The 144179-nt window shown below is 35.7% G+C and overlaps 3 protein-coding genes across 10 annotated transcripts in view; 1 reads left to right on the top strand and 2 right to left on the bottom strand.

Annotated features, from left to right (window-relative positions):
* Window positions 1-57326, bottom strand: part of PROS1 (protein S) — a 57531-nt gene extending 205 nt beyond the window's left edge. Inside the window, exons 1-15 of one of the 3 annotated variants that reach the window (XM_032631675.1) lie at window positions 57047-57326; window positions 39033-39190; window positions 36299-36323; window positions 29586-29672; window positions 27569-27691; window positions 27338-27469; window positions 24282-24407; window positions 21298-21419; window positions 19623-19738; window positions 16523-16712; window positions 10805-10972; window positions 9324-9492; window positions 5627-5775; window positions 3353-3578; window positions 1-259 (exon numbers count right to left, since the gene is read on the bottom strand). The exon at window positions 1-259 is cut by the window's left edge and continues 205 nt beyond it. In XM_032631675.1, coding sequence (XP_032487566.1) covers window positions 117-259; window positions 3353-3578; window positions 5627-5775; window positions 9324-9492; window positions 10805-10972; window positions 16523-16712; window positions 19623-19738; window positions 21298-21419; window positions 24282-24407; window positions 27338-27469; window positions 27569-27691; window positions 29586-29672; window positions 36299-36323; window positions 39033-39190; window positions 57047-57122 — 2010 coding nt within the window. In that variant the 5' untranslated portion in view covers window positions 57123-57326 and the 3' untranslated portion in view covers window positions 1-116. Of the gene's footprint in view, window positions 260-3352; window positions 3579-5626; window positions 5776-9323; window positions 9493-10804; window positions 10973-16522; window positions 16713-19622; window positions 19739-21297; window positions 21420-24281; window positions 24423-27337; window positions 27470-27568; window positions 27692-29585; window positions 29673-36298; window positions 36324-39032; window positions 39191-57046 lie in introns of all 3 variants that reach the window. The other 2 variants (XM_032631674.1, XM_032631676.1) reach the window with 2 other exon arrangements.
* Window positions 57327-64507: 7181 nt separating this feature from the next.
* Window positions 64508-138626, top strand: ARL13B (ADP ribosylation factor like GTPase 13B). Of its 4 annotated transcripts, none has more exons than XM_032630056.1 (10): window positions 64508-64865; window positions 80097-80167; window positions 86703-86952; window positions 116420-116525; window positions 117743-117945; window positions 121052-121166; window positions 124314-124539; window positions 126914-127030; window positions 128000-128068; window positions 137766-138626. In XM_032630056.1, the coding sequence occupies exons 1-10, from the start codon at window positions 64807-64809 to the stop codon at window positions 137840-137842; spliced, it is 1293 nt and encodes a 430-aa protein (XP_032485947.1). In that variant the 5' UTR covers window positions 64508-64806; the 3' UTR covers window positions 137843-138626. The 4 variants fall into 4 exon arrangements, with proteins under 4 accessions (XP_032485947.1, XP_032485948.1, XP_032485949.1 ...); XM_032630058.1 differs by having other exon boundaries at window positions 64526-64865; window positions 80101-80167; XM_032630057.1 differs by lacking the exon at window positions 128000-128068 and having other exon boundaries at window positions 64514-64865.
* Window positions 97609-108657, bottom strand: STX19 (syntaxin 19). 3 transcript variants are annotated; one of them, XM_032630060.1, is made up of 3 exons: window positions 101701-108657; window positions 100266-100462; window positions 97609-98540 (listed from the first exon to the last, which is right to left on the bottom strand). In XM_032630060.1, the coding sequence occupies exon 3, from the start codon at window positions 98525-98527 to the stop codon at window positions 97643-97645; it is 885 nt and encodes a 294-aa protein (XP_032485951.1). In that variant the 5' UTR covers window positions 98528-98540; window positions 100266-100462; window positions 101701-108657; the 3' UTR covers window positions 97609-97642. The 3 variants fall into 3 exon arrangements, with proteins under 3 accessions (XP_032485951.1, XP_032485953.1, XP_032485952.1); XM_032630062.1 differs by having other exon boundaries at window positions 100266-100447; XM_032630061.1 differs by lacking the exon at window positions 101701-108657 and having other exon boundaries at window positions 100266-101477.
* Window positions 138627-144179: the final 5553 nt, after the last annotated feature.

The raw sequence follows: 144179 nt of genomic DNA, 5'->3' as shown, positions 1-144179 counted from the left end.
CAAGGTCTGAACATCACAGGTAAAACCCTTCAGCTATTATTGAAACATAAGTATAATTACACACTGGAAAAAGATATTATCAGCAGAGAAAAGACGCCTTAAGTATTCTTTGTCTTTTACCAAACTGATGGACACGAGTGAGCTCTAATATCATTATGTTTAGAAATGGCTTCATCCAGATCCAACTGTACACCATTAATGTTCACTTCCATACAGCCATTATAAAAGGCATTCACTGGTGTGGCACTGAATGGAACATCTGTAAAAATAGAATATTAAAATATTAGCCCAGGATTAGCATCTTACTTGCTTATAGTTAGAGGAATTATTCAGACTGCCCATTTCCAACCAAAATCTAATCCTAAAGGAAAAGTTAATATTGTAATTCTGTTCAATAAATTCATATTAAGTGACTCCGGTGTATATAAGGTATTGTGCTTGGCACTGAATTCAGCATAGCATGAGTTCCTATGATTGCGTAAACAGTTCCAGCCAAACCTTAGGTAAAGAAACATACTTTAAAAAGAGTAGAAAATAGCGTATTCTTCCTTGTGATGTTCTACTTTATTATTTCCTCTTTAAATCTGAGCAATAGTTTAAGCATTATTAAGTCATTTTTTCAACTCAAAATTAGAGTTACTTGAAAAATTTTTTTAAATGCCACAATAAATATATCTCTTATTTTTGCTGGAATTCTATATTTTCCAACGAAATAGTGTCTTGCTGAGCATATGATAGCAGGTCGTGATAGGGAATTCACTTTTATGTAATGTTTGGTGTTCTGAAAAATAACAGTTTTAATAATACTTCAGTAAATAGGGCCTCTAGGCCTTTCTACACTTTCACTCTCCTTATCAAACTTAATACTTAGGCGACACCCTTGGATTCCTAAGAACTGTGGTTCATCTTCAAAACATCCATCTCTCTACTTGCTTCCTCTTTTTTTGGCATCTCATCTCCATAAATTTTAATCCCAATGGATATTCGTCAGCCCTTATTCTTCCTCCTCAGTGTCTTATGCAAAAATATATATATATACTTCAAATGTCCCACTTCGAACTTGCCAATGTAGTGAATAAGTCCATACTTTTCTATGGGCTCATAGCATTTTTTAAGAAAACCTTTCAAGTCTGGCTGACTATCATAGGTTATACCACTCTTATAAATATCCTCAGAATCATCTATTTCCCCTGATTTTTAATTCATAACATGCAATTTAACATGCCTATTTTGCATATCAATTAATTTACCCATCCCACAGTTCACACTCTCAATGTCTCAATTTCCAGTTCTCCTCAATTTTCCCTCACTCTTTTTATAAACACGTCTTGCCTAAAGTCAGTTCTCAGCGCTGTTGCCAAAGTCCTGGAACCACTGAAATTCTGATATTTTCACTTCTTTTGAACTCTTTCATTGTTTGTTTGATTTCCTAAAATTGCATTCAACTAATTTGTGAATAAGGTAGTAGGTGGATTTCAATGCAGAATTCATTCATTTGAACTGTAATTTTACTTCCTAATAATTAATCACGTTAATGTAACTATGTATCTATATCTATCCATGGATCTATCAATCCATCGATTTATAACTTTTGCAGCCTATTTACTTCTTTTTTCTTTTTGTATATCTTGGCCGCGCCGCATGGCTGGCAGGATTTCAGTTCTCGACCAGGGACTGAACCCAGGCCATGGCAACGAAAGCACCGAATCCTAACCACTGGACCGCCAAGGAATTTTCCTACAGCCTATTTACTTCTATTCCCCCAAAACCCAGATAAAATTTCCATATATGGGAAATGAACACACTGAGCAGTTAAAGTAACTTAATGAAGGTTACTAGAAGTCTAGACATCAAACTCAGAATTCTCCCCATGAGAATAACATGCAAATGGTATTTGAAAATGCTTCTAAAAAATTTTCTGCCTCAATTTTTTTGTCATTTAAAGAAAAGTGTTGATGGCAATTTTATGTTTTCCAATATTAACTATTTTTCCTCCAGTTTTCCCCATCTTGGTAAATGGAATCTTCACCCATGCAACTGCTCATGCCAAATACCTAAGAGCTTCTTTCAATCATTAATTTCTATTAACTTTGTTTCTCACATACATCTCCAATCTATTCACTGTATATTATCTTCACTGCCATCACCCTAGTCCAGCAGCTTCCTCATCTGCAAAATGGAGATAACAATAGTACCTACCTCACAGGACTACTTTAAATATCAAATGGGTTGATACAATTGAAGCACTCTGAACAACGCCCAGACTGTTTATTATGCACTAAATATGAACGATGGCAGTATCGTTGTCACTACTGTTATTATTACTGCTTCTCCATCTGAACTACTTCAGTAGCCCCCAACTCATCTCATCCACTTTTGTCTCCCACCTGTCCATCTCCATCCATTATGCAGGGGAATTTTTTAAACTTCATTATTGATAGACCACTTCCTTGTAAAACTTGTTAATGATTCTCAAGGCTCTAATGATAAGATGCACCATCCTGAACCAGGTCTACAAACCTCCCACCCACCCACCCATTTCACAGCCTCCTCTTGCAGTACCATCCCCCTTGCCCAATGTGCTCTCACCATACTGGTCTTCTATATATTCCTCAAGCATGTCAACCCCTTTCCATTTTGCCATGGACACTTTTACCTGCATACTAGCTCCAGTCTCCACCCTGATCACCTGGTTAACTTCATTTAATCCTTCAAATATCAGATTTGTATCTTATTGCCTTCTTCAGAGAGCTTGTTCCTGGCCCCCATAACCAGATCAAGCCTCATTTTCAGGCTCTAATAGCAACCCCTACTTTTTTTTCATAGAAGTTATGAATTTGTTTTTATATTTTCCTAATCACTTGTTTAATATGTACCTCTGCTGCTAGATTGTAAAGGCCTTAAGAGGAGAGATCATATCCATTTGTTTATTGCTGTGTCCCTACTGCCTGAGACATAGGTTCTTAATAATATTGGGTGACTGATGGTTGAATTGAAGAATAAATATTAAACTCAGAAGGTAACTGTGAGGATAAAATGAAATAATAAACCATTTCTGGCTAGGATAGTCAAATGCCGCAAAGCTTGGTTAGCTTCAGTTTACCATTAAATAAATTAAATAAAAATGTACCAATAAAATGTTCATGCAAACCCCCAGAAAAAGAATAATGGATACTGGAATTTTCTCTTCCCTTCTGATGCCCCTTTACTCTACATATGCTGTATATATATAGAGAGAGAGAGATAGATAGATAGATAGATAGATGCTGCTTTACTACAACTACATATTTAAAATACTATCAATTTCATTAAAAATATACTTTTTAAAACTGAAGAAAAAGTAAGAAGATACCTGGAAGGCCACCCAAGTAAGTGGCCACTGTTTCTTTCATTGCTATGTCCAAGATGGCAAATTGTCTTTGAAAGTCTTCAGAGTGGAAGCTGTCTTTTCTATTTTGAGTCAACAGCTCCAAATTGTTTCTGTTGACTCTGATTTCCAGAAGGGATTGTTGATTAGAACACAGACTTAGGGCCTCTATCCGAGCTATTACCATATTTTCAACAGATACCAGGATATCCTGAAGAACAGAGCAAAGACTCAATATAAACAAGTACTAACGTTAATGCTGCTTAAGAGAGACTTTAGTTTGTGAAATTCAAAAACAGAATTTCAATGAGGTGGGGAAAAGTATGATAGAGCTTTCAAATTTATTTAAATGAAAAACTACTATTATCGTAATCATAATTTTAAAATACACATTAGTTTTAAAAGCTCCAGGTTTAGCTAAGATGTACATGTATAGCAGGTTCCGAAAATTCAATAAACAGCATTGTCTCACCAACAATGGGAACCAAAGTAGTGTCTTAAGCAATACATTTCTGTTTATGAGCCTTCCTAATTTCAAAACCTACATATGGAAAAGGAAGGAGTTGAATCATTCTTTGTTGGGGAAAAGACTTGGAAATTTTGAAGTGCTTTAGTAAGCACATGCCAGCAAGACTGAAAGGTTTATCTGTGCCACACAAGAAATCCTGTAGACTTGGGACAAATTTTATGAAGTCTCTGAGAAAGAAAAACCAGGATTGCCAGCAGTAAGTTACAGAGTATTTACCAGAAGGTTCTCTCTCTCTCTCTCTCTCTCTCTCTCTCTCTATATATATATATATATATATATATATTTTTTTTTTTTTTTTCTGAACTTTTCAAACTGCTGATACACTAAATTACTCAACTTGTTGAGAGTCATCTATACATCTAGCTTCCCGGCGTGTAGAGGAAATATAAAAAGAGAGAAAAAATAAAATCAAAACGAGGGAGACGGTTGTTATGATGCTTCCCAGATGGTAGAAACATAGTCTGAAGTGTTTACTTAGGAATCCAAGATACCAATGCGAAATGAAGCCTATACTTCCCAAATACAGCTCAGCTGAGGAAATCTGTTACTGTGTTATACACATGCATATCTTGAACTCAGGAAAAGTCAGCTGAGAAAATGTTCCAGAATGATCAATATTATGTGGAATAATGTTATGAAACGTTGTTCACAGATCATAAGAAGGCAATCTGACACACCAAAAAAAAAGGGGGCTGTGGCCATGAAGACAAACACAGAAAAGATAAAATAAATATCAAAGACATGGCACTTGTTAACCTCCTCTACCGTGTGAATGTAGTGTTGAAGGCAGGATTTCCATTTTGCTTAAGGAACAAAACAAACAAGCAAAAAAAAAGCTGAAACCCAAATGTAGCAAGCTCCTGTGGTCACTGGAGACAAAAGCTCAGCAGGATCTTTTTAGGTTGCTTACAGTTAACCATCAGAAACTGCCCCCATCCATCCTTTAAGTGGCAAATAGCAACCCTTTTGATCACTACAGGCATTATTCAATTATATGTCTCTTTCTAAAAGCCACAGAGAGCATCCAAGCCAACCGCGGCACAAACGAAAGCTGCTTGCTGTAACTTGGAATCCCCCCACTGTGGATGACACAAGGACAGAACTATTAGCCTCTAATAGAAGTTGAATAATACAGATCTGATAACTCTCATGTTTTCTTTTATCCAAGAGTTTTTTCCCGTGCTTTCTCCTAATTTCAAGGCAGAGTTGCCGGCAGGAAGCCAAATAGACTGGTTTTAGTTTTCTGTAGTCTTTCCTAATTTACTTATGGGAGAAAAGATTAAGAGCGCCAGAAAACACAAAACATTATAATTAGGCACTGAACATTTCAGAGTGGATTGCAGTCAGACTCACTTCTATTTTGTTAATACATACAAATTCCCATGATATTTCAAAGATTCTGAATAAGGGCAGATCTCTGGGTAACCAGAGAAGACTCCAAGCAACCTTTGTGTGAGTCTTTCTAATCGGAGCTATAGATGCAATAGGCTTTTCCATTCCCCCCTCCCATCCCTTTACTTCTTGGTTCAAACCTTGGAAATAATCCAGCAAAAAAGTAACAATAATGAATATTTATTGAATCTTTAATGATGTGCTAGAGGCTGTGCCAAATAGCTTATATAAGTTATTTAATTTTCAAAATAGCACTTTGAGGTAAATACTGCAATTTTATCCATTTTACGGATTAAAAAAAAAATTACAAACCAAGGATCATAAAGGTTTAAAGTTACCTGAAGCTCTTCAGTGGCGGAGTCCACCAAGGACAAGGCAAAGGGCACTGTGTTACTGGAAACCAAGGCCAACATAACACCGGTGCCCGACGATGGGCGAATATTCAAGGACGCATTTACTTGCCAAGCCTCAGGATTGGATACATTCTCTGTTTAAACAATGAAACAGAAGCAGGATCAATGTCCTCCTAAGGTGCACCAGAAGGAATTAAGTATAATCTTATCAATACTCAAAGCCATCTTTGTGTGATACTGAAGATTTTAGTCCTCTTTTTCAATGATCCATGTAACCAAGGCACAACAAAGCAAAAGAAAAACAGTTTTTAATGCAGGCAAGAAACATGGATGGAGCCTCATCCTTTTGTTCTTCTTCCTACAACAGAATTCTGGATTGTGGTGTTCAGGATTACTACAATTTTTTCCATTTGCTCTTTAATAGCTCTTCCTTCTGTCTTATATATTCTCCCATGGTCAAATCTCAGAGTAGTTGTATTTTAAAGTACACATTAGAAGAAAGTTCAACACATTTATTGTACTATTTCTGAGGGAAAATTTGGGTATAGCTGCCACCCCCCACCCCACTTCTCTTCCATATAGGGGTCAGATTAGAGCAATGGGAACGCAAAGTATGATTTCTATACATAGGGGTGTGGGATGGTGTAATGGTAGAGACATACTCTGAAGTCAATAGTTAACTTTGAAATTCTAATAGGAACTCGTGTGATTCTCTTACATAATACTTAACATTCTTTCTCTTAATTACTAGGTCAATTGTCTACCCAACTAGAGTGCAAGCTCTACATGTCTCTATCATCACTGTCTTCCTCAGCAGTCCCTTAACAAATATTTATTGAATTAATATGATTTCAAAATAGTTTGATTTCTGAAAATATTAGTTTACAATCTGAATGCAGTCTTCGTCATTCAACATAAAGTAATGTATAACAATAGCCCAAATACTATTTGGAGGCTTTAAAAAGGTGAATGTGAATGGAGAAAATAATTTTCCTTTGACAAGATGTTCTTCCATTTAGCCACATCTAATACTATAACATTTTTCACTATAATCCTTTAATTCCCACGCAAGAGGAAAAAAATGCATATAATCATTTTGAAGTAAGTAAATTTACTCTAAGATATTAACAAACTCAAACTAAAATGAACATGCAAATGTACAGAAATAATGTAACATTAAATATTAATTATAAAGTAGGTCACTTTCATATTATCTGTGAAATAACTAATTACTTATGAAAGTAATTTCTTTCAGGTGCAATAAAACTCTTATTTTCATTTTCTTTCCAGAGATTTTTTTTTTGTCCTTTGAACAAATTGTGGGCCTAGTTTTTGCCTATGTCCAGTCATCAACTCAATTTAAACTTTTTTTTAAAAAAATACCTTCATATACAGAACAGAGCTAAAGTTAAAGACGTATTAATTTATGTTAGGAAACAGAAAGCACTAGTGTAAGATGCTTTCTTAAAACTGTAGCAATACTTTTTAAGGCTGAAAATAAAAAATTTAAAATATGTTTTTTCCTTAAATCAGAGATATCAAATCAACACTAAATTTATAATACAAACTGTTAGTAGTTCAAATAATGAACTCCTAAAACACAAAAAGACAGAGACGCCAATAAAATAATTAAGATACACAAATACCTAATAAACATATGGTGAGATATTCAACTTCAGTAGAAACTGGGATAATAATTAGAACTACAAGATTTAATTTTTCAACTCTCAAATTAGAAACAAATCCCAAGCATAAACTTTCTTCTCTTGGTTAAAGTACAAATTGATAAATCATCTTTGGAAGAGAATCTGATTGAACAGTAGGAATTATACCTCTGCATAACCTTTGATGGAGAGAATCTGAGATTCACTCCTACAGAATTAATCACATGAGGGTACAAGGATAAATGTCCAAGGATATCCCAGAAGTATATTTGTAAAGTTAAAAACCTGGGGTCGGTTTGGCAAGAGTTCCTGTTCCTATTAGACTATAGAAAACTGCGGAGAGTACTCGTTCCCATTCTTAAAACAACAAAAGACCAATTATCTATATAAGTACAACTTTTCTTGAACTATCACCAAGAGCCGAGGTTGCAGAACAACTGACTAGAAACCTAAAGGAAGACAGATGCTTCGAGGGAGAAACAGGAGGAGAGTACTCTCTTACCCAAGGCAGACAACAAACACTATACAATTTGGTAAAAAGCATGTAGGTAAAAATCTTAACAAAACGCTAAAGTCCAAGTAGGGGCTGGTGTGAGAATATAGAAGCCAGGGAAACTGCAAACACATGGGAAATTCATACCCATTCAAAGGATCTTACTGGGTGCTCAAGAGAAAAACTGGGAGAAGAGAAAGAGATTAGAGAAAGTTTCCTTCCTAGTACAAGCCCAAGGGGAGAGGAACAGCAACCTGCAGGAAAGGCACAAAGTCTCACCCAGATCATTCTTTGCCTGCTCTAAGCAAGACTTAAAGCATTAGGGGAAAGGCAGCAAAACCTTGTTGCTGTTAGGTCACGTCAAAGTCCCATTACACCTACAGATTAGGGAATGAAAATAGCAAAAAACAAAACAACAACAAAAAATCATTTACCCTGGGGAAGGAGCAGGAATACACCTTGAGTCCTGACCATTAGATATCTCCCTTACTGGTGGGCAGGAGGGGGGACAGTGGAAAGTCCACACCCCTGAGACACAGGAATGTTAACACCTGTCTAAGACTGAATCTGCACCAGAACATTAGAGAATGCTCCTCTGACCCCCCAGACCCCTCTAAATTGCTAGCAAATGTCAAGTAACAACTAAGAGCACTTCTGGGAGTGAAACAAGACCAGAGAGAGACACTTTCTTGAGGCGAATGAAAGCAATATCTAAAGCTGAGGGTGGATCAGTTATTAAGAAAAATCCTCTGGCCACTACCCTAAGCACAAGGTATATTAAAGGAATTTGAAGGGTAGTCATGGAAACAAGAAAACCGAAGCAGCTCAATTCTTGACTAGATTGATTCAAGTCCCCTCATTAAGTGTCTAGCAAAAGGAGAGCTGTGCTCATCTCCAAATGTAAATATTACTTATCTCAGTCTCTACTGTTTTATCTGACACCCACCTTTAAACAAAAATTATTAAATGCAGAAGGAAGCATGGAAAAATGACCCATAGTCAAGAGAAAAAGCAATCAATATGACCAGATTTAGATATGACACAGATATTGGAAATGTCAGACAAGGAATTTAATTATGATTAATAAGTTGAAGGCTTGGGTGGAAAAGATGGAAAACACGCATGAACAGATGGGAAATTTTAACAAAGAGGTTGATATTTTAGGAAAGGATTAAATGGAAATGCTAGAAATAAAGATGAATACCTTTGATGCATTAATCAGTAGACTCAATACAACTGAGAAACTGGTGAACCTTAAAACAGGTAAATTTAATTTACCCAAAATGAATCAGATTATGTGCCAATAACCTTTAAGTAACAACATAAGCATATTCAACTACATTTTTTTCTCCCAATATACTTGGGAAAATTCTATTAAAAATATATAACAGTATGAATAAGCCTAACACTATATCTGGCACATAGTAAGTACTCAACAATGTTTACTGAAGGAATTATTGCTGTTTGTTAATGAATAAATTTAAACAGTAATGAGAAAAGAAAGATAAAATGGGAAATCACTTACTATAATCTATGCTAAATTGAGCAACTCCAGAACCAGGATAGTAGGAACCCTTCTCCACAGTGACAAGACAATGCTTATTTTGTTTTTCTTGAATGATTTCCTTTACTCCTGAAGCTCCTTGATTCATCAAATTCCAGCCTCGAATACATCCATCTAGACGAGGGTTAATCTAACAATTTAAAATATAGATCAATGAAAGCATTTTAAACTTGAAAAAGACAGACTCATAAGTGAAGTGGCTTAATTGATTATAGATACAGGTTTTCATTTAGAGGCAAAATTCTTTCTTTGATGACATTTTAAAGTATTTAACATATTTTGAATTTTATCTAAATTTTGTTCAAGGTGTCCTTCAGATGGACAGTCTTTTTCAGTAAAAGTGAGCTTATGCCATCAGAGACCTCCACTGCGATCCTAATGATTTTTAACACCTCAAGCCCCACCTGCCTCTTCTGCATCATCCAGCACTAACTCTCCTGCTCTCGAGTTCCATATATGCTTCTAGCTGTGCCCCTGGGTTCTAAGCTGCTTTCTGTTTTTCTTTAACTGCATTTACAACTAGGTTTGTCTTGCCATCAGATACTAAGCCTCTTCAGGAACAAAAGTGTTTGCATTCTTCAGTCTCACCAAAGCAACCAGCCACATTCAAGACATGCAGCCATTTCATAAATAGTTGATTCTTTTTGAATAATTTATTTTACTTTTTAAATGTCTTGATTTATCAATTTCAAAGGACAGGTATATTCACTCTGACATGAGTTAACTAATTCAGGTTTTATATCATATCACAGAAATCTCTTAAAAGCTAAGGTAACTGAAAGATGGATACAAAATGGTCAATATTTAAGTTAAATCAGCAAGTGTAAATTTGGCAGACCCATGACTTCAAATGAAAAATTTTAAACTCTTCAAGGTCATTGATTAGTCTCCTTCATGAAACCTTTTCCATAGTAGTTAGTCAAATACCACATACAGAAAATCATCTGTTATATCTAACTTCAATTTATGACAGGCTGCAGTTATATTCCCACCAAAGATTTTTCTATTTAAAACATTCCACCTTATGTGCTATTCTTATCTCCCAAATTTTAGTCCTAAAACAGACCTAAGAAAGTTCTTTGACAGGCTTCTACAAAATCATGTAATTTTGGACTCAAATATATGTATTTATATGTTTAATGGCTGAGTATGGACTATTATGATGTTAACGTTGAACTGATACTCGGAGAAGTTTTGAAAATCTACTCCTCCATGAGTAATGCTGGGAATTTAAATGGGCTCAAAAACACTACATTCATTTTCTTATTTCCTTAATATAATTTCAAGGGTTGATAATGTTATTTTTCCACGTTCAATTCAAGTTTTCACAGTTGGTATGTTCAACAAAATAACTTCATTTGACTCTCAGAAAAACGCATTTTCAAATCTATTACAGATGAAGGAATTCATCCATGATGAATGATATAAGCTTGGATCGTTACCGGTCTAATGAGTGCATTCTCCACTTTCCGAGGTATTCCTGCAAAGTATACTTTGGTTTCTAGAAACCCACTGGTAGGCTTAAAAAGGCTTTCAGGTTTATTTATATTCATTACAGCTTCTTTAGCTATTTTTACACTAATACTCTGTTCTAATTCTTCCACGGAGACCTATAATCAAAAAGACAAAAATTATCAAACAACCAAACATTACTGCATTTCATTTGAAACACCACAATTGAAAAATCCTGTTATTATTCCAGTATATAATTTTCCAAAGTAATCATTTTACTGTACTTGTTAATTTGTTCCAACATATTTGAAATGTCACATTAGTATAAAGGTGATAAAAATGTGTTTTAGTGTGGTAATTCTTGATCGAAAATTAAATCAATACCATATTTTAAAGTTTAAACATCAATATTTTTCTATTATATTTAAACACCCATTTATAATATATATCTTTCAACACCAGTGTGCCATAAAATTAACAGTTTTTTTTTTTTTTTTTTTCTGTATGTGGGCCTCTCACTGTTGTGGCCTCTCCCGTTGCGGAGTACAGGCTCTGGACACACAGGCTCAGCGGCCATGGCTTACTGGCTTAGCCACTCCGTGGCATGTGGGATCTTCCCGGACCGGGGCACAAACCCATGTTCCCTGCATCGGCAGGCGGACTCCCAACCACTGCGCCACCAGTGAAGCCCAAAATTAACAGTTTAAAAAAAGAAAAGTGGAGGCTTCCCGGGTGGCACAGTGGTTGAGAGTTAGCCTGCCGATGCAGGGGACGCGGGTTCGTGCCCTGGTCCGGGAGGATCCCGCATGCCGCGGAGCAGCTGGGCCCGTGAGCCATGGCCGCTGGGCCGGCGCGTCCGGAGCCTGTGCTCCACAGCGGGAGGGGCCACGGCAGTGAGAGGCCCGCGTACCGCAAAAAAAAAATCGTAGAAAACTTTTAAGTGCCCTTATTTTGCATTTGTCTGATAGTATAAATATGAAATCAATAAGGTAAATAAGTTTTTAATATAAATTAAGAGAAGTTAGTACATTCAGTATTCTGTTCATTATGCACAAATTATATTTTATTTCAAAATTCAAAAATAGTTGAGGTCATAAGAAAGCACATTAAATTAAATTGGGTTTTTCCAATTTTGAAAGTAGTTTGGATTTCTAAAAAAGGTTGGAAGTAGTGGTAACCAACAATTTAAAAAAATCTTCCCTGGACTTCCCTGGTAGCCCAGTGGTAAAGAATCCCCCTTCCAATGCAGGGACCGAGGGTTTGATCCCTGGTCGGGGAACTAAGATCACCACATACCGCAGGGCAACTAAGCCCAGACGCCACAACTATTGAGCTTGTGAGCCTCAACAAGAGCCGCGTGCCGCAAACTACAGAGCCCACGGGCTCTGGAGCCCGCGAGCCACAACTAGAGAGAGAAAACCCGTGCGCTGCAACTAGAGGGAAGCCCGAGCGCCGCAACGAAGAGACCACGCGCCTTAACAAAAAGATCCCACATGCCACAACACAGATCCCATGTGTCGCAAATAAGACCTGTTGCAGACAAAAAAATAAGGAAAATAAATAAATTAAATAAATAAATATATTTTTAAAAAATCTTCCCACAAAGGCAATTTGAAGAACCACTGCTGCAATCTCCTTATGTAAAACTGTAGGACTCAAAATGCAAACTCTTCGTTTACTTATCAATCAGGGAAGCCAAACAATAGGCATATTAAAAGCACTACTACAGGAAGGAAAAAACTATGCTCTCAAGTAAATAAAATAAATTTGGTAACATTTACAGATTTAAAGTTGGTCAAGGCTCTGTCCTTAATATAACCAGTCACCATCATTTTATTCTAATGATTATTCCCTCCTTGAAAGATGTTAACTTAGCCTCCAGGACCTCCGTCTGGCTTGCTTCTCCTCACACCCCTTCTCAGTCTTCTTTGCTGGATCCTCTTCTTCTCAACCTCTATAATAAGCCCCAGAGTTCATCCCTCTAGTCATGCAAATATTTTTAAAGGGGGCTTTATTGCCCCACTCTAGGGCAAATTTGGGGGTGGTGGGCACTTTTAGTTTTCACAGTAAGAGGTATGCTGACATTGCAAGATGCTAGGTACACCCTGCAATATGCAGGATAGTCATGCAAAATAAATAATAAAATATCCTACAAATTTTTTGAAACTTCCTAGTAGATATTCATGTAGGGTATACTCATGCTTATAATTACCTGTGCTTGTGTGTAATATAAACACTAAATATCTGTTGCACCACTTCAGCATTCACTGAATTTTTCAAGAATGTAATAATCTTGTAAACAAAGAACAGACTGATGTTTGTTTTGTTTGGATCTTTATCAAGATTTTCTCACCATTTTGGAAAATTACTATTACTAATGGCAATACCATTTATGCACTTATGGTTTTTGAGTTGCCAATACAACACCCCCAAGCATGTCTTCAGTTGTAGCTTTCATGTTATTCTATGTATAGGAGTAAGCTTTGACAAATATTATACTTGAACTTGAGCATTTACATATGGAAATACATATTACTTTCTAAAAATTATTTTCTTTTTTATATAATAATTAGAGCATTATATTGGATGTGATAGAGTTTAAAACAACAGATTGACAATAACCAGTCTCAGGGCCTTTAAAGCCCTCTTTATGCTGAATACCAAAAAGTTTTTATCTACCTTAAATTGAAGGCTGGACCTTAAAAATATATACAGAATCTGACCACTTCTCACCACTCTCACTATCTACACTCCAGTCAAAGCTGCCATCTTCTCTCCACCGTGTTATTGCAATAGTCTCCTAACCCCACATCCTATTCTGTCCTTACTCTCTACTGTCTGGTTTCCACAAAGCCATTATTAGGTCCTAACCAGGATTATCTTTTAACATGCAAATTAGATTATGTCACTTCTCAAAATCATCTAAGATAGCCTAAGACTCTGTATTTGCTGTTCACGTGACAGAATTATCTTTCCCCAAAAAGTTCTCCAGTCTTGTGTCCTCAAGTCTTTCTAACGTAATCTCATCAGAGATGGCTTTCCTGATTCCATATGCACACTCACCATCATCATTCTCTATTGCCTGGCCTTGCTTTTCTTTTATCTCATAGCATTAATAACTATCTGACATGTCTATTTGTTGATGCATTTGTGGTTTTCATCTCACCACCACAATGCAAGCTCCATTAGAGCAGGGACTTTGTTTTATTCACTGTTGTATCCCCACCACCTAGACGAAGGAATAGCACATAAAGTGCTCAATAAATATTTTGTTGAATAAATGAAATTATTATACAAATTATATATTTCCCACCAATATTAGGATTAAACCCAACTATGAAATATAATAATCACTTACAAAGTAGCAATATTTATTCCTACAGGTTGTAGCCATTCTAATGACTTAATCATTACACATTCAGTTTTTTAAATCTGAATTACAAAACAATTCTGTTATATGCTTTAATTCTAATTTCTTATTTTTAAAGTATTTTATTTAAAATTTTAAAATAATCCATAGTCCAGTTTACAGATTAATTTAACTTAACCACTTTGTCATTAATTAAAATTAAAATACTTATTTAAAGTATTTATTTATTTGAAATAATTTCTGTGTTGCATAAATTTGTTTGAAACAGTATATAATTCTTTAATAAATCATCAGGATTAAAAGCTAGTAAAACTACCATGCTCGGGGACGTAAAATGCATAAATTGTTACAATATTGAATTACAATTTAAAGAAAAACAGCCAGCACCAAGTTTATTACCAGAGTCAAGTTTTTCTCTGACTTGCTTATTGTTCTTAAACTTTACTTTTTATATAAACTTGTATTCAGTTTATAGAGAGAGATTTTAAGTGTTTTAGTTAAAACATGGGCATATCGTTAAATAATAGTTTCTTTTTAACAAGAATCATAAACATAGGAGACAAATAAATGAAACTGAACAGCTACCTTCCATCCAGCCCGAATCCTGTCTCTTTTTATTTATTTATTTTTTTGCGGTACGTGGGCCTCTTACTGTTGTGGCCTCTCCTGTTGCGGAGCACAGGCTCCAGACGCGCAGGTCCAGCGGCCATGGCTCACGGGCCCAGCCGCTCCGCGGCATGTGGGATCTTCCCAGACCGGGGCACGAACCCGTGTCCCCTGCATCGGCAGGCGGACTCTCAACCACTGCGCCACCAGGGAAGCCCTCGAATCCTGTCTTTAATAATATCACTCATGAACAGTTCTTTAATAAACACTACTTGCAACTCATGATAACTTCACAGATAAATATTTACCTTTTTCTTTATACATATTATATCCTACCTAGAAATTTATCTAAATTCACCTTCAAACAGCTGATATTTTCAATTTGTATAAACTCATTAGAAAAAATTCTGTTCACTCTCTTTTGCTGCAAAAGTGATTTTAGCAGTTTTAGATAGGTGATTTACGGACGTTAGGCATTAAAATGTATTCTGCAGCACACTGGAGGTATAGCTGTATGCATCAAATATTCTAGATACAGATATAGTAGGAAAGATGTAGTAACAAAGATACAGTAATAAGCATTAGAAGTCAGAGAATTTAGTACTTCTCTGACAGTTGCATTTGATCTTGTGAAGACACTATTCTTTTAGAGTTAGGAGCCCAAAATCCATGGCTGCCAAAAGACAGACAGCCCCCTTTTTGGTGAATCATATCTGCACCCAACTGTTCTTTATTACCACCTTCCTGTAACATATTTCACATTATATTGTATTAGTTCATAATGCAGCATCAGCTACTAAACTGTGAGGTACTAACCTCAAGCAAGGACAAACTCTTGCTATAGTTTTAGAGCCTTGAACTCAGGGATGTAGCACTTGAAACATGCTCACTAAAAGCTTATTGAGTATATGACTGCAAGAGTGGATAAATATAAGAATGAAATAATTTAGTGATGACTTTACATGGCTGCTCAACACGGACCTCTTGTCAGTTCCCACAGGCTTAGGTAGTGTCTGTTTGGGGCACAACATTCTTCTCTCTGCTCTTCTCTGCTGAAAGTAGCATTGATTTAATTGCAGAAAGGAATTCTCCCCTCTGTGGACTAACAGTAATCCCTTCTCCAAGTAATTCCTTCTCCAAGAAAAGTTCCATTTTAATACAATAAATTAAAGTGCTGTTCTTGATTATTAAAATAAAGACTCACTTTTAGGGATTATCTAAAAATGCTAGTTTCTAAGCACTATAATTGGTACCAGCTAGTGTATCCTGTTTGTACAAACTGATTATACCTACATGATAATATTTAAAATTAAATTAAATTTTTTATTTTTTTACTATGTGTATTTCTCTTTTACATTGAAAATATTGATGGCTATCCAGTGTAGTTGTCCTTGATCAGTGTTGTCTTAGAATAACCCCTGACCTATAGGAGCAATATCACTGTTCACCCAGTGAGAGCCACTAAAAAAGGTAAAAAGTTAAGGACAGAGTAGTTGTCTTTAACAAAGCAAATAACTGAAAACAACTTCAGTTATGGGAAATCTGCAATATATTGAGAGATAATAACTTCTCAGGCTGTTTCAGGGATTTACAGCATGTAGAATATACTTCACACAACATCAGATAAACCCAAAATTATTTTGCTTTGGTATCACTATTAAAAAAATGATCAATGATTTTATACAAATTGCATCAAAGTGGAAAGATTCTTTATGAATTCAGCAAAACGTACCATATTCCATAAACCATCATTAATAACTTTGCCTCCAGTTGTGACTTTGGCTGTATATTCATTCTTAAACTGAATTTCAATCTTGCCCTCACGAAGTGCAATCAGGAACCAAGCTGAGTGATCAGAAGATTCTGCATACAGGATAACACCTTCTGAATCATATGTCCGGAAATCAAATTCAGCTGAAAATCTAAACAATGGACAAAGAGAGAGCCTTAATAGCAAGAAATATTGAAGACTATGTTATTCTTTTGTTTTCTTGTACTGGCAAACAGCAATACGTTGAAAGAGTCAACTCTTTCCCTGGAAAAAATAAAAGAGAAGGGCAGGACTAAGCTGTTCTTGTATTATCTCTGGCTCCATGTGTGTTTAAAATCAAGTTATTATACCTTCTTGCTTATTCGTGGAATCTTTTTTCCCAATGAAAAGATGCTTTGATAATTTTTCATCTTTTGGCATTTGTTTTGAAGGCACTCTTTAAAATGCTGGAATACTCATGTACAAATATTAGGCATATTGTCTCTCTCCTGGAGCCTTTTATACACTATTTAATCTGACATTAAGATTCTTTTTTTTTTTGCTGTATCCATACGTGATTAGTAAAAGATGTTACAATTCCACGATTGAAGTTTATCCATCAAAAACATATTTTCCTATGATTTCATATATGTCAGGAAGGAATCACTCACAGAGATACACAAGGTAGTATCTGGATGACTGCAAGCATAATTAAGACTTCATGTGTGGTAAAGGAAGGTAAAGTCAAAGACTTTTAAATATATCTGTTCATTTAATTTCAAAAGCTCTTTTAATTTCAAAAGCTCTCCCAAACTCTAATTGCATAAATTACTATACTAGAGTACATGGAAGGAGACTAAAAAATAATATATATCAATTCAGTGCCCTTAGGATACTTTAATGAGAATTAGCATTAAAGTTTCCAAGGAACCAGCAAAGCAAAATGACTGAAAAAAGATAAACAGGGAATAGGAAAAATAGTTGTATAACCATTAGTCATCTGAGTTAAGTTAAAATAAAGGTAATTTAAGTTAAAAAATCAAGAATTCAGATAATTACTAAATAAGGCAAGAAAGAATCCCACACTCTTTCTTATTCCACATATAATAGTATAGTGATAGAGGCACCACTTGCAATGGGGCACAAATCTACCTCAAATGGAACAAAGAAAATGTGATAGGGCTTCCCTGGTGGCGCAGTGGTTGAGAGTCCGCCTGCTGATGCAGGGGACACGGGTTCGTGCCCCAGTCCGGGAAGATCCCACATGCCGCGGAGCGGCTGGGCCTGTGAGCCATGGCTGCTGAGCCTGCGCGTCCGGAGCCTGTGCTCCGCAACGGGAGAGGCCACAACAGTCAGAGGCCCGCGTACCGCAAAAAAAAAAAAAAAAAGAAAAAGAAAAAGTGATAGAATAAACTTTTTAGTCTTTAGAATTCCAAGAAAATATTACAAAGAGGTAAATGTGGAGTAAAGTATGTTGGGTAGATAACAATGTAGTAGGAATTTACTGAACTCATATTAAAAAGAACCATTTTGCTTCGAGTAGGGACTTCTATTCTCTTTCATATTCATCACATTTTGCTGATGTGAAACATATATTATCTTGCCAAAACCCAAATCTATGTACTCTCAGGATCTTATAGAAGTTCATCCTATTATGGAGATAATTTCCTTCTCTTTGTAAAATCATGCTAAACCAGTCATTCAAAGAGTCGTGTTCTGCACATTTTCTGTCTGGAATACATCAGCATACTGACTCATTATATTGGGGAACAATTCATTTTTTTTCAGAAGTATTGTAGAGTGAAAAAAAGTGAATCTGCTAACTTTGGGGTAGGGTAAGTATTTGATCATGGGAAACAGAGCTGAAGGAATTTGCAAAAAAAGAAAAAATAAATATAAAAGTGTTAGCTGTTCTTTGTGTTCGTTACACAGGTGGCAGCTTATAAAAATTCATCAAGCTTACATGTAAGATACATGTATATTTCTATGTATATATATATATATTTATAATACTTCAATAAAAAGTTTAAACTAAACAAATAATAAACAAATAAATACTGAAAGAAATAATTGATCCAATTTGATCCAATGTTACAGCCCAAGCATTTGTGAATTGTGAAAAATGAATACCTCTGAAAGTGCCTGAAGGTATGTAATAATGAACTCTTCTCTCTCATTACTCTCATAGCAAGGAAAGGTTGTCTACAATCAAATCACTAGAAGATATTATTTGCTCTGAGATGTTGTAGAAAACCACAACTTGGGGGAAACGAGAGTGTCAAAAGAGCACAATTAAATCAGTGAATAAATTTCAATGTTCCTAAATGGAAAATTTCTATGGATTGAGTTGAATTATTTAATGAATAATCACTCATATATCTAATGAATTAAATATTCATGCTTATCTAATTAAAATATTTTAAAATTTGTACTCTATAATCAGTCTCAAATGTTTCCTTTCCATTATTCCAACAAAATTCTGAAATTCTTTTCCTAGTTCCAACAATGTATGGCTCTGAGAAAATTTGATAATTAGAGTCATGACTCAAAAATAGAAGAAATTACTCCCTCCTGAAAGTCAGCCTAACTACAGGAACGGCAGATAAAGTACCCAGATAGTCAACTAAAATCATGTGATGCATTCCTTTAAAATACTACTTAAGCAATCATATATAGTTTCCTTAATAATTATGAATATAACTATATTCTAAAAGCAGTATTTTGAATATTTCTCATTACTTAATTTTTAACAACATGTATAAAGAAAGAAAATTTCACAAATACATTAAATCTACTTTCCCAGCTTCTTAGTAAATATGTATTCACTAGAAAAGGAAGAACTATGGATTAAGATAAAATGATCATTGGAGAAAATCAGCCTAGAACGACCCCAAATGATTCAAGCATGAAAATTACGTGTAAAGATAAAAATGAACTTTGGGGTACCTCATATCATCTGACTGATAATACACCTAACTTATCTGATAATAAAATTTCATACATTTTAAACCTTTCAGTCACTTCTTTTCTTATGTCCTGACCTGCTTATCTCTAGAAATTATCATTGACATTGGTACCTCACCTGGTGATTTCCGGCAAACGAAATTTTAAATACAAAACAACCCCTACAAACTGCTCTGCCAAGTAAAGCAATTCATAATTTTTGTCAAGGTTCAAAGGAAGACACACTGGAACAGCCTGGAGAAAAGGCAACAAAACAAACAAAAAGCATAGGTTACTGCTTGGTGTTTGTGTCAGGGTATCATCCTTTCTCTATTCCTAGTGTTCTTGTCAAATGTATCCTCTGTGATACACTAAAATAAATTAAGAACACCCATGGTAATAATAAAGCAATATCTTTTACTTCCTTGTATAGTCTATCAGTATAATCTCCAAGAATACACGTTTTAAAGTCTCATTAAGCCAAAATTTTTCTGAGCAAAAATTTGCTATCTAGATAGTAAAGGGAATGCTGGAAAACCGGAATGGGTTAAATATAAAGTAAGATATCACTGTAATCTCCAAGGAATTCACCAAAAAAAAAAGTGATTTAGAGTCATCTGATGTAACATCAAGTTTTTTTCCTTCTAAGAGTAAAAACAAATATTAAAATGGAAAGTTTTTTAAGGGAGAAGTTCTTGGGCATACATACAGGGATATTCTGAGGGGAACTGTGTAAACAGCACTGTGTTAAATCTAGGTCCAGAAATAATATCTCATTTCCTCTTAGAACTTCCATAAATCTATTCCAGGGTAGATGGTAATGTGTAACTACAACAAATACTGAAATAATAGAAAACCAAATTACAAAATAGACATGAACACAATACAGTCCAATGAAGTACTACCAACGTTATTACATATGCCAACTAGCTTACCTTACCTTTCTTTACCAAGTAGGTGGCATAACATGAAATGTTACATTTTTTGGACATACACAGCTTTCTCTGGGTAGCAGATATAGAGGTATGTGTAAATTCATGATTAAATCATTATTTAGTTTAGGGCTTTTTTTTACTGTCTGCTTCATAAGCATTTGAAATTTCACTTTAACTTTTAAAAATTAGAAGAGATTCAAGAATTTGACTAAAGATCACTAACATGTGATCCTTATTTAGGAAAAAAAAAAAAAAGAGCTTCAAATGTTGACCTATTTATTACAATGGAAGAAGAACTAGAACCTACCCCCAACATTCAATTTCTGGATCAATTATGAATTGAATCTTAGTAACTAAAAGCAATTTTGAGAGATACAAATTAACAAAATTGACCTCTCTGAATTTCCATATACTTAAACCCCAACTAAACCCTACTCTGACAGAGTTGTTTCCACCTGAGATTTTATGAGCACTCTTGCAAGTACTAACATGCCTGCGGCATGATCAAACTTGTCAGAGTGAGATAAAGAAAAGCAGACACTGGAAAATGTTTTCTCTAAAGTTCTATGAAAGACTTTTTTCTCACAAAGAGGAGTATAAACCTCAGCTTTTCTTAGTTTCTTAAATAAACATACACTTTGCATTTTATAAATGTACAGGCTATACAGATGAGCACTCTCTGAACTGTGGCCCTGCAGCTTTTCTTTTTTTTAATCCAGTCACTAATTATCCACAATGTTTACCACTTACATGACCAAAATTAGTAAAATGGATTGTGACTCATAGCCTGCTTTGAACTATAGCAGTTATTGTGGAAATAAGTACCTGGTTCTTTCATTTTAAAAAAGAGATGGGAAGGTTAGCCTTGCAAAATGTTACCTCACAACTCTTCTGGTCTTGAGCAAGTTTGAATCCTTTCTTCCCATCACAGTAACAAGAGTAACCTCCAGGGTGATTGACACAAAGTTGAGCACACATGTTCTCAGAGCATTCATCCACATCTGGGGTAAAAGAGAACATAAATTTTAATATCTCCTAAATGTTCAATCCCACAGAAGAAGGACTATGTTGATTTTAGTATGAGATAATCAATGATAATAAATCCTTTGTGAAAGAAATTCCTTTGACATCAAATCACATTCCTTTGACATCAAATCACAAATCACTTGCCATGGAAATTTAAGTGAGTTACAAGTGTAATTTCTATTTATTTATATACCTGACCAACAAATTTAATAAATAACTTTCAGTAATTAATAATTAATAAAGATATAACAATTATACTAATTTTATGATTTTGAAGAAAAAAAGACTGAGAGTCTCCATGTAACTGTCACATCTGATCATATGAATTCCATTGACGCTACTTCTTAACTCTTTGCTTTGAAGAAAAGAAAAGGAAGGGAAGGGAAGGGGAGAGGAGGGGAGGAGGAGGGAGGGGAGGATAGGAAGATAGGGAAGGGAAAGGAAGAAAAATATCCCTTTTAATTGAAGGTTAATGTAATTGGAGATTAAATGATCATATCAAGAAAATTTCACTTTCCATAATGCAACGATTACTGGCGACAATAAATTTAAGGACATATATTTATTTCTTATGTAAAAAAAACAAAAAACCTCACTGTGCTATTACCTCCCATACTGTGAAATCTTCTATATGGTCCCTGTTCCTACTCCATATTTTAAGAAAATCATTCTTGAAAAGCTGTAATAAGATACTTCAGCTAAAGTACACTTCAGAGCTACCTACCATCCTTGACCTTTTTGATGAATACACCCTGTGATCTTTGAAAATTCCCAAACTCAAATACTATTATAGCATATAAGTTCTCCCTTAAAATGTCTTAAAATAGACCCCCCCAAATTAGTGAACCCTCAGTACCATAAAAATTGAATAGTATAACTAGAGTAATAAAGCAATATATAAATATATTTACATTTTCACATTTATATCTTTTTTAAAAAATCTGTCATTCGTTGAATATAACTACAATATTGATGATGAAGTTGGCTAATAATAAGTCTGCAAATGCTTACGGCTTACTACAGTAATTTCCACCTGGAGTGGTGGGAGAATAGAAATGGTGGGTTGGGGGGATATTTTTCAGTGAGTACATAAGGATATAACACATCAAAATCTCAAAAGGAGTATAAATAGTTGACAAAAAAACTATTCTAAGATTATCATCAATTTAGGCAAACTCATAGAGGCAGAAGTAAGTTGGAGGTTATCAGGGGCTGGGAAAGGGAGGAGGGGGAATTTATTGCTTAACAGTTACAGAGTTCTGTTTGGAAAAGTTTTGGAACAGATATGGTAATGGCTGCATAACTGTGTGAATGTAATTAATGCCCCTGAATTGTACACTTAAAAATGGTTAAAGGGCACATCTTATATATATATTTTGCCACAATAGAAAAATTATTGATTTGATTAGTTTTAGTCATGGTATTAAATTCATTTTGAAATTTTAAAAAATTCAAAGGAGATAATTTATATATATCCATGCTTTTTAAAAAAATCTCTCTAACACAGTGGTCCCCAACTTTTTTGGCACAAGGGACTGGTTTCATGGAAGACAATATTTCCATGGACGGTGGGGGGATGGTTCAGGAGGTAATGTGAGTGATGGGGGGACATGGGAAGCGGCAGATGGAGCTTCGCTTGCTCACCCGCCCCTCACCTCCTGCTCTGTGGCCTGTTCCTAACAGGTCGTGGACTGGTGTAGGCCCGGCCGTTGGGGACCCCTGCTCTAACACATCTAAGCTACCTGAGGCACACATGGCAGCACCACTGGAGCCAAATGAAGTAATCATAAGCTCCAAGGGGCTCTCCCAAAACCACAGGCACTAACATTACTAATCAGTACTTCTCAAGGTTTTAGAGCTTGGTTATCATTTGGTTATGAAGAGATTTTCTTTTACATGTATTTAATTATAATAGAACTAGGTCATTTACTATTTTACAATAAAAGGCACACTGATATATGCACAGAAAATCATTGAAAAGCTTGGTATAAAACCGAAGGTTTCTAACCACCCTTGTAACACCCACATGATTTTTTTTTTTTTTTTTTTTTTTTTTTTTTTTTTATGCGTTACGCGGGCCTCTCACTGTTGTGACCTCTCCCGTTGCGGAGGACAGGCTCCGGACGCGCAGGCTCAGCGGCCATGGCTCACGGGCCCAGCCGCTCCGCGGCACGTGGGATCCTCCCAGACCGGGGCACGAACCCGTGTCCCCCGCATCGGCAGGCGGACTCTCAACCACTGCGCCACCAGGGAAGCCCTACCCACATGATTTTTAAATTTGCCTTTCTTTTGCGTGTGTGTTCTTCCTTCGAGCTAGAAGTTCTTTTTATCTTTGAATATTATAAAATGTGTTTTTTCCCTGGTGGCACAGTGGTTAAGAATCCGCCTGCCAGTGTAGGGGACACGGGTTCAGTCCCTGGTCCGGGAAGATCCCACAAGCCAGAGCAACTAAGCCCGTGCACCACAAGTACTGAGCCTGCGCTCTAGAGCCCGTGAGCCACAACTACTGAAGCCCGGGCGCCTAGAGCCCGTGCTCTGCAACAAGAGAAGCCACTGCAATGAGAAGCCCACACACCGCAATGAGGAGTAGCCCCAATTCGCTGCAACTAGAGAAAGCCCGTGCACAGCAACGAAGGCCCAACGCAGCCAAAAGTAAATAAATAAATAAATAAATTTTAAAATGTGTTCTTTTGCTTCTATCATATATGGGAGGTCTCCAATTCATATACAGCTTAGAGGGCCAATCAGATTGCATACTACTAAAGAACCAATGCTTCTCATATCAAAACAGCGTGCAAACACCCTCTTCACCACCAATGACACCACCAGAACTTTACCTTCGCAAGACTTTGATATGGGATTGTATCTGTAGCCTTCAGTGCATTCACATTCAAAGCCTCCTGGGATGTTCTTGCACACAGCTGTGCCACAAATGCTTGGCTTCACAGAGCATTCATCCACATCTATAAATGAAACCACTATATTAAAAAACATTTTTCCCATACCAGAAGATACTAGCAAGACCCCTTGATTTGTGTTTCCTGGATCTAGTTTAATATATCTAATGAGACAACAAAGTGGCCTGGGAACAACAAAATATTAAATCTATCATCATATATTAGTTCACTAAATATGATTTCTTTATACAAATACATAGGGAATTTGATTGATGGTTGCTATTTCCTTTGTAGTCACGTAAAAGAAAAAAAAGCGCTTTTTTTTTCTTATCTACCAGGATACAGTATGAAAATAAATGGAAGAAGAGACTCATCATATTCTTAATATGTATTCTTAAATACATGTTTCTGAAATATGGTCTTAACAGCATACTTACTCTGTATTATCACAAATATAAAAAGTAAAAATGAGATGGCTCATCAGTCTTACACCTTTGCTTTGGCAATGGACAATAGCTAAATCTCCATACTACTATTGGGGCTTAAATTATTCAAGATTCAAATTTAAAATGGGATTGGGTAAGGTGTTAAAGTATTTATAAAGTGCAGCTAATTCAGTGTAAATTTTAGTGTTAAATTACTATTCCAGAAATTTCAGATGCGTTTATTATATTACATAGTAGAGTAGGAGACGAAGTATTGATTGCAACTAGTTGCTGAATAAGCACCTGTGAGAAAAACAAAACAAGTGACAGAAATAGTTCAATAGAGGTGTAATTACTAGTGAACTCTTTTCATTTGTACTCTCTGAGGAAAGGTGAGCTCAGGATGAAAAATATATTTTCTACTCTAAAAAGTTGATATTGATAGTTTAATTTTTCCACAGACTAATGGCCAAATTTTCAGACATTTCTCTATTTAAAATGACCTGCACAAAGATAAATGAATCAATCCCTTGTGGTAAGGGAATTTTTCTGTATGTTGATTGTATTGGTGACAATATCCTGGGTGTTATAAGGTACTATAGTTTTGTAAGATTTTACTATCGGGAGAAATTGGGAAAAGGGTACATGGGATCTCTTTTTATTATTTCTTACAACGGCATGTGAATCTACAATTACTTCAAAAAATACTTACTTTTCTAAAAAGAGCTATAAAATCCATATTTTCAACAGAAAGTAAAAACATGTGACTAAATTTATTTGGTTTGAGGCATATTACAAGGACTCATTTAAATCATATGAGTGTCGGTTATAGCACGTACATTTTATGACTCTACACTGACATCTAATGTCTGATGAAAAGTTTTATTCTTGCATTTTTGCACATTTACTGGCAGCTTAATCCCAGCCATATCCACATTTTAGCAAAGGCCCTACTGTAACAGTTGTATACATATTCTTCTTCTAGGTCTGTACTTTATTACTTAGGAATCATGGATAAAAGATTATGTAAAATGAAGAATACAAGAACATATGTTCTGATCATCAGAGACACTCATTTATAAGAGAACTTTTTGTTAAGGTGTATTAACTCAATGGATAAGGAGTAAATTCCTATTAATTAAAAATATAAATCATAAATTCTTTAGCAGTATAGACTATCCAAGTATTTAGATGTAGAAGTTTTAATGGGTATTATTTGCTTGTGGAATGCATATGGTACCCCTTCATTATAATGGTTTTCTATAACTATTGTTTTAATGATATTGATATTCTAAATCTCTAACCTCAAACACCTTCAAATAGGCAAACAAGAAACATATATAATCTGAAATTGGATAACTGCTTATAATAAATCGTTAGCTTATACAGTTCACCTTAGAGTCACTCAATTGCACTTTAAATGACATTATAGTAAACTATGCTAGACTAAACACTACAATACAGTGAGGGACAGACCACTCCTTGAATATGAATTCAATTTAAGGATTTACCAAAGCAGATATGAATAGAGTTGAAAAAGAAAATTTTACATTTTAACTTACTAAATTTTTTACTTCATCACAAAAAGAGGAGAAGTGGTGGGCGAAAGAAAAAGAGAGGGGGGAGAAGGAGGAAAAGAGGGAGGGAGGGAAGAAGGAAGAAAAGGAAGGAAAGAAGGAAGAAAGGAAGGGAAGGAGGAAAGGAGAGAAGAAAGAATAACTTGCTCCCATTTTCTAAAGGCAAAATTTAACTCCAGGCTGGAGAATTTCATTTTTAGTCACCCATGTACCTAGCACTTATATTTGAAGATTTAGTAAAGGTAGTTAAAGCAGTCTAATGGAAAAGACATTGTGCAGAAAAAAGAAAGGTAAAATTTGGGGGAAAGAGAAGCATAATTTAAAAAAAAGAAATACACTAGTAAAATGACTTAAACAGCCAAACTAACTGACTGGAATTATTTAAGTCTGAAATTAAAAAAGAAAAAAAGTTATGACCAGTGATGTGACCTTAGATGTATAAAGAGAAGGAAAACCAGAGCTTCATCTTTTTCAAAACCACAACAGGAAATGAGGTGCAAGATGAAGGGTTTACATTGGAAATTAGAAAGGTATTTCTGACAAGAAAATATAAAATACAGTGAAATAAGTTATTAAGGATTGTGGTGATTTATTTGTAAACCGTTTATCTTATTGGAATAAAGGATATAATATTATAGTGTCTGGAAGAAAAAGGATAAACGACGATTTCACAAAGACTGTAGTATGCAAGGACTTGCACCAAAACTTCATTTTATCACCATATAATGAAATTCTTCATTAAAACACGTGCATGTACACACATGCACACACAATAAGAAGACAACAAAATACTCTGTGAGTAAAAAAATACTCTATAAACAATAAACCAAAGGCAGTCCCATAGTATCACAAGGTTTCAAGGTAGATAATAATGTATACTTATTACAAGCACTTACCACCTAAGAGTTTTCCAAGAATTTCCTGGGGAAATTCCTCTAACTGAATTTTGCTCTCACATAGTAAATACCTTTTTAGTCTACCTTCTTACTCTTACCTTTGCAGTCCTTTTTATTTGAAAGCATAACAAAACCACTTTTACAGGAACAGTGGTAACTTCCAGGTGTATTATCACAAATCTGGCTACAACCTCCATTTACATTTGAAGGATGTTTGCATTCATTTATATCTAAAAAGGAGGAAATAAATTACTTTTAAAGTAATAAAACCTTCAGAGAACTTTTCAGGAGGCCAATCCAGATGAGCCAGCTGGGTTTATTGTACATACCAAATTCACACTTCTCTCCTTGCCAACCTGATTTACAAATGCAAGTGAATGTAGCTTGGCCATCTTTGCAGGTCATATATCCATCTTCATTGCATGGCAGGGGATTACACTGGTCTGAAATGGCTGAAGGAAATATATATCTATTTAATTTTTACCACATGCCATGGTAAAATAGAATTATACACCCTTTAATAGAATCCTGTGCACAAAGCCTATGGTCAATGGAAAAAAATTACAACTCATTCCTTCAAATACTTTTTCATTAAGAAAAGTGGATCCATTAGACAAATCTTTATATTTTGTAAAAGGGAGCTACTTTTATATTTGCATATATATATACAGTACTTTATAACTGTAATTTAATATTCTTTTCATATATTACCTTATTTGATCCTTAAAACAATTCCATGAAGTAGGCAGACAGTAAAACTACTCAATATCAATAGAAATAGTGTAGTATCAATAGAAAAAGTTGGAACTTCCAAATTGGGCTAAGATAGAATAACAGGAACCAGATTTATTCTCCTGCTTTAAATAAATAGAATTCTAGTCAAATGGTTTTCAGACATTGGGCAACAGGTAGCAGAATACTGTGATTCCTAAGGAGGGATATTTTCTTCATAAAATGTCACAGCACTTTATCACTATCTTAAATGATATGCCCATTTGTGTCTTGACTTATTTGTGGTCACTCTCACCTCACTAGACACTGCAACGGTCCCTGGCTCCTGCATGATTCCACACCTGTTTCTCCAGCCTTCCTAGCTCATCTGCAAGTTCCTTCCATCTTTCCTTTACATTCTCCTTTGCTTATGTTAGCAAAGCAAACTGTTACTTGCAAACAAAAAAATTTTTTAATCTAATTAAAACCTAATTACTGAACTTTTCAAAAAAGTCCTCATAAAATCAAAATTTTTGAAAATTAGGTATTAGTTAAAATGACAGAAAACAGGTTAATCAGGAAATTATCAAATTATTTTTCTGTCCTTTGGTAAATTAAAAAAATAAAGTATGAATTAAATATACACATTTAGGCAAACTGTTTTACTTGCGTAGTTACAACTAATTTTGAATTATAGAAAATGCACATGAATGAATATCTCAATAATGCCAATGCTACATTTAAAATATTCACTAGACAAACATCCCAATTTACATGTTGCCATTTCACCTTTTTCTCTCTAACTGTAAGTCAGGAAATTGATAAACTAGAGACAAATAATCTATGAGAATTATCACTAGGCCTTATGTGAACTTCAGGGGGAAAAGGCTAATTTGATATCACAAGATTTTCCACATTTATATTGTTGATGCCAAAAGTCAGAAAAATAAACGTGGTTCCACTTTGACCTATTAATCAACTCTAACATTTGGTCATAAGTACATGATTATGCAACAACAGCCAAGTTAAAGCTCTTGGGAATAAAATTCTGAAGTCAATGACCTAAAGCTTGGCAAACAAGGAACGCTTCAATTTAAACATTAGGTGGAAAATTCATTTTAAGTAAAACAGCAGCATTTACATCTAAAACACATTCCTTCAGGGAGTTCCTTGGCGGTCCAGTGGTTAGGACTCAGCGCTTTCACTGCTGTGGCCCAGGTTCAATCCCTAGCGGGGAAACTAAGATCCCACAAGCCACACGATGTGGTCAAAAAAAAAAAAAAAGAAAAAAATTCATCTTTCATGTACATTGCTGTACACATACATACATATATGTATGAAACTTCAATAAAAAGTTTAAACTAAATAAATAATAAACAAATAAATAAATACTGAAAGAAATAATTATTTGGCCAATTTGATCCAGTGTTAGCGTCATGTGGCATGGCCAAAAAAATAAAAATAAATTAAAAACATTCCTTCAAATGCATTTTGAGAATACCTCCTTGCTGGGCCTTGCAGCCCTTCAAGGGCTCATTTGTTGATTTTTAAACATTAGTTATATTTATATGGGGGTACTTTACTTGCAGGTTTTTGTTTTGTTTTGTTTTTTAAACTGATGGTAGAGGTGTTTACCATTGACACAGCTCCTTAGGTCAGGGTAAGCATTAGTTGACAGACGAGCAGCAGTGAATAATCCAGCTCTGAAGAAGCCAAGACAATCTGTAAATACAAACAAGTGTAATCTTAGAGCAGACACACTTACTTGATCTGAAATCATGGTAGAAATTATCTGAAGTGGTAGAATATTTATGCTTCTGTAGATTTACATGATTCAGCATTCAAAATGTCAATCCTAAATGTTTCCATCCACCTTTTTGAAAAATTAAAAATCTACAAGCAAGATTGCAATAAACACAGAATCATGAAAAATAGATTTATAGAGGCTTCTCTTTGGAAAAGAACCTTAAAGCCAGAAGTGAAAAATATTTTGAATTAGCAGGGAAATTTATTGCCACAAAAATCTATGTTCTTAATTCTGTAGCAGAGACCTAAAGTCACCCTCAAATCTATAGACCAGAGCCTAATTTAGAAATTGTCTATAATTAAGTCAGTAGAATAAGTCAGTGTTTCTGGTTGCCATAGGCAACTTCCAATTCTTCCAATGTTGCATAGAGACTAACAAAATAATATTTGTATAATGCCTCAGTATTACAAAGCAGGTTTACTTTATTCATTTTATTTCTTACTAGAACTCTGTGAAATTAGATATAGCAATCTGGCAGAAATAACAGCTGAAATAATAGAGGTAAATTATGTACAGACTTTAACCAGGGGTCATTTAGTGCCAACAACATAACATTTCTTAATAGCCACTGAAGACATTATATGTATCAGTTCATTGGACAGATAGTCACCAACTCACTAAAAAGGTGGTGTTTTGGTTAACTTTTGCTGGGTAACAAACAACTCCCGAAATTAGTGGCTTAAAATAATCATTCTATTTTGCTCATGATGCGTGGATCAAATATTTAGAAAGGGTTTGGTTAAGCTGTTTGTCTCTGCTGCACATGGGATCAGCCAGGGTGGCTGGGTCTGGAAGATCCACCTCCTGGATGGCTTTTCACTCATATGTCTGACAGCTCAGGTTCCTTAGCATCTTTATCTCCACATGGTATGCCATGCTTCAGGGCTTCTCCATGTGGTTGAGTTTCCCTGAGTATGCAGTCCTAAAGTGGCACTGTTTTCATGGTACCTAGCTTGCAAGAGGAAGAAGGCAGAAGCTGCCAGGCCATTTAAGAGGCATTGTATCACTTGCACCATAGTCTACTGATCAAAGCAGTCTCCGGGTCCACCCTGATTTGGAGGAGGGAGAAAAGAATAGATTCCACATAGTGTTGGGGAAGTGGCAAGATGACATTGCAGAAGAGTATGTGAGATGGGAGATATTTTTGCAGCCACCTTTGGAGAATGCAGTTTATCACAGAGGGGTTTAAAGGCTCATTTGAAGTCAGTGGGTATATTCCTTTCCGATTGCTTTTGTGACAAACACAATCTCAGTGGCCTAAAATAACACAGATTTATTATCTTACAGTTACAGGGATCAGAGGTCTAAAATTAAGGTGTTGTTAGGGCTGCATTCCTTCTAGAACTCCAAAGGAGAATCTATTTCCTCAGTTTTTTCAGCTTCTACAAGCCACCTGCATTCCTGGGCTCATGGCCCCATCCTCATATCACTCTCAACTCTTGCTTCATTGTCATATGAACTACTACCAACTCTGACCTCCTGTCTCTCTTGTTTAAGAACATTTGTGACTACACTGGAACCACCCAGATAATACAGAATAATGTCTCCATCTCAAGATCCTTAACTTAATCTTCAAAGACAACATTTAAGGTAATATTAGAGGTTCTGAGGACAGGACATGAACATATTTAGGGGGTCATTATTTAGCCTACCAAAGTAGGTTATAATATTTTCCCATAGAAACAATACTTTACATCATTGTGGTCTTTCTGGAGGCCCAGTGAGACCTAGGCAATCTTAAGTCTTGAGTATTCTTTCCCTGAATTCATTTGTCCTTCCTCTTGAATCACCCACTCCCAGAATTATCTTATTCTAGTGTGAACATTCCATTAGGATTCTCATTTGTAAGAAAGCATCATTTTGCACTTCTGGACAAATCTGACAGCTAAAATTTGAAACCCTTAAGCTAGAGATTCAGCTGAAATGACTTCATATGGTGATTAGGACCCCAGGCAAGATTACAAAGTAGGCTTAACCCATAAAGCACCTTATACATGAGTCCATACTAATATATGTGATAATGTTTTTTTGGAAACCTGCATTTAGAATTACAGTGAGAAGAGCAAGTTGCATGGCTACTCCAAAGCAGTGCAGTCCCGATCCCTTACCTTCCCACTTCTCTTTCTTGCTGCCCAATAGGAAAGGAGGAAGTTGGAGAGAATGAGTAGGAAGGTGAGAGTTGGAGAGAGATTGCCATAGCTTTTGTAGCTTGAAGCAGAAGCTCTTCTAAGAAACAGAATTAGAAATAGAAACTTGGGCCATCAGGGAGGAAAGCCTAAGAAAGAGGCACTTTCAGGAGAGGTTCCAGTGGTCAGGACAGAACATCCTAGAAAGAAATCTTGGTTCTAGACCACAACAGTTCCTATATCCATATTATTATATGATCATATTTTGTAACTTTTTATGATTATATTTTATTTTATAATCTTTATTTTATGATTATAAATCCAATCTATGCTGGGTTTATAGTATTTCCCCCTTTTGTCCTACACTTTTTGTTCTGACATTTCTTCTTTCCCTTTTTTCTTTCTCCTTGATTATTCTTGCCAGAGGTCAGTCTAACTTACTTTCCTTACTTTACCTTCTCAAAGAATGAGATTTTCTTGTGTTAATCTTCTCTTTTGTTTTCCATTTAACTTATTTCTATCTCTACTTGTGTTATTTTCTTATTTTTTGTTACTCAGGGCTTGCTCTGTTGTACTTTTAAAAATTTGCTTGATTTGAACGCTTAGGTTCTTTTTTAACTATCCAATCCGTCCTCTTACTGCTGCCTCAGCAGTCAGAACCCCAGGTCCCCATACTAGGTCAAACAGCCTTCAGTCTATCCATGGGTTTCTCACATTTCTTGTTGTTTTCATTTTAGTTTGTTATTATTAGTGCCTGGAATGCTATTGTTTCTCTTGAGATGATTTTAAGAGAAGTCAGCAGTCTGAGCTAATCCACCAATTTGGCAAGAACTAGAAACTAAAAACTATTTCTGATGTTTACATTTTGGCTCAGAATTTAGCATTCTTTCCAAGAAGTTTTTCTCCCATTAATTTAATCATCCATTCTAGTGGGTGATATTTTAAAGCCCTACATAGATGGCAGAGTTTATTCCATTTTCTAAGGAAAAGAACACAACTTAAAAACTTATCTTTATATAATGAAATGCAGAGTATTTCTGCCCAAATTCCATGTTTTCAGTGCAGTATATGGATAGACTAATGTGATTTCTGAACACTTACAACTCTAAATCCAAACACTGCCAAAAAGTATGGGTTAGTACTAGTGGTCTAATTTCTTGGGTGATCTTATCTCACTGTAAGGAGCTCCCAGCATAAGCTGTGGTAATTAGTAAAATTACTGTTGGGTTTATCAGAGACAAAATTATAAAGGTTCCCCCCACCCCCCAATTAGGACCAATGGCCTACAGGATATACACATCAAAAGACAGAAAGACTTAACTTAGAGTATTTCTTTTGTGTTTTCAACAGTGGAATTCATCACATATGCTTGTAACTAAAGACCAAAATATAAAATGTGAATCAAAAAATATATCATAATAAAGTATATTTGGGGGCTTCCCTGGTGGCACAGTGGTTAAGAATCTGACTGCCAATGCAGGGGACCCAGGTTTGATCCCTAGTCTGGGAAGATCCCACATGTCGTGGAGTAACTAAGCTCGTGTGCCACAACTACTGAGCCTGCGCTCTAGAGCCAGCGAGCCACAACTACTGAGTCTGCATGCCACAACCACTGAAGCCCATGTGCCTAGAGCCCATGCTTTGCAACAAGAGAAGCCGCCGCAATGAGAAGCCCGTGCACCGCAATGAAGAGTAGCCCCCGCTCACTGCAACTAGAGAAAGCCCGTGTGCAGTGATGAAGACCCAACACAACCAAAAATGAATAAATAAAATAAATAAATATTTTTAAAAGTATATTTTTTGTTTCACTATATAAGTCAATTAATAATAATACTTTACATCTGAAGAAAGTTTGACATAAAAATATCTATCTACATACATATACTTATTTGATATTCCCAACAGGTCTGAAGTTAGAAAATACAGTTATAGTGTAACTTAAATACAGAACCTCAAAAGTTAAATAAGTTTCCTAAACCGACACAGTAGAAATTTTTATATCTGAGACTAGAGTCCACATCATATTATTATTATTATTTTTTTTTTTAGGACTTGGCTTTTCTATCATGCTTCCAAATAAGATAGGCAAATAAAAGAGAAAGTTGGGTAGAAACAGAGGCAGTTGAGAGGAATGGAAGGAAAAAAAGAAAAAGATTTTATCTAACTTTTCCAAAACACATCATGTTGTATTAAAATGTTATTTATGTTTATCCAAATGTACTCTGTGATCAAAGGTACATTATCTTCCAGAGTATTGATGCCTGCAGAAACACAGCCTCATTACATGGACCTAAGAATACTATATTTTAATGTAAGCTTATAATTTTAACCACTAAATATTGTCTATTTTAATTACAAAATATTTAAATTCCTACCTAAAATGGAGAGAATGAAATAGTCTTGATAGTCTATCTTTTCTTGACTTTAAGACTATAAACCTTTAATTTTTGCTTTAGAAAGTAAGGAGTCAAAGCATAACTTTACAAAGAAGAAATGTTTTTCATGGATGTATATCTCAGATATGACAGCTAAAGTTTTTAGAAAATCTTGTTGAATTTTCATATCTAAAGTCATAAATAATATCACTATATAATTTTTATAGTATCCTCTTTCCAAATTTGAATGAAACTGCTTAAGTCTGTTATTAGCAGCTAGAAAAGGGAAGGTAAGGAAAGAAAAGAAAATGTGACTAGAGGAGAAGTTACGGGAAAAAAATGAAGAGAACTAGCATGACATATTTTACTAAGTGCTTTGAAAACATTACCTCATTTTATTTCTTGCTAGAAACTTATTAGGTAAATTGTTACTATCCATTTGACAAATTGGAAAACTATAACTGATAGAGGTTAAATAATTTTAAGATCTTGTGGGAGATAAATGTTCGATTGGAATTAATAAAAAGAAATTATAATAAGTCAACTGGAAAACACCCAGAAGCCCAAGAACAGAAAAGGGTCATGCTATGGAGTTCTAAAGAGAGATACCATTGAACCAATGTCCTGCAGTTGATGAGAGGGTGAAATGAGAGGCAGTGTATTATAGCTGGGTCTCCTTGACTCCAGATTTGCCACAAAAATAAGATTCACACCATCGTGGACACTCAAAGAAGGGAAGAGTAACCACTTTAGGAACTATGAAAAAGAGCACTTGGTTCAGAAAGGGTCTTCTCCCAATGATGTTGGGCTCTTATCTTGTTAATTGTCCTGAAGGGTAAATGTAAGTACATACCATCAATTCAATGTAAGGCTCCCTAGGAAAGGGGGAAAGGTATATATAGTCCCCTATCTACAGATGGTCTCTGGGATCTCTGCATGGGTATTCAGAAGGAAAACAAAAGCAAAGTGTAATACCCTAAACTATAATTAAACCCTAAAATTTCAAGAGAAATGAGAGTTTAATAGAAATAGTTATTTGCTAAATTATATTAACACTAAACTGCATAGTTATTACTGTATATCAGAGTACATTCCTACTTTTTTTTTTTCAAGGAAGATTTACTTTTCAGTTTTGCAGGCCTTGGAGTCTCACGTTGGCTGGCATGAGAGTGGGGTAGAAAGATGCACAGATGGGGACTATTCTGAGCTCAAAGGAAGAGGGAGAGCAAACCTCTGTGGGCTGGACCTATAGAGAATCTCATCAGAAAGACGTGTACAAATGCTACTCCACTTCCATCTTTGGAAATGCTGACAAGTCTCCAAAAAATATTAATAAAATATTTTTATATTTATTTAAAACAAACTGTAGCCTTTTAATTGACATTTAGTTGAAATCATCTAATCTCTTTAGATATGGAAATGCTACCTCACTCCTTTTGCTTTTGTATCCAAAGGCAAAACATGGATGGGATATTGTAGGAAATGAGGAAATGGTGTTGCAAAGTGGGAAGTTGTTAATAATTTCTATCAATATTTAAATGATAATTATGTCACAAGCTCTGGAGAGTGTAGAGATCTTTCCTTTCATTAAAAGATAACCCATGAAGAACATATGTATATATATAACTGATTCATTTTGTTGTAAAGCAGAAACTAACACACCATTGTAAAGCAATTATACTCCAATAAAGGTGTTAAAAAAAAAAAGATAACCCATGAAAATTCATGTACTTATAGAGAATATTCTGTTACCTAAATATAGCTTTGCATCAGCTCAGTGACTCTTTATGAGAAAGACAAAAAAATGAAAAAGACTAAAAGACAAAATGTCACATAGTAATTAAAAGAACCATTCCAAATTCATCTACGTGACTTTAAAATAAAAGGACAGAAAATTTGCACATAGAATGAGAGAGATCTTACTCCCAAGGCTAATGAAATTGTACTGGATGGAATATATATGAGTGGAGGATTGGACTTCATCATATTTAAGTTCTCTTCCATTTCTAAGATTATATGATTGAGGTCCTTTGAACTTACCTAAATATTTTGGATAAAAATATTCCTAGAAAAAAAAAGAAAAGAAAAAATATATCTTAGCAAATCTAAATTTCATATAAAGTTAAAACGATTTTAAAATGTGTTTTTATATTAAAGATGCAATAAATTACATATAACTGTCATTTCCACATTATAGCATTTTTTCTATAGTAAAATATATACCAGGAGTAGATGACTAATAACATTAAGCCATAAGATGCTTAGGCTTAAAGCAATACTGATCAATTAAATCATGTTTCAAAGGTTTCTAAACTGAAAACAGGCCCCACTGAAGATGTTAAATGTGACTATATATGCCCCCTTTACGTAAATCTTTTAATTTTTCCAAGATGGTTAGATACCCATTTGATACATCTCACATCATGCTGAGTACACACACCAGATTCATTGCTGAATAAAAGTAACATAATTTGAATTGAATTAAAGTGGACATTTACCTTTTAGCATCTTATGTACATGTAATACCTTACTTATAAATTGGTTATGTACCAAGAATTTTTCTGTAAATCAGTAATTTGGACTAAGGAAAGCACTTCAGCAAAAGGAGAAAAATGTTAAAAATGATTTCTGATGGTAAGGTTCCCAGGCTAGTTCGCAAAAGCCTTCTTAAGCCATAATACATCCAATATGCAGCATTAATAACATAAGAACTCCTCATGAGAAACCAGTGTTTCTACACAAAAACAACCTCAAGTACAGAACATAACTTTCATCCAGGACACAATTAAAGTCCTCATTCCTTCCTCCTCTCACATATAAACCTACACAACACTTAGCTACTAGTTTATAAGATGAGATCTCCCACTAAGCAATTCAGACATCAGTGTTGTCATCTACAGAACAAAAGCCAGGATATAAACAATGATGAATTGGTTCAAAAGGAGATAATGTAATGGTGAAAGGACTATATTAGGGACAGTGGGGAGACAAGCAATAAGGTGGTGACTGGGAGTGTGGACTAGGGTATGAGGGATGTGGGCAGGGAGTGTCTGGAGCAGGATAGAAAGCGAGAAGCAATAACAAATGGGTTTTTTTCTTCTTTCATGTCTCCCATTTCTTCCTTACTCTCTCCATCATCTCTTTCTCTTCTGTCAATAACACAACTGTCAGAATGAGTGGAGGAGAGGAAGCACATAAATGAGTTTCCCTTCCCTCCATATGGCTTCTGTCTCACTCCCCATTTGCTACTCAGAGGCTAAGCTATGAGAACATATTTACAGTGTTAGATATACATGCTCAAGTATTTATGGGTAATATAATCAAATGAAATCTTGAGCATGCAGGCTTGCCTTAAAATGTTCCAGCAAAACAAAATAAAAATTAGAGTGGGTGGGGTAGAGAATAGGCAGAACAAGAATGGCAGATTGTTGATAATCACTGAAAGGGAAAGTAGGTATATTGGGGTTTATTATATTCTTCTCCCTACTTTGGGATATATTTACCATTTCCATAATAAAAAGAAATTTGTGTATATGTGTGTGTGTGTTTATCTGTTTCCTACACAATATGAGTACACTGTTATATTGTGTGAAATAAAATATTTTTGTCTTAATTGCTTTTCCACAACAGGCAACAAAACTAAGACAAACATTTTGATTCAATCTTGGAGAGTGTTAAAAATGAATCTTCGGGTACCCTGGGAAAAATTCCCTTTGAACCTATCAGAGTAGGTGGAGGTAAGAGGATTAAAGGGCAATCCCAGAAAACACAAGTTATTACTGTCTTGGACAAGTTCTCTAACTATAGACAAATGGTTCCTGCTCGTTATGGCTCATCTAGTCTCATGGTTCCAGAAACTAAGGCAGAGGTAAAGGAGGTACTTTGCGTATGTTTTCTCCCTCATTTCCTTTTGGTTATACAGTTCGTCTCAGGGAAAAAAAATCTGAGGTAACCCTGAAGGTTATCAAACTTGAATTCTTCACCCTAATTCATAGAGGCACTATTTATATTCCTGCTACCCACAGAACATGTTAAAGAACCCCCTTCTCTAGGAAAATTAGGGGACTAAAGATCAGATCTAGGGGCCCCATATTTCTGTATGATATTTAGGGGTCTTTGTGATCATTTTATTCTAGACTAAATTGGAGAAATTTATACACTAAAGGTATAAATTCTAACCGCAGGGACTATTGATGATTTACAGTGGGCTGAGGAAACTTCCCAACAGTTTATGGAATAAATTAAAAGTATTCTCAGGGCACACAGTACTGTAATGAATCCTTTATTAAGCATTTACTGAGTACCTATTATGTACCAAGCTCTGAATTAGAGGCTCTGTTTTCTAAAGTTTGGTTAAAAATGCCAATGGAGAGAATTAATGAAGCATAGTGATAACAATGTAGTCACACACACACACACACACACACACACACACACACACTTGAGGTGCCTTCCCCTCACCCAACACTACAAAATCCTGGTTGGCAGAAAGTAGTTACAAACCATGAGGTTCATACTATTTGTGATAATTAGGTACAGTTGAATTATAGTTTGGTCAGAGCACATTGGTTTTGGCATAGTGTCTCCCTAACAAGCCCACTTTCCTTTGAAGGTAATTCCTCCTGAAACGCTTCAGTGGATACATGTGGAAGGTGATATACACAATCATTAACTTTAAAAAGAAACACAAGGGAACACAGACTCAAGCTGCAAACATTCCGTCTGTAACTGTATGTCTAGGTATGCTAACTTACCACTTTTCATGAATTCTTACCGTTTCAGGGTCATTTTCAAAGACCTCCCTGGCTTCTTCTTTATTGCATAGTTCTTCAATGCATTCTCTTTCAAGATTACCCTTTTTTGTTTCTTCAATCAAAGAATTTGCACGTCTTTTCCTAACCAGGACTTGTGAAGCATGTTGCTTCGACAAAACTGAAGAAAAACAAAAACAGTTTACATGAACAAATCTTTCATTTCTCCACCTAAAATATTATATTAAGCAATGATATATTATATAAATCATTTTCTGCCGGTAAATTGTATGCCATTTAAACTTAGTATGCTATTTAAAGTTATGCCTGCCTCAGGACTTCCCTTGTGGCGCAGTGGTTAAGAATCCACCTGCCAATGCAGGGGGCATGGGTTCGAGCCCTGGTCTGGGAAGATCCCACATGCCACGGAGTAACTAAGAACATGTGCCACAACTACTGAGCCTGTGCTCTAGAGCCCACAAGCCATAACTACTGAGCCCGTGTGCTGCAACTGCTGAAGCCCACACACCTAGAGCCTGTGCTCCTCAACAAGAGAAGCCAAGACAATGAGAAGCCCCCGCACCAAAACGAAGAGCGGCCCTCACTCGCCGCAACTAGAAAAAGCCCGCGCACAGCAGCGAATATCCAATGCAGCCAAAAATAAATAAATAAATAAATTTATTAAATAAATAAAAATTAAAGTTATGCCTGCCTCAGTAGGGTTGAACTGAGGAAAACACATGGATACATAAGCACTTTGCTTAACAACTCAAAGAGCGGTTTGGTGTGTAGCTACAGCGTTTGTCTAATGATCTACGCAAATTATTCAAGCTTATGCTTGAGGTCAAACATACCAAACAATAATTTAATGTTTACCTCGTTATGACTACATTGGTAAAAGCATCATGCTGAAATGGCTATAAAGTCATAGCCACAGCATCTTTAAAGCTAGAGTAACAAACTTTCTCAGTTTTAATGGAAAACTTGTGTGATCTCTGTGGAGAAAGAGAAATGCAGGAGTACAGTCCAATCAGCTATTTGAAAGAAACCTGATAGGCTAAAACACCTGGTTATTTATACAAACAAGAAAACAAAATTCCATGGCAAAAGGAAGACCTTGTGCAAAGCACAAAATACAGAAGAGAAAAAATCAGTAACTTTGAGTATATAAAAAATTGCAAGTAGTTGACAAACGATGATAAAAATAACAAAGTTCAACATCAAGCAACAGATTGCAGGAAAATATTTCCATCATATATAACAGAAAAAATTACATCCAGAATTTATAAACAACTTTTGCAAATTAAAGGAAAAGTAATACAACAATATGCCAACCAATACAGGAATGTGTGCAAGGTTAAAAACAAAATAAATAATATAAATAAAATATAAACAAAGCAATACCATTTACACATCACTACAGAGAAAAATTAAAGTAGCCAATAAACATGTGAAAAGATGTTTAACACAATTTTTAAAAGCAATTGGATTTTTGCCTAATAGATTTGCAAAAATTTAAAAGACAGATAATATCAAGTATTGGTGAGTGTAAGTGGAAACAAGTATTCTTGTACAATGGTGATAGGAATATAAACTGATAGGTATTATTTGAAGGTAATTTGGTAGTATCTGAAAATTAAAAGTACATATACTGGGGGCTTCCTTGGTGGCACAGTGGTTGAGAGTCCGCCTGCCGATGCAGGGGACACGGGTTCGTGCCCCGGTCCGGGAAGATCCCACATGCCGCGGAGCGGCTGGGCCCATGAGCCATGGCCGCTGAGCCTCCGCGTCCGGAGCCTGTGCTCCGCAACGGGAGAGGCCACAACAGTGAGAGGCCCGCGTACAGCAAAAAAAAAAAAAAGATGTTATTCTGTGAGCATGCCACCTGCCAAGTGTATTGCTAACTGATAAATGGTAGCCCAATCAACAATGAAAGGGTCTGACATTGCAATTATCTCATTTATTTGAAATAGTTTTAAACATGCTACTTGATAATAAATATAGCAAAAACTTGGCCCTTCTGAACTTCAAAGCAAATATGTGAGTCTTTCTGAAAAAACAGTAACACTTTGTATTAAAGATAAATATTTTGATACAATAATAAAATAATCAAGGTCAAATGCAGTTGGAAAACAAAACATAATCATCACTCCTTGGCATTTCTTCCTTACAGAATAATAAGTTTTAGAATGCAGAGGTTAAAATTAGTATTTAGGAATATCTCTTTCCCTATAAGGACCCCCACTGCAGGACACAGACCAGCTGTAATAACACATCCTATATTCATGTTTGGGGAAGTTCTCAATTGTCCAGGGAGAACCAAGGTGTGGTTTAAAGGAATGCTCACATACATTTATAAAACTAGAAGGAAACAAAGTAACCTCCATTATTTCAGAGATGATGAAAATGAGATGACCTCAATATTTCAAAGTCAAGATATTTGCCCTAAGTTATAAAGCTAATAAATAGCAAAAGTACAACTTAGATCACAGGCATCCCAATGCTCAGAACTGCAACCATCCATTACTATTTGCTGCTGTTTTTCAAAAAAGAGAGTACATTTTATTCAAGAGTGATTCCTTCCAAAACAACAAATACGTCTACCCAAAAGACAGAACAGGCAGCTTATTACCCAGAAGTTTCACTGTCTCAGATGATAAGAGGAATATTAAAAATGAAAATTGTTACACCTCTGACCTAAAGGATAATGAAGCTAATAATTTAAAAAATAATTTTGTCTAAATAAATTTTGCCTGAATTTGAACGTTTATGTTTTAGTTCATCTGGGCTCACCTCAATAATACTTCCAATTGGCATGACACTTAAAAATTTTCAAAGTGCATATTAATGATTTCATTTGATCCTCACATAAATAATGAAATATATTACAGGACAGAATTATCATCCCCATTTTTCTATTGAAGAAATTGGAGCTAAAAGAGGTTACATGGTTTTATCAAGGTCATAGAGCTACAAAGTTGTGCTATTGGGACAGGAATTTAAATGTACCCATCCTCCTAGTCCAACACTCTTTCTTCTATGTATTCTGCCACTTAAATGCTCACAATGTACTTGATCTAAAAAAAAAAATTACGTGGTTGTGTAGTGGACATGTTTGGTATCTTAAATAAGACATTTACTGTCCTTTATAAAAAAGATCCATCCATCTAACAGAGTGTGCTTCCAAAGGAGTCTACTATTCCTTGTCAAAAAGATACAAACGTGATATCACAGATCCAAGCTAAGAACTACAGAACTGTAGGATGAGACAAATATATGTTCCAAAGTGTTTCTATCAGCTGGCTCAAAGTCAATCTGCCCAAAAATATCTACCCTGCTGACATGCAGGAATGTCTAAAAAGTTCCATAATTTATCATAATAATAACTATGGCACCATAAGCACATAAATGCTCTTTTTGCATTATCTCCTATTAATCCTATCACAACTGTTATACACATGAATTAACTGAAACTCAGAGAAGTTGAGTTTAATCTTACCAAGTTCACACAACTGAGAACAATCAATCAAGCCTGCCTCCAAAACCCATTCTCTTTCTACATTACCACATTGTCTCTAATTATTTGTTTCACTTCTTTAGATCAAGAAGTTTTTCAAGAAAGTCCTTGTGAAAACACAACTATGTGCTTGAAAAGTGTTACACTCAGATTCAAATTTTAGGTTATAATGTTTAGTTATGAGTCTTTCAAGATTAGAAATATGACTGAATCTGCTTGATTTTTTTAACAATCTGAACAGTGACCATAGAAGTTGAACAATTATGTCAATAACATAAACCATTATGCAAACATTAACTAGAATTCTTTTTTGAAATTGTCTTCACAGCCTTCACATGTTCCCTTCAATATTTTCTGTGGGGATCAATTTTTTTTCCAACATAAATTTGACTATATAACAGAAAGTAATTTATTGTTGTTGGTACTTCACTTAAGCATCTGTCATAAGGATAGTGGGGTTAGCATTGCCTCTACTCACAGGAAAATTCCCTCACAGTTCAATTCATTTCGACCTTGGTCAAGGATTAACGAAAAATGTTAAAAGCCCCTTTCCCACTTAGTTGTCCAAGCTTGCCACCCTCTGTTCAGAGGGGTCAGGGCCACACAGCTGCAGGTTGTCCAAAACTGATCAGTCAGATGTGGGTCTAAGAGGAGGAGGTCTAAGCTTTAGAATAGTTCATCCTCTGAATCTCTTCCATTCTGCTCTCTTGTCTTTGCAAAGATGGTTCTCACATTCCTCCCTCCAAGAGCTCTTCTCTTTTTAAATTCTGCTTTCTGTCTCTCTTTTGGCCCTTGTTATTTGGCATCCCAAGAATGAAAAACTGTCCCTAAAAGAATGTGTCTGAGAAGGGAATTTTAGGCTAGCATTTGGCTTGGCAGAGTGTTTGAATCTTTGTTTCTTCTTCACTGTAGGATGGGGTCAGGGGAAATGGCATTCAATGTACAAATAGAACAATTAGATAATACTTTGAGACATGCCTCCTATGTCTCAACTGTTGAAATGGCATGTTTTGCTTACAAAAAGACTGATAAAAATAGAATCCCATGATATAGGAAAACCATTAGTTAATAATGATGGGATTTTTATTTTACAATTTTATTTTAAATAATCACATATTAATTAAGTATAAAATCTTTCATTTTTATCATAAAGATTTATACCACAGAAGATTTATAATTGAGGAGGGATATTAAAAAATGTGAAGTTTGCAAGGACTAAGAAAAAATCAAAATAGATTTTTAATTAGGCATTCATCAGCCTACATACTTATTACCAACTTTAAGAAAAGCTTGTGTTAGCCTTCAGAAATAAATGCGATGTCTGTATGTATGTTATACTTCAATTTTTTAAAAGTAAAGTTTATTTTTTTAAAAGAGATCTAATATACTGCCTAATGCACTTCTCTACATTTCACATTTTGTTTAGTACTGAGGACTATGCTGCTGAGCAACTGTTTCTTCTCATATTATTATATTAAGGGTTAGAAAAACTTTAGAAAAAGTATTCTGTAAAGGTGAACCATGCCTTTGTCCTTCAAGAGGACTAAGCAATAAACAGGCTGATGAGAAATAATTTAAGAGAATCAAATATCATAAGAGGTAGGTCTGCATAGGTTTAAATCTGGGAAACAAAAAGAGGATATAATCTGTGAATTATATGTTGCACAAATAAAGGTGAGTTCTATAACATTTGGATTAGAAAGGATGAGGGTTGGCATTTATTTAGAAGTAGGAAAGCCAGTGTCATTAAAAAATGTGACCATTGACCCCCATTCTGGAACAGATCAATGAATGGATAGGGAAACAATGCTTGAACTGTTCAGCCACAACAGAAGTGAAACGGACCTCTCCTTACTTGAAGATTTAATTTTAACTAATTTACAGCCCCTAGTCTAGGGGAAAAAAAAGAGTAAATCAAGCACTCTAACCAATTCTCCCCAAAGATTAAACCTTTGCTTTAGCCGTAGAGAGAGAAAGCAGTACATTTTATTCAATAGTTATTCCTTCCAAAACAACAAATACGTCTACCCAAAAGATAGAACAGGCAGCTTATTACCCAGAAAAAAACTACATTGCCCATTTCTGTTATGTCATGTGTTTGTTCTTGGTAAGTGATAAATTAAGGTACTTCTTTTGAAGGAATTCAGAGTTCAGATTTTGGTAAGGTCTGAAGAGGAAATTTCTAGAGCCCTGTCTTTTCTTCTCTAGACCACTACACTGCACACTGGCTACCCTTTCTGAGGCTACAATGGGAGGTCTCTTTTTAGGATGTGCAGCAAGATATTCATGTAGTCAGCTTGCTTTGTCTTTTTTATCTCCTACACATCAGGACACCAAAACACTATCTGATTCGATGTCACGTAGCAAGAGGTTACAGCACAGTAAATGTCTTGTTTTTGTTCTATTTGACCTATTTTGTTAGGATGGCATCAATTAATATAATTAGTTCACTGGCCTGTGTCTGTATTTACGTTTGGAAAAGCAAAAGGCAACAATAAGAGAGCTGGCCTAATTCTGCAATACCCCACTTCCTGCAACATCTCCCAGATCTCCCCAGTAAGCAAGTCTGAAGCACGCTGAGAGGCTTAGAAAGACTCTAGATCTTAATGGCTTCCCTTTTGACTCTTAGGATATTACTATTTTTTAAGTGCTGATCTGGAAATGAGATTATTTGGAATATTCATAAAGCATCGAGTAGGAGTTTATAATGCAATATAATTTCTACCAGCCTTTCAGAACTCCCTGCTGACTTTCTAAAAGGCCATAAGACACAGTCTAAATAACAATGGAGTAAAATGATAACTTAGGAAAGGAGATAAAATGATTGGGATAAGGAGTCGAGGAATAGAAAACAAGTAATAAGGAAAGGTGCATTTAACACATACCATGTGGGAGAAGGTTAGTAGCACAACTAGAGAGTTATTTTCAAAGAGTCAATGTCCTCCTTACCTTGACAATTGCCCTCGACCAATTCCCACAAAGTCTCCTAAAGAGAAGCCTGCCCAGTTACCTAGGACTGATAACAAGTTTCCCAAAAGCAATGTCCTGTTAGAAAAACAGACCTCAACAACCACAGTAGAACCCTAAGCCAGCTACCTAGTCAATCTAATCAACTTAGGACTGTCTTCAAAAAATATGAAATAACAGCTAAAAATCAGTAGATATTTGCATAAAATTAATAACATGAAAGAGAAGGTCAAGAGGAGCATACAGACTCCAAAGGAAATAAAGGTAATTGAAGACACAGAAGATAACTTTAAAAAATATATAACTAATATCCTAAATAAATTGAGAGAACCTGGCATCCATAGAACAAAAGTATGCTATGAAAAAGAAGTAGAGAACTAAAATATGATTTCAAAATAAAAAACTTAATGGATGGGGCTTCCCTGGTAGCGTAGTGGTTGAGAGTCCGCCTGCCGATGCAGGGGACACAGGTTTGTGCCCCGGTGCAGGAAGATGTCGCGGAGCTGCTGGGCCCGTGAGCCATGGCCGCTGAGCCTGAGCGTCTGGAGCCACGAGAGAGGCCACAACAGTGAGAGGCCCGCGTGCCGCAAAAAAAGAAAAAAAAAAAAAACTTAATGGATGAACTGAAAAATAGAATGGACTACTCCCCACCCCCCAAAAAGTCAGCCCTTTTTCATTCCTATCACACTGACAAAGATTTTAAAAGTTAATATCCAATGTTGGCAAAGATGAGAGGAATCAGACACTTAGAATCTACTTTTAAAATCAGATTCCCAAGGGAAATCTAACAACATGTGTCTAAAACCTTCAAAATAGGTGCACTCTTAAACTGTTATATATAGGATGGATAAAAAACGAGGTCCTACTGTACAGCACAGGGAACTGTATTCAATATCCTGTAATAAACCAAAATGGAAAAGAATATGAGAGAAAATGTATATATATGTATATATAGCTGAATCACTTTGCTGTAAACCAGAAACTAACACAACATTGTAAATCAACTGTACTTCAATACAATTAAAAAAAAAAACAGTAATTGGGGGCCACCTTGGAGGCTGTCTACCACAGGCCAAAATGATTTTTCCCTTTGGATGTTTCCTGTATTTTGTTATTGATATTGTGTTTTTCCCCTGGGTAGATATTTTTAGAATTTTTCATTACATTTGAGAGTAAGATTTTGCACCAGTTTAAAAAAAAATAAAAAGGCTCACTCTTTAGATATTCAGCTAACAGTTCAATTGCTAGGACATTAAACTGAGGAAATGAACATGGACATAACATTGGAAATAATTTAAATGTCCAAAAATATGATTTTAGTTAAATATATTATGATGAACATATATAAAGGAAAATTATAAATCTACTTTAAAGTGTGACATAGATTTTAATTTATTGATATAAAAACAATTATCATTTTTAGATGAAATATCAAGTTACAAATAATATGTAGAGCAAAATTCCATTCTTTCGCTTATATATTTTCATTTCTAAGAACGTATATACACAGACAAAGGGGCTTAGAAGAATATAAAGCAAAATGTTACATAGGTCTCTTGCTAGTGAAACTACAGATGCATTATTTTAGCACATTATATTAAGCGTGGATTACTTGAATGGTTTAAAAATGTAAGGAGATAGTAGGATATAGCTGGTAGTTTAAGTTGAGGAATGATGTCCAAAAAGGACAGAAGGTCAAATGGAACCCTAGGAAACTCTAACATTTACGGAAAAGGAGAGATCATCAAAACGACAGAAATAGAATTAGTAACACATACATATGCAGAGAGAGAAAGAAAATTTGAAGATAATGCTTATAGACATAAAAGGAGGTCAATTTCAAAAGGATAAGTTTCAAGTGTCAAATGTTGCAAAGAAGTTATTAATAGTAATTACTATTATTTAGGATGAGAGCTAAAATGTATACAGTTGGTTTAACAATAGGATCACCATTAACATTCTCAGTACCCAATACAGTGGGAGGGTGAGAAGAGAGGAGACCTCCAGAATAAACTATTTCTTCAAGAAGAGCAAATGAGAATAGGAAGAGAAAGAGTGGGTGATAACTTTAAACAGAGGCAGAGAAAACGTAACGTTTTCCTAAAGTTGGGAAGGTACATCACGGAATAGCTGTGAAACTCAATGAGAAAATACCAAATATGCTGTTTTGAAAGATGGAAGATATCATATAATTGCAAGAAGTTACAATTTTACCATTTTTATGGAGATTTAAAAGCCAGTGTTCTTGAATGTGTCCTTTTAAAGTCCATTCCAAAAAATGGACCAGAGGACTAAGAAGAATTATGCTAATGTCCTAGAACCAGTAAGAGCCGGTTCCTGTTACCACTCCTCCGTAGAAAGACTCAGAATCTATGTGGATAAATTATCCTTATTTTATTTTCCCTCAAGCCTGGAGATTTCAATTTCTATATTTGGAACAATGTAATATAAATGAAGGGGTCTTCCCCATACTGGACCTAATAACAATTTATTGCGTTTAGAAAAAACAAAACTGCAACATTAAAAAATTAAAGCAACGTTTGCACTTTAAAGTTAGCCTTAGAAACCCCAGTTCCTAAAGGTCCTCTGTTACCCTCACATCTAATAAGTTTTTACTGAAGACGTTCCCTACAGCTGCGTTCTCCTGCCATGGGGCTCAGCTTCTTTCCTCCCTTCTCTGACATCCTCTCCCCTTCTCTGTCCCTGGCCACAGTCTACTACCACCCCTGCAAATTTCTGTTCACTTCTTATGCAGAATCATTTATCTATCTTCTCTGCTATGGCCTTACAGACCAGAATGATTCAAACTCGAAGTGTAGGAATTACCTGAGAGTCTTGTTAAAATGCGTATGCTGAGTCAGTAGGTCTGAAGTGGGGTCAGAGATACTTCATTTCTAATAAACTCCTGGGTAATGCTGCTGCTGGTCCATGGGCTACACTTGAATAGTAAAGCTATAGACCATGTTTTGTGGACTTTACTTTCTAAATCTAAAGCCATTTTCAAGGCAATTTCTAAAACAATAACAGTTCTCACCATAGGAATAATTTCAATATCAACTGCTACAATATGTTTTTCAAGCTGCCACATTAATAACCAACTTAATGTCATTATACTAAGTCATCGGCTGGTCTGTTCGTAGGCATGTTAATTATGCTCTCTCTCTATCACAAATTTTATTCAGGTAGTTAAAGCAACCTTACACTGTGTAATATACATCACCAAAGGGTTAAATGGACAACAAGTAGTTGTGCTTCTCTTAGAGGAAGAAACAGTAATCTTAACCTTGGAGGAAAAATGTTTGTAACAGAGACAATGCTGACCAAATGTTCCATGTGCTTCCTTGCATTGGAAGCAGATGTGAGTTTTGTTACTTCCACGCTAAGATGGTTAAGAACAAGTACAAAACTGAGTTATTTGTACTGAGGTGGATGGACCTAGAGTATGCCATACAGAGTGAAGTAAGCCAGAAAGAGAAAAACAAATACCGTATGCTAACACATATATATGGAATCTAAAAAAAAAAAAAAATGTCTCTGAAGAACCTAGGGGCAGGACAGGAATAAAGATGAAGATGTGGACTTGGGGACACTGGGAGGGGGAAGGGTAAGCTGGGACGAAGTGAGAGAGTGGCATGGGCATATATACACTACCAAATGTAAAATAGATAGTGGGAAGCAGCCGCATAGCACAGGGAGATCAGCTCAGGGCTTTGTGACCACCTAGAGAGAGGGGTGGGATAGGGAGGGTGGGAGGGAGATGCAAGAGTGAGGAGATATGGGGATATATGTATATGTATAGCTGATTCACTTTGTTATAAAGCAGAAATTAACACACCATTGTAAAGCAATTATACTCCAATAAAGATGCTAAAAAAATTAAAAAAAGAACAAATACGCCTCCTCCATTTCTTTCCTTTCTTGTGGGGACATTGGATGCCATGTGTTCCAGATGGTACAACTAGAGATGTAAGAGATTTACACAAACCACATTGAACTTTACATGACTAAAAAATAAACTCTTATTTTACTAAGTCACTGAGATTCAGTGATTTGGAGACTAATTTGAAGATTTGTGGATTAAAGTGTTATCACACCATAGCATATCTTACCCTAATTAACATAAGATTATGAAAAATTTAAACTAATGCCTATATTCAATAATGTGCTAATTTTCTCCTTTATTAATTCTAAAAATAAGAGAGTTCTAGTGAAAGCATAAAACACATAGATAAGACAGAGTACTTCAGCTTATACCTTGAATAAAATAAACAATAAAGCAAAAGAATGAAAAAAAAGCCCTAAATATATTTAAATATTAGAGAATAGCACCAAGAAAATATCAATTTTCTAAATTACCCTATAATATAAATGGGGAAGTAAAGACCTTAGAAACCTTTATCACACATCAATCCATGATCCAAAAAAAAAGGAACAAAATCTTATAAAATATCCTAAAATCTAAGAAAGCTAAGGACAGATCACCTGGTATGGTTGGGGAGGACAATAAAGAGAAAGAGTCTTTCAAAAGGAAGGACTGGGCTTCTCCGGTGGCGCAGTGGTTGAGAGTCCGCCTGCCAATGCAGGGGACGCGGGTTCGTGCCCCGGTCCGGGAGGATCCCACATGCCGCGGAGCGGCTGGGCCCGTGAGCCATGGCCACTGAGCCTGCGCATCAGGAAAGGAGGACTGGCATATGGAAAGACCACAAGGGAGAGAGGACAGAGAAGGACCATTTTCCAGAAGAGGGGCAGGGAAAGCTCATTTGGAGGAAAAGATTTGGAAGCCTCCAGATCATGAGCCTTGTACACCAGGTTCAGACTTCAGAAATAGGAGACAAAAATCAGCCGCAGATGCCTCCTACTGATTTTATAGAAGCAAACCGCCATTTTGTGGAGAGGATCACATGGTGGGAATTGTGGGTGCCTTCAGCAGCTGAGGGCCTGAGTCCTACAGCTGCCAGAAACAGAATTCTGTCAATAATCCGTGAGTTTGGAAGAAGATTCCAAGCTTCAAATGAGATCTCGGCTCTGGTGGACCCCTTGATTTTATCCATGTGAGAACCTGGAGCAGCTCCCTGAACTTGTGCCTGGACTTCTGACCTATGAACCTGTGAGATAATAAATTGTGTTGTTTTAAGATGCTAAGTTTGTGGTAACTTGTTACGCAACAATAGAAAACTAATACTCAAGGCATATATAATTTTGAATTAGGCTGAATGTATTAATATTGCTAATTTTGTTCCATGTGCTAGCTAGAGCCCCAGCTTCAGTTCTAACAGCTGGTTTGGTTAGCTAATGCTATCACAGACAAAATCTTGGCACACACTGAAATGCCAGACATTCCCTGACATAATATCAAAGAAAGAATAGGAGTCAGATGTTCTGGCTTGAATTGTTCATGTGACTCCTACCTGTTCACCTCCTCACTTATCCACCCTACTCCCTAACAGAAGAAAAGAATATATTTTCATGACTATCATAGATTATTGAGGAAATCACCAGAATTTTTAAAAAGCATTGTACTGGCTGTTCTCCCTAGGTAGGAAATCTTGCTGGGAGGGGCTGCAATGAAAATGGGCTCCCAGATCTCAGGTGGGATGGGAGGAACCTGGGTGGCTGAGCTTAGGTAGCAGCCTGTACTGACCTGAATCAAAGTCAGTGATCAAATCTTGGAGAAAGGATTAACAGGCAAAGCTCCCCCAAAATTAGATGGAAAGACAACCCACAAATTCTTCACTGAGTTTTTCACCCCAAACTCTCTGGGTTAGCAAATAGAGGTTGTATAGTCACAATACAAAGAAATCACCACCTCGCCTTAATTACCAGTCGAATTAGTGGATGAATACAGAACCTCTTGAATGAAGGAGAAGAAAGACGCCCTTGAGGAAGCATCTGTAAACTTTTCTCCTAGTTTTCTCCAAAGCAAAATAAATGTACTGGGTAACTGCACTAAGGAAAGAGACTCTCAAAACTTTATTCATTATTAGATGCCTAAGATCTAAGATCAAAACACCTAAGATCTAAGGTATGCTGTTCAGAATTGAGGATTATGGGGCTCAGTTGATAAAGGGAGTTCTGTCCTGAAACTATAGGCCCAATCAGACTCAATCTTAAAACTGTGATTCCTTCTCATTCCTTCCCCAGGCCTAAGAGCACTGAACTATTTTCAGCAAAAATCCGGTCATGTCGGGCTTCCCTGGTGGCGCAGTGGTTGAGAGTCCGCCTGCCGATGCAGGGGACACGGGTTCGTGCCCCGGTCCGGGAAGATCCCACATGCCGCGAAGCGGCTGGGCCCGTGAGCCATGGCTGCTGAGCCTGCGCGTCCGGAGCCTGTGCTCCGCAACGGGAGAGGCCACAACAGTGAGAGGCCCGCGTACCGCAAAAAAAAAAAAAAAAATCTGGTCATGTCGGAATATTCCTGCTCAAGTGAGAAACAAGTTGTTATATACCTGGCTGTCCATTACTAAGATGGAAGAATAGATTTTGATGGACCTCTTATTTTTGAGGCATATTCCACTTTTAGATGTTCTACTCTGAGCTTTTTACTATGAGTCCAAAAGCTGCCAAGTGCAGGTGGAAACCAGAATAAGAGAATGCTCTCTAGCTAGTTCAAAGTTCATTTCAAACAGTCTGTCATGTAGCCGAGCCAGTAACTCATCAGATCTAATTGGGCTTAAATGGTCCATAGGACATCAGGGTACTCTTGAGACACAGTTCAATTGTGAAATGTTCAAATGGTATGAATGGGATGAGCCTAAAGCACCACTAAGTGGCCTGGGCCAGTTTCTCATTCTCCTGACTTCTTTCCCTCCCTCCACCTCCCTTTATGGACTCATGAGGAAAGGCCTACAACCAAGAATGAAAAGGAAAAGATACCTCAGTGTGATGTACCAACATGAGCCAGAGGTAGACATGCTACAAAGCTACAGCCAGAAATGAACTACAGCCTCTCTCAAGGGTGATCCTGAAGAGCACAGGAGAAATAAAACCTTCACAAGGGGCGGACAGATAAGCAGTTATTTCTCATTGTCCATTTTGCTTAGAATGAGAAATTATCAGAGATCAGAATCTTTGCTACTTTCTCAATAGTTACAACTGGTCTGTCCAGTTGTTCAGAGACCTGTAAAGAGTTAGATCTTAGGCCTAGAAACAAGGAAGTTTGGGCAAGAATTGCCCCAGAGCTGAGAATATTTGTGTTCCAAGTGGATAGCCCCATATCAGGGAGGTTCTTAATTATAAAAGGGGGCAGAATGGCCCACTTAATGATTGTCAGTTGTGGTTCTTCTCACAATATGCACCTAACATATTTTCCACTGAATTAGAAGCTAAGACTGCTATGTAGCCGTTTCAAGTTCTTTACTCCTGTTGGAAAAAAAGAGAGAACTATGCTGGAATGACAATAATCAAGGCAAAATAGTGTAGTTGCCACATACAAATCAGGGTTAGAAGTGTTGCCTCTCCAGGATGACTACTATACACAATAGAAATTGTAAAGAAGAGATGGATACAATCATCCATAGGTGGGAAAAACAGGGCTCAGGTTCTTCCTGAATAAGGGTGTGGTACATCTCATTGAGTAGACAAAAAGATCAAACATGAGGAACTGCCTAAAAGCAGGGGACATATGAATTCGGTAGTGAAGGAAGAAGTCATAAATACCAGCTCTAGCTTCAAACCAAGAGAGACAGGCAAGCCCTAAAGCCAGTACCTGTATTCCCTTGCTTGTCTTTTTAAAATTATTTTCTGGAATATAGGATGTGTTGGTATACTACAATGTATCATTTCATCCATAGAGCACAGCACATTGACACAGAATTGTGACAGAACTAGAGGAGGCAAGGACATCATCTGGTGATACTAAACTAGGAAATGGTAGCCTTGAGCCTTCCTCTCTGAGTGTGGTGACTGGAATCTCTTGAAGAGGAGGTCCTTTCTGTTGTACATTAGTTATTTGCATTATATTAGAAATATCTGCATTATATTTGAAATGTTTTTCAAATGGTGTTCATGGAAAGAAGGGCATGTGTGTATGTTGTACAGCCAGTAATTGGAATGTGTAGACTTCTCTTGTTTCTGCTTCCTTCCCAAGATCCATTCCTTTGTGGGAGCTGTCCTTCTGGCACTCCACCTGATTCTACTGAGCTGTCAACCACAGGACTCCAGAAACAAGCTAAGCCAAAATAATCAGGCTCCCTCTTCTAAGAAATTCAATCATGAACAGGTATGCACAGAACTAGAAGGCAGTTAGAACTGAGTCATCTGATGGCAGCTCCTCACATAGTGAGCACATGAGTTCCCACTATATAGATCACCTAAATGCCCAAGTCCCTGGCTTCCCTAGGCCTGGTTATTCAACATGCCATTAAGTAGGTCTTCCAATAAATCCACTCAGCTTTCTTTTTCCTCTATTTTTCTTTCTTACTTCCTCTTTTTTTCTTCCTTCCTTTCTTCCTTCCTTCCTTTCTTTCTCCCTTCCTTTCTTTTTCTTTCTTTCTTTCTGCTTTAGTTAGCAAGAGTCTTTACTGTTGCTTGTAGCTAAAGATTAATATATGTATTATCAGGCTTCTCATATTTTTTCTCACAGTATTTTGAAAGTTTAAATATGCATATAGATCATTTAGCTATTAAAGAGGATATTGAACTTGGTGGACAGAAAAGGTCTATTATGAAAAGCATGACTGTATATCCTAGATAGGATTAATGGCAAGAGAATACAGCATAGCGTGTTGTTGTTGCTGTTGATGATGATGTTGTTGATGATGATGATGCTGTACATCAGATATCGTCTCTAACTCTTCCAGCACCAACCCCAACTCTAACATAAGCTTGATAAAATCTCTCCAGAAAGAGGAAAGCAAAAAAGAGAAGGAAAATATGAGTCAGTAATGTCAAGGGTAGACTGCACCTAAGCAGAAGTGGAAGTCTGGAAAGGGCCAAATTAGCACAGCCAAAGGGGACATCCCCTTTCTTCTATTTTTCTTCACACAGCCTTTAGTGTGGTATACAATATATAGACAGTATAATTTTAAAATCTATAGATAGATATATACACATATACATATAGATACAGATATAGATACAAGCATGTGTGAAAAGTCAGTTCACATCTCTGAACAATTGCAAAAAAGTTGAACTGGATGATTTCTCAACTCTCTCAAACCTAAAGCTGTGATTTTTAAACTTTTTCTTTAAATAGTGACTGTATTTCTATGGACTAAACAATAAACCAAATATTTGGAATTCTAATTCTATCTCAAATTTACCATCTTAGGGAGTAAACACATTCCATCTGTATCTCGGTTTTCTCATCAGTAAACCAGAAATGATTTTTAATCCAATTAAACTAGAATTAAAGAACTAAGTTATATACACTATCAGTGTCTATATATAACAAGATTTCTCCATATGTATGGTTTGATTATCTCTGTATAATACACATAGACACACACATCACTTTTTAACTCTGCCTAGATTCCATGAACATGTAACAATCTCTACAAAAAGAAAGGGCTTAGCAAATTCCTGTGGTGACAAGCAGTACGTGTAGCAAGCCATGTGTGCCTTTTTCTTCTCTCTGCTTATCATGTTTTATGTATTTACCCATATATTTCTCTGTAAGCACAATTAACAACCTTGTTCTCTGGTACAGAGTTCAACAAGCAGACCCCTGAGAGGACAATGCATGGCCGTCCAGTCCATAAATGATTATCAGTGGAAATGTACTCTAGGCTCCCATGGATGGGAAGGTCATGGTTGGCTCTGGAGGATGCATTCTCTGTATTTTGTTGGCTTCACTTGTACACTCTAAAATCATATTTCCCAATAGGGAAGCTGTCTCAGTCTGTGTAGGAGTCAATAAAAACCTTTCTGTGATGAGAGCATACTCCATATGTTTAAGTGTTATTCCCAACATCTTGCCCTGTGATGTTCACATTATTTCCTATGTTAGTCTTTTCATATTGATTACAATTTACCAGTTATTTAGACCCAGTAGTTTTTCATGTTTTAATTATCCCCTCTGTGATTATTTTTTCTCTCCATTTCCAAATGTTCTTTTCTCTCTTCAGTGTTTTTTTGTTGGTGTTCACTTTCATGAACTTTCATTTCATTCTGGTAGAATATTTTAGTGACTTCCAAAATGGAATGATTGCATTCCAGGAGAGTGTGCAAGATAATTCATTAAGGTACAGAAAGAAAACACCAGTGCTACTGTTCAGATTTATTTTGACTTTATCCTTTAAAAACTCATTTAAATATACATAATATAATGTTCATAGTATACTAGGTCAGAAGTGCAGGTGTGTAATAAACAACTAAATATTTAAAAAAATAAAAACACTGGTTATCAGACAAATACTTGTTTGTCCTACTTAACTATATACCTAATGAGTTAGTGTATGTGGTCTATATATAGGCTTAATGATAGAGGTTTGTATGTTGAAATTCTGCTATTGTGCATCTTTAATATAAAATCAACAAATGTTGTTTTAGCCTTTAAATTAGAATTTTAAAACACCTCATTCATCCTGATCTGTAACCAATAAAAACTAATAAACCTAGTAGAATGTTAGTAAATTCCTACTTAAGTCTCCTGACATTGTCATCTTTGGAAAGTTTACATTGGAGCTTTAACCAATCTAAAAGCTATGGTGTAATTCAGAGTTTATCTCTCCCATGCCATTTCCTGAGAATAAAACATAGCACAAGTAAGCATTTTTCACCAGTGAGCATGCTTAACCTTTAAAGAACAAACTAATTGACAACTAAGATGTACTAAATGCCTTGATATCCATATATATATATATATAGAGAGAGAGAGAGAGAGAGAGAGAGAGAGAGAGAGAGAGAGAGAGAGAGAGAGAACTCAATATCCTGCTTTGAATCCAGGAATGGGAACATAAAGAACAGGAAACACAAAGATAAAAGTACAAAGAACTCATGCGACGACCTCAGATCAGTGGCACTCCGTCAAAAATCCTCAGTACGAAATTATCTGAGAACTACAATATTTAACAGTCCTTTTGATTTCAAGGTTAAAAAAATGACATCTCCGTACTGCTACGCAAACCCGCACTCATCCCCAAATAATTCGTGTGTCAATGTTGAGATAAGGAAACCAAGCTCAAAGTCCAGGCACTGCAGAGCGGAGGTAGGTTGCAGCAGGGGGTGCTGGTTGGGGACAGGAGCTAGTACAAAGAGAAGACAGAGTGGGCTGACTTTCGTCTACTTTTATACTGTAATGTGCTCATCCTTGTCCTATGACTGGGAACTTCAACTGTTTGGGGCAAATGGGTACGTGTTCTAATTCCTTCATTTATATTTAGTATCACTCTTGTTCTAGAATCTGTCCTGTTGGGCAACACTTGATTCCCAGAGCAGGGTGACTATTGACCCTGCCTCCACCATTAAACTGCCCGCTAGATCCACGGATGATGGAAGCACTTGCTGGAAACTTTCTAGGAGGCTGCAGCCCTAGAAAAGAAAATCCTCCCAGCAGGGCTCGGAGTTCAGTTGGCAATGCTGCGAGAAGAAGACAAGACGCTATTAATTACTCACAGTTCGCCTCCAAGACGGGAAGCACTAGGGCGAGGCACGCCAGCAGCGCCCCAGAGCGCCCACCCAGGACCCTCATGGCGAAGCGCGCGGAGGCGCGGGCGGGGACGGTGGAGCGTCGCGGCGGGGACCCTTGCGCTCGGCGTGCCGCGGGGCTGCGACTGGAGCGCCGCTGTCTGAAAACTGCGGCGCGGCGGCGCCTGCGAGCGAGCGCGCCCGCGGAGCAGCCGAGCCGGGGGCGGAGGGGACGGCCCGCTCCCAGCCCCCAGCCCGACGGGGAAGTGATAACAAGGACATTTCCTGGAAGCTTTTCTTTTCGGAGCTGTGGGCAGGGCTCAGGGACAGCGCTGAAGGCCTAGTAAACACTGTCGAGACATCCTCCTCGCCCTTTCCCAAACTCCAGCGTTTCGTTTCGGTGTCCGCAATGTGAAGTTTGCCAAGGAAAAGGGGAAGCAAACGCAGTAAAACACACACACACACGCAAAACACAACCTCCAGCGAGCCGGAGTGGAAGGCTGAGTGGCCAAGAATACTTTGAGGACTCAGACCTGGCTTAGAAGGAAAACATCTTGAGAGACTGACATTGGGGATGAAGATGTTAACCAAAACCTAGAAGCGAAATGAGAACTCTAGGAAGGCTACAGAGAACAGAGATAATGGAATCAAATGTGATAGTTTTGATTGTCTACATTTTTGTTTTGTTCTTGAATTTATAGCGTAAAAGAACTATAGCAAAAAAAATGGGGAAAAAAGAGAATGTATCAAATTCTATCACCTTCAAACAGCTCGTTTTTGGTTTTTGCACGTTACCTCTGCTTTTTTGTGCTTAGGCAAGTGCATTTGAAATATGTTACTTAATGTTTAAGGCTGCCTTTGGAGCTAAACCGCCTGGGTTCAAATGGCAATGCTCTGCAGCTTACTAGTTGTATCATCCGTAAAATGGAGATAGTAGTAGGTTTTCACGGTGTTGACAGAAGAATTTAAAGAGATAACACACGTGAAGCAATTAGTGTGTTAAAGAGTAGCACATAGTTAAGGCACACTTACTACTATCATTGCAGTATTTCTGCCCAGTGAACAATATCAATTGATTTCCCATGTGTGTGAGTGAAAGTCAATAGGCTGATGATCTTTCAAAGGTGTATTCCAGCTCTAGCTTTCTGTGGTTTTATGATCCAGGTGGATGGAAGTTGATATTAGAGTCACTTTTTCTAAGAAAATTTGCAAAGGAATTGTTGAATATATCCATAGTCTTCCCTCTTTTAAATTCTATTCCTTCTTGCTATGTCTGAATCTACATGTCAATCTATTCACCACTTTATTCCCACCCCAAATGATTTAATTATAAATATAATTCTAATCTCGGTAGAATTGTTCGGTGGGCTAGTAATCAGAACATAAAACAAAACGACCTTTAAATACTATATTTAATTATTGAATATTTAAATGCATTTAGGCCATGAGTCTTTCCTCACTTGTTAGGAAGAATTAGAAGTAGAATATCAATTTTGAGTTCTCAAAATTTCACGAGTGAAAACTTCCAAAATCATGAATCAACAGCATTCATAACAAATCATCTCCCATACAGACATTAAAAAATATAAACAATATGAAGAAAGAAATGTTGGAGAAATGCAAGGTACCTAAAAGAAAAATCTTGATCTTTCAAAGACTCCAACTGAATGTGAAGTTTTAAGTCATTTTAAGACTACAAATATATATCACAGTGCTAACAATAGTTGTCAATGTGTCCTACCTACACTGTAATGTTGAACTTTGAAAAACAATACCCTGAAATGTTTAAAATGAAATTTAATAATACATCTTTAGATAAAATTTTCAAGTTTTTAATTTATTGCATAAGTTCACTCTGTGAAGATGATTTTGCCTTTAGCTCAATATTGATTAACATTTGGTCAATTTCACTTGGCCAAAATTTTTCAGTATACTTTTAAATATGCAATTAAATCTTATTCAAAATTTAACTGCTAATCTAATCCCTTTTCCTAGTCCTAATTCTAATGCCATTCCCTCACCCAGTTTTACATTTCTCCATATAATCTTCTACTGATATATTGTCCCATTTACTTATTATGTCTATTACCTGCATCCTCATCTCTCTCCACCATGCCAACTAAAAATTGGCACTTGTCATCTGCCTCTACAAAGATTAAGTCACTAGTCACTGACCTTCAACACACCCTGAAAGGAGTTCCGGGTAATCAGGAGTGAGGCACTCTGTGCTCTGGGAAAAACTGACAGAACAGGCCTTCAGATAGTTAGATAATTTCAGAAGATTTTATGAGCCCAAATTCTTGCATCTTCTCATATCTAGAAAAGCAGTAAAAATCATTAACAGTGACATCTGCTCCTCGTCACTAGCAGCAAGCCTCTGCCAAAATGTGTGCTTGACTGCATGTACCCCCCTTCACTAAAGTCATATATAATACTGACCTTCCCCCTGCCTCTTTGGAGCAGTGCCTCAGAGTTATCTGAGACGCTCATTCCCAGGCTATAGTACTCATTTTGCTCCCAATAAAACCTAACTTGCAACTCGCACGTTGTGCATTTTTTTTCAGTCAAAAACCACTAGAATGTAAAATTCATGAGGGCAGGAATGTTTTAATGTTTTGTTCACAGCTATATTCCTGGTGCCTAGAACAGTGACTGGTACATAAACATTCAACAAAATTCAGTTTAACAATATAAGTCTGGGAGGGGATTTCCCTGGTGGCACAGTGGTTAAGAAACTGCCTGCCAATGCAGGGGACACTGCTTCGAGCCCTGGTCCAGGAAGATCCCACATGCCGCGGAGCAACTAAGCCCGTGTGCCACAACTACTGAGCCTGCGCTCTAGAGCCCGTGAGCCGCAACTACTGAGCCCATGCGCCACAACTACTGAAGCCCATGTGCTTAGAGCCCGTGCTCCGCAACAAGAGAAGCCACCACAATGAGAAGCCCGTGCACCGCAGCTAAGAGTAGCCCCTGCTGGCTGCAACTAGAGAAAGCCCACGTGCAGCAACCAAGACCCAACACAGCCAAAATATATATATATAATATATATATAATATATATATATTATATATATATGGGAATATTTATGCCCAAATATCAACAGTGATCATTTTCAGTCGTGGGGTTATGGATCATTTTCTTTTTGCTGATTTATGTATTTTACTTTTCTACAATAATCTTTTAATATTTGCTTTGTAAAAACAAATACTAAAGTAGTTAAATCACAGGCATTGAGGACCTGTCTTGTTTTATTTGTTTGCTTTAGATAGAGTGATTTTTATGGTTGTACTTTAAGAATGTTATTTGTTAAATGCTTACAAAATGGATCAGATTAGAAACCAAGTAACATTTATACAAGAGATAACAAGTGTTGGCGAGGATGTGGAGAAAAGGAAACCCTTGTTCACTGTTGGTGGGAATGTACACATCAGTACAACCATTATAGAAAACAGTACAGAAGTTTCTCAAGAAATTAAAAATAAAACTACCATATGATCTGTAAACATAGAGTGTTGCCCACGATTCCAGTTCTACAAGGATCAAGTCATTAGCCACTACACTCACTGACTTACAAATACATGCTGAAAGGAATTCAGGATAAAGTGGTCTGTGTTTTGGATCTATGGGCCCCTAGATAGTTAAGAAGTGTATCTAAGGAAGAATTTCAATGACCCCAGATTCTTGCATCTTCCTATACATAGACAAGCACTAAAATCCTTAACTGGAGATATATGTTTATGTGATTAGCAGTAATCTTTTACCAAGATGTATCCTTGACTATATGTATTTTCCAGCCAAAAAATTCATATATATATATATATGAACCTCTTCAGAGCAGTTCCTCAGAGCTATCTGAGAGGCTGTCTCCTGGGCTACAGTCCTCAGTAAGTCCTGAATAAAACTCAACTCACAGCTGTTATGTTGTGAGGTTATTTCCCAGTCAGCAGATCTGACAATTTCACTTCTGGTTATATATCCAAAGGAAATGAAATCACTCTCTTGAAGAGACATCTGTACTCCCAAATTTATTACAGCATTATTTACAAGAGCCAACAATGGAAAAAACAACCGAAGTGTCCATCAACAGGTGAATGGATAAGGAACATGTGAAATCTATCTATCTATGTTGCACATTTATGTATGGCAGTAGGGCATTATGCTAAGTGAAATAAACCAGACAGAGAAAGACAAATTCTGCATGTAATCACTTACATGTAGAGTTTTTAAAAAGTAAAATTCGTAGAAACGGAGAGTAGAATGGTGGTTTCAGGGGCTGAGGGGTGGGGAAATGAGGAGAGGCTGATAAAAGGGTACAAACTTTCAGTTATAAGATGAATAAGTTTTGAGGATCTAACCTATAGCATGGTGACTATAGTTAATTATACTGTATTGAATACAGTATAATTTGCTAAGAGAGTAGCAAATTCTCACAAAAAAAAAAAAGAAGAAAGAAGGAAAGGTAACTATGTGACGTGGTGGATGTGTTAATTAATTTGATTGTAGAAATCATTTCACAATGTATACATGTATACATACATTTTCACATATATCAAGGCATAAGATTGTACATTTCAAATATATTACAATTTTATTTGTCAATTTTACCTCAATAAAACTGGAGAAAAAAAAGTAACCACGTGACACTTAGGATGCAAATTCAACAATCTCTGGGAGGTGAAACAAGAGTCTTAATTAGGATGATGACAGCAAGATTGTGTTTTTCATTCAGAACAAACTAGGTTGTACAGCCACCAAATTATAACAGCTTAAAACAAGTGTTTATTTCTTGCTCATAGGAAGTCTACTACAGGACTTTCTAGGCAGCTGTCTTCCATGTGTTGGCTCAGCATTCCATGCTGTTTTTTTTTTTGTTTGTTTTTTGTTTTTTTTTGCGGTACGCGGGCCTCTCACTGCTGTGGCCTCTCCCGTTGCGAAGCACAGGCTCTGGAAGCGCAGGCCCAGCGGCCATGGCTCAAGGGCCCAGCCGCTCCGCGGCATGTGGGATTCTCCCGGACCAGGGCACGAACCCGCGTCCCCCGCATCAGCAGGCGGACTCTCAACCACTGTGCCACCAGGAAGCCCCGTGCTGTTTTTATATTGTAGTACTTCAGAGTTAAAGTAGGCTTCCACAGTTACCATTGCAAGGGATGATAGGACATGGAGAATTGTGGACCAGCTCTTAAATGCTTTCACCAAGAAGTGATATAACCACTACACTCACATTTCACTGAACAAAGCAGGTCCCATGACTTCAAGAAGGTGGGAATAACTATCACATGTGCTATCACATGTGAATGTGGGAATAACTAACACATGTGAAAAAGAGAACTGGAAATAGTAAGCAGCACATATGTCTACCAAACCACCTAATATATTGAAAAACTAATAGTCAGCTAGTTAACTAACTGACCAACTGTATGTTGGTACCAGAAATGTTTGGTAATGTATCACTAACAGAATTAAGGAAGACATGAAGTAGAACAGGGGTTGAGTATAGTTCCAGAAATGCTCAAGGATAGTAAGTGTAGTAGGGCTCTTCAGGCACAGAAATAGTTATTAGACCCTCCAAGAGAACATGTTTTTTAAAAGGGAAAGCAGAGGGATAAGGCCAGATCTTAGAGAATACATATAGGAAGATGAAAGAGGAATAACCAGTGAGATCAGAAGATAACCATAAGAGTATATAATTGTGAAAAGCCAAGGGAGGAAAGAATTTTAGAAGAGTTAACTATATTAAATGTAGTTACAGAAGTATTATAGTGTCTGGACAGGACAGTCTGGGCAGAGACAGTCTAGCACTGATGAGGAAGGGCCGGTTTAGTTAGGAAAACCAGTTGAGGTCATACAGCCTTGAGCAACTGGAAAGAAAATTGAAGTTATCAAGGCAGGACAATGAGAATAGTGAACAAGATCCCTAGCAGTTTGGAGACAGAGGTAGGGGGATATATACCATAAATATTTATGGGACAGGTGACACCAACTTCAAAAATCTGCTATTATTTGTTAGAAATTGCACCTGAGCTTTATTTCTCTCATTTCATCACCTTAGCAAGCCTGCAAAGTACGTATTTTCATTGTCATTTTACAGATAGGGTACTTGAGTTCAGAGCCAGTAAGCTGTAAGAGATGTATATGTGTTTGAATTAGGGTTACATGAATTAGTAAAAGACAGAAAATAATTTTTTTTTTTTTTTGCGGTATGTGGGCCTCTCACTGTTGTGGCCTCTCCCGTTTGCGGAGCACAGGCTCCGGACACGCAGGCTCAGTGGCCATAGCTCACGGGCCCAGCCGCTCCGCGGCATGTGGGATCTTCCCGGACTAGGGCACGAACCCGTGTCCCCTGTATTGGCAGGCGGACTCTCAACCACTGTGCCACCAGGGAAGCCCAGAAAATAATTTTAAAACTATATCTACCTTAATCCCAAACCATTATTTTCTCGTGGATACACTGGGCTTCCCAGGGCCCTCTCTCCTTTTACCAGGATTTGAAAATATATATTTAAGTGCAGACTAAATGGACACACGGGTCCCTACATATAATGCATTCTTTTTTTTTCTATAGGAATGTACTTGTCATTTACTTATTTCCAAACAATATGAAGGAAAAGCAGATATTACATATCTCTTTAAATAAAATAAAGCATGTTACAAAACAGCCAGTAGATCATGCTCTCCATCTTGCAGAAACCAAATAGCTAGCAATCTATGTATTTAAAAATCCTGGAAAGAATATACATCAAAATATTAACACGTTATCTTTGGGTGGTGAGTGTGAGATCTCACTTTCTTCATCTTGTTCCTTTTTCAGCCTTTTCAACACTTTCTACAATGAGCATATTATTTCTTCTATAAACAACCACACACACAACAAATATCATAAATTTCCATTTCACAGTTTATGTAACAAACAGCAATAAACGTTATACAGATTAAAACTTCACTCTCATCTGAACTATTGGATAGTTAGCAAATGAGTTTTCCCCTCGTTCTTAACTTAATTGCCCCAGTGTATTGTTTCTGTAGTTGTGCAGCCAGAGTTGGCTGGAATTCCACAGGATCCTCATCCTTGTTTCATGAAACAAAACAAAACAAAACATGCACAAGACCTGAGATCTCTGGATCTCAGTTGGGGCTGGAGACAGACGAGGTGCAGCACTCTCACACAGTTTGGATGGGTATGCAGATCGGTCTTAGCCTAAGATCTGTCGGAAATGCCTCAACTCATCTCTAGACGCTTCCGTTGCCTAGTTACGAGAACCGCCTTCAGCTCCCCCTCCCCCTCAGTCTTCAAGACCACTCCCCCTTCTCCCTCCCACCTCCCCGGCAGGGGCGGGGAGCCGGGCCGCTTTAGCCACTCAGAGCCCTCTGCGGCGGGCCGTCGAATGTTGATTGGAGAAGTCCATGGGCGGTGCTTGGGGAGGGCTTTCCGCCCCTGGGAGGAACGTCAGCACGTTGACGCGGGGGTTTTCTCTGGTAGGACCCGCAAACCCTTCCCGGGTCTGTGAAACTGCGCCTTTGGCCTCGCTGTACCTGGGCGAGGAGCGCAGTATTCCGCTCGCTGGTCGGCGCGGTTATTGGCCTAGGTTCTCGGACTGACCGCCCTCACCTCCCTCCCGGCCTCTCCTCCGGGCTCATCCTCGTCAGGGGCGCCTCGCAGCGACGGCGGCCCCCCAGACTCGGCCCAGGACAACTAGCGGCCCATCTCCGCTCCGGGCTCGGATGGGAGGTGGCGGGAGGAGCGGCCTGGGATGTTCAGTCTGATGGCCAACTGCTGCAGCTGGTTCAAGCGGTGGCGGGAGCCCGTCAGGTAGGCTGGAGCCGGTTGGCCGGGTGTCTTCCTAGGGGAGGGGGACAGCTGCGCCCCAGGGGTAGGACGGGGCGCCGCCTGTCCTATCTGCGCCTGGACGAGTCTCCCAGGCCGCAGGGGATGCTTTCCCTCCCAGTTTGATATATCCCCTCAGGGAGCGATAGGAGAACGTAGACTTAATGTTTAGTTGCAATTAAGTTCTCGTCCGTAATGCTTATTACTGTTATAATTTAAATGGGTACTAATTTCTTAAAAAGTCGTGGATTTTGTGTGTGTGTGTGTGGGGGGGGGAATTGTGTATATTTTTCCTCTGAAACTTTTGTAATGGGAATTTTTTTTTTAATAGGGAAGAATGGAATATAGTTTTCATAACATCCACAAACCCCTTACCAACACACACATTTTGTTTGAGAACTTGGGCTTGAAATCTGGCTCCACTACTTAATAATTATATGACTTAACCACTTTTGGCCCCATCCTCCTCATATTGAATGAGAATGATAGTATTTATGCTTTAGGAGTTTTGTATTAAATGAGAATAACTGATGGAAAGTGTTCTTAACTGTAGTGTAGCTTCAATTTTTATATGAGATTAAGCCCTTTATTTGAAAGAGTCCACTTCTTGATGTTTCATTTTGAATGCTAGATGTATTAATATTTAGAGCCTGCTACTTGTTATTCATTGATTTGCTGAGAAAATACCATGTGCCAGGCACTATGCTAGGAAGAAGTCAGTGTAAATGATGCTTTTAAAATTGAGCTGCTCAACCAATAAAGAAACCTTAAGTTTGTTGGTCTTTATAAATAATGTTGATTTTTTTATAATTCTACTTTAGAATTAGGCCAAGGGTAAATTATAGCAAAAGTTTTGGGTTTTTCAATCATTAGCATTTCAAATAAGTATTTGCCATAAGGGTGAACTATCCTTTAAAGAATGGCTCTGAAGAGCTACACTTATAAGGAAAACTATATGCCTATATTTGGAAATTTGCTTTAAATGAAACTTTTGAATTCTTCTCCCATTCGTAACTCTTAAATGGATGTGAATCTTTTAGATATAAGTGATGTGATCAACTTTTAAGAGTCAAAGATGTGTTTGGGTGTGTAGACTCTGATTTAATTTGTTTTAATCATGTTCTGGTCTGATTGCCCAGTCTCTACTAAGATGGGAGGGTTCATAATAGATGACCCTTTATGTTTTTCTCTATGTCTGGTTTTTAAAAAATATATTTTTTATATTTTAAAAAATATATTTTTATTTTTGTAAGAGAGCACAGTAGTAGCATGTGTCCTTTTCACTAAAAACACTCAAAAAATTTGCACTCCAAAGGGATTTTCAATTTAATTTATCATTCTTTGTGTTTGCTTCTCCCAGTAGCTATAGTATAATAGTCTCTGGGATGATTAAAGAAAAGACAGAGTTCAGAGAACAGGATGTATTGATTTCCAAGTAGAACAGATAACTGGATTTGATTAATAAAGCAGAATTGAAATTTAACCCTATAACTCAGTTTATTTTCTTCTTTAATAAGTAGTAGCATCAAGATCTGAGCTGTCCAATAGGGTAGTGACTAGTTGCATGTGGCTGTTGAGCATTTGAAATGTGGCTAGTCAGAATTGAGATGCTGTAAGTGTATAATACAAAGTGGATTTTGAAGATTTAATATGCAGAAGGGAAAAAGGTAAATTATCAGTCTTTTCTTCAGTTTGATTACATGTTGAAATGATAACTTTTGCATATACTGGATTAAATAAAATATAATATGTACTTTATTTTCACCTTTTATTTTCATTTTTTAAAAGGCAGTTACTAGAAAATTTAAACTGGAAAATTTAAACTTATATGTGTGGCTTGCAGTGTATTTTTATTGGACCTCACTGATCTAGATCATGGCATAATATGAAGAACATGGGTAAAATCTCTCAATGTTGGATAGAGCTAACTGTCAAAGGACTTAAAAACAAATTGGGTTACACTTATCTTTTAAGTACCTTTGTTCAATGCCTGGTTCATAATAGTGGCTGAATAATATTTGCATAGTATTTTATGTAGTTTGATTACTCTTTAGCAAATCCTTAAGTAAATATTAAGGAAGTAGTCCATTTACTGGAATAAATAAGAGGTGAGCAAGCTGATTTAAAAAATATATCAAATTTTGTGCGCTTAGGTATTTTTTAAGTTTTAGGCTGTGCTGTTCCTTATTGAGATTCCTCTTCATGTTTTTATACATATATATGCATATATATTTTTTGGCTGTATTGGGTTTTTGTTGTGCGCGGGCTTTGCTTTCTCTAGTTGCGGCGAGCAGGGGCTACTCTTCGTTGCAGTGTGTGGGCTTCTCATTGCTGTGGCTTCTCTTGTTGCGGAGCACACGCTCTAGGCACGCGGACTGCAGTAGTTGCAGCACGTGGGCCCGGTAGTTGCAGCACGCGGGCCCTAGGGCACGTGGGCTTCATTAGTTGTGACTCACGGGCTCTAGAGCACAGGCTCAGTAGTTGTGGTGCATGGGCTTACTTGCTCTGTGACATGTGGGATCTTCCCTGACCAGGGATTGAACCCGTGTCCCCTGCACTGGCAGGTGGATTCTTAACCACTGCGCCACCAGGGAAGTCCCCCGCGTTTATATTTTATGAAGATATGTTTGTAAGTGTGAGAAGTGAGTGTGTGTAAGAGATAAGATGATCATTATTAATACACTATGTTCTGAGATTACTTTGCTGACTTAACTACTGTATACTGCACCCTTTGGATTTACCCACCTGTTCTCACTTAGATCCTCTCCCAACGAGCATATTATTCTAGGGACTGGGATCAGGGATTAGATGGCATATTCAGAACGTGTGATAGGGACAAGGCAGGAGTCAGAGGTCAAGAGTTAAAAGTACCAGTCTAGGTCAGGAGTCAGACCAGGATGCTAGGGAATTCAGGAACACTGTATCTGCTGTTGTTAACCACCAGACAGAACCTAACGTAGGCTCTGAAGCTATGTAAAATTAACCTTGAATAGACTAAAAGCTATACTCACAGATAAGTGGCTTGCTCCTGTAGAAGCAGTGCACTATAGTGTTTTTTTTTTAACTTTTTATTTTGAGATCATAATACAGTGATCAAAGGTAAGGGATTTACTTTGGTACTGTACTATTAACTAAATTATAGATTTTATTCTGAGTTCACTCGTTTTAACATCTAATGTTTTTTTTCTCCCTGTCCAGGATCTAATCAAGGATTCCACATTGCTTTGTTGTGTCTCTGTTCTCTCTCAATCTATAATAGTTATGTAGTTTTTCCTTGTCTTTCATAACCTTGAGACTTTGAAGAGTACCTGTCAATTGTTTTGTAGAATACCCCTTACAAAGATGTTGCTGCATAAATGGGTAAAGGAAATACCATGGAGGTGAAATGTCCTTTTCAGTACATCATATCAAGGGGTACATGATTTTGATATCTCTTATTACTGCTGCTGTTAACCTTGGTCACTTGGTTATTGTGGTGTCTGCCAGATTTCTCAATATAGTGTTTTGAGTCAAACATTTGCATCTGAATCTTAGGAGTTTTGGCACTTTCCCCCCAGTCAAGTGTGGATAATTTTTGTTTTACAACATTTTGAGAAAGAAAATGTATGCAAGTACTTGATGCTTTGCACATAGTAGTTACTCAGTAAATAATACCTCTGATCTTAGGAGATAAGTGCTGATTAGTAGGTTACCTTCTTCAATTCATTTTATAATTATCAGTATAGATAACCTTCCTTTGCTCTCTTTCTGTTAGTGGAAGAAGGGTTCCTTTTTCTTTCCAAGTCTAATTCTTACACCTGTGCACTTAATTCCATTTCTTCCCATTTCCTGGGAACGTTAGGGGTTCAGCATTCAGTCAGAGATCACAGAAAGAACTTCTGGGATACAAGAATAAACCTACACTTTTATCCAAAAATTTATTGTCCAATTTTATCATCAAAAATACAAAATCTCTCTCTCTTCTGTCTTCAGAGCTTCGCTTCTGTTCTTCCTTTAGTATGTAAACATGCTCAAGCCTCTCTTACCTAAAAAATAAACCAAATTAAATGTTTCTTAATGCTGCTGTAACAAATTGCTATCAACTTAGTGACATAAACAAGTTTATTATCCTACAGTTCTGAGATCAGAAGTCTAAAATGGGTCAGCAGGATTGCTTGCATACTTTCTGGAGGGTCTAGGGGAGAATCTGTTTTTCTTGCCTTTTCCAGCAAAGAAAGAGGCTGCCTGCATTCTTCGCTTGTGACCCCCTTCCTTCATCTTCAAAGCCAACATCATAATGTCTTATCATAATGTCTTTTCTCGTCTGTGCTCTCCTGCTTCCTTTTTATAAGGAAGGACTCTTGTAATTACATCGGGCCTACCTGGATATTCCAAGATAAGCTCCCCATCCAAGATCCTTTAGCTTTATCACATCTACAAAGTTCCTTTTGCCACGTAAGAAAACATAGTCACGGGTTTTGGGAATTAGGATGTGGACATCTTTGGGAGGTTGTTATTCTGTGTCTACCATCCTAAACAACCCTGTCCCTGCAGCTACTACCCTTCCTCCTTCCCTTTACTCCACACTTAACAATTGGCAATGTATGAGTGGTACCTTCTCAGCTTCCTCCCCTCTTGAGCATTCCTTAACTTCCTGCAGTAGAAGGCTTTCACCCAGACCCTTCAGTTTTTCTTGCTACACCAGATGCTGCCTGGTTATTAAATCCAATGGATGCTTTTCAATCTTTTGGCATCAGTTGACACTTAAGATCACTCTCTTCTTGGAATTCTCTTATTTCTTTTTCCTGAATTTAACATTTTTTCACCTTTCCGCCTCTTTCCTTTTCTATCTCTTTTTGCAGTTAGCCTTTCTTCATCTGACTCCCAAGTTTGCTTCAGGTTCTGTCTTCAACTCTCTTTTCTTCTTCTACCTATTCTCCGGTTATGGTCAGTCGCACCATATAAAGAGACTTCAGCTACCACCTCAACATTGACTCTCAAGTCCATATTTCCAACGCAAACACTCATCCACCACTTAAGACTTACATATCCAGTTACCACAGAATCTTCAATCCGAACACATCCAAAACTGAATTTACATCTTCTCTCATGCCGAATTGCTTCTGCCTTCCTTTTACCTACATCAGAAGCCAAGAGTAATCCTGCATACCTCTTTGTGCTTTGTTATCTCAAATCATCAAATCCTTTGGTTTATACCTACTTAATACGATTTGTGTGTCTTGCACACTTTCAGCCTTTGCATACCCACTGCTCCATTTTAGATAAGGTTTCCATTATTTCTCTCCCAGATCTCTTTGACAGACTTTCCACTGTTCCCCTCTGATTAATGCTCCATACTGTCAATGATCTTTTTAGTATGCAGCTGATTTAAACCTTAAGTCTTTCCTAATTGCCTTCAGAATACTTGCAATTTGACCTGAGCCTGGCTATATGGACTCATCATAAGCCATTCTTTTTCTTCCTGTCATTCCAGATTTGCGGTATTTAAGTTCTCTAGTCCCTCCATTCCTCCCTGAATGCCCTTCTCTCTTTTGACTGTTCCTAATCATACTTAAATCTCACTTGGGAGATTCTCTCCTTCAGGAAACTCTTTGAATTCCAGCTTAGATTCTTTACCTTGCATTGTGTTTGCTTATTAGCCTCTTGTATTGGTCTCTACTTACCATGTATTGTAATGTTTATTCAGTTTGCCTAGTCATACAGGATGTCTTGTGGACAGGAGCTGCTGTTATTTAAAAACATTTAATAAAATAGATAACTAATAAGAGCATGCTGTATAAAAAAAATAAAATTCAAAAAAAATTAAAACATTTAAAAGTAATGTATATTTATTGTTATTTAAAGGTAACGCATGTTTATTGTAGAACATTGAAAGCACAGTTTAGCAGAAAGGGGCAAATTTAAGTTAACTCACAATGTCACCTACCAGAGATTACCATTTTTTGTGTTTTGGTGTAGAATCTCTTACATACATGTACATTTTTTTAAACAATAATGAGAAAATAAAGTGCTATTTCATAGTTTTTTATTTATTTATTTTGCCTTAATGTATAATTAACACCATTTTACATCATTACATCATTTTACATTACATTACATTTCATTCAACATATTTTTAATAGCAGCAGAGTAATGTGTTGAATAGATTCACCAAAGTGTTCTTAATTATTCCCGTTATTAAATATTTAGAATGTTTAAATTTTTTTTTTACTGTTATCAACAATGCCTTGGTGAGCATCCTTATATAAGTGTCTTTGGAAATGGAATTCTAGATCAAATGATATGAAAAAGTTTAAGGTGTGTGATATATATTGCCAAATTGCTCTTCAGAAAGGCTTCTTGTTTTTTTAAACCAATTTCTACTCCTACCAGCAGTGTTAAGAGAGTGCTTTTTTCCTCAAAAAATAGGAGCCATCACTTTTTCATTTTTTCCAGGTTATGGGGGAAATGTTATCTGCTTTTATTTTCTATTTTCTTGATTACTGGTAAGGTTAAAAGTTTTTTCCCGGGCTTCTCTGGTGGTGCAGTGGTTGAGAGTCTGCCTGCTAATGCAGGGGACACGGGTTCGAGCTCTGGTCTGGGACGATCCCACATGCCGCGGAGCAACTAGGCCCGTGAGCCACAACTACTGAGCCTGCGTGTCTGGAGCCTGTGCTCCGCAACAAGAGAGGCCGTGGCAGTGACAGGCCCGCGCATCGCGATGAAGAGTGGCCCTCGCTCACCACAACTGGGGAAAGCCCTCGCACAGAAACAAAGACCCAACACAGCAAAAATAAATAAAAATAAATTAATAAACTCCTACCCCCAACATCAAAAAAAAAATTTTTTTTCCCTTAGACATTTGTATTTTTTCTTTTGAGAATTTCTCAGTGATTCCCTTTGCTGTTTTCTATTGGCACAGGTCCATTTTCTTATTGATTTTTCTAAAAGAGTTGTTAAATGTTTATACTAGTAACCTTTTCACTCTAGTATATGTTGCAGATATTTTTCTTTTGTTATGTTTTTAAATTTTTTGATGGTTTTTGAAGCATAAACATTAAATTTTTTTAATTCAAATATATCATTCTTTCAGTGTAATATTTAGGAAGTTCATCACCACTCCAAGATTATATTCACCTATACTTTTTTTTCTAGTACTTTTATGTTTTAATTTTTAACATTTGAATCTCTGTTGAAATTTATTTTGTGTATAGGGAGCAGCCTTCATCCAGGGCACGGAACACAAGGTCTGTCAAGTCATGGTTCTCAGTAAATATCTGGACCCTGTCAGCAGGTCCTCACCCTTACATATTATCATTTACATACTCAGAATTCTGATTATTTATACCAAGTAGCATCTAGTTGATGAAATGGTAATATAACATAGGATAGAATATATGAATTTAAAGATGATTTCCAAGATTCTAGCAAGGGTTGGAAGCAGAATTTTGGAAAGGGTGTAATTTTACCTGGGTCCTGAAGAAATTTGTGCTTCCTATGCTTTCCAGGAGCATGATTTCAGGAATAGCCCACCTAGAGAGGCAGAAAATTAACATCAATTTAAAGGAACTAATTTTGGCAGCAAGAATTATGTAGTATAATTTAAAATAGTAAAAACATATTTTTACCAGTATTTAAAGAACAAGAAAAATATAGTAAGTACTCATGTGCTCACTACCTAGGTTTTACAAATATTAACCTTTGGTCATCACATTTCAGTTTTTTTCTGAAGAAATGGATAAATCCTTGAAGCTCCCTGCACCCTATTTGTCTCACACCATCCCTTCCCTGAGGTAACCACTAGCTAAAACTAGTTTCTTACCCATCTGTGTTTTTCCTTGTCACAATTCAGCCTACCAACGCTTTAATTCAAGTTTATTAGTAGATTGTTATTCACTGTGGCCAAGTCTAAAAGAAGAGGCTCACATGTCACAGTAAGCAGTGTGGATTGGTGCTTTCTGTGTATCAGTATGGTATCTGGTAAAACATGCCATGATGTGGTATGTTACCTCTGATGGGAATTTTTTCAGTGGGGAAACAGCACCCTATTAGCCATCTTTCTTGGTCTAAGTAAATAAAACTGTAAATCCTAGACTATTTATAGAAATTGATGGTTCTTAATTTCTTAATTAAGCTGTACATACAGATTAGCAAGGATTATCTGATGTGCCATGGGCAGAACTGGAATATCTTACACTTCTTTTTATCCCCCTACAGCTTGTTGTTTATTCATAGTAAGAATCTCAGAATTTTAGGAAAGGGCTCTAGAGATATTTTGATTCTACCCCTTTATATTTTATTTTAGTTTTCAATTAAAAAAATAGTCTATTTTTAGATCAGTTTTAGGTTTACAGAAAAACTCAGCAGAAAGTACAGACAGCTCACATATACCCTCCCTCCACCTAGTTTCCACTATTATTAACATCTTTCATTAGTGGGGTACATTTGTTACAATTGATGAACATAGTGATATATCATTAGCTAAAGTTCATAGTTTACATTATCCCTTTATATTTTAGAAATGAACAAACTGATACTAAGAATTTCACTTGATCAGGACTTCAAAGATAACATATAACCCCAAGTTTTGCCCTCTTTTTAGTGCTTCATAAATTTATTTACTCATTTGGTTGCACCAGGTCTTAGTGGTGGCACGTGGGCTCCTTAGTTGTGGCACGTGAACTCTTAGTTGCGGCATGCATGTGGGATCTAGTTCCCTGACCATAGATCAAACCTGGGCCCCCTGCATTGGGAGCACAGAGTCTTATGCACTGCGCCACCAGGGCAGTCCAGGTGCTTCATAAATTTAGAGTTATTTTTGATGCAGTATTATCCTGGACTCTACAATCTGAATTAAAATGTCAGAAAATAGTGCATTTGTATAATAAAATCACACCATAAATGTTTTTGGTAAAACTTTTTCATTGTATTAATTTTTTTTGTGGTAAGTTTTTTGTTTTCTCACACATATATCATAAAACAGTATTCCCAAGTCCCTTTTCATATGTATTTGTTATTTGTTAAATTGCTCCATGTAGTTTTAAATATTTTAAGTAATAAATATTAATTTTGATGTGTTAAATTTTGCTTCATAGTGTTTCAGTGAAGTGTTTTATTTTAACTTGCATAACATTTTTGAAGTTAGAAATAGCTTTAATGTAATTATCTCATTTGAAGTATTGTCTTCCTTAGTTGACAGATGAGGAAGTTTAGAGTTATAAGTGTTCAAAAGATTGTAATAATGTCTTTCAGAAAAGATTCACAATACAAATGTTTTCTAAGTTCAAAATGCTAATGTTATGTGGCTTATATTTTAGACATATTAATTTCTGTATCTGTTATATAAAAAGGGACCCTGAGATAAAATATGTAAAACAGTCTTTGGCTCTCTTAATCAATCCCTACTTTTTTTTTAAACTCAGAATTATTTTAGTTTTAAAAATATTTCTCACTGTTAATTATTGCCTTGAAACCATAAGCATGTAAATTTATTTAGAAAACTTCAGTCAGTTTGATGTAAGAAAATAGGTAATTTTAATAACATTCTCTAATATTGAACTGTTACTTTGATGTGAAGATTTATATAAATTAAATCCATTATAGTATGTTCTCAACTTAAAGTTATATATTTTAATTTTACTTAGTGTTTACTTAGTAAATGGGGGATCAGAAAGTATGTTTCTGTTGTTTCATTCAGTAAAGATGCATGATGTATGCTCAGCACATTTGATCCTGGGGCTGCAGAGTTAAGTTCTAGTTGAGAAGACTGTATGAAAAGTTGCATGAAAAAGTTAAGGTTTATTTGCTGTGTTAACATGCATGGTCAAGAAGGACTGGGGGAAACCCCAGCCTTAAAGGCTTGCTGGGGAGTGGCAGAAGAAGAGGCTGCAGAGTTTGGATTTGATTCTGTTTAAGGCTTTTAAACAGAAAAATGCCATTGTTAGATTTTCATTAACATCATGGTTAGGTTTTATTAACAACATGCAATTCATAACCTTAGTAATCTACCTATTACTAGGTAATCTACCTTCTCTTAGCTCTAGGAAGTAGGTTATGATTGTGATAGACTGAAATGTGGGGAAAAAATTCCAAAATATTTTGATGAAAATGAGCCAGACTACCTGGCTGTCTGGTTTGTATCTGTGTGTGTGTGTGTGTGTGTGTGTGTGTGTGTGTGTGTGTGTGTGTGTGTGTATAAATGTGAGTAAATTTTACAATAAACGAGATGGTTCAAGTTGCCATTTAAAATAATAATTATTATTTTTACAAACCATTGTTTTTAAACTTCCCATGGAAACTGCTGTTAACTAATTTTTATTAGCACTGTAACCTTGGGTAACTTGTATCTGCTCTACTTGCAGGGATAGCATGAAGACAAATGATAGGGTAAAATAGCTTTGAACTATCAAGACACGCCATATAAATTAAAAGCGTTGGTATTGCAGGGTTTGGGAAAAGCTGAGAGCATTTATTTCTGAGGTACTTAATTTGTGGCAATTACCAAAAAGATACTTTTATTTTACAAAACTTTGTAGTATTTGATATTGTTCATCTCTTAACCCTTCTGGAAACTTTTCCCATCGCTGCCATTTCTTTGGTGTGATTTCTTTCTGGCTACAATTTTAAGGGTTTCTTCAAAGGTTCTTGGGGTTCTGTGTCCCGTCCTGTGGCTCTTCTTCTGTGCTCTTTCATCTGTTCTTATAGTTTTAACTACCACGTATATGTCTCATAATCCCAGTCCAGGTCTCTCCGCCAGCTTCAGACTTCAGTGTGAGACAAGCACTACTGTCAACATGTGCAAAACTGAACCCATTAATCCTCCTCTATAATCTGGTCCCTGCCCATCTCGCTGGTCTCATTTGTAGACTCCCTGTCTTGAATTTTATTCTGTAATAAGAACAGCTATAGGTTGAGCACTTACGGTGTGCCACAAGCATTGTGCACCTTACTTGCATGTCTTATGTAATTTCACCGCATCCCTATGGGATGGATATTTTTATTATCCCATTTTACTGATGAAATTCTGAGAAGTTAAATAATGTGTCCCAGGTCATATAGCTTGGAAATGGCAATTTGGGGATTTGAACACAGCCTGCTCTAACACCAAGTTTGTGGCTATCTATCAGAGTACTCATAATCCCTATATGTTACTTGTTACTAGTAGAAACATACTGTACATCTTACAATAGAGTCCTTCCATGTCAGCCTTTCTAGTTTGGTATATAATTCAAGACTCAGGGATAACTGTAATAAGAGCTAAGTGATCACTTTAAACTTCTGGGAAGGTCACATTATTACCTATATTATTATGATACTGGTTCCTTAAGTAGAAGTATATCGGGTTCCTTTTAGACTCAGTACACAGTTGTATTGAGTTGTGATTGTGTATGAATGTAACAAGCATGTTCTCCTTTTGCTTAAGGCTCCTTTCCTGAGATGTGCTCTTAATGCCTGGGTTCAGCAACTCAGCACCCTGCCAGTTCTTACCTCCTTGGTGTGGTGTCTTCTCAGGCAGTGTTCTTAGTCTGGGACCTCTTCATCCTTCCTCCTATTTTCACCTTCCCGTTGCTCGGCAAACTTCTCCATTTTAAGAACTTAGCTGAGGCATCATCACCTTGTGTAAGAAGCTTCCCAGACCTTCTCCTGTATCTCTAGGCTGAATAAAGTCTTCTTGCTCTGTATTCCTTTAGCGTCTTGTATATATCGATAAGCATTTTAAACTGTCTTAGTGTCATAATGTACAAATATTTGTTTACATTTTAGTCATTCTCATTAGATGATGAGCACTCTGGGATAGAAATGATGTCTCAGGCATTTTTGTGTCCATAGTACTCAAATGCCTTATGTACTTTTATTGAATTACTGCCTGACCAAATGACTAAATGATTGCTTTTATTGCTAGTGTCAACTTTCTAGACACTATAAACCTAATAAAACTGTTTATTATTTTTTCAATTGAAGGACTAGTGTATTTGATCAAGAATCATAAGACTAAAAAACATAGTTTTTTATTTCTCTGTTGTTACATAACATCACAGCCAAACTGTTCCCAATCAGTGATAATTTATCTTATTTTTAAAAGTTATAATGACATGTACATTTTAAAATGTGTTAGATTGAATATATTCAGTGGTTAAAGAGTTCCATAGAATTTTGAGTGTTAGGTGATTGTTAGCCTTTTAAACCCATTCTATTCTGAAAGTATAAATTTAAGGCTTTGTTATCAGGCATTGCAGTAATTCATGCTGTGATTTCATTTGTACTGCTAATGTTATGTTTTTTCATTAAGGCTTTAATTACCTCAAATATTTAATTAAAGCTGTGTTTTCAAGTATATGGCATAATGATCATAAAGATTAACTGTGTACTTACAAGTGTAGTCAAAATAAAAATAGAAATCCAGAGAGACTTATTTCGTGCCAGTCTCAGCATGATTATAATTTTCCAAAGTGATTTTCATGTTTGAAGAACTTTTTTTTGTTTGAACCTAATATTCTGTTTTAAAAAAAGAAAGCTTTTAAGGTAAAATCTAACATTTTTCCTTGATAGCTGCTTTAAGAGTAATGTTTCAAAGTGTGTAAAAGTAATTATTTGGACAGTGATTTTTTTTTTTTTTAAACTGAAATCTTGACAAGAATGGAGCGGGGGAAACATAAAATGCTACCTTTGTAGTAGAGAATGAAGGGCCATTTTCCTTAAAAAGGTATATTTGAGATTTTTTACTCTGGCTCGTAAGGGATGGGAAAAGGATCCATGATGTTCCTAGGAACTGCTGACCCAGTTGACATATGTTTGCAGTATGGTCTCCTGTGACTTCTAGAATAGGCATGGTCAGCTGCTATCTCTTCCTGTGCCTGCCTGTGCTTTCCCTTTACAACAGTCGTCACAAATAAATCTCTAATGCCTCTTTTCTTTCTAGGTTCTAAGGTTTATGATGGCTAGGGATTGTGGATGTTTGTTTGCTACTGCGTAATCGGTGCCTAATCAATAGTTACAGAATAAGTGATGCAAACAAGCAGAAAATGGGGATTTGTTCCCCAAAAGTAATTGTTTTGGTCATGGTGATGTTTGAAGCACTGTAGATCTTGAAATAAATTGTTAAAGAGCAATTGAATTAGCTTTACTATTATGGTCTAATTCATTATATATCTAGTAACTTCAGTTATCCAAAATATTGTTTAAATGCTATACAATCCATCTTTTTTGGATAGTCATTTATTATATTTTATTTAAGAAATTATTTTGTACTTAAATTTTGTTCTTTGATATTTGGAAGTTATGAATTCTTCAAACAAAATAGTAGAGTTATACTCTACATATCTCAAAGCTTCCATAAGAAGTAAACATATTTTTCAAAGTTGATAATACAGGTAAAACTTTCCCGTGGATAGAAGTACCCAGACCTCACATTCTACCTCAGATCTGTAATTCATAATCTGCTGTGTGCCTCTTTGGCATTTCCACTGACCCCACCACTGACTGACTGGGAATGGGGTGTGGGGATGCTACTAATTGTGACTTACCACTGACTGGAGCAGAGACGTACTTTCGTTTATTCTTCATGGTGGATATAGGGATGGTTGAAGCATTTACAAAAGACTAAGGCTCCTGGATAACAAAGGAAATTAACATGAAGAGTAAATTAATTTCACTTACAAAAACCAAAGTCCTCACCATGGCCTACAAGGCCCTACATTATCTGGCCTCTGATGGCGTTTCTGACTTCCTGTCCTTCTTCCCTGCTCCTGTCTCACTGGGTTTTACCACACTGGCTTCCTTGCCTTTGCCCCAGCTGTACTCTCTTGCCCCAGATATTTGCATAAGTACCTCCCTCCTTCAAGGCCTTGCTCAGACTTTACCTTCTTTCTCAGTGAAGCCTGCCCTGATCACCTTATGTAAAACTACAATCCATATCCTGCTCTACTTTATTCTGTAGTACCTAATCACCTCTAACGTATGATATAACCTATAATTTACTTATTTCTTATGTGTATTATATTGTTTGTCTCCTGTAACTAAAATGTAAGTTTAATAAGGGAAGGGTTTCTCTATCAGTTTTTGTTTTTCATTGTTGTTGTGGTTATTTAAATAAATAAGTGTATCTCAGGTACCTAGAACACTGGTGTATGGTATACAGAAGATGGTCAGTAACTGTTTGTTTAATAAAGAAGTCCAGATCCAAGAAAGCCAGGCCTAGACAGATGAAAAAACACCCTTTCTTGCCATCTAAGTTCTGTTTTTTAACCCTTCTTGGAATGATTGCCAGTGAAGAATGACTGTACTTGGTAGAAACCCTGACTCTACCCCATGGGAATGTGGCCCAGTTATGCTGTGGCTTTCTCTCTATATTCCCAAAATGGTGTTAATAGATGGTCTCATCATTTATACTAAGCAGTAGTTAAGCCTGGAACAGAAATGAGCTTTAGTGGTGGAGTGAATCGCTGAGATAATAGGACCAGTATAGTAGGTTTGTTCCTTTATAACCTGCCCCAGGTTTGAGAAGTTCGTAGGAGTTAGGTGAATTAGGTTCTGGTTCTGACTGTAACCAATTCATTGTCTTATCTTATGACTCTGGACTTATGTTTCTTCAATAGTAAAATTGAACTGGATTGTATTTTTTTTCTAACTCTGTGAAGTTTAGCTATATCATCAGAAACATTTTAAGCTTTATAATTTAGGAACCCTCTTTCAAAATATGTTAGCGCTTAGGTTAATAATCATGTTACTATACTATGTTTAAGATTTATACTTGGTAAGGTGCTGCATATATAAAAACAGTTGAGCATACCAGTAGTGTCAAGAACCTAACAATCATTCTTTTCTTATGTAATTTCACAAGAAAAAACAAATTTGTGCTAATCCTTAGACTTCAGTTAACTAGAAAATTGAGTCTTTAGACATGATTGATAGATAACTCATGCTAGGATCTATCTCCCTCCTTGCTTTCTCTCTTCTTTCCCTTATTTCTTCTCTATCCTTCAGGTTATCTGCTGTACAGTTTCCCTTTTTTTTTTTTTTTTTGCTTAGAGAACAAAAGGATGATACTTTACAGGTATTTTTCAAGAATTTTGCTTTTTGAATATATATTTTATTCATCATTGTACCCCCTAGCATCCAGCAGATTGTCTTGTACATATAGATGCTCCTTAAGTGTTGCTTGGATGGATGAATTTGCTTTTATTTTTACCTCAATACTTAATTGACTCAAAGTGATTTTTTAATTTTTATTGTTTTAAGAAAGGTGACTCTTGTGATGGTGGGACTTGATAATGCTGGTAAAACGGCAACAGCAAAGGGAATCCAAGGAGGTAAGCTGAAAAAATTTATTATTAAATTACTCTGATTTATTTATTTAAATTGCTTTATTACATATTCATTGGGTACATATACTGTGTACTCTATTACTTTATATTCTTAGTATACTTGAGGCTAATGTGGTGAATAGACTCTGGCTTAATAGTACCAGCCTGTTATGTTTCAGATTTGAATGAATGCAGAGGCTCCTCGAGGTTTTTGATCAGCTAAGAGGGATCGCAGTAGGAAGGAAAAAGTAAAAAAAGGACATGCCCTTGCCTTTAAGGATCCCTATCTTCTACTTACATTTTCTTGGCCAGAATTTAGTCACAGGGCTACAGCTAAATGAAAGGGAGGTAGAAATACAGTTAGCCAGCACAGTTCTCTTTGCATTTTTTGATTTTTTTTTCAACATGATGTGTAATTTTTACAGTTACATTAAAGATACATTAAAGGGTTTTATGTCATTTATATTACATCTCATTGGATGTATTTATTTAGTCTTAATTTAATGCTTTGTAACTACAATATAGAGGTACTATACTAGTGAGTTTGTTGTGTACCCAGAAGATGTAGCACGAGCCAGGCATCTTGAGGGTATGAATTGGGAGAAAACCTAACATATATTTGTTCCTGAAAATGGATTTTGCAACTAGATATCATGCATGACAGATAGGGAGCTTTTATTTATGGAAATTCATGAAAGAAAATTGACACCTTGAAAAATGTGCTGTTGGAGAAAAACATTTTGTCACCCCCAATTAGTTGCAAACTATATATTATTGTTTGAGGAGGCTTCTAAAGCCTTTTTGTACCCCTCATGCTGTCACCTAGGTTATATCCTTGCAAAGCACTCACTGTCACCATCTAAACCAACGGTTTGCAAACTTCTTCTGTAAAGATCCATATAGTAAATATTTTAGACTTTGAGAGTCATATGGTCCCTTTCCCAGCTACACAGCTCTGACATAGTAGTGCAGAAGTAGCTATAGAAAATATGTAAGCAAACGAGCGTGGCCATGTTCCAATGAAACTTTATTTATAGACCCTAAAATTTGATGTGTTATGAAACATTATCCTTGGGTTTTTTTTGGAAATTATTTTAAAATGTAAAACACATGCTTAGCTTGAGGACCATGTGAAAACAGGTGGCCAGCCAGATTTGGCCTGCAGGCCATGAAACCTTATCTAAACGTTTTCTCTTTCATTCCTTCAAAGCCTTATGTTCAAGGGAGCAGGATCCAGGAATGTGCTAATCAGACTGTCTAATTATTTGTGTGTACTTAGAACAGACTCTTTCGATCAGGCCTTTTTCTTCTGAATCCCACCTCCATTAGTTTCTTTTTCTGAGTTTAGAAAATCTTCAAAGTGTCACATCATGAACAAAAAGTCAAAGCTGCCTTCAACTTTGAGCTCCCCTCTGGCTCTGTTTTTGTTTTTCATTTCGTATTTACTCTTCAGCCTACTCCAGTGACTGATTTCTTACCATTTTTCTTTTTTAAAGATTCCAGTTATATAGAACGACTTGAAGTTTTTCAAATTGAGCCTTTTGATACCTTTGTGATTTTGTTTATGCTGTTCCCACTTGCCTTATTAAAGAGAATATCAACTTATCCTTAAAGATATTATCTACTTATCTCTAAAGATGCTTGTTTGTCGTATAGTCTCCTTCTTTATGAAGTTTCTTCTGATCTCCTGCTGCCCTCACCCCTTACCACCACCGTCAGTACAATTGACCACATCCTCTGTTTATGTCTACTCTTATCTGTATCTACTTGTATAGCTACTTAATCGCCCCTCTTTTTATGTATTACTCTACCTCTCCAGACTATAAATTCCCCAAGGGCAGTTTTACTTATTTTGGTGTCCCAGTTCAGGCCATGCTTTAGTAGGCAGTCTTCCTAAAACATTTCTCCGATGGCTTCTCTTAGCTTATTTCTGTTTTGTTTTTTATTAAAAATTAAAAAAAATTTTTTATTGTATATTTCCTCCTTTCTTTTGAGATAATCTTCCTCTCCTACTGTGTTGCCGTTGTCTGTGTCCAATATAATATAATTTTATTATAGCTTCCTAATCTAAGAGTACTTTCCCTATCTTGAGGTTCCTTCAATCAGCTTCTCTTCTTCATGGCTGTCAAAGTGATTGCATTAATAGGATATAGGTTCAGTTGTGCTAACAAATAAGCCTAAAATAACAGTGGTTTAATAAAATAGTTTATTTCTCTCTCATATTACAGCACAGGGAAAAGTAGTCTAGGGCTGGCATAGCAGCTCTCTGGTATTAGAGACTCAAGTTCCTTCTCCTATTTGCTTTGCCATTCCTAGTGTTCTCCCTTGCCTACCTGGTCCAAGGTGTCTCACTACTACATGTGCATTTCAGCTGGAAGGAAGAAGTAAAGGACAAAGGGAGGCTGTCCTTCTCTTTTTTTTAAAGTATGTGAACCAGAAGCCACCACATCACTGCAGTTCATAGGCCATTAGCTAGAACCCATGGTGTTCCAGAGCTGGTTGCTACTTGCTGTTATTGGCTCATATCAGGCAACGAGAGCCAGTTAGGCACCTCTCCTCCAAACTCTATGTTCAGGTGCCTCATATTGGTAATTTGAAATAGTCCACAGCAGGATTATTTACACCATGACAATTGGAAAACACTACCTATCAGAGTTCCACAGCCTCCAAAGCCAGTTAAACATTTAACAGTATACCACCAGCACATTATCTAGAACCTGTTCTCATGGCCACCCCTAGCTGCCATAGAGACTGGGGATTGCATTCTTTATCCTGAACAGCCATGTGCTCAGCTAAAAAATCCAGGACTCTCTGACTTTCCAGTGTTGTTTCCTAATAGTTCTAAGGAACTGTTGTTATTTTGGGTGGGAAAATTCTTTGTGTAAATTGGTCCCTAGCATTGTTGACATTAACACATCTTTATTATATTGTAGTTATTTGTTTATGTATATATTTCTTCTTTTTCCATCTATATAAGTACTCTATAAGATCAGAAAATATTAATAAATTTTATTAATCTTTGTATATCTAGGACCTTGCATAGTACTTAGCATATAACATAAGCTCAATAAATAGTTATTGATTATATATTTTCATTTTATCTTGAACTTTCTAGGCATTGTCTTAACACATATGCTTTACTGAAATCCTCAGGATTAGGGACCATATGTGTTTGAACGCCTGGTTCTTGTATGATGCCTGATTTATAACAGGCCCTCAATAAATGATTACAAGCATGGATGGATGGGTAAATATATGAAAGAATGGACATAACGATAGCAGCTTCAGCTGTCCTAGCAGTCTGGTGTTGCAGTATTGAGCAGTTATATGCTTTGTACTGAGTGCTAAGGATACAAAGATAGTTACCAGCTATTGGGAAGGTATAGGCTATTGTGGAGACCAGCAAGAACACAGAATATTACAATAGATGGTGTAGATGATACTGAAAGTAGGAAGGAATCATCAGAGAAGGATTTACAGAAAAGGTCGTAACCTGAACATTTAGTCTTGAGTCTTGAAACACAGAATCATGAGTAGGAGCCAGAGGAAAGAATAGAGAAATTGGGGAGGGTGTTCCATGTATCAAAAGAAACAGGCTTTTAAAGTCCTGAATACCTGAATTTGAGTCCTGGCTCTGTCTACCATGTAACCTTGAAAAAATTACTTAATATGAATTGGTTTCCTGGGAATAGTGCCATCATTTTATCTGTTCCCCTGCTTGGAATTTTATTCTCCTTTCTTTGTTATAATTTTTTTGTCTTTTAAGACTTTACTCCTGTTTCATTTCCTCTCTGAAGGCTTTCTAGGCCATGACTCACTTCTAGCTCCTCTTTACCCTTTTTCTCTTGAATGCCCTCCATCTTAGTTTGGGCTGCTATAACAGAATACCATAGACTTAGTGGTTTAAACAACAGGTATTTCTCACAGTTCTGGAGGCTAGGAGCTGCAGTTAGGGAGCCAGTATGGTCGGGTACGTAGTGAGGGCCCTCTTCTTGGTTTACAGACAGCCATCTTCTCACTTGTATCCTCATGTGGTGGAAAGAGAGAGAGGAAACAAGCTCTCTTATGTCTCTTCTTATAAGGGCACTAATTCCATCATGGGGGTTCAATCCTGGTGACCTCACCTAAACCTAATTACCTCCCAAAGGCCCTACCTCCAAATACCATCACATTGGGGATTAGGGTTTCAACAGATGAGTTTTGGCAGGAACATAAAAGTGCAGTTCATAATACCTTCACACTGTGCTCTCCAGACTTGTTTGTAGAACATATAGGTTCTTGTGTTATTCCCATTAATGGGAATAACACAGTTCTCTCTGAATTGTACTGGATATTCTTTGAGGACAGCAACCCTTTTTTATTCATCTTTGCATTCTAATGCCTAACAAAGTCCTGGTACTGAGTAGGTATTATGTATGTGTTATTTCCCTTATCCCTTCCTCAGGATAGTTGATTTATTTTCACTGATAATTTCCTGGGGGTACCTTTCAAATCATACTCAAAGACAGCTGCCTATTTTAACTGTGAAGCCAGTTTTGGCCTGGACTAGATCCACATTTTTAAATATCTAGTTTAATTCTGTTTTTGGAATATATGGCTGCTTATATTGCTTCTAAATTTGCCTTTTTCTCCTTCTAGATAAGGCAGGTCTTTTAAAAATTTGACTTGTGATGTCTATTAACTTTCTAGAGAGCTGTGTAAACTGCATTAAGATGCTTGCTGAAAGGGAATGGTACGTTGCAAGTCTGTTTCTCTGTCACACCTAAGCCTAACAGCAAATGCCTCTCAAATTTATCTTTTTTTTTTTTTTTTTTTTTTTTTTTTTGGGGTACGTGGGCCTCTCACTGTTGTGGCCTCTCCCGTTGCGGAGCACAGGCTCCGGACGCGTAGGTTCAGTGGCCATGGCTCACGGGCCCAGCTGCTCCGCGGCATGTGGGATCTTCCCGGACCGGGGCACAAACCCATGTCCCCTGCATCGGCAGGTAGACTCTCAACCACTGCGTCACTAGGGAAGCCCTCAAATTTATCTTTGTAATAGCAAATGTTTTGCTGAATGTGGGAATGATAAGACCTTCTAAACCAGTGTTGTTCAGTAGAGCTATTGCAATGATGGACATGTTCTATATTGGCTCTGTCCAGTAGGGTGGGCCACCAGCCACATGTGACTTTTGAGCACTTGAAATACAGCTTGAACAACTGAGGAGCTGAATTTTTTTATTTTATTTAAGTTTAATTGATTTAAGTTTTAAAAGCCTCATGTAGTTTGGTGGCCACTGTATTGACCGTGCAGCTGTAAACAAAGTACAGTGGAGTAATATTTGTTGTGAATGCCAATGATGAAGAGAGAATGGAAGAGACAGGCATGAAGTTTGAACTCTTCTCTGTAACCACTGAGTCACTTGGTTCTGTTAATCTTTCATGAGTTCTCTCTTGCCATTCTTCTATTTTTATTTTCATACCTCTCCAAAAAGTGGCTATCACTCTCATTTTCAGTCCGTTCTAGAGACTTTTGCAAAGATGAATCTGAAGAAAGACTACTTAAGTCACCTTAATTATGTTATTGGTCTGCTAAAATTTCTTCCGTGGCTCCTAATTCTCTATCTTCAGAACCCTCTTCATTGTACATTCAGGCTTAAGGGTTTGCTCCAACTACAGTGTTCAACTTGTGCGTGCATCTTGCTTTTACCATTTCTATTACTTAGGTCACTCATCTGACTGTCTAAATCCTACCGAGCTTTAAGGTCTGGGTCCCAGCTCCTAGTTCAAGTCTTGAACCTTAGTGATCTTTTTAATCTTTTACTGTCATTACCTCTCTGGCAGTTATAATTGTATACATCCTGTACCTTCTTCTTTGTGCTGTCATATGCAGAAGTCCAAAGAAACTCAATTATAAATTTATGAGAATATCCTGTATTCTATTCTTATAGAAGAAAATAAAATCTACTCTTTGTATTTGCAAGCTGTCCTTAAAAGTCTCTTTATTGCAATTATAGATTTAATTCAGTTAATTAAAAAAGAAAGGTCCTATACTCTTCATAGCTTCTCCCATTATTTGGTTGTTCTAGACTATTCTCTAAATGTTTAGTTTTTCTTTATAACTCCACAGAGGTTGTAATGGTTCTTGGGGATGGCTGTGGTGTTGAAGGTTGAAATTTTTATTGTTTTAACTTGGGGAGTCAGTGGCCTTAAAGGCAAGAGTTCATTTGTTTATTCTACAGATCCTTATTAAGTACCCGTTATATGGTGGGCATTAGTTTAGGAACTGGGGTTATATCAATAAAAACAAACAAGCAAACAAAAAAAACAGACAGAAATTCCTATCTGCAAGGAGTGTAAATTCTAGTTGGATATTTTATAGTATCTACCTTTCCCCCAAACCAATGTGCTTAGATGTAATGCTTATTGTGTAAGCAAATAATAAACATTCTATTTAGTACTAGAGTATGATGAATAACACATTTATGTCATTTAAGTTGTGAAGTTAAATTAGTGTTATTAATTTAAGGTCTAAAGATTCTTTCTTTTATATCATTTGAAACAGAGTATCCTGAAGATGTAGCACCTACCGTTGGATTTTCCAAAATTGACCTTAGACAAGGAAAGTTTGAAGTCACCATCTTTGACTTGGGAGGTGGAAAAAGAATTCGGGGAATCTGGAAGAATTACTATGCTGAATCTTACGGAGTAATATTTGTTGTGGATTCGAGTGATGAAGAGAGAATGGAAGAGACAAAAGAGACAATGTCAGAAGTGATAAGACATCCTAGGATATCGGGAAAGCCTATATTGGTGTAAGTAATGTTGGTGTCATTGTAAACGTAGAGACAGCAGCATTAAGTCATTAAATAAATTTACCTAAGTTACAAAATACTGAATAAGCTAAATTGTCACACCCTCGTATGATAAAATGTATGTAATTTACTGGGAGTTGTTAATATACCAAGGCCTTATTATAATGCTATCTGTAGAGGTTAAGCACAGAGGCTATGTAATGAAGAAATCTTATAATTAGATCTCCTGGGTTTTCAAATGTAAACTCTTTGTTTTATGTGATCATTTACTTTTGTCAGATTTTGAAAATGGTCTATTAACACGGTTCTAAAATGTTTTTCAATTTATTTTCCTCTTTTAATAACTTATTTATGTTTTGCCTCTGTCCTTTTTTTCTTGAAGAGTATTCTTGTTTGAAAGTTATTTAGATGGTTTATTCTTTTAATGCCATGTTGATTTCTCAGTTCTTACTACTATATTTCCGAACTGAACATGTGATCTGTGCCATTATCAACTTAGTTGTATGCTTAGCATCATTTTGTCCAGCTGCCTAAACATTTAAAAAAAATTAAGTGACAAAGGACTTTTGCACTACCCGCCCTCATAGCATTTCTGCATAGTAAACACCAGATGGTGCTATAACTTTGAGACATAGTAAAGTGAAAGTAGTTTAAATTGCTCTTAAAATTGGAGTAAGTGGAATGTGTGTTTTGCCTTCTTGTCCCTTTTCCCTCGTTCTTGTGTTTCATTACTAACGATTAAAAAAAACCCCAAGCAACCTATCACATGGCTAACTGAGAAATTGTAAGACAGAGTTCCTTAGTGATCCTCAGTAATAAATGAACATTTTTAAATGAGGCAGTTTGGAAGCTCTGATTACAAAAAGTAAAACTTTATTGTATCATTTACTGTTAAGCTTATACTGTTTAATTTTTATACATTTAACTAATTAAAGAAGTTATTTGATATATATATAATTAATTCTCACCTTTATTGAATATGAAATAGATTTTAATAGATATGTATACAAAGAGTAAACTTTGTTGAACCCATAGACTAAATTAGTCTCTATAAATGTTTAAGCATAGAACCAGTGACTTCTAAAGCAAAAAGTATTAATGACTGATGTTCATTTGTAAAATAATTGAGTGTGCTTTTTTTAACCCAATAGTTATTTATTTAATTTATTCTTTTATTCATGTATTCTCTCATGCATTTATTCATTCATACATGTACTAATTCGACAAATATTTATTGAACATCCACTGTGTGCTAGACATTGTTCTGGTGATAGGGATACCTTTGGGAACAAAAACAAAACTCCATGTATGATCTCAGGAACTTACATTCTAGGGGGTGATACACAATAAATGTAATAAATTGTACATTAGGTGATAAGTATATTGAAAACAAAGCAGGTAAAAGAAGATCAGGAATCCTATGGTGGTGGTGGTGACAGGGGCATGTTACTCTCAAAATTAGGATAATCATACTAGGTCATATTGAGAACATGACACTGGAGGTAAGAGAGTCAGTCATGCAGATAGATGTATGTGGCAAAGCCCTGAGGCAGAGGCATGCAGTTTGTGTCTGCAGTGTTTACTGAATAATCCAATGTCAGCAAGATATCTGCTTTCAGTTCTGTCACCTCTCTCAGCTAGTGAATTTCCAGAATTGGAAAAAAAAAAAAAAACAACTCACAACTAGGATGATTGCTCACCATTATAATTTCATAGTCAGTGCGATCTCACAAAGACATGGGAATTAATTAGGGATCAATAATATGTTTATGAAATATGGAATGGTTTGCCGTTTGATGAGTTTTTCTCAAAGGAGTTTTACAACCATAGAATTTTTATTAATAAAGGTAAACTTTTTGAGATGTGTGTGCTTCAGAAATATACAAAATTTACTAAAAAGTAAATATTCTCTTTTTTTTTTTTTTTGGCCACACTGCACGGCCTGTAGGATCCTAGTTCCCCAACCAGAGATCGAACTCACGCCCCCTGCATTGGGAGCGCAGGGTCCCAAGCACTGGACTGTCAGGGAAGTCCCAAAAAGTACATATTCTTAATAAATTTAGAAGATGTAGGAAAGAATGAGGTTAAAAAAAAAATGATTGACCTATCATGCAGAGCCAACCACTGCTATCATTTTGATGAGTTTCCTGTGCATATTTTTGTAAAACATGTAACGTATGCAGTGTTCATATAATACATAAAATTTTCTATCCCACTCTTTTTTCTGTTTATAAATCCATCTTGAATATCCACCCTAGTCCCATATTTGGAAGTTCTCCTGTTTACCTTTTTCTCTCTGACCTACAATTAATTTGTCTTTTTGATGTTACTATCTTAATATCGTTTGAGTCTCTTTATTCCTCTCTATTCCCTTTAATGTTACCTCCTTTCAGCCTTTCTTCACTTCTCCCTTGTGTTACTGATTACTCTCCTAACCAGTCTCCCTGGTACCAGTCTTGCCTATTCTCTAAGCTCTCCTCTACATTGCTAGCAGGAGCCCTTTTCTTTATTTGATATTTTTCAAATTACAAAATTGGTACATGCTTTAATAAGTGAAACAATGCAAGAATAGGTAAAGTACTTGAGAGCTCTGTTTTAAATCCAAATTTGATCATTTTACTTTTCCTCTGCTCAGAGTCCTTCAGGTTGCCTCCATAGCTCCACACAGATAGGAAAGTCTGTGTTTTAACTGAACCTAGCACATAATAGGTATGGCATTGAAAAGTCCATTGGATAGTAAGTGGGAGGGGCGTCCAGTAGAGCCCTAGTAAGCTGAGTGCTAGGGGCTAGTGGGTGTGGAGATGTGGAGGCTACCTGAATTAGGAGGCTGGCTACAGTCCTCCTTGTTGCACATAGCTGCTTCCTTCCTGCCCACGGACATTTGGACCTCTCATCTGCGAAATTCTATAATGGCATCTAATTTCTTCCGATCACCACTTGTCTGTCTGAGCCTAAACTAGTTGATTTAGGACCTACAAAGCCTCTCAGAACTCACTTCAACCCCTTGATAATTTTCTCTTCCCACCCTCTAATAATGAGCAAACAGAGGACAACAACAGACCTCTGAGAAGATTCAGTCATTCAACAGAAGGAAAGAAACCTGAAGAATTATTATCTTGTCTGTAATCATGAAATTACAAATTGGTAGAGCAGGATTCATTCATGCTATGGGAAGCAGGGTAGATGACCACGATAGCAGGTCCTGGACACTCTAGCTCTGCCTGACCTGATTCTGCACAGCAGTCTGACAGCATGTGTCATTGCAAATGAAGCCTCAGTCACATTTCACTTTATGTCACAGATGTGAGGGTTCTCTTGAAAGGTCAGAGTCGTAGATCACTAGGCTTCGGTGTTTTATTAGCTCGGAATTTCTGTTTGGCAGTTCTCTAGTATTTACTGCTTAATCAGCATAATATTCCAGTCAAAATCTCTGAAATAAATGGTGAAAAGGTGAAAAAACATGGGTTTAGAGAGAAGACAGAGAATCTGAAACCTGGATTCTAAAAGTTGTGTATTTGTTTATGACCCTGACAAGTCACTTTACTTCTTTGGACTCAGTGGTTAAATGACTCTTCTTTAATAAAAGTAACTGTAAAATATAGTAATTCTGGGATTGTATTCAGCTGTGTATTATAATGTGGACCTTAGTATAGTCTATGCCAAGAATCCATTTTGGTAGAGAGGTAAAAGTGATTTGTATTCCTTCTAAAGAAAGTAAAAATGGATGCCATGCAAATATTTGGCTCTGTTATCATGCTGAGTTGTTTATTTACCTAGAATAGAAAGTCTTTTTTCTCTCATGTCTACTATAGGTTAACTTGAACCTCTACTCTGATTAATTAAGGTATGAATTATATTACCTACCCTCACATTCCCCCCACCACATACATACTCTTGCTTTAACCATTTATAATTTAATTATTTATTAAAAGCTCTAATACTAGATAGTCTTGACAGATAAAGAAGACCTTTCCAAAAGAAAAAGTAAACAACTTTTGCAGTGGTATAAGTAGCACTGAAATCAGTAGTAATTTCAAAATTTAAGCTCAACATCCACCGTAGAAAATTTCCATTAATAATACAAGGTACTATTTGTTGATTCCTTGTGGAAAGGGCTGAGCTAGGAGGTATTTTAAACATCTTAACCTATTGAAATTTTCAGCAGCCCAAGGTTACACCAATGTTATGTAAGAAGGCACATGGTCTTTCTGCATCTCTTCTTTCTAGTACAGTCTTGAAAGTTGCCCTCAGAGCGATTGTAAATTACCCTTCATTTTTGGTGGTTGAATCTCCTAATCCTTATAACTGAAATAACTCTGGAGATCCATAGGCTAAAATTTCTTCCCAGGATAATAACAATTCTACTTGTGTTAGCATACTTGAACTCTTGGAGTGATGCCACTTTCTCTGTCTGCTTTTTATACTGTCTGCTTTTCTGTGGAGTTATATGACCTAACTTAACTTTTGGTCAGACCTCACAAATTAGATGCTTCACAACAAAAATGTATAGGAGTTTCACTCAGGGAAGAAAACATAATATCTCATATATGATCTGGCTAGATGTTATGAACATTTCAGTAAAAAAAAGTTTGACCTGGAGGTCTTTGCACCGTGGGTGGCTTCCCAAGACCCTCTGAAATCACATACACAATTCTGAGTGCATGTGTATTTTTCTTGGGAGTAGATTCTAGCTCTCATCAAATTCCTAAAGGATTTCATGGCCAAAGAGGTTAAATAAAAACATGGCAGTGAGTTTTTATATTAGGATAAATAATAAGCAGGGTTTTATTATTAATAATTTTTTTTATTGATATCGGACTTTTGTCTCCACCCTCTATATGCCTATTTGACTCACCTTTCTTCTAGACAGTATTACAGGAAACTGTTAGCTTGCAAGTTTCTTTGAGTCATATTCTTTCTTATCAGTGCCCAAGAGAAGTTAATTAGGTTATGGGTTATCCTAATACTGTTCTTAGAATTTGAGTCAGATGGACTTTCATGAGTCAGACCTTTCAATAAGAAATAGGAGAACCTGGGTCCTTTTTAGAATTCTGGAAACCCATAAGTATGAAAGTATGGACTACCTATGTCACTTAATCACTTGATCCTTAGTTGTAGTGGTGGGTCCCTTAATTTACTATTTTTACCATCTGAAACCCCTACTCACTTTATTTATAGGGTCCATTGTCTTAAGATTTCTTTTCTTTCAGCGCAAACTTACCAAGCTGTCATCTTCATCAACTTCATTTAGTTATACTGTTGACTCACCTCTACATTTCCTTACTGAGGGCTTCCTTTTGTCTGTAATGGCATCCAGCTTCACTAACAGCAGCTGTAGTTTACAGTAAAGCTTCTCAGCTGGTTGACTTTCTAGGTAATTTATGCACAAAGAGCCTGTAGAGGTTCCCATCCTTTCCCTCCCCTGTCCCAGCACACTCTATTGTAAAACAAAATAACGAAGAAAAACCTGCCGACAGTGTCATCAGACGGCAAGATGTTATCCAGGGATCACCTGTATCAGCATCAGACCAGACCTGCTGTATTTTTTAGGGTGGGGCCAAGGATGTCTGGCTTTTTCACAGGTTCTCCAGATCTCTCTGCTGCACAGCAGAAATTGAGATCTACTGGTGCAGGGGAAAGCATGGGCTTTGAAGTCAGCCAGGCCTTGAGTAGGTTACTTAATCTTCCCCAGCTTCTATGTCTCCACTTGTAAATAAGGATTTTAATACTTCTGTTGTCCTGTGAATTCTAAAATAATGTATTTAAAGCATCTCATTCAGTGCTTTACTAGTTTTCTGTGCATGCGATGGTGGATATGAATAGTTACTATTGATGATATGCTGTGTCTAGGTAGAGATGAATTAGGAGAGCTAGTTTTAAAGTGGCATATGTGAATTCAAGCTACATGAAGCTTTTGATTACAGAAAATGACATGGCTTAGTGGGTAAGAATAGGAACCCAAGTGCTCAAAATAATTATTGCATACTTTCTGAACCAGTAGATTCCTAATAGAGTGCCTCCGATGCTTAAGAATTTTTTCTTTTAAGGAAAAAATGGCTACTTTTAGTGCCTATTGTGTGTGAATAAACAAAATGTTCAGCAGCTAATTAAATATGTTTATGTTGCTTAGGTTAGGGTGCTTTTGAAATATAACAATGAAAATTGTATGTGATATATTGCTCTGCTATGAATCTTTCTGTGATTAAGTCTTGCTTTAAAAGCAGTATGTTTAGATATAACTGCTACTAGAAAATTACTATTTTCTGAACCCATCTGGATATAATTATGCTAATGAATATTAAATAGTACTCGATATTTTCAGTTTTCATGATAAACAATTTAGGAACAATTATGAACAAGTATCAGTAAGGCACTACATTAAAGGATATAGCACAAGTTTAGAAGGGACAGAAGAAATATCTCTCAACCACCTGATTTAGCTGGGGAGTTTATCACTAGTTTTAAATTTATCTTTTTTTATAATGTTCCTTAAACATTTGAAGCTGACCTGTGGGAAACATCTTTTTCTCCGGTAATGCTTGTAACTGACACAGTAGAAAACTCTTCAATTTCTTTATATTTTATAAATTAAAAATTATTTAATAGTGTTAGGAGACATATATATACATACACATATATAGTCATATTCCTGTTCACATAAGAATTCTCTCATTTTCCCATCACCAAATTTGCTCAGTTATCTGCTTTTATTCCTTTGTCTTCCCTCCTGTAATATGGAAGAAGTGTTTCTGCTCCTGTCCAAGATCCCACCCCTTTCTACTATTGTATTGGGTTGGCCAAAAGGTTCTTTCGGTTTTTTACGTAAGATGGCTCTAGTAGCGCTTATTAGTTGTCTTTAACTTCATTCGAAGCAGTTTTGTTAGATTGTGTGTGACAGCTGTCATATCAGGGTGCATTAAGAAAAAAACTTATGAAAATTGGTGAATTTTTGTGTAGCCATTTTAATATTGAAGACGGAAGGAAAAAAGCAACATTTTCGGCGTATTATGCTTTGTTATTTCAAAAAAAGGTAAAAATGCAACCGAAACGCAAAAAAAGATTTGTGCAGTGTATGGAGAAGGTGCTGTGACTGATTAAATGTGTCAAAAGTGGTTTGCGAAGTTTAGTGCTGGAGATTTCTTGCTGGACGATGCTCCGCTGTTGGGTAGACCAGTTGAAGTTGATAGTGATCAAATCGAGACATTAATTGAGAACAACCAACATTATACCACTTGGGAGACAGCCGACATACTCAAAATATCCAAATAAAGCGTTGAAATCATTTGTACCAACTTGGTTATGTTAATCGCTTTGATGTTTTAGTTCCACGTAAGTTAAGCGAAAAAAACTTTCTTGACCGTATTTCCGCATGTGATTCTCTACTTAAACGTAACGGAAACGTTCCGTTTTTAAAACAAATTGTGACAGGTGGTGAAAAGTGGATACTGTACAATAATGTGGAATGGAAGAGATCGTGGGGCAAGCGAAATGAACCACCACCAACCAAACCAAAGGCTGGTCTTCATCCAAAGAAGGTGATGGTTGTGTATATGGTGGAATTGGAAGGGAGTCTTCTATTATGAGCTCCTTCTGGAAAACCAAATGATTAATTCCAACAAGTGCTGCAGCACTCGACCAAAAATGTCCAGAATTAGTCAACCGAAAACGCATAATTTTCCATCTGGATAATGCAAGACCACATATTTCTTTGATGACCAGGCAAAAACTGTTAGAGCTTGGCTGGGAAGTTCTGATTCATCCGCCATATTCACCAGACATTGCACTTCGGATTTCCATTTATTTAGGTCTTTACAAAATTCTTTCAACGGAAAAAATTTCAATTCCCTGGAAGACTGTAAAAGGTACCTGGAACAATTCTTTGCCCAAAATGATAAAAAGTTTTGGGAAGATGGAATTATGAAGTTGCCTGAAACATGGCAGAAGGTAGTGGAACAAAACGGTGAATATGTTGTTCAATAAATTTCTTGGTAAAAATGGAAAATGTGTCTTTGACTTTTACTTTAAAATGGAAGGAACTTTTTGGCCAACCCAATATGTTATTCCTCCCCTTTCTTATATCGAGTTTCTCTCTCTGGATCATTCCCATCAGCAGAATGTGCTCTTGTGTTTCTTTAAGTATTGTGGAATCCTTTGGCTCTACATCTCTCTTCACATGTTGACTCCTTTTTATAGTATTCTATTCAAAATTCTGGAAAGAATTGTCTGTAGTGGATTCTGTACTTATTTATATCACACTCTTTCCTCAACATGCTCCATTTGTGCTTTCATTCCTACAATTCCTTGAAACTGCTCTTTTTGGAGTCAACAAATTATCTCCATGTTGCCAAATCCATTGTCACTTTGCTGTTCTTATTTTACCTAAAATTGAGTATTTCCTCAACTTTGTTTTCCTTTTAGCACTTTTGCATTACAGCATACTTTTCTTGATTTTCCTCCTACTTCATCGATGGTTCCTTCTTAGTGTTTTTTGTTAACTCCTCTTCTGCTTTAAGTCTAAATTTTAGAATATCCCAGGCTCTTTTCTGGGCTTGCAGTTTTTTGCATCTAGATACTTTTGAGGCCTTAAATACTGTTTATTTACTCAGAGGACCCAAATCTATAGCTTTGACATCTCCCAAGAGTTCCTACTGATATAGCTAATACCTTAGAAACCTCCACTTTGACATTTTATGGTCATCTCAGGTTCTATTGGCCAAAACAGAATTTCTTGATTTCCTTCTCACCCTTAGTGTTGAAACATTCATCTCCTGTCTTTTCCCATCTCAGTAAAAGCTATCATAATCTAATCAGTATCCTGTAGATTCTACATCTTAAATCTATCACATTTTAGTCTAATTTTTTTTTTTCCATCACTACAACTTGGTATACAGTAGTTAAAAACTGGTTCTGCAGTCAGATTGCCTAGGTCCAAATCCCAGTTCTCTGTGTACAGTTTCTGTGACCTGAGTCAGGTTACTTAACCTAGCTGTACTTCAGTGTTCTTGTTGGTAAAATTGTAAAATTATTAGAACAATGCTGGGACATAGCAAGGATTTTTTTTTTTTTTTTAGTCTTGAGTGTTAGTACTGCTTGCTGCCACCATCACCACCTCCACTCCCATCCTAGCTCAAGCCTCCGTCATCTCTTAACTGGGACTATTGCATTAGCCTTCTAATTGTTTTCTATGCTTACATGCTTGTCCTCTACTCACCTGCCCCAAATCCATTCTGACCCGTTCTCCGTACAGTAGACAGGATGATTTTTTCCCAAATATAAATTACATAACATTACTCCCAGGCCCCAAAACAGCTTTGCCTTTATTACACTTGCTGTAAACTTCAGACTTACAGGGCTTTACATCTAGCCCCTGCTGACCTTTCTTAACCTCATCTCTTACCTCACTGCTCTTTTCCCACTATGATACAACTGTACTGCTCATTCTTCTTTGAACGGAGTAAGTTATACCCTCCTCAGGGTCTTTGTACTATTTGTTTCATATGCCTGGAATATGTGCTTCCCTTGTCCTCATCACTCAGATCTTCACTTACATTACCTTTTAGAGAGGCCTATATTTTCCACCCAGCCAAAAGAAGCCACTCTGACAATATCTTATCATCCTTATTTTAAACCTCTGCCAAGAACTTAACATTGTCTAATATTTGTATTTGTTATATGCTTTCTCCACTAGAATGTTAGTTCCCAAACTCTATCCCCATGTGAGTTCAGACTGTGTCCCTAGCCCATAGTCTAGTGCCTGGCTTCACAATAAAGTGATGGAGAAAATTCCAAGCATACCATTGCCTTTTATTTTTTACTTTATTTGCCAACCCTCTTAATCTGTAATACAGTGTCCCGAATGGACCCAAGTTCGGGAAAACAGTGCCTTAACTTAGCTTTTTAGGCCTTAAGCTAAAAGCAGCTCCTAGTTACCAACTAGACTCTTCATTAAGTACATAGTTGGGTTTTCCTAGGATTTGTTGACCACTGAGTTAACTGACCTATCTGAACATAAAAGATTTGATGCAGGGCTTCCCTGGTGGCGCAGTGGTTGAGAGTCCGCCTGCCGATGCAGGGGACACGGGTTCGTGCCCCGGTCCGGGAATATCCCACATGCTGCGGAGCGGCTAGGCCTGTGAGCCATGGCCGCTGAGCCTGTGTGTCCGGAGCCTGTGCTCCGCAGTGGCAGAGGCCACAACAGTGAGAGGCCCGCGTACCGCAAAAAAGGATTTGATGCAGCTTCTAGTTTGATTTGGCTTTAATAGAGCACCACTTGAATTCTTGTTTTATACAATTCTTAACTACCAAAATGTTCTTAAATGAACCTAAAGCATTGTTTAAGTAGTTGTCACTTACTGACATTCATCTTGTTAAGGCATTGGAAGTTACAAAAATATGTAATAGAGCTTGATACCTGTCTAGAAACTTAAGATCACTTACCTCATTTTCAATTGTTAACCCATGAGTTTAAAGCTAATATGCTATTTTTAGTTTAATAAATGAAGACTTGTTTTATGTCACTTGCTTTAGAAATTTCTGTAACTCTAGTGGGTAAGGGCGAAAGGGGAAAATTATAACTTAATAGTGATGAAAGTATGTGAATGGCTCTATGAAATGAAGAAAAATGACACAAGACACTAAATTACGGGACATCCTTCATTCTAAAGCTGGAGAAATTTCTAAAATAGCTTCTTTATTTTGAGCCACAACATGGACAACACCAGCAACACAATACCCTGCAAGGATTTCTTTTTTTGTATTTTACAGCTAGTCCAAATTTTTCTTTAGTAGTGTTAACATACTCTTTTATGCCATTCACTATCATTTCAATATTGTTGATGCTTTCTCCCTGTTCCTCTACTAAAAGAGATATCTGAATGAAAAGGTCCCTTAAATCCTTTATTTGGTTCTCCAAATTAACAAATTCTTTGTGTCTCTGTTCCATCTCTGAGAGTTGTGCTTTAGTGATACTGATTTCTCGAAGTAAGCTTTCATTAAAAACTTCCCATTTTCCTTGATGAAGCATATCATTTACCTCTTCTTCCAGCACTTCTTTTCCAGCAACTTCAAGCTGACGGAAAATAAATGTCCTGCACTTCTCTTGCTTTGCTGCTATTGTGTCATTGTATAGAAACATAGTTTGCTGAAAATGGCGGAACATCGCAGCATGCTGAGATTTAAGTATCCTTGTGACCACTGATGATGGACCGTTTTCATCCTCTGACTTCTTAACTTCTTTTACTAAATCATCCAAACGTCTATTAATGTGTTCTGCTTGGACTTTTATCTCTTTTGTAATGCTAGACTCTCTCTTAAGTAGACTAAACCTTCTCATAGAAGCCACCAGACTTTTCTGTTGCTGCCCAAATTTTTGAACATCATCTGTCAAGTTGTTAATACTCTCCTGTAGTTTTTGTATCTCATGTAGGTGTCTCTCAGCTACAGGCTCTCTTTCATAAATAACAGCTTGCTGCAGAAACACCCCTTGTTCCTCTGCTTCTGTAGTCGACACATCCTTGTCTCTAGAGAGCTCAATTTCCTTTGTTCTTTGCTTTAGTTCTTGAAGTCGGTCTTTCATCTTCCCTGTCCTCCTAAAAGCAAAAATGATTGTGTTGAACAAAGAAAAATTTGGTATTTCCTCCCAGTAGCAGTTGGCTTTACATAGCTATGTCTATCTCTCAGGAAAAATCCTCCTAGTTTTCTGAAAAGATGACTAAAAATTAGAAAAATCAATAAGAATTTCCTCATAAAGATCACTGAAATAGCAAAAGTAATGTAAAATATTTTGTAAATCACTTTGCATAATGCAGTGCTTCTATGAGTCCCATACAGTTGAGTAAAGTAGCTGAGTAAGCAGTGATAGAGAAATAATTGCCCCCAAATAAGTTCTCAGTGTCACGATACTGCCACAGAATAGATTTTTCTTGATTTAGGAAGCTATATCTTAGAATGGAAGATTTGACCATATCTTTTTAGGATTAAAAGGTCACTCTGAATGTGTCCTTATTACTGAAGATACGGTTCCCAGTTAATTTGGTCTATGTAATGTCAAAAAAAAATACTCATTTTGCTATATGTGTGTAGTTCAGCTAAAACCAGTATAGTGACAGGGCAGATTCCATATGAGAGCTTTAAGCAATATAGGTAATGTTGAATTTATCTCAGAATTTCTCAGGCTTCTGGATTGACTAACACATTATTTGACATAGCTTTGTTTTCTTATCCATTGCATATATATAGAATCATATTCTTGGTTTGATCATGCTGATTTCTCATTATTAGCATTCCTTTGCAAAGATATCCAGACTGTGTTAGAAAAAAAATTTTTGTCAATTCATAATAAGTGATATTTTTACAAACATGAGAATATATAAAATCTTATTTGGGGGACACTGATAATATTGACACTTATTGTATGCTGTGTTGGTAGTTATTCATGGAATCAATTTGATGTACATAATTATATAGTGATATACATGAAGTGAATAAAAAGAAATCCTTGTTAATAAAATACTTTCTTTTCACAGCACATCTTGACTTTAGAAAGGCATTTAAAATGCCTTTCATGATATTTCATCCTCTCATGGATGAGAGGAAGCTGTTAGGGAATTACAAGTAGCTCATTGAACCACACATAGTATCAACTAGAGAAAAAGGTCTCTAATGTGACGCTGTTATGCTATGGGATTCAGTTCTTGATATGTTTATGCAAATATTTTTATCAGTTATTTGGGTGTCGTAGAAGGCATACTTATAAAACATGTTGATGGCACAACATTTGGAGAGTTCATTAGTATGTTGAAATACAGAATTGGGATTTGAAAATTAAAATAGAACAGAACACTATACTAAAATAACAAAAACATGTTTAACTGGATAGATGTAAAGTATTGCACCTAGTTGTTTAGAAAACACCTTTACATCTATAAACTGGAAGACCCTTGAGTTCATAGCAGTCTTATAAAAATCACTGGAGATTTTAGTTAATTTTGAGCTTTTAATCAGAACTCTCAGAATAGTTATTATGCTTTCATGAATAATAATGTGATGTCTAGATTGACTAACAAAGATATTTGTTCCACCGACTCTATGCTAGTGAAAGCAAATGGGAGAGGGACTGTGTTAAGTATGAGATGAAAATCCACAAATTGGGAATTTCCAAGCTGTCAAGGAAAGGATGAGATTGGAAGACCATAGTACATGGAGAGCTGTTGAAAGAAATGGAAATATTTGTTCTGAAAAAGAGAAGGTCGAGGGAATATCTACAACTGTTTTCTAAAATGTGTAGATCTGTATATATGAGGGATTAGACTTACCTGGCGTAACTCCAAAGGGCAGTGGGTGGAAATTACATGGAGTGAGGTTCGGTTTAGTATAAAGAAGACTTTTCACACAAGTAGAGCTGTCTGAAGATGGAATGAACTGTTTCATGAGATAAAAACCTTGCCATCACTAGAGATCTTCAAGATGTTCTTGAATGATGACCCAGTCGAGGATACTGTAGAAATGATACCTGTATTACATAAAAAGTTAAATGAATATCCTGATAATATTCCTTTGGTTTTAAAGAACTGACATTCTGTCAAATAATTTTTGAAGCTTACTGTGTGCAAAGTTTTAAATGCTATAGTGTGTATTCAGTAATACCTGTCCTTGAGTAATTAATATCTGAGGGGAGATGGACAATACACAATTAAAAAGATAAATGAGATAATTTTAGATCTTGATAGATCAGTTAGGCAAGGCCTCTCTAAGGAGCTATTTGAGTGTAGACCTAAATGTTGAGAAGATGAAGAGCCAAGAAAGTGCATCCTGAGTATTGGAGATGGGGTGCCAGGGCAGTGAATAGGACTGGTATGTTTTAAGAACAAAATTAATGCTTATATAGATAGAAATTAATATGGGCAGTAACACTGGAGGAGTGAAGTCAGGACGGTAGGTGGGGATCAGATCACAAAGACCCTTGTGGGTCAAAGTAAGGAATTTAGATTTTATTCTAGATGCAGTGGCGGACAGTGAAAGGATAAATAGGGTATTGACATAAGATTTATGTTTTTAAAAGATCACAGTATAGAGAATAGTTTCCTGATAACCTCCAGGAGAGATCTGGATGGAAACTAGATGGAATAAATGGGAACCATCTGGGATATATTTTGCAGGTAGAAGCAACAGGACTTATTGGTGATTTAAACCCTTCAGTAGCACTTAACCACCATTACTTCTTGAAACGCTTTTAAGTGTTTCTCCTGGCTTTCCTCTTGCCTCTTTGGCTCCTCCTTCATCATTTTCTCCTCCCTGGTTTCTTCTCGTCTTTCCTACTGCTGAATACTGGAATACTTCCACACACAGTCCTCTTTTTATCCACTGTTGTTTTCCAGTCTCACAGTGTTAAATGCCGTCCGTTAGCTGATGACTCAAAGTTATACCTCAAGTCTAGACTGTTCTCATAACACTTGTCTGCTCAACAGCTCCATTTGAATGTCTGTGTCTAAAATAATTTCCTGATCTTCCAACTCCCAAGCTGCTGCTCCATCTCAGTAAGTGGCACCTCTTCCAGTCTCTTCTTCCAGTCTTCTTTCAAGTCACCCTACCAAAAACTTTGGAGTCATTCTGGACTACGTGACTACTCTGTTTTGTGTCCCCCTCCCCCCCCCACACCCTTATATTCAAACTAACAGGGAATCTTGTCAATCCCTTTTTCAGGGTACATCAGGAACCACCTCCCTGGTTCAAGTCACCATCCTTTCTCACCTGGATTATTGCAGTAGTCTCCTACATGGTCTCCTTGTTTCTTCCTTTGTATCCCCGTCTCCTCTGGTCTTAACACAGAAACAAGAGTTAAATGTAAGTCAGATCATGTCATTCCTGTGCCTAAAGCCCTCCTTTAGTGTGATCTCTCAGAGGAAAAGCCAGAGCCTACAAGGTCCAATATGACTTCTCCACCTCTCCTTTTGCCCTTCTGACCATACCTCCTGCAACTCCCCCTCCCTCTGCCTCAATCACACTGTGCTCCTGGTTATTCCTCACACAAACCTGGCAGGATCCTGCCTTAGGGCTTTGGCACTTGCTGTCTTCTCTGTTTGGAATGCTCTTCCCCATGTAGTGCTGTCTTATTTCCCCAACTTCTTTAAATCTTACTGAGATGACACCCTCTCAGTAAGGCTGTCCTTGGTCACCCTATCTAGAACTGCAACCACCCTTCCCAGCTTTAGTTTTTTTCCTAGCACTTTTCACTATGTTTTACTTATTTATCTTACTTTATTGTCTGCTCTCTTCCCCAAATACAAGCTCCATGAGGGCAAGGATCTTTATTCATTCTGGTATTCCCAGCACCTTCACCAGTCTTATTTATTCAAGTTCTGATATTGAGCTCTTTATAGTTCATATTTTCCTGAGTTCTTAATATGTGACAGGCACTGTTCTAAGTGTGTTGTATGTTCTTTTAAGAACTCTGAATTAAGTATTACCATGGTCTCCATTTTACAGATGATGACATTAAGACCTGATCTTAAGTAACTTACCAAGATATCAGCTCGTGGTAGAGTTGGGATTCAAATTCAGGCAGTCTAGTTTGAAGGACTCACTCTTTACTGTGCTATAAAGCCTTCTTCAATGGTATCAGATGCTCTATAGAGACCAGTTCAGATAAGTTCTGAGAAGAGGCAATTAGGTAGTGAAGTGGCTGGGAAAGAAGCCAGATCACAAGGGATACTAAGACCTTGAAATCTGTTTTTGATGGAAAAAGTCTTTTATATATATTAACAGTTTACTCAGAGACATTTGCTGTGTACCTGTATTGCTGAGCATTTTAAGTACTGGTTGGAAACATTTAACAGCAAGTTTTTGTTGCCTGTAATGCACTTACAGTTTTCTGCTGTTTATTTTAAATTATCTAAATATGTAATTCAAATAGCTTGCAGTCTTTTATTTTACCACTGATTTGCTATATTAAAAGTAAAAAGCTTCAGTCTGTACAATTTATGCAAATAAGAGACTTCTAAGTAGGGAAAGGATTTCATTCCCTCTGTCTCCCCACCTTTCCATTGTCTGTATTCTACCTTACTTGCAAAGAATAATTTCTTTACCTTAGGAACACAACTAACCAGATCCAGTGGTTTACTAAAATCTGTGGGAAAAAATAATAAGCTATAATATTAAACCTGGAAAATTTGTGAAAAGATTAGTCAAGGAGGACTATGAGAAGGTGGCAATATAGATTGCAAACTTTGGGTGTTAGGAAATTAGATCAATATAAAACACTAATATATTGATCCATGTGTTGGGCATACCTTCTAGGAAAGTATTGACATTTACTGGCCTTTGTCCTTACAAGTAGGAAATAAGCAAAGTAGAGAAAATATAATACCATGTGAGCATACTATTTTTTTTAATAAACTTATTTTATTTATTTTTATTTTTGGCTGTGTTGGGTCTTCGTCGCTGCACGCAGGTTTTCTCTAGTTGCGGCGAGCGGGGGCTACTCTTCGCTTCGGTGCACGGGCTTCTCGTTGCGGTGGCTTCTCTTGTTGCGGAGCGCAGGCTCTAGGGCGCAGGCTCAGTAGTTGTGGCACGCGGGCTTAGTTGCTCTGGGGCATATGGGATCTTTCTGAACCAGGCCTCGAACCTGTGTCCCCTGCATTGGCAGGCAGATTCTTAACCACTGTGCCACCAGGGAAGTCCTAGCTTACTATTTTTTTAAGTCCTTTATTAAAGTGAAAACAAAGTGGTTTTAATTGAGAAAGATTTCAGTACTAGAGCAACCAATTAAACGTGCAGAAAGTTTGATATCATTTTTTATATTTTTCCCACCTTTTAAATTATAATAAACAGATGAATTTATATGTATATATAATTTCATGTAATTAAGTTATTTATAATTAGTTAATTGTAATTAACCTAATATAATCCTTAACATAAAAATTCAGATTTTAAGAGATAACTTGTAAATATTTTTAGCTTTATAAACTAATTTAGGTTGGGATTTCTTGTGAGTTTTAAATATTCAGTTTATGAAAAATTCCGCTTGGTCCCATTTTAATCAGTCAAGATATGCTTGGTTATGTCACAGTAATGTCCAGTCACCAAATCTTGATGGATTACAACCACAGAGATGTATTTTTCATTCACATTTCATGTCCATGTTGGGTTAGCAGGGGCTACTGTTTCCCATCTTGTTTTCTCAGAGACCTAAGCTCCACCTTTCTGAATGTGGTAGGCTGGTAGGGCAGTTGGAAGTACTGGAGAGTCTCTCATAGACATTAAAATGCTGTAGCCTGAAATGATGCGTGTCACTTTCCTTTGTGACTCCTCGACCAACTGAAAGAGGATGGTAGTGATATGTAGTCCTCACCTGTTCTCCAAAGGAGAGGTGAACCTGGTTTCTTCCACATCTATTGAATATTATAATTTGATTCCAAAAATAATCCTTAGTGGTTAACTAATCAATTTCTCATTTTTCTTATGGGGAAATTGAAAATCAGAAAAGTTAAGTGTTTTACCCAGAGCTTGCTAGTAGTAGTACTGGTATAATAATGCAAACTTCCTGGCTGCTAGACCAGTGCTTTTTTCATTATAAGATGTATAATATAAATTTCCTAGAATGTATATGTTATGTAAAGCTGGGATCATCTGTATGCTCTTTTGTATTCAGTATTTTATAAATATTTGATGATTATGCTAGAACAGATTTTTAAAAACACCTACAAACATTGGGAAGTGATTGTAGAAACTTTTTTTTCATGTGATAACTTTGAGAAGGCAGAATTACCACCCATGATTTATTATATGCCTCTGATAAAGACTAATCTTTCTAGTATAGAGGGAAGTAATTACTAAAGTCAGTTAGCCTAATGATTTATCTTGAATAGCTCCATACTGTTCTTTGTTTGGTTTAGTGTTTATCACTTCCTTATCTGTATGCTCCCTCTGGTATTACCATATTGATGCTGAAAATAAATTCCTCCAAAACTGTTTAAAACGGATGTCATGTTGCTTTTGATATAGCCATAAGCTTTTTCTTTTCTTTCCTTCCTTCCTTCCTTCCCTCCTTCCCTCCTTCCCTCCTCCCCCCCTACATGATTTGAACAAAGCCTTTTCTTTTAAAAATGTTTTTAATGTGATTATTTTCATCATTAATACAGATACACAGTTTAAGAAGTCAGACCACTTCAAGGTTTATAAAGATATACAGCTGACCCCTGCCTGCCCCACCACATTCTATTTCCAGTTCCTCATTCCCAAAGGCAGTCATTTTCAACTACTTAGCTATATGTTGCTTTTAAACTCCCTATTTCTTGATAATTTGCTTATGTAGATGTTTACACTTTTTTCAGTTTTAAATAATCTTTGCTATGAAAGATATGAATTTAACTTTTTTTTTTTTTTGGCTGCACCACACAGCTTGCAGGACAGTTCCCTGACCAGGGGTTGAACCTGCGCCTTGGCAGTGTAAGTGCGGAGTCCTAACCACGGACCACCAGGGAATTCTTGGATTTAACTTTCTCTTACACCCCCATCCTTCCCTCAAATTTTTCCTCTCAATGTAATTATATCACAGTTTTTGTTATAGTCAATATTATGTGTTTACGTTATTAGGACTACCCAAATACTATATTTACCAGAATCACATATTATATATACCAGAATCACCCCAGAATCATATTATATATACCAGAATCACTAGGGTTATATTTCCTTTCTCAGAATAATTTTTTTCACTGTATCTAGGCTTTTTCAGTGGATAGAGCTAGGAGATGTATATTTTTATTTTAAGAAAGCTTTTCACTGAAGTATTTACGCATATACAGAAAGTGCCCAAAACATAAATGTATAATTTGATGATTTTTCACAAAGCGAACAGACCCATGTAACCACTACACAGATCAAGAACCTTGTAACTTTTAAATTTTTCTTGAAATTATTAATTACCTAAGTTTTTCAGTTGCCTCATTTTGTACATATGCATCACTAATTCATTCTAAAACTCTTCATTTGAACTGAAAATATTCTCTTAATGTATATATAGCAGGTATTCTTTTCTGTTTCATTTTATTGTTTTATCTTTTGCGGCTTCTTTCTTGGAACCCTGATTACCACACAGCTGTTGTCTTGACCTGATTACCACACAGCTGTTGTGTTGGAATTTTTCTCTCCTTCTGTGTATTTTCTCCTCGTTCCTTTCCTCATCTCTATTTTTGGTTTATCCCCTTGATTTGAGGGCATACCATAGCTTCCTTTTAAAACATAGGCGTGGTGATAACTTGCATTTCTGAAAATGTTTTTATTCTGTCCTTACACCTGAATGATATATTTGCTGCAGATGTAATTCTTACTTGGAAATTGTGTTCCCTTAGAATTTTGAAACTTTTGCTGTGTTTTCTTTTAAGTTTCTTTGTTACCCTTGAGAAATCTGCCATCTGATTCCTGATATTTTGTATAAGATGTGGGGTTTTTTGTTTGTTTTTAATTTCCTTCCATGAAATTCTTTGCCTTTTCTCTTTATTCCTCATGTTTTGAAATTTTGCAATAACATGACCTAGGAACGTATTTTTGCATGTATTTGCTAGATGTTTATTGGCTCTTTCCAATTTGGAAATTCATGTACTTATGGTTTCTTTTGGAGGGGATCCTAACTTTTAAAAGAACTTCATCTTCTCCACTTTCTTTGTATTGTGTTCTTTGAAATTGCCCTTATTTGGATGTTGACTTTATTAACTATTCCTCTAATTTTCTTAGTATCTGAAAAGTAGAGTGACTTGCCTGAGGTCACACAACTAAAAAGTAGCAGAGCCTACATTCAGATGTACATCTACTTGCCTGCAGATCTGTTATTTTTCTTTATTTCATAGTGAATAGATATAGATTATCCTAGTGAAATATGCTACAAATGAAGTTGATCTGTATCAAATATTGTATTATGTTGTTAATATAAATGCTATGTTTAAAAGAAAAAAGTTCTTCCAGTAGGTAATATAGCATATTAGATCTAAAATAATTATATTAGCAGCTGTATTAGGATTTTTCATACAATCAGACCAAATTAAGCACGCTACAATTTAGAAAAAGAAAAAGTATTAGTTCAGGGACTTCCCTGGCACTTCCATTGCAGGAGGCATGGGTTCAATCCCTGGTCAGGGAACTAAGATCCCGCTGGCCGTGTGGCGCCCACCCCCCCCCAAAAAAAAAAAAAAAAGAAAAATGATTGGTTCTGATCCCACACACCTATGTCACGGAAAATCTAAAAAAATTTGAGTCCTATCCTTGGCACCATGTAGAGATAGGGATTCTTGTATTTTCTTCTGCTGTATGTCATAGTCATAGAATGAGATAAGACAAGAAGTGAGGTACACTGCATTCCTATTTATGTACACAGGTTTCTGTTTCCTATTCATATACTAACCTGTTACTATGAATTCTTACAACTATAATGTATATAGCAGATATGATGTTTGTTGTACTATTTTTTTTTAATTGACTTGTGTTCCTCATAATATGGGAAAAGAAAAGAGTGATAGTATTGGAGGCCTAGCTGAGAAATGAGGGAGGTATCAAAACCAAACAGATTTTGATTTTTTTACTCATGAGATTTAAGTGTTATCTAATGCTAAGTAGCCTGACAATTTTTAAATTTCACAGTTCTCAAGAACTACAGTGTCTTTTACTTTCTCTTTGGTTGCATGGCTTGGAAGAAATCCCAAAACAACCCTCTCTAATATACTTATGGCTAGTTAGGTCTTTCTTTTTTTCATTTTAATTACATATAAATGAACAATGTCATCAAAAGCCTTTTTCTGAAGCATCATATTTTAACATTTTTTAAAGAAATAGAATATTTCAAAATTGATATTGTAGCACAGTATACTTTTGCAAAGTGCTTTTGAGAAGGTAAATTTTACTGTCACTGATTTTGGAAATGAAGATATTTGACTCTCCCTTCTAAAGGTGGTCTTATCCTGGATTTCTGTGTTCTTGGGATAACAGATTCCTGAAGGAATACCACCTTTCATATTTGAATAAAAGATACTTTAAAGAACTCTTTAAAATATATTGATATGTATTTTATATTCATTAATCTTAATAAATTTAGTAGCAAAAAGAAAGTAAATATTCTGAATCTTTTTTTTCTATAGATCTCTATATGTTAACTGATATTAAAGGAAAAACAGATTTCCTTTCAGTGCTGTATATCATAGCATGCATGTTATAGTTAATGATGTTTATATAAAATCAGCTGTAAAGTTTATACTGTGTTCATCTTGGTGTATGTCTTCATTTATTTCTTTTGAACGTTTAAAATATATTTATGTTCAAGATCCTTTTACATTATTAGGTTATTTCTGGTTTCTTAGAAATAATTCCTTTTGTTTATTGTGGCCACCAATTGTTTTTCTTGGTGATGGGCAAGTGTATCTAGTAAACTTTGTCAGCAGATTACCTTCAGTGGGGAATTACATTATACAAGAATGTCCTGAGTGCCCTGCATTATGGATGCATTCTTAACCGCGTTTTTGTGGTTGTCACTACTAGGGCCCCATGGAGTTTGCCCATCATAGCCCAGGTAGTATAAATACAGTTTCCCTCTATATCTGTGGGGAATTGGTTCCAGGACCCCCACAGAGACCAAAATCCACGGATGCTTAGGTCTCATATAAAATGGTGCAGTATTTGCATATAACTTATGTACATCCTCCTGTATATTTTTATGTACTTTAAAAGCATACTTTAAATCATCTCTAGATTACATATAATACCTAATACAATGTACATGGTATATAAATGGTTGTAAATAAAATGTAAATGCTATCTAAATAGTGGCTGGTACATAGAAATTTCAAGTTTTGCTTTTTGGAACTTTCTGGGTTTTTTCCTGAGTATTTTCCATCTGAGGTTGGTTGAATCAATGCATGTGGAACCTGCAGGTACAGAGGGCTGACTGTATGGGCCTGATTTTTCTCTAGTGATTTCTATAGCCCAGGTAGTATAAATAAGGGCCTGATTTTTCTGTAGTGATTTTGTAGCCTGAGTGAATCCCTCACTCCCTGCTGTACTCCTGGACAAGCCAACAGAGATTTTCCTGTGTCTGTATACAGGCTGTTCTTTTTCTGGTCCACTATTTCATATAGGAAACACAGTTTTAGTTCCCTATTATGAACAAACTCTAAACCCGAGCCTCTAAGATAAAAGTGTTTTCTTCTTGTAGCGCATGGAGTTAGCTTTAATTCCTACTCTCTACCTTGGCTATGAATGTGTTCCCTCTTCATTTCTGGCACCTGGAAATTTCCCTTTCTTACTTCACATGTAATGATGTAGTTTAGAAATTTGTCTTTTTTTCCCGTTAAGATTATATCAAACACTTCTCTACGTTTCTAGCAAGAGGAGGAGTTTCTGTATCTGTGCATCTTCACTGAAAGTCATAGGTGATTATCTTTACAGAGTTAACATAATTCAGAATGTTCCCTAAATCCTTATATTCATCTGTGCAGAAACTGACCTAATGTAGGTATTCAGGTGCATGCTATACATAAATTGCATTTTCCAGTAGTTACATACGCACAGCTACATGTATAACTATTTCCCATTTAACTGTTTAATCTTATATCTTCATAAATTATAAGCAAAGTGACATATCTAAGCATATTAAAATTTAAAAGTTGGAAGAGACAGAGTTCAAGAAGGCATAAAATATTAAGTGCATAGTTGTGAAATCATTTAATTGCTTAGGCAAGTGAAATTGATGATACTTCCATCTTATGCAATCTTTTCTCTACCTTAAATTTATTTTCTTAATATCCGAAGAGTTCTATCCAAATGTGAGCCATCTTTCAGCATGTTTAACTTACTGCTTTGCTGTACAGTTTTGAATTCTACTGTTAATAACTGTATCTTTGAGCTTAAATGTGATATCTGCAAAAAGAAAGTTAGAACACTAATTTATAAATATGGTAATCAAGTTTGACAATTTGTTTTTGGAAATACGAAAGTAAACTTGTATGACTCAAATAAAAGTTTCTCCACTCTATTATAGACAGGGAACATTTCCAGGAACAGAAATATGAATAAAAATTATCTAGTGCTTTAAGAACTATGCCCTGGGATAGATACTTTATAAATTTATAGATTTTTTTAAACTAAGACATTTCTTTTTATAGTTACTATAATGATTAAATATTTTAAGAAATGTAACCAGTTTTTATTTAACGTAAACTAGAATATTCTTTTGCTTTTGTGTGTGAAAACATGTTGCAACATTTCCCTAGTTCAAGGTGAAAGCAGCTGTTACTGGAATATTCACCTCTTTGGCTACTTAAATGAAGAAAACAAACTTAAAAAAAAATTATTACAAATTGTGTAAATTCTATCTAAGTTTAAATTATCAGACAGTTTTTTGTAATTCAGCCTTTCACTGCTTTTTAAATTCTATTTTTTGTTTAGTGTAAATAAGTTAATTGTTAAATTAACTCATTTAATGTAACAAGACCATTTTTGTTTAAATACTAAGACTCATGTAATTTTGAAATCTCACTTATCTGATTAAAATAAGCTGTACTTATGTAAAATTATTTTTATATTAAATTTAAAACTACATAACCACAAATATAATGTGTTCTAGGTATTACATAGCCAACTTTCAAGTTTACCCTTAAAACATTTATTAATAATAATTATTATTTTGATTTGAAATGGGCTATATATTAAAATCTAACATAACAATTGTAAAATAACTTTGAAGAAATATCAAAAAATAAAACATGTTTTGGTTAAGCCTCTATACACTGTTTAATTTTGAAAGTATCAGACCTACCTATGTATGTTGCATTTAAATGATGTTGACCTAAATTTTTTAAATTATCAAATCAAATATAATATTGATATTAAATTTTATAATTTAAGTACTTTCAGTACACTAGCTGAAACATTTCAAAATTGAGTACTTTAAAAAAATTGACTACTTTGGTATTTTACTGTAGTCCTTTTACAGCAAGATTATTTTTTAATTTCCTCAAGTTAATTTTAAAGATTCTGGGAAACTACAATGAAGAAATTAAGGCCTTGTAGAAAATTATCTTAAATTTTTAAACATTATACATATGTGTCATATTGGGCATTAACTTCTTTTCAGAATTAAATGGAAAAGTGTTCTCTAAAGCAAGCATTTTATGAGTAATTTAGTCTGTTTATAGAAGAATTTTAAGTTTGTTTTTATAGGGTCTGACTTTCTAATGTTTCCAAAATGAAAAGATATTTTTTTAGAGGACATAAAATAAAAAGTTGATTTTGTTTATGGTGGTCTGTTTCTAGGAACTCTAAACCCAAATCTCATTCAGCATATCAGTAGTATATATGAGCACATTAGCTGCCTGTAGCCTGGTCCAAATCTGAGCAAAACAGGTAACTTTAATTATCTGTTGGGCTCTTTTTAAATGTCACAGATTTCAGTCTCTGGATGTCTCACATTAAAAAGTACAAAAAAGAGTGGTATGTTTACCTTTGTCTTGTTCCTTTTGTTGCTTTTCCACCTGTGCAGTTAGAGTCCTGCCTGTGAGAGAAAAACTGAGTACCATCTGTAATGTTTTATTCAAATTTTATTTGTCTCTGTCTTATAGTTCACAGGATAATTTCTTTATGGTTTTCATTTAGTTAACTTAATTGAAAGCCACATAATGAAGTCAAATAAGTTAAAGTTATCGTTTTGTTGTTAATATCAAATGAGAAGAACAAATTTCTTACCTCACCCCTGGAGAATCCAGTTCTGCCTGTTAGCTGCGTTTTCTTTAGATTAAAGTAAGATTGTTTTCAGTGGAGCTAGTTGGTAACAGGAAGTCCTTGTTAAACTGCCTAGATGTACTTGGCACAGGCTCTGTAGTTCCAGTCCTATATTACATATAAAGTACATTACACAAAAGAGGGGGTTCGTAATTAAGCAAAGATTACTTTGTTTTCTTTAGGTATGAAAACTTGCTAAGTGTATGGAATTTGGAATAAACAGGAATGGAAAGAACCTTGGGTAAAGGCTTTTTGTTCAGTTTACTTTAAAATGATTTAATTCCATCTTATTTTAGGGAATTCCAAGAACTTAATTCAGAAAATTACCAAATTTCAGAACTACAACAGCCAGAAAAGAGTTCATGTCTTTAAACCTGCCACCTTATCTTTCTTTTTAGTATGCCTGCTATTTTTAAGTTTCTTTCATAGTTTTCCATATCAAAAACTAAAATTGTACAGCACTATATGTTATGCTATTTATTATATCAATATAACAATTCAAAATTAATTTTTACCAGAGTGAAATATTTGTAGGAAAAATCAGAAATAAAATTTCTCTCACACAACTAAATTTTCTTACATTCCCTTTTTCTCTGCCTGAGTTGTTATGATCTGAGGGTGAGAGGAGGGACATTGCTATAATATCTATCAAAATAACATCTGTATTTATTCTTTGGTTTAGTAGTCCTACTTCCTGGAGTCTTTTCCCAAAATAAGAAATAACATCTTCACACACTTTATTCCTCACAGCCCTCTTTGTAAAATCAAGACATTGGGAACAACCCGTGATGAAACATCTATATAATGAACATTTTGTTCATTAATAAAGAGTATAGTAATAAATAAGATTTCTTTATACTACTTCAGAGTAATTTTAGGATTTACTGTTTTTAAAAAAAGCATGGTGATGCACAAAAGTGAATCTAACTTTTGAGGAAGAACAGGAGGGTAGAGATACATGCACATAAACACCCCGTAACCAGCCAATAGCAGTGAATATCCATAGTGCCCAAATTGTGGTCTTTAAAATACCATTTCCCCCATGTACATGTTTATATTATTTAAAAAAAACAAAATCAGTGGGAGGATGAATTAAAAACTAATGAAACCGCTTATACTGTTGGTAGATGTGAATTGGTGCAGCCACTATGGAGAACAGTATGGAGGTTCCTCAAAAAACTAAAAATAGAGTTACCATATGGTCCAGCAATCCCACTTCTGGGCGTATAGCCAGAAAAGACCAAAAACTCTAATTCAAAAAGATATATGCACCCCCAATGTTCACAGCAGTACTATTTACAATAGCCATGACATGGAAGCAACCTAAATGTCCATCGACAGATAAATGGATAAAAAGATGTGGTATGTATATATATATATATATATATATATATATATATATATATATATATATATAAATAAATAATGGAATGTTATTAGGCCATAAAAAAATGAAATAATGCCATTTGCAGCAACATGGATGGACCATGGACCTACAGATCATCATACTAAGTGAAGTAAGTCAGAGAAAGACAAATATATGATATCACTTATATGTGGAATCTAAAAAAAAAATACAAATGAACTTATTTACAAAGCAGAAATAGACTCACAGACATAGAAAACAAACTTATGGTTGCCAAGGGGAAGGAGGGGAGGGATAAATTGGGAATTTGGGATTAATAGATACATACTACTATATATAAAATAGATAAAAAAAAAACAAGGACCTACTGTATAGCACAGGGGAGTATATTCAATATCTTGTAATAAACTATAATGGAAAAGAATCTGAAAAAGTATATATATGTACACATATATATGTATAACTGAATCACTGCTGTACACCTGAAACATTGTAAATCACTTACAATTAAAAATAGTATAATAATCAATAAAGAAAAAAAAAACTAATGAAAATGGTTACCTATAGGAGACTAGGAAGAATAGTGGAAAAGAGATAGGGAAAATATTTTTTTCTGATTTCATTTTGTTTTTATAGTTTGAATTTGGAACCATATAAGTGTTTTAAAAATTAGATCTTAACGTAAAGAATAAAACTATTTTTAAAAAACCAAAGCAGCCTGAAACAAATGAACCTAGTTATGTATCTAGATGGTGGCATAACGGCACAGAGAAGGATTACTTCAAATAATTTTAGAATCAGTATTTTGACTGCATCTCTTGTGGGATATGTCTTATAGACAAGAATAACCACAAAGGGATCTTAATGTGCATTAAGTAGTGTTATTTTTAGTAATAATGTTGGTTTTATTATGTTGAAACTCATAGGAGAGAGCAAATAGTTAATGATGGCGTTATTAGGAACTGTAGTTTTCAGCATAAGGAAAAAGAGATACAAATTAAGAAGCTAAGTAAAAACTTGGTAATATTTAATTTAAAATGGAAAAATCAGTATGACCTCATGACTTAATTTTTTCTTTCTTAAAAACTATATTTTTCCTAGCTCTGTCCACTGAAATGGTCTAGGAGCAATGGCAAGTCAATAATGATAAATGTCCAGAAGTGCCCAGATTGTGGTCTTTAAAATACCAGTTCATACTAAAAGGAACCAGGGCTCTTTAGGGAATTGGATGAGTTCAGGTCCGGACCATTGTTTCTTACAAAAAAGCAAAGAAGCTATCAAAGACTCTTGGAGTTGTACCAAAAGAAAACAGGAGCCAACACAAAAGGGACTCCCACTAACCAAAAACGGGTAACTTTGAGCCTCAAAAAGAACAGTAACTATAATAAGTTGAAACATCTAATATATTTTAAAAATCCATGAGTCCATAATGATATCTCCCACAAACCAAAGAAAGCAACTTGATCACCTTTGGAGGTTAATAGGACATCAGTTCATTATTATGAAAATTAGGAAATGAAGGCAAAGGATCAAATATTTATCTTGACTTTTCTCTGAATTGTACTTGAGTCACCAAGTAGTTAATGAAAACTTACTTTTTAGCAAAAATCCAGCTAGTTAGTGCAAATGGAATACAGAACTAAAAAAGTCATGATTTTATAGCCACTTATATGATAATGGTATTAAACACAGGTCATTAATGGTTGCTAAAACCATTAGATGAAAGTTTAATGGAAAACTTTTGGACAAATCAGGCTGACTGCAGCCTGAATCCATGGATCCATTTAACCATCACTGAAAGTGGTGCACTCAGATATTAAATGCCTCCTAAGTACTAGCAGCATCTATGAAATATGCTTGCCAAAATATTTCAACTTGAAAGCCATCCAGCCTGTATATTTAACTACTAGATACAGGAAATACAGGGTGTGTATGTTAAATGACTTCATAAGGAAGATATCAGCCAAATCCTAAACATGGGAGATTCTATAGAAAAATGACTTGTTTTGTTTTACAGATAGATGTCATGGGAGGAAAAGAAGTGTTGGTCATAGTGTTGCAGGAATGGGAGGTGTTGGCATCAGGAGTGATACCGATTCAAAAACAATTAAAAGAATAAATTGTAGTAATAGGTATCTGGTTTGGATCTGGATTTGGACATAGCACTTGTAAAAAGATATTGAGGAATATTAATTTTTTTAAGAACTTAGGTGTGATAGTGATATTGTAATATTTTTTAATTTTTAAATTATGGGGTGACGTGATATGACTGATGGGGGGAAGTGGAAGATACGTAGATGAGCAAGAATGGTACAAAACTGATAATTTTTAAAGATAGGTGATAGGGTTCATTAGATTTATTTTACTATGTACTTATTAAATAATATATATTTGCCTGAAACATATATCAAACCCTGACCAAGACAGTGTTTTATTCAACTTTTTGACCTCTGCCATCTGATAGGCAAATAGTGTTATTTTGTGGTAATTCCTTTTTTTTTTTTTTTTTTTTACGGTACGTGGGCCTCTCACTGTTGTGGCCTCTCCCATTGCGGAGCACAGGCTCCGGACGCGCAGGCTCAGCGGCCATGGCTCACGGGCCCTGCCGCTCCGCAGCATGTGGGGTCCTCCCGGACCGGGGCACGAACCCGCGTCCCCTGCATCGGCAGGCGGACTCTCAACCACTGCGCCACCAGGGAAGCCCCCTATTTTTTTTAAACTTATTTTGTTTTTTTCATTTGTTGTTCCTCAATTTGTTCCTAATTGAGTGGAAGGTTTTCTGTGCACAGTGCTATGCTAAGTAAATTAGATAAAAGTGGCCTCACTTCTCCAGTAAATTGCACATTTATGTGGACACACTCACACGGTGGAAATACAGGTGAGCTCAAATAATACAAGCTCTGAATGAATATTTGGATATTTAAAACATGATACAGATTGTATTTAAGAGGAAAGGACATGGGATAAGAGCCTTTACATCATGATGCAGTGTATTTTAAGAGAAGGATATAATTAATGTGAAAGTTGGAATTGATGGCTGAGTGCTGTGGAAACTAGTCCACTTCTTTTTCTATTTGTACTTTTTTTGTTGGCCTGTTGACCTATTGCTTGTTTTCTTGACAGTTCTCTTTACCTGATTTCCCTTTTATAGGCCAATTCTTACAGACTTACTTTAGCGGCAATAAAAAGGAAAAATGAAGAAATAAATTGTACACTACTCTCTAAAACCAGTATGTTCTGTAATGAGTAGGGTTAAAACTTTGGAATAAGAACATGGTCAAAACGTCTTTTAAGTGGCTGTCTGATTATATATTTGCTATAAAACTACTTATGTCTCTCTAGGTTGGCAAATAAACAAGATAAGGAAGGGGCTTTAGGAGAAGCTGATGTGATTGAATGCCTGTCTCTGGAAAAACTGGTCAATGAGCACAAGTGCTTATGTCAAATAGTAAGTTTTGGGGGTTCTTCTGCCCTATGAATTATGTTCGGTATAACTTAGTTTTTGTAAAGGTGATAAGCAACTGGGTAGGTAGCTAACAAAATAATTTATTAGTGTTTTTAAAAAAAATTTTTAACCTGTTCTCACTGTGTTTTAACAGTTCTCACTGTTCATTTGATATTATTTATTACAGTGATATTTGTTTTCTATTTGTTACTGACTTCTATAAGCTATCTTTCATGATTTCAAAGACTTTAGGTTTGCTTTTTGTTTAAGACATTGCTGACAGGACCTGTAAGCTATACAAACATGTCATGCTATAAATTTTATAAAATGGTAAAAGTATAAATACAAAATTTATACTTAGGGGAAGTTTATAATGAATTTTAAAAAATTATATCAGGAGAGTTATCATACAGTCTTGAGAAGATGGACTGAGGATTTAATCATTTATTCTGGTTTCAGAAAATGATTGTTAGGCTGTCAATCGTAAAAGATGGTTACTGGGAACTCCCCAGCAGTCCAGTGGTTAAGATTCCGCACTTTCATTGCCAAGGGTGCAGGTTTAATCTCTGGTTGGGGAACTATGATTCCACAAGCTGTGCGGTGCAGCAAAAAAAAAAAAAGGGCTTCCCCGGTGGCGCAGTGGTTGAGAGTCAGCCTGCCGATGCAGGGGACACGGAGTCGTGCCCCGGTCCGGGAAGATCCCACATGCCGCGGAGCGGCTGGGCCTGTAAGCCATGGCCGTTGAGCCTGTGCGTCCAGAGCCTGCGCTCTGCAACGGGAGAGACCACAACAGTGAGAGGCCCGCGTACCGCAAAAAATAAATAAATATATGTAAAAAAAAAAGATGCGTACTGCCATAAATTCCCTGGTATAACAAATTAAAACTTTCTGCGATTTTTAATAAGTAAGGGTATTTTTCTTCTGTAAGTTCAGTTTTGTCAGTGAGTTTGTTTAAAATTTAACTGTCAACTTTTTGTGTCATAATCGCTCTCAAAACTTACAGATATGATCCATAAAATATTTCCACTCCTACGTACATACTAATGTAGTGATCATTTCAAAGGTGTGTTTTGTAAGTTGAAGCAGGTGCTTCATATCATTAATTTAATGGGTTAATTAATTTTGATTCACCAGTAATTATATCTTAATGGTTTATCAATAAATTTTTGTAGAGATCTTTTAGTTTTAATCTTTAAGTCAAATAAATTGCTGTTTTTAAGGAACCTTGTTCAGCAGTCTTGGGATATGGAAAGAAAATTGACAAGTCCATTAAAAAAGGCCTTTATTGGCTGCTACATATCATTGCAAGAGACTTTGATGCCTTAAATGAGCGCATCCAAAAAGACACAGCAGAACAACGTGCTCTTGAGGAACAAGAGAACCGAGAGCGGGCTGAGAGAGTACGAAAATTACGAGAAGAAAGGTAAGTAGATTAATTTTGTAGCAGAGTGCATATGAAAAATCAAAAACACCACACTTTTATTAATAATTTTTTTAGTTTTGTCTATTTAGGTTCCTCTTTTTGTATGAAGGAAGATACTAGGTAAATTTTTTATTTCTGTAGACCTGCACAAGTTTGATTGATAGCACAATTGGCATCTAGTGGGAAGAGGCCGGGGATGCTGCTAAACATTCTGTGATGCACAGGACAGTTTCCCATAGCAAAGAATATGTCAGTAGACTGAGAAATCCTTCATTAGTCTCAGCAAAGATAGAAGGTAAGCAGTTAGTGGATCAGCCAGCTGAAGCAAAATCTGATCTTCAACACTTTTGTCTGAAAGTGGACTAAATTGCACTATCTCAGGTTTTAAAACATGCTTTTAAAATTATTTTAAAAATATGTTGCCTAAAGGGAAATTTAAAAAATAAGTTTAGCAAACTCTAAATTAAAAAAAAATGTTTATGTAAATTCTACCACAGAATCAGTTATAATAATGTTAATGCTAGAAGAAAGTACTCAGATTTGATTAGAAGTTGAATTTAGTTCTTAATCCCAAGATTTCTCTTTCTTTCGCCACTGACATGGCAGGGGAGGGAAGAAACAAAAAGATTTCTAAGTGAGCTCCTGTGAGATCCAAAGTGGTCTTCCATCTACCTAAGTAATATTGGCCTTCCATTTGCTTTAACAGTTGCAGCCTGGTAGGCAAGAACCCACTAACTGCCCTTGGTGAGGTGCTCCTTTATGCTGTCAAGGAAATCCTCTGATTACTGGTATCTTTCATTTAATTCAGAGATAGGACTTAAAGGAAAATATTTGGAGAGATAACTCTTCTGCCCTCAAGGGCTCAATAACATGAGCAGGTCAGTCATCTCAGTCTCTCTTGATAACAATATGAGGTTTTAGTTCCTATGAGAATCTTTATTTTCTATTCTAGTGTATATTTTCATGATATAAAGCTCAGTACAACCATTCATACAAATATGCCTTCCGTGTGTTTATAAAAATAAAATATATGGCCATACTTTTCTAAAGGCTTCTTTGCTTTTTCTCTGCTTAGAAAAAACAAAAAGAACAAAAAAATTGAGTTGGGTAAAAGAAATCTAATTAGTATTTTTTTTCAAGTTTTTACTTTTTCCATAAAGATATTCCAGGTCATGTTATGGCAGGCTTTTCTGGTACCCCATTCCCCTTTCCTCCTTTCTCCTAGCCATGCCACTTGTGGTCTGAGTCCTCTTCTGTTGAACAGAGACTGCATAATTAAATTTAGACAGGAGTAATTTTAAAAAAACTTTTTATTGTTAAATACAATCTAATAGGTTTGGATTTTTTGTTGGTTTGGATATTTTTGAAAAAACAGTAAAACAAGCTATTATTGGTATCTGAAAATAGTATATTAATACCAGATACCTGAAATTGCTTACTAATAAATGAGTAACATTAATGACTGTTGGGACTTCCCTGGTGGCGTAGTGGTTGAGAGTCCGCCTGCCAATGCAGGGGACACGGGTTCGAGCCCTGGCCCGGGAAGATCCCACATGCCACAGAGCAACTAAGCCCATGCACCACAACTGCTGAGCCTGTGTGCCACAACTACTGAAGCCCGCACGCCTAGAGCACGTGCTTAGCAAAAAGAGGGGCCACTGCAATGAGAAGCCCACACACTGCAATGAAGAGCGGCCCGTGCTCACCGCAACCAGAGAAAGCCTGCGCACAGCAACAAAGACCCAACGCAGCCAAAAATAAAAATAAATTAAAAAAAAAAATTAAAAAATAATGACTGTCCTGTAAGTATGTTTATATACAGAGTGCTTTCACATATATTACTTTACCTGAAATAACCCTATGAACTATGTATTTTATCCACATTTATGGGAAGGCAGAGGCTCAGGTATCCAGATAGATATCCAAGGTCACAGAAGTAGCAAATTGCAGATCTCTAAATTTTGGCTTCCTAGGTTCAGAATGAAAGTATATATCTTTCCATCATAGAACTTAATTAATAAGTGCCGTAGTAATGAACATTGACATTGTTATACTATTGTTATACAGTCTAGTTGCAGATCTACAATACTTATGTTTCTATCTTCAGCTGCTTCTTTTAGTAACTTATTACCTTCATCTATGGGGCAACATTAGCTTTAAATCACAGAGTAATAAAATTCTCAGTAGTAACTAATATAGAAATACTTATTTAATCTAAGTGATATAGGGCAGCTTATTTCTATAGCCTCTTCTACTTACGCAAAGCAACAGTTGTTATCTAGTTCATTTATGATATATAACTAGACACAGCTCTTAAGATGAAGGTTAACAACAGGACTTATTTATCTGGTTAACATCAGTGAAGAGGATAGCATTTGTTTGGGAGGGTAATTAATAAATTGATAAATATAAACCTTTGTTACATAGAAAAATAATTAATATGCATCACTGATGTTAAGAACTCAGTCATAGGGAATGTCATTTTGTCAGCATTTCTTTTTTTTTTTTTAAATTTCTTTCTCTCTCTCTCTCTCTCTCTCTCTCTCTCTCTTTCTTTCCTTTTGGCTGCGTTGGGTCTTCATTGCTGCGTGCAGCCTTTCTCTAGTTGTAGCCAGCGGGGTCTACTCTTCGTTGTGGTGCACGGGTTTCTCATTATGATGGCTTCTCTTTGTTGTGGAGCACAGGCTCTAGGCACGCAGGCTTCAGTAGTTGTGGCACCCAGGCTCAGTAGTTGTGGCTCGTGGGCTCTAGAGCGCAGGCTCAGTTGTTGTGGCGCACGGGCATAGTTGCTCTGCGTCATGTGGTATCTACCCGGACCAGGGATCGAACCCATGTCCCCAGCCTTGGCAGGCAGATTATTAACCACTGAACCACCAGGGAAGTCCTGTCAGCATTTCTTTCTTTTAAAATTCAAATGATTAATCTTTCCATGGGGATAGTGGCCTGTTACCTGCATAAAGATATCTGAAAATCTCTCAGTAATTCAAAACCATGTCCAGATGTTTAAATTACTGAACTCAATAGCCTTAAACCTATTGGAAATGTTCTTAAACATGGTTCAGCATTTTCTCATAAGGAATTCCGATTTTTTTCCCTCAAACAATAGAGAACAAAGAGAGCGAGAGCAGGCTGAACTCGATGGAACCAGTGGTCTGGCTGAGTTGGACCCAGAACCAATTATTGTTAATCCTTTCCAGCCGATAGCATCTGTAATCATTGAGGTATGGATGGTGGCAAATGTAATTTTTATGTCTTAAGTTATAAAGTTGGAAGTTCAGAAAGGAGGCAGGGAGATAGAAGTATTTCACCAGAGGTTGATTATTTGTAAAAGAAATTAAATGGGGGAGATGGGTTAAAGGTTTGCTGCTTTTTCTTCTTCAGATTTACCTTCTGATCTAGTATAAAAAGGGAAGATGACTTCAGAATTAACTGAGAATGAAAATAAAGATTGAATGTAGCAACTATCACAGTTACTGTTCTGATAAATTTTTTTTGTCACTTATTTCATATGATAATAGTATGTTTACTCATATTTACATTATCTTTATCCCTGTATTGCTATTACTATCCCTTTACAGTAATATTTAGATGCTTATGGTGCATTATAGTACATAAATGATTTTCTAGTTATTTTCCTAGGATACTTAATGTTTGAGACTATAATAAATTCTCTTTTATCTGAATATTATTTATTTTAATTTTAAATGTCAGAAGTTTTACCAAAATTAATGTGTAGATTTTAATCATGAAGAAGTTATGGGGTTTTATGTGTGCGTGTGTGTGTGTGTGTGTGTGTGTGTGTGTGTGTCCGTGTCTGTCTCTCTGTCTTTGTTTTCATTTGCTACTGGTGTTTGGAGTTTGCACTGGCCCTGCTTTAATCACCTTCAGCAGCTATACCTCCTCAGTGGCAGAGCTTCCTAAATCTCCTCTCCGTTCCCTCAGAGCTTAATGTGGCAGGTGGCTTGCTGGACCTGCCTGTATGTTCTCTATTCCTCTTCCCTGTCACTGCCTCCTTCCACACAGGTACTCATCCGGAAAGGTGGATGATTATTTCTTCCTTGGGGCTGCTGCTGAGGAGGGAGGCAGCTCCACAGGTAAGAAGATGAGTGTAGAGTTTTTGGTGTTGCTTTGTGTTTGCCAAATAGTTGGTAATATGAGATATTTCGTCTGAAGTTAGTTAGATACTAGAAGGTTAGCTGTATTTAATCTTTTTATTAACCCCATTGCATTTACCTTAAGCGTGTGCTTTTCTAAGTATAGTAAAGCAGTCTTAATAACTTGAGCTATTGTTTTGTGTCCATACTATTAAATATTGTGTTTGTCAAGTTTTATATTCTTTTAAAAATATTGGTAGAGGAAAAGAAAATCAAGTTTGGTTTTTTACTTTGAAACATTTATTTACTATATATTTGTAATAAAGCTCACCTTATAAATAATGACCAATTATTTTATAGTACCATGGTTGTAAATTACTTAGAAGGCCTTAGCACTTCTACCAACATTGTATTTTTCACGATATAAAGATATGAACAATACTGGTATACAGCACAGAATATCTTATATTGAAGTCCCTGAATTAATTAGTGGCATGGGGAAAGTACAGTTATTATGCTTTTAAAATACAGTAATTTTAAGAAGATCATCAGTAAAGGAATGAAATAAATGAAAATAAATTATCCATAGTCTCTCTTTTTCACCAGGCAAATTTTCTTTTCTTCCCCGTAAAACTTCTCCTTTAAAATATTACCTTACATTCATTCCTTTGATTTTATCACAGACAATAAAAATGGTGAGATATTGGTTCCAGAATAGACAAACAGATCAATGAAACAATAGTAACAAACCAAATTATATATAAGCATTTAGTGTAAGATAAATGTGGCATTTCAAATCTGGGAGAAAAGGATATTGGGACAACTGAACAGTCATTTGGAAAAAAGTAAAATTATTGAACACTGTATACCAAATTAAATTTCAAAAGACTTAAATGTATAAAAAAAGAAGACAAAAATACTCACATAATACAGTTAGACATTGGTATATACTTGGAGGAGGTTGAAACTTTCAAAGCAGGACAATGAGGCCACAAATCATAAAGTGAAAAATAGGTAACTATATTCAGTATTTAAAGAGATGTTCTACAGAGTTAAAGACAGAAAAAAAACCCAAGCTAATCCTAATGAAGAATATTTGAGACCCAGGAAACAACAAAAAAAGAACCCTTAAAAAATTACTGTGTAAATAATGAGACTCTAGTAGAAAAATGAGCATTGGGTTATCATGGGTAGTTCCTTAAAGAAAAAATTAAAATGGCAATAAGCATATTTAATAACTTATCTTCAGTTGTATTGATAATAAAAATATTCAATGATAAATCAACACTGAGGTAAAAAATATTTATTAGTTTGGCAGAGATGTAAAAGATTGGTAATGATTAAAAAAGTATTAAAAAAGATGTCACGGGGAGGACTTCCCTGGCAGTCCAGTGGTTAAAACTCTGTGGTTCCACTGTAGGGGATGTGGGTTCGATCCCTGGTTGGGGAATTAAAATCCCACGTGCTGAGTGGCGAGGACAAAAAAAAAAAAAAAAGATACACTCTCTCAACCCTTTGCCTGTGGTGTAATTTTACTTTAGTTTTTCTGAAGGAAAGTTTGTAGTATGGCACATTTTAAAATGTGCTTACTCATTGATCCAACATCTTGACTGTTAGGAATTTATTCTAAAAAAGTAATTCAATAATTATATTTCTTATAATAGTGAAAGGTTGAAAATCACTTCTTTGTCCATTGATTGGGTATTGGTAAAATAAGATGATAGAACCATTCAAAACGATTGTATACTTGATGAAAGTAGTAATGGCTTACACATATAGCATTATATAATATTTTCATAGCTAACACTTTATTATGTATGTGTCATGCAATATTCTAAGCACTTTATAGGTTCATTGACAAAGAAAGAAATGTATATTCTTAAATTAAAATTTCAATTCTTTTTTGTTTAAAAATATACATAAATATGTATATATAGACAATCAGTCACATTTATGTATGTTTGTGGATGGTGTATGTCTGTACATGTGTGGGGTAGGCAAAGAAAAGCACATCTTTGTGACAATACGTCAAACAGTGGTCATCTCTAGATTGTGAAATTACTGGTAATATTTATTTTCTTTCTTTATACTATCTCTGTTTTCTGAATGTTTGACAATTAACATGCTTTAATGATAGACTCAACAAATAATTTTTTAATAGAAATATCACATTGCCTGGAAGTCACAGAATGCTCTTGGATTATTTGATTTCTCCCTTAATACTATCTTAGATATGACTATTATATTAAAAATGATACATTTCATTTTTGTCAGAATGAAAAAAAACTTGAAAGAGAGAAAAAGAGGCAAAATGTGGAGGAAGACAGTGATGGCTGTTCCCTGAAACATAAAATGGAGCATGAGCAAATAGAGACACAGAGCCAGATCAGTGACAGTAGCCAAAAAAACAATGGGTTCGGAATAGTAGAAAATTATAAGGAGGCATTAACACAGCAGTTGGAAAATGAAGATGAGACAGACCAGCAGTCATCAGAATCAGGTGATAAATCTAGTTATTAAAAATATATATACTTATTTATTTTTATATCTATTTTATTTATTTTTAAGTTTTATATATTACATAAATAATATATATAAAACTTAAAAATACCTCTTTCATTTGTCATGATTATTTTCATAAAAAATGTATCGCAAAATTTTTCATCTCCAAATGCGTTATTTATCATGGTTTTCTCTTGAATTTTAGGTAATCATTAGTCAGTTTGCTAATTTATGTTTTTATTCATGATGCCTTAAAATCTAGTCCTTTGTAACTTAAAAGAATTTCAGCTGAAAATTCATTTTCAAAAATTTGGAATATTGCATAGCCCCAGGAATCTTTGGAACATATTTAAAACCTTTAAAGCTTTTGGAGGTTTGTTTTGTTTTTCTTAATCCTCATAATGTTATGATCAGCATCAATTCCTTCATTTGCTTGTTATTTCTATAGGATGCAGACATAATCAATTGAACATTTTGAAAGTTTTATCAAATAGCCATATTACTCTTATTTTAATATTATACAACATCTTCAATTCATAATTATTTTACTTTTTCTAAGTGGTTATGTAATTTAACAGGAAGTTCACATCTTTTGGTATCATAGAGAGAGCCTCTGCCTTTGGACTCAAGACATCCTGAGGTAGCATCCAGACTTTCTCACCTACTAGATATATGTTACGTTATATAGTGTTCTTCAGTCCTCGTTTCCTCTCTAAAATGGGGTTGTCATCTTTTTTTTCACCAGGCTTTTAGGTTTACTTATAATAAAAGTAACCCTATGGTGTTCCTAGCACAGGGCCTGACACATGGGAAATACCCAATAATCATTGCTTCCTTGCCATTCCTAGTTAGCAATATGGTTCCATGGTATATAAGAATTTTTGTACAGTATCAAAGAGTTTGTGAAAATAAGATCTCAGTCCCTGAGCTGCAGATTAGCTAAATGGATATTTTGCTATATAGAAATAATTAGATTTGAAAGTTATAGTTTTGTAATTTGGGAAGTTAGGGTAGCCACATTTGTACCCATATCACTCTATCAATAGGGTAAAACAAAAAGTAGACTTAAAGTGGCCTCTCAATATATTGGAAGAACTCTTTCAAACACTAATATGTTGTTAAAGAACAAAATGATTTGGTAGATGATTTGAAACTATTATTTAACACAGCACTATGCTATTTACCATAGCAGTCCTCGGGTATATTATTCTCATTATACAGAATAGGAAACCAGGGCCTTGGAGAGGTTGAGTAATTTAAGATCATATGTCTCATCTGTGGCTGTACTGAGACACACTTCCCTCAACTTCAGGTCCTCTGCTTCGTATCCTATGCTTGTCCATGACCCTGTTCTACTGCCCATCCAAAAGTACCATATGGTTCTGGAGGTTCTCTTTCCTTTCTCCCAGCTGTAAAGCTTACAGCTTTAATTGTAAAAAGATGTCTCTGTTTCTATCTAGAGTAAAATGTCTCAAGTGATACTAATTTACTTAGAAAAATAATGTTTCTAAATATATTTGTATTTCTCATTGCTTTATAGGTTTCATAGATGTTGGCTGCTTGTTGTGTAACAGATAATTTCCATTTTAGAAAATGTATTATATATATAAATTTAGCAATTTGGGATTGTCAGTGAAAATATTTCAGTGACTCTGATGTTTGGTTATTTAACTACTATGCCATTCTGGTTCACGTTGTTAAAGTTTACATGTTAACAACACAGATGCACTTAAAATGTTCATATGTGCCTAAGTGAGAATCTGTAAATAGTTATTTTTAGAAAGATTACAAATTCAATTCTGTAACGTCTAACAGTGTGAGTTTTGGTTACATATATTTATATTGGGCATATCTTATTTGGGGGTTATTTTCATGGATAATGTGTTTAGATTTGATTGGGGTGTTTTTTCACATTTCAAAGGATTATTTTTGGGCTTATACCTAGAATCATTCTGTATATCCTATTGAGACAAACCAATACCTCTCCTTTTTCCCCAGGTCATTCTGAGTTTCATGGAAATCCCTGCAGCTAGATAATTCCATTTACTTAGTATGATATATGGGGAAAAAAATGTTACTTTTGGAAATATGGACTTTTTTTGTATTCCAAATCACCTTTCATAGAACTTAAAATATGGCTTTTTGCCATTTGTGTCATATTCATCAATCATTCATCCAATAAACCATCACTTAAAAATTTATTCTTAGTAAAGGCAAGTTCACAGTTCATTATTGGTAACAATTTTTAAGTTGAATTGAAGATATATTCCTATGATAATAATAATATCAATATTCTAATTCTGTTCTTTAGTTTTTATTATAGAAGTAACTTCTTCACAGAGGCATAAAGTTTCATGTTTATATTCTTACAGATAACAGTAAAAAGAAAACTAAGAAGCTAAGAATGAAAAGGAGCCACCGTGTAGAACCTGTTAATACAGATGACTCTGTTCCTAAGAGTCCAACACCACCCCCACCTCCTCCTCCTGGTGAGTTAGTTGATGTTGATACAGAATTTAGAAATACTGCTTTAAACATTGAAGAAAAAGAAAGAAATTATGCAGTTTTTATTCAGTATATTTATTATGTTGTGAATTGTGAAAAAGGTAGAATTTTTTGCCCCATCTACTTTATTCAGAATTTATCAACGTAAATATCTGTTGCTTTTTTTATTCAGAAAAAATGTTTTATGAAAGTAAAAAAATAAGTAAAAATTAATAAGAAAACTTTACCTAAGCACTTCTTATAATGGATTCAAGTCCTATTTGAAATATCAGTACCCAGATTGCTAAAAGGAATTTAAGTTTAAGGAATGGATGGCTAACATGAGCTTTTAAAAAATTAGATCTTTCATCCTGAAAGTTAACATTTGAAACCAAGATGTGTGAGTGTTTCCATTATATTTCCAACATTCATGCCGACCTCCTAAGCTGTTATGAGGATTAAGTGGAATACTGCATATAAAGCACTGGGACATACTAACTGCACAATAACCGTAATTTTTTAGCACTGGGCACAGTACCTCACATACTCAATAAATATCAAACGTATATATTTATAGTTTCCTTTTAGCCCTGCTAGAAGGCTTTAGATGGTAACATTTTCCTTTGAGAATTATTTTAAGACTCATTTCTAGTATTCCATTTAATAAGTGTACATTTCTTTTAGTCTCTGTTGGGGGTTAGAATAGTAGCCTAAGGTTATTTATGATGGTAGTGAGGATGCTTATATTTTTAATGAAAGGTAAATAAAAATTTTAAGCAGATATTACCAACCTATAATTACATTTTTAAATAGAAGCCATTTAAAATGGGTTTATGGTTAGTCAGTACTGCCTCATTCAGTATATATGAATTGATATTGAAGTTATATACATTCCTGTCAAGAAAGGGATCCTCTCAACAGACCTAAAGAGATATTGTTTAACAGTGTTTTTAAATGTTTTTCTTTTTCTTTAGTTGGCTGGGGAACCCCCAAAGTCACTAGACTTCCAAAACTTGAGCCTCTTGGTGAAACACGTCATAATGGTAATGCAAAAGGATCAGTTTTCAAAGCTCTACGTATCACATTCACTTTTCTTTACCTCATTACTTCAACAAACTTTTACTTTTGGAAGCCTTTCAAATCCACAACCATCCTTTTTCATTATACTCCACTTTTTTTCATTTATTTCTTTTTTATTCTTAAGTGCCCTTTGCCTCTATATAATTTGATTTGACCTTTACCTTAGAATACAGAGGTAAAGACCGTCAGAGCTTGTGTTTATCCATTATATATTAATGTAAATAGCTGTGAAAGGGAAAGATTTTTAAATATCTTAAATATGAGACAGTACATTTATAGTGTTAAAAACTTCATTGTCCTATATATGCTCAATATACTCAATGATAATGTCGCATAATTGTTCTTTCTCTGCTTCTAATGATACTCAGCTGCTGTATATTACAATGAAGTAAAGAGTAACACAGTTTGTAAGATCAGAGACGAAATCAGTAAGCCAAATAAAGTTCAGCTAAATAGAGTTACTAAAGGCTTCATTGACTAAAGAAAACACTTTTTTTTGGATGAAATTAACACAAGGTTTAGTACAGCCAGTATAGGGCATAAGAACATCACCTGGAAAACTAGAGAAAGGACAGTTGAGAGTAGAGAACTGCCTTATACAATAGGCAGAAGTTCTGATTTCAGACCATCAGCCCAGACCAGATTCTTTTAATAAAATATTTCTAAAATGCAGAAGGATAATTTTGTATATATATAGTAACTCAATAAACTTCTTTATCAAGATCATTTCATTTCCTTTCTGATAGCTCTGTTTACCTGATCTAGAACTTGGTTTCCTAAGAAGACCCATTTACTAGGGAAAAAAAAAATCAGAATTTTAATCTTTAGAAAAGCCTTATATATAATTTGAAATTATATTGAACTGTATAAAATATTTTATTCAAAAAGTATATAAATTTAAATGTGCTGGTTGCTTTCTTTTTCTGAATACTGTGTCAATAATGAAATATTTCTTCATAACCATTAGTGAAAATTAAAAGGTTTTTTTCAATTCTAAAGACAGAAAGTTTGTCCTTAGACCATATCAAAATTACAGTGAAATCACATGTCTTTTTGGTTGCTGACTTTACATCATGATGTTTTTATTGACTATAATAGGTTAATTCCTGTTTTATTACACTCTGAAATTGTGTATGCTAGACTGCATTATCAGTTTAAATATTCACTGTGTTGTTAGAAACAATTAGATAATGCTAATATATGTGTGTATAAATACATGTGTGCATGTGTTTATACACAGATATATTAGCATTATCTAATTGTTTCTAACAACACAGTGAATATATATAAATACACGTATATAGAGAAAAATATTAATTTCTCATATAACAGGTACTATTTTTTCTTACTGAATTGAGCAGCCAACAAACAACTGTTTTGTATCTGACACCACCTAAAACATTGGTGATGCCAAGATGAATAAGACATAAATTCTACTTTTCTGGGGATCCTAGTCTAACAGAAAAGATAATACTCCAGCTTACTATAGTATATGTGACAATTCACAATATATGGTAAAAGGTTCTATGGTGTATAATTGGAGTACTGTGCACAAACTGCCTAGACAGTGAAAGTGGTATTAGAACTGGGCCTCTGAAGAATGAGAAGAGTCAGTAAGTAGAAGGAACAGACTATTCAGGTGTGGAGAGGTGGGAAAAGACATCGCTTATTTGGAAAATAGTATGAAGTTACTTGTGACTAGAGCTTAGGTTCATGTGGGTAGAATGGGTAAGAAAGAGGAAGTTTAAAGCTATAGAAAGTGCTGATCCTTGAATTATGGCTTATAGCCAGATTGTTTAGGGCCTCACATGTATGTTAAGATGTCTGGACTCACTATAATTTTACAGGAGACACTATACATTTTTAGCAGAGAAATAGTATTATAAGGTTTATTGTTTAGGATAATAATTTTTGTCACAATGTAAAGTATTGACTAGATTGTGGTCACACCTGAAGTAAGGATCCCAGTTAGAAGCTGTTGCAGTAGTCAGAGTGAGAAGTGAGGATAGGAATTGGAATTGAGAATAAAAATGTATGCAAGGAATATAGGAACAGTTATAAGTACTATATAATGAATGGATGTATGGGATAAAAGGAGAGAGGAACAGGAAATTATTTGGCTCAAGGAGCTAGAAGGTTGGTGCTATTTCTAAGACTGAAAATACATGAGGAGGAAGGAAACCTGCTCTGGAGGTGTCTGTAGGCTTATCTATTTGGAAATTTCTATAAGCCAGTACAAATAATATTCTGGAGCTCTGGAGAAAAGGGACACAGGTGGGTGGGAGGGTATGTAGGTAGTTTGTTTTTTCAGTTGTCATCGCACAATAGGAACGCTTTGTTCTGTAACAGATGTTCTGTAATTGGTTACTGAATGAATGCAGTTGAAAGAATGATAGTTTCCTGTTTCTGAGGGAAAGTATGTAGAATAAGGAGAAAAGAACTAATGGTAGCATCTAGGGGGAACATTATAGTTAGAAACAAGTAAAAAAGAGGTTGAAAATGGGCTAAAAATGTTTTTTATTGTTTGTTTTTGCTTTGTTTTTCTTTGCTTTCCTGTATTTATTTTTAAATTAGAACTCCTGGGAAAGAATTATAATCAATTAGTTAAGTTTAAGACCACCATTGTTCTAATATATCAGTTAATTTTAAGTATGTATCAATAAATTTAATTTCTCAGAGCAAACAATTAGACATCCTAACTTCACAAGTTTTAAAATATCTGTATTATTTTTTCTCATAAATTTTAAGGTAAAGTATACCTTATCTAGGTAAAAAAAGATGTACAATCAACTCTGCTTTCATTAACGGAGAAGAAAGTAGGTATAATAAATTTAAAATTTTAATTAAAAAGCTTAAATTAGTTTTTAGTGTTTATCATGAGATTTTCATCTGAGATGCTGACAGTTGCCAATTTTATAATCTCATTCTCTTCTCTTCCCTAACTTTGTACACATTTATTTGAATGTGGTTGATGGCAAGTAGACAACAGATACATGACAAACAAGGGTAAATAATTAAAAGTTAACTACATTTGGGTTTGGCACTTAAAATTTACTGAGATGAAACACAATTTGTTGTAGTCAAATTAGGATTAAGGCAGATTCTTATTTGTTCTTTGATTAGAGACATTTACCTTGATGGCAATTTAATTTTATTACTTTTCTAATTTCTTTTATTTTCTGTAAGCCTCACTCTGTGTAACAGGTAAGACAGATGCATTCTTCACTTTGTAAATACTCTCAATCTGTACTTCATCAACATGTTACGTGTTATACATTATGAGAAATAGATCCAAGATTCTGTTAGCCAAAAATACGAAGTGCAAAACTAAAGAATATTTTCAAATCTTAAAATATGAATCAAGATTAAATTTTGTATGTTAAAAAGTTTGAAGCCCTTTATAAAAATGGGTGTCAATTAATTTGGTCATATCAGTTGGGCACTATGATCAACTTATATCCCCTACATTTAAGGCAATAAGAAACCTATTTTGTGTATAATGATTTAATTCTGGCAGTTAAATACAGAATCACATTTAATCAAAAGAAACTTTTTCTTTGTGATGATTAAATTAAATCAAATACAGAATTAAATACAGAATTATCCTGAAATAATACAGAATCAACTGCAAAAAAAAATAATTTCTTGGGAGGGAAAAAGATACTTCTTGCCATGTGTATGTGATTTATCTTTTTAGTAGGGTACTTTTAAATTCCAGAAGTAAAACATAATAGAAATGGTATTCATTCTGGTTTAATCTTGAGTTCTGTTATGTGTTATAATTCTCATTAATTTTGAAATCAAGAAATTAGAAAAGGCATACTTTAAATTTATCAAAATAATTGTCTGTTATAATTTTAATTATAGCAATAGTAATAACTGTATATACTATATGACTGGCATATTGCTAAGCACTTTAGGTACATTATCTCATTTTAATTCTTCTAGTAGCCTTGTAAGATGGGCAACTTTTTGTGTAAGGAACTTATACCCCAAGGTCACATAGCTATAAGTGGCAAAATCAGGATTTAACTTAGGGTGTCCAGCTTTGACATCCATACTTTGAATTCATTATATTATACTATTACATTAAGATTTGTTAGAGCATCATTGCAGCTTAGTAGTTGCTTTAAATTTATAGTTGCTTGAACAATTGTTTTCTCCTAATTTTTTTAAAGAGGCAAGAGTATACAGTTTATTATTAAAATTTTTTTTTGTTAAGTAATGATATAACTGTGGCAAATCAAGTATTGTCTATGGTATAGTCTGGTAGAGGCTGCAAACTGATGACACAAGGCAAATCTGACTGTTTAACCAAACTGATGTTCAAAATGTTTGAAATAGGAGGTACATGATGTTGGTATGTCTCATTACTGGTGGTGTTAACCTTGATTATTTGGATAAGGTGGTATTTGCCACATTGTAAAATGTTACTGTTTTCCCTCTTTGTAATTAGTAAATATTTTAGAAGTGATTCTTTGAGATTATGCAAATATTCTGTTCTCCACAAACTTCAGCCTACTAGTTTTGGCCTCCATCATTGGACTGTGTCTGCAATAATTATTACTGTGGTATCTGCCTAATGGTAATTTTCTATTTCTCTTTCTTACATTGACATTTATTCAGATTCATTATTTTATTTATTTTTTATTTTTTCCTTCCAGTTTTATTGAGATATAATTGATTTAAAGCACTATATAAGTTTAAAGTATACAGCATAATGACTTGACTTACATACATCATAAAGTGGTTATCACAATAAACTTAGTGAACATCCACCATCTCATAGAGATAAAAACAAAAGAAAAAGAAACTTTTTCCTTGTGATGAGAACTGTTAGGATTTATTCTCTTAACAACTTTCATATATAACATACAGCAGTGTTAATTAATTAATCTTGCTTTACATTACATCCCTAGTACTTAATTATTTTATAACTGGAAGTTTGTACCTTTTGACCACCTTCGTCACCATACAAAGATACTACATTATTATTGACTATATTCCCCACTCTGTACATTTCATCCCTGTGACTCATTTATTTTGTAACTGGAAATTTGTACCTCTTAATTTCCCTCACCTACTTCACTCATCCCCCACCACCCCACCCGACTGCCCTTGCTACCCACCTCCCCTGTCCAGCAGCTATCTGTTTGTTCTCTGTATCTATGACTGTTTCTGTTTTATGTTTGTTCATTTGGGTTTTTTTAGATTCCACATGCTAGTGATATCATACAGTATTTGTCTGACTTGTTTCATTTAGCATAATACTCTCTAGGTCTACCCATGTTGTCAGAATGGTAAGGTATCCTTTTTTTTTTCTGGCTGAGTGGTATTCCAGTGAGTGAGTGAGTGTGTGTGTGTGTGTGTGTGTGTGTGTGTGTGTGTATGTGTATCACATTTTCTTTATCCATTCGTCTATTGATGGGGACTTTAGGTTGTTTTGTATCTTGGCTATTGTGAATAATGCTGTAATGAATATGGGAGGTGCACATATCTTTTTGAATTAGTGTTTTTGGTTTTTTTTGGAAAAATACCCAGAAGTGGAATTGCTGGATTGTATGGTAGTTCTATTTTTAATTTTTTGAGGAACTTCCATACTGTTTTTCATAGTGGCTGCTGTGCTGTTTACTTTCCCACCAACAGTGCATGAGGGTTCCCTTTTCTCCACATCTTCACCAACATTTGTTATTTGTGTTGTTTTTGATGATAGCCATTCTGACAAGTGTGAGGTGATATCTCATTGTGGTTTTGATTTGCATTTCCCTGATGATAGTGAAGTTGAGCAACTATTCACGTGTCTGTTGGCCATCTCTCTGTTTTCTTTGGAATAATGTGTATTTAGGTCCTCTAGCCCATTTTTTAATTGGATTGTTTGTTTTTTTGATGTTGAGTTGTATGAATTCTTTGTATATTCAGATGTTAACCCCTTATTGGATATATCATTTGCAAATATCTTCTCCCATTCAGTAGGCTTTCATTTTGTTCATAGTTTCCTTGCTATGCAAAAGCTTTTTAGTTTGATGTAGTCCCATTTGTTTATTTTTGCTTTTGTTTCCCTTGACTGAGGAGACATATCAAAAAATATCATTAAGACTGATGCCATAGAATGCACTGCCTATGTTTTCTTCTAGGATTTTTATGGTTTCACATTTTACATTTAAGTCTTTAGTCATTTAAAATTTATTTTTGTATATGGTGTGAGAAGGTAACCCAGTTTGATTATTTTGCATGTAACTCTCCAGTTTTCCCAGTACCATATATTGAAGAGATTGTCTTTTCTCCATTGTATATTCTTGCCTCCTTTGTCATGGCCTTTTTTTTAGTGGCAGCCCTAGAGTTTGCAATATACATTCACAATGAATCCAAGTCCACTTTCAAATAATACTATACAACTTAACAGGTAGTGTGAATACCTATAATAACCAAAGAATCCTAATTCTTTCCTCCTGTCCCTTGTTTCATTGCTATCATCCATTTCATTTATACATAAGCATACATAAGCATATATATAAGCATATATAAGCATACATAAGCATTTATATATAAGCATATATGTACATAAGATATGCATATAAGTATATATAATCAGATACATTGTTGCTATTAATATTTTGAACAAACTGTTATCTGTTGGATCAATTAAGAATATGAAAAATAAGTTTTCATTTTACCTTTACATATTTCTTCTTTGATACTTTTTGTTTCTTTATGTAAATCTGAGTTTCTGATGTTTATTATTTTCCTTCTGTCTGAAGAACTTTTAACATCTCTTGCAAGGCAGGTCTAATGGGAACAGATTCCTTCAGTTTTTGTTTTTCTGAGAAAGTTTTTATTTCTCTTTTACTTTTGAGGAATAGTTTTGCAGGGTATAGAATTCTAGGTTGGTGGCAGTTCTTTTTTCTCTAAATACTTAAAAAATTTCACTCTACTTTCTTCTTGCTTGCATGGTTTCTGGGGAGAAGTTGAATGTAATTCTTACCTTTGTCCACCTACTGGAAAAGTGGTTTTTCCCCCCTGGCTTCTTTCAGGATTTTTTTTTCCTTGATTTTCTGTAATGTGAAAATGATACACCTAGATGTAGTTTTGGGGACATTTATCCTGCACAATGTTCTCTAAGTGTCTTGAATCTGGTGTTTGGTGTTTGACATTAGTTTGAGGAAATTCTCAGTCATTATTGCTTCAGATGTTGCTTCTGCTCCTTTCTCTCTTCTCCTTCTGGTATTCCCATTACATGTATGTTAGACCTTTGGTGCTTGAACAGTTCTCGGATGTTCTCTTTTTTTCTTTTCAGTTCTTTTTGCTTTTTAGTTTTCAAGGATTCTATTGATATATAACTCTTTTCCCAGCCATGTCCAGTTTACTAATAAACCCATCAAACGCATTCTTCATTTCTGTTACAGTGTTTTTTTCTCTTTTCCCAAAAGCATTTCTTTCTGGTTCTTAGGACTTCCATCTCTCTGCTTACATTTCCCATCTGTTCTTGCATGCTGTCTACTTCATCCATGAAAGCCCTTAGCTGATTAGTCATAGTTGTTTTAAATACCTGGCCTGATAATTCCAGTATCAGTGCCATATCTTGTTTTGATGCTTGCTCTGTCCCTTCAAATTGTGTTTTTGCCTTCTGGACTTTTTTCTTGATAGTCCAGCATGATGTACTTGGTAAAAGGAACTACTGTAAATAGGCCTTTAGTAATGCCATGGTGCTGTGTGGTGGCAGGGGAAGCATTCTATGTTCCTGTGATTAGGTCTCAAGTCTTTTAGTGAGCCTGTGCCTCTGGACTGTTAACTTCATAAGAGTTTCTCAATTTTTTTTCTCCCCCATTAAGTGGTACAGAATGGCTAGGGCCAGCTGGAATTGGTTATTGCTCTTCCCCAGGTGGGTTAGGTTCTGATAATACCCCAGCAGGTTAGACTCTGGTTAACTAGTTTCCTCTGAGTGTGGGCCTTGTTAAGAACAAAATACTCCAAGGTATTTCATAATGGTTCCTTTTCCCCTGCTCTGCTGTGAGCAGGAGGGGATTTTTCTCCAGTATTTACTGTGGGAATTTGTTCAGTCTCCTGGAGCTGAGGCTCACAATATCGGCAGGGGGGTCCCCCTTATGACTTAATTTCCCTGGAGTTTTTAACTCTCAGGCTTGTCCACACTGAGCATCCAGCATTTTGTCGATCACATTTCAGGTTTTCCTACCTGGGCACTGGGTCCTTCAGCACTTTCCATTCATGAATGTCTGGCCTGGTAAACTGTGACTTCCTGTGTTTGCCTGTCTCTCCAATATTGAGGGCAGTGGTTTGTTTTGTGACCTCCCCTCTCTTATGGATCCCAGAAGAACTGGTGATTTTTTAGTCTGTTCAGCTGTTTACTTCTCATTAGTATGGAGTGACTTCTAAGCTTCTTAAATGCTGTTAGGACTTCGCTAAATTAATGTTTGTTAAGTAGAGACCCTGGCCTCAGTTCAAAAAGACCAGAAGAGAAATTGAAATAGAGAAATTACTCACAGGTCCTGGAGGAAGTACATGACATGCTTCAAGGGTTCCACAGTGAGAGGTGGGAGGTCAAGGCAAGCTGTAGGCAGAGAGAACTGCAGTACCTGGGCCACATGCCTTTATTAGGGTCTGTGGATGGAGTGCTTTGGGGTTCCCAGGCTAAGGCCAGATTGGTCAGTTTAAACCAAAACAGCAGAGTTTTGGTAAGTTCCTCTGGGGTATTATCTAAGGGAAGGTGAGGGAGACAGTTGATCACAAAGGCCATTGCGGAAGTCATATCAGGAACACACATAACATACATAATCATTTACCTGTGATTCTGCAGGCTGTTTTCTAGAGCATGTTCTTGCATGAGGTGCTAGTATCTATTTAAGGCCCCCACAGGCTACTTGGCCAGACAAAATAGATGCTGAGGCAGCAATACCATGGAGTAGCTTAGCTAAACTCCGGCACATGCCGAATTGGAAATGGGCCCCTAAATATATTTTTAATATATTTATTTCAAGTAATCTTGAACACCTGTGCTTCTAGAATAATTTTAAGGTAATAGGGCAGAAAATACTTACTGAAGGTTTCCACATGCTATTAAATTTATAAACCTAAATTTATGGTAATTAAGGGCTAGGAACTTATTATGAAGTACAAATTAAGACTGTTTCTGCATCAAATATGCCCTAAATCAATGAACTATATTGAAGCATCATTGTAAAAGATTCCTATGTACCAGAACACTAAGATAATTAATGAATTTTTCTCTGCAAATTCCTAAAAGTAATAGCCATTGGATAAGGACATGGATTGTACAAATACTGATTTTATCAGGGCTTTGGCAATAGGTTCCATAAATTTTAGATGTTTGTTGTTTGTTTTGTTCTAATGTGAACACTTAATTGGAAACAATAATAATAATATATACATTAGGTGCAGCTTTTTATTAAATCAAGTAGAGATTAATTTATAACCTAGAGTTATGAATTTACGCTAGTGGTTGTGTTTTGAATTTATTCAAGTTTTTTTGGATTCTGCCTTTTCTTTCCCCTGTCCTCCCCAGCCATTGCTTCACCTGTAAGGTCCAAGTGTCTTACTCTTTTAAAGGTGGAAATTAAAGAAATGTGTCAGAAATCTTGATTTACCATAAGACTTGTATATTTTTGGTACCCCTTCTTTGCACAGACTTCTACGGGAAGCCACTGCCTCCCCTGGCTGTGCGACAGAGACCTAACAGTGATTCTCACGACGTCATATCATAACAGCTCATGGGGACGCACTCTGTTAAGGTCGGCAAGATGAGCTGGAGGACCTTCTTTGTCAAAGGAGAAAAACCCTGAACATCGATGACTGGGGCAAGACAACTGTAGCAGTATCAGTGAGCCAAAGACCTGACTGTTTTGATAATTACTTACCCATGGTCTTCATGGTTCAAAGAAAAAAGAGAAGCAAAATGACCAGCAAATGGGACAAGCATTTGGACCAAGTTAGCAAAAACTAGTGTTGACTCTGATTTATACATCCCAACTCATGGGCATATTCCTGAAGGAAAAGCTGTTCAGAAAAAGAACGAATGGACTCTGTATACTTTCTTTACTATTTGTTTAATAGTCTCTATTTCTGTATCTTAAACATTTGTAAGATATATGTGCATGGAAAGGGAATTCTTAGGAATTTATAACCTAAATTTTTAACTTTTTATATTTTTCTAAAACTTTGGTTGAAGAATTTTAATTACTAAGATATTGACTGTGCACTTTTCTATAGATGCTTTGTTTAAATTGTGTCTGGAAAATGGAGTTGATTTACATGACAGACAACTATACAAACAAGATATATTTATATGGTTTGAGGTATGTTTTATAATAGTACTGTTCTTGAAATATACATCCTAATTTTACCTTATTTTAAGATATCTTTTTAAAATCGATTCTCAGATTTTTATTTTACCAAATTATGTTATTTGAAAGCACTAATTAATTAGTTGAATTTTTGTTGTTTGTTTTCTTTGGTGATGTTCCCAATAAATGAGAGACACTTGCAATACCTTTTGACTTAAATGCTTTTTAAATTAATAAAAACGTTTTCTGAGATATTATTAAAAGCCCAATAAACACCTCTTTCAAAGATTAGATCTTTTCAGAGATCAGGGTGCTTCTTCTCACTCCCTTGTTCTATCAGAAGCTTCAGTGACTCTTTTAGGTTTTTCTAATTCTTTTTTGCCTAGAAATTAAAGGCAAAAAGACCAGAAAAGCTACCGTAGTCCAGAGGCTTTATTTTATAACCGGGAAATACTTGGGTACTAAAGAAATAAGAATGAAATGTTGGTTTAAATTACATTTATAAAGAAATAATTCCAAAATAATTACTTAATTTAAAATAATAGTACTTCTCTTGCACTGAAGAATGGCGTCTATAGGATTCTTCCTCATCTGGCATTTAGACAAACTTTTAGATATATATTTTGAATAATAGATTCAAATGTTTAATTAAAAGTATCCATTTACATCAAGGTGAAAATACTCTAACCCAGCAGTCCCCAACCTTTTTGGCACCAGGGACCATCCCCCACACACACCGTCTGTGGAAGACAGTTTTTCCACGGACGGTGGGGGGATGGTTCAGGAGGTAATGTGAGTGATGGGGGGCGATGGGGAGCGGCAGATGGAGCTTCGCTTGCTCGCCTGCCCCTCACCTGCTCTGTGGCCTGTTCCTAACAGGCCAAGGACTGGTATCGGTCTGCAGCCCGGGGGTTGGGGACCCCTGCCCTAAACAGTAATCACCTTGTTAAAATTGGTCAGTTTGGCAATTTGTACTGTTAACAGACTTACACTGGTATCTGACAATAACATGATTAAGTATGTCTAAGACAGTTTAATACGATTATTTACTTTTAAAATTTTCCTTTAGAGCATCACATTTTATTCACATTTTTAAACTCATTGAATGCATTTATTAATCAGGTCACTTATTACTGTAGTTAGCATCATATGCATTTTTTTGGAGTTTTGTACATGGGACCTACTTAGCACACTGAGTAGAAAAAGCATTCTATTTCAGATACAAAATTCATAACAACCTAAATTTGATACGTGACTGAAGTGTAAGGAAAAGCAACACAAGAAGACAATGTAAACTTTGAATTGGATTTTAGAGAAGAAACTTGTTTGTATATCTTTTTTGGTTCTTTTTGTAAAATTTACATGTACTCATTTTCTAAAACCTAAACTAACACTTTTGCCATTTTTAATATTCATCTAGTTTGGGAATAGATATAAATCTTTAAAATTTTTGTTTCCTACCAGTGATTACTGTAGTGTACAGTAATTACTGAGTCCATTTAATAAAAATAAATAAAAATCATTTTCAAGGTTTTGAAATTAAGTACATGATAAAATAGAATAAATGTTTTATATCTCTCTCAAAAATTAATTTGTATTCTTAAAGCATTCTAAAAATATTTTTAAAGTTTTGTAAATCCAGGTGGCTTTTAACAAGTAAATGCCTATTTTGTTATATGCTGCATTTTTATTCTTAATCATTATGAATTATGACATTTTCACACAATAAAAATAATTTCATCAGTATGCTGTTTTGCTTTTCATTTGAGAAACTTAAATGATTTCTTTTTGGTAACGAAATAAAAAAATTTTTAAAATATGATTGTTGACATTTTACATCGATAGATTAAAATGATAAATTTTTTGTTACTTTACATGAAAAACTTTTTTCTCTGCATGCATTTTTATATATATGGGAAAGAACATTGTCATTTCAAAGGCAGTTAAACATACATCATATCACCTTATGTTTCTAGATGACTTGATGTCTGTCTCTTGTTAAGATAAAGCTACTAACCAAAAGATAGTTTCACTTTTTTGAAAGATAATTCTCTATACTTTTATGTGTAAAATGCGTATATAACATATATACAATTTTGTATGTAGTTGATTTAAGTAGAAAACTTTTTAGAAGCAACACTAGAAAGAAATGTTGCAAAATGCTAATAGTGAATTTTTAAGTTATTGGTCATGTGTTTTCCTCAATTTTTCAAGCTAGTTTTTTGTAATTTGTCTACTTTTATAATGGAGGAAGCAAATTCATAATTTTGTAAAACTTAAGTGCCATGTTTTCTGCAAGTTTAAAATGAAATGCTCTTTTAAGTGCCAAATGATGGAATAGAATTCACCTAATTTGTAAAACTTTCTGTGAATAGTCGAGAAACATTCAACAATTGAATATGCCATTATATTTGAGGCTGATCTCTTACTAAGTGTTCTTTTACTATGGCAATATTTTATTTTATTTGAAACTTGGTTCTATATGCTACGTTTTTTATGTTACTTAGTTTCTCCCATTCCACACTAAAGAAATACTATGCTTCCAGATGGCAAAAGTCATCAAAAGTGAAACTGTGTATACAAATAAAGCTGTAGGTTATACATTTTGTTATCCTTGGCTTTACTATTTAAGTTTTTCTCTAACTGAAGTATACTTTGCAATTGAGATTCTGCTAATACTGACCTTCTAATTTATCAAGAAATACATTCCAGTGGGTCCAAAAAATAAATTCATATATTTCAAACCTTACATTAAAGAATGGTGTAAATTATCAAAATAGCAATAATCCATTGTCTTTGTGGAAACAATAATAGAAGTCTATTTTTTTGAGAAAAAATAGTAAATCAGAAATGAATTTCTTTTAATGAAGGGGATCAGTTTATATTAAAGGGAAAATATGAAGAAAATCATTTGCCAGTTTAGAGCATGAGTTGTAAATTCCTTTTGTGTGCTGATGAGGAAACAATTTGTGTTCTGGGTAAATGAACCAGTGGTCTCCAAATTTTATACATCCTCTTCAGTAAGCATTTTTAGTATACAATAGATATAAAGTTACTGCATTAGTTTGCTAGGGTTGTCATAATAAAAAGTACCACAGACTGGGTGGCTTAAACAACAGAAATTTATTTTCTCATAGTTCTGAAGCCTGAGTCCAAGATTAAGGTGTTGGCAACCTTGTCTGAAACCTCTCTCCTTGGCTTACAGATGGCTGCTGCTAGTGTCTCAGTGTGCCCAAACTTCCTCTTTATAAGGACACCAGTCAGATTGGATTAGGACCCACCCTAAAGGGCTCCTTTTAACATAGTCACCTCTGAAAAGGCCCTATTTCCACATGCAGTCACATTCTGAGGTACTGGGATGGGAGAGTGGGTGGGGGAGGGGGGAGTTAGGGCTTCAACATGAATTTTGAGGGGATATGTTTCAGCCCTTAACAATTATATACATGTTCTCCTGTATTTTGCATATACTCCCCTAAATTTATTTTAAAGATTAGAAAAAATTAAATAAAAATACAAGTTATTATATTCACTTCCCAGTCCCAGTGGATTGTTTGCTGAAGTTTGTACACACCACTTTGGAGGACTATGATTAAAAACATGAGAGCCTCAGCTAAGTAGCTACTCACCTAAAGTGAAGTTCAAGATTGCTTATAACTGTGCTTTGTTCTCTTGCTTTGATGGTAGGTTTCTCTATTGTGTTTTTCTGCTATTCAATTTAAGGAGCTTACACCCTCTTGATGTCAGATTGTTTTACTACGAATCCTGTCTTTACCTTTTTGATGCATAAACCTGAACATGAAGGGCTTTGAGAGATGTTTTATATAAATATGAAAATTCATAAAGTTTATTCTGAAACACTTCTTATATCAAATGACTTCACAATAAAATTGCTTAGGTATGTAAAAATTATTTTCCTGCATAGCAGTAAGCCCTTATATTCTTAAGCTGCCTCAGTCTTTAAAAATAATAATAATAATTTTAAAACCCTAGTACAATTTCTGGTATTTGTGTCAACTTAATTTATCTCATGTCTGCAAAAACAAGCCTGCCTCTAGTCATCTCTATTCTTTTTTTTTAAAATATTACATAGTATTTATTAATTTTTTTTGGAGTATGGTTGCTTTACAATGTTGTGTTAGCTTCCACTGCACAGCAAAATGAGTCAGCCGTACACATACGGATATCCCCTCCCTTTTGGACTTCTCTCCCATTTGGGTTACTACAGTGTATTAGGTAGAGTTTCCTGTGCTATAAAGTATGTTCCCATCAGTAGTCTTTTTTTTTTCGGTACGCGGGCCTCTCACTGTTGTCTCTCCCGTTGCGGAGCACAGGCTCCGGATGCGCAGGCTCAGCGGCCATGGCTTACGGTCCTAGCCGCTCCGCGGCATGTGGGATCTTCCCGGACCTGGGCACAAACCCGTGTCCCCTGCATCGGCAGGCGGACTCTCAACCACTGCGCCAGCAGGGAAGCCCAGTTGTCTATTTTATACATAGTGTCAATAAATTATACGTGTCAATCCCAATCTCCCAATTCCTCCCTCCCCACTCCTTTCCCCCTTGGTATCCATACATTTGTTCTCTACGTCTATGTCTCTATTTTTGCTTTGAAAATAAGATCATCTATACCAGTGGCCCCCAAACTTTCTGGCACCAGTGACCAGTTTCATGGAAGACAATTTTTCCACGGCTTGCCCACCTCTCAACTCCTGCTGTGCAGCCTGATTCCTAACAGGCTGAGGACCGGTACCCGTCTGTGGCCCAGGGGTTGGGGACCCCTGATCTATACCATTTTTCTAGATTCCACATATATGCGTTATTATACAATATTTGCTTTTCTCTTTCTGACTTACTTCACCCTGAATGATACTCTCTAGGTCCATCCACGTCTCTACAAATGACCCAATTTCGTTCCTTTTTATGGCTGAGTAATATTCCATTGTATATATGTACCACATCTTCTATAGCCATTCCTCTGTTGACGGATATTTAGGTTGCTTCCATGACCTGGCTATTGTAAATAGTGCTGCAATGAACTTTGGGGTGCATGTGTTTTTTTGAATTATGGTTTTCTCTGGGTATATGCCCAGTAGTGAGGTTACTGGGTCACATGGTAATTCTACTTTTAGTTTTTTAAGGAACCTCCATACTGTTCTCCATAGTGGCTGTATCAATTTACATTCCCACCAACAGGGTAGGAGGGTTCCCTTTTCTCCACACCCTCTCCAGCATTTGTTTGTAGATTTTTTGATGATGGCCATTCTGACCGGTGTGAGGTGATGCCTCATTGTAGCTTTGATTTGCATTTCTCTAATAATTAGTGATGTTGAGCAGCTTTTCATGTGCCTTTTGGCCATCTGTATGTCTTCTTTGGAGAATTGTCCATTTAGGTCTTCTGCCCATTTTTTGATTGGGTTGTTTGTTCTTTTGATATTGAGCTATATGAGCTGCTTGTAAAGCAGTTCCTTAAAACTCAGTGTGGAACCTTGTTTATTCTTCAGTAGCTATTTGGTGTCGGTTAGGGGAAATCCATTAATATTCTCATGATACACTGATATTGATTTTAGATAGATTAGAAGGTGAAATGAGAAAGATCAAACTAAAGAAAAAAGGGAGAAAGAAAAAGAGTAGCTCCCCTCTGTGGGAAGAAATTTCCAAGCAATAGAATCACAAACTCAAACAATTGATCGCATAAAAATTTAAAATATTTTCACATTTAAAAAAAATTTATTATTTTATTTATTTATTTTTGGCTGCGTTG

The sequence above is a fragment of the Phocoena sinus genome, chromosome 4 (genome assembly GCF_008692025.1).
Source record: "Phocoena sinus isolate mPhoSin1 chromosome 4, mPhoSin1.pri, whole genome shotgun sequence".
Taxonomy (NCBI): Eukaryota; Metazoa; Chordata; class Mammalia; order Artiodactyla; family Phocoenidae; genus Phocoena; species Phocoena sinus.
The sequence above is the reverse complement of the archived record's forward strand: the minus strand, read 5'-3'. Positions and strand labels throughout refer to the sequence as shown.

Bases quoted from the DNA above. Each gene is read 5' to 3' on its own strand.
- ARL13B (XM_032630056.1), top strand. From the start codon at position 64,807: ATGTTCAGTCTGATGGCCAACTGCTGCAGCTGGTTCAAGCGGTGGCGG. The intron at 117,946-121,051 runs GTAAGTAGATTA...CTCAAACAATAG, and splicing joins CGAAAATTACGAGAAGAAAG to AGAACAAAGAGAGCGAGAGC. The intron at 128,069-137,765 runs GTAATGCAAAAG...TTCTTTGCACAG, and splicing joins TGGTGAAACACGTCATAATG to ACTTCTACGGGAAGCCACTG.
- STX19 (XM_032630060.1), bottom strand. From the start codon at position 98,527: ATGAAAGACCGACTTCAAGAACTAAAGCAAAGAACAAAGGAAATTGAG.